The sequence below is a fragment of the Phocoena phocoena genome, chromosome 13 (genome assembly GCF_963924675.1).
Source record: "Phocoena phocoena chromosome 13, mPhoPho1.1, whole genome shotgun sequence".
NCBI classification, from domain to species: Eukaryota; Metazoa; Chordata; class Mammalia; order Artiodactyla; family Phocoenidae; genus Phocoena; species Phocoena phocoena.
Genome location: NC_089231.1, coordinates 63,789,209 through 63,911,104, shown reverse-complemented (window position 1 = coordinate 63,911,104; position 121,896 = coordinate 63,789,209). Strand labels below are relative to the sequence as shown.

Genomic DNA, 121,896 nt, shown 5'->3' with positions numbered 1-121,896 from the left:
AATGATGAGACGAGGTCCATCCCAGGGGCCAGTCGAATGGAGACCCCGGCTCAGCTGGCAAGAGAAGGGGGACACCGAGGACCCCTGCATGGGCAACGTGCCCATCCGAGGCGGCCCTCCCCGCTCTGCCCCATCTGTGGGTGGAAGGGTGATGCACAGAGTGGTGACTGGCCTCAGCTGCCCAAGGTTGGGGAGCTTGTCCCATTGAGAGCAGAGGCTGGGCCCTCGGGGCACACACAGATGCTGGCATGCCTGATGCCCCACCTGGGGCAGGTTGGGGGGCCAGGGGCCCAGCCCAGACTGATCAGAGCTACTCCAGGCTGCTGATGCCAGGATGAGGCAAACAAAGCCATTACCAGGTAATGAACTCATTACTGAGGTCAGACAAGGTCAACACCGGGTAATGAGTTGCCCCCCACAGAGCCACCTGACCCAGAACAATTCCCAGGGAACGCCTGGGTAGCTAGAGCCACCAGGAGGCCATGGCACAGTTCCAGGGCCTGATGGGCAGGGGGTGTTCAGGGGCAAGGTGTGCCCGAGTCCAGCGCCCACAGGAAGCCCTGTTCCAGCACTAGGATCCAGAGTGAGTCACTTCCCCTCTCTGACCCTGTCTTTGAAGGAGAGACCTCAGGACTCAGGCCTCCCCAGGCCACTGCACGCCCTCCTGCCTCTGTCGCCTCTGCACCCTCACCATCTCCTGGACAGCAGAGACTCGTCCTGGGCTCTGACAGGGGTGGGGGTGGGGTGGGGAGAGACAGGCGAGGCCACAGGGACCACCAGTGGCCCGTGAGGCAGGATGAAGCTGCCCAGAACTGTGCTGAGCGATGGCTTGAGCCAGACCTGCCGGCTTAGTCCACCGAGGTCCCACAACGTGGCCTGCACTCTGGGGGCCTAAGGGCACCATAGCCTTCCCTTCCCTACAGCCCAGGGCCCACGGTCCAGGCCCCCGCCAAGACGGCTTGCTTACCCTCCAAAGGCCCAGCCAGTCTGGCCAGAGGGAGAGCACAGCCCCTGCCCTAGAGCCCCGGGCCACACCGCCCCTTCCAGGACCAGCTCCAAAACTAAACCCCATCCCACCCGGTGGGTGGCCTGCACAGAGGTCCTGTCCCCCTTGGGCCCTTGCCTGGTGTGTCCCCCACCCCCAACATGGGCCCTCAGATCCCGCTGGCTTCAGGACTGCCACCTGCCTCGCCACATCCCCCGCTTTGCCAAGAACCTGGTGGGGCTTCAACTGCAGAAGACAAAGACCTCTGTGCCCTCAGCACCCACACCCCCTCTACCTCATGCGGTTGGGGACCTGGGGACCTGCATTACCAGATGCTCCCCTGAGGACTGTGAGGCTGCAGTCACATGGCTGCTCCCTACCCACCCCCCAAGGCCACCAGAGCTCCTCCAACATGCAATGCCCTCTTGGCTCCCGACTGCCCTCAGGCTCTGGGAAAGAAAACCTCCCGCCTAGGTGACTGCCAGGGTTTAATTGCAACAGACTGCAAGGGTGACCACAGGGAAGTCACAGAGAGTGACCACCCCCTTCTCTGGGCAGAGGCTGAGCCCAGGGTGGTCTCTCCTCTCTGAGTTAATGAGCAGCTACTTGCCCACCCTGCCTGGTGGGAGGGCTGGCCTGAAGGCACAGAGCCCGGCTGGGGACAGCCCAGGGGGGTCGGTGGCTTCCCACAGAAACGGCTGGCCTGGCCCCTGGCACACAGAGAGGGACGAGATTGCGGAGGAGCTGGGCCTGTCAGCCCCCCCATACAGGGAGCCCCCTGGCAGCCTGGCTCCAGGGCTGTGAGGAGCTTTTGGGAGGACCTGGAAAGCAGGCCTGTGTGCAGCCCCCCACCCAGCAGCTCTGTCCCCTGAAGGGACAACAGCCATTTGGCTCTGACCAGCCAGCTCCGGCCAGGGCACTCCAACCTGGCTCCGCACTGCAGGCCTCACCTGCGCCCTGGCTTCTCCACTGATGAACATGTGGCCAGGGTCACCACACCTTGCTTCCTGATCCTCACTGAATTTGACCTCTGGGGATTAGAGTCGTGCTGACCACCCCTGCCTGTTTGCCCCAACCAACACATCTGCAACTTCCCTCAGGACCCATGGGGTCCCCAGGGCCTCCCCTCTCAGTCTGTCTCTGCTCCTATCACACCCCCTCCTTTGGCCTCTGTTTTCCCCAGGCCCAGGCTGCCTGGGCAGCCCACTCTAGGCCCTCCTGGCTCTCACATCCCTAACTGCTTTGCTGGTCAGCAAATCTGGAGTCCCTCCCACACCCGCTCCCACCCTCTCGGCCTCCCTGCCGTCCCCTCCTGGGGACCTGAGGGCCTCCTGCATTTCACAGGTAAGGCTCAGAGAGGGCAGAGCCCTCACAGCCGGGCTCCAGCAGGCCTGGAGAGGAATGCAGGGCTCTTGTGTCAGTCGTACTTTAATTATGGAGGGGAGGGTGGTGGCAGGTATGGTTAACAAGGCTCTAGGGAGCAGCAGAGCCACAGGCTGGAGGTCCTGAGGAGCCAGGTGACTCAGCAGGAATGGAGGGTCAGAGGGGTTGACAGAGCACCAAATTCTCCCATCTCCCTGCACCTTCCAGAGCAACAGGCTCCAATGAATGAATGAACCGAGGGGATCCAGGCCTCTTCACAGTGGCCTGGGGCCAAGGCTGCCCAAGAACAGGGTCGACGGCACCCCCAATCTCACACACACACGCACACATGGGCACAGAGCTGCAGAGAGGGTAGGCCCTGGTGGGCCCTGGGGACACAGGCTCTAGTGGCTGTCATGCCATCTCCCCTCCCAGCCCAGCCTGGATCCACACCAGGCCCTCCCTCCCCACAATTTGCTGGGGAGGCCCCAGGGCACCCAGAGTCCTAACTAGCCCCTCGGGTGCCGTGAGCACAACATGTTGGCAGGGGATACTGCCTTCCAGAGAGGTCCACAGCACACTGCCCACGGCTCTGTGATGGGCACGGGCGGCAGTGCGTGTGGCAAGGCACCAGGGTGAGAATGAATGGGGTGCAGTGGTAAGGTGGGAGGGACAGGGAAGCCAGCAGGGATGGCCGTGAGGGCCTTGAATGCCAGGCAAAGGAGGTGCACAGCTGGCCAGGGTTGGGGTGGCCCCACCTGGGACTCTCAGCCCCAGATTCATTCACCCAAGGACTTCATCCAACATCCAACCCGCTCAGCACCACTGGGCCCGTACTCGGGATCCTACTGTGGATGGAGGTGGACAGAGAACAGAGCCATTTAATCATGATTGCGAGGGTGCTGTGGGGGAGGGGCCTGAGTTCCCTGGTAGGGGGTGAGATGGTCAAGGAAGGCTGCCCTGGAGAAGTGGGATGAGTGGGAGCAGCCAGGCGAGGGAGGAGCAGGGGGCACATTCCAGGCCAGACAAACAGCCTAGGCAAAGGCTTAGGGGGTGAAGACGGTCACTGGGTTAGAGGAGGAAGAGGACAGGGCCAGTGCACAGACAGCAGTGAGGGATGGGCTGGACCTCCAGCAGCCTCCTGAAGGCAGGGGTCCAGCAGAGAGCAATGGGGATCTTGAATTCAGGGGCAGAAATGCATGTTGTGTGTGGGCTGTAGGGGAGCACTGCAGAGATAGCAGCCTGGACTGTGGTATGGGAGGAGGTGGCCCCAGCCAATGAGGAGGGCTTCAGGCCGTGACCACACCTGCCGTCCCCTGACTGTGATGGGGACTGTGGCTTTGAGCAGAGTATGTGAGCTCGGTTCCCCATTTGGGGTTGAGCGCTTCCACGTCCCCATCACCTCTGCCCAGAAGCCTGTTCAAGCCCCTTGTTGGGACCCACTGACAGCGCTGCACCACGGGTAAGTCCTGCACACTCAAGCCTTTGGCGTCGTTCCCCCGGTTCCTCGGGGCCTCATTCGCCCAGGTTTCAGCCCTGCGGGGGTTCCGCGGGCCCCTGGCCAGATTCCCTGAGGCTTTGGTCGTTCCCACAGCCGTCCCGGAGGCCCTCTCCACGAAGCGTCTTCCGGGCCCCATTGATCGCTAGGCTACGGGCTGGGGATCCGGCCCGGCCGGGCCCTGGAGGCGGCGGTGGAGGCAGCGGCGGCGCGGATGGCGGCAGAGCCCCGGCGCCCGTGGGCCCAGGCGCGCAGCGCGTACGGTGCCAGCGAGGCGCTGCGGCGCGCGGTGGGCCGCCGGCCGGACCCCGGGCCGCAGCCCCACAGGCCGAGCCCCAACGAAGCCCGCGCCCCAGGCCGCCTGGCGCGCCTGCGGTGCCAGTTCCGGGCTGAGGCGGCGGCGCGGGCCGACGCGCCCCGACTGCCACGGCTGGTGGACCGCGCGGGGGCCGCGGAGCCTGAGAAGGCGCGCAGCCGCGGCTCCGTGTGCTCCGTGTGCGGGCAGCCGCGCGGCGGGGCCACCTACCCGGCGGGCGTCCTGGAGGTGAGCGAGCGGCAGCTGCAGGAGGGCCTGGCGGCCGTGCGCGCCGAGCTGGGCGCGGGTCTTGAGGCCCTGCGCGCGGAGCTGCGGGCCGAGCTGGACGCCCTGCGCGCGCTGCTGCCGCCTCCGCCGCCCGCCCCCCGCGAGCCCCGCGGCCTCCGCGGCCTGGCCCTGCTGCGGGCGCTGGGCACCGTGAACGCCCTGGCCGCGGGCGCGAGGCCCACCGACAACGCCTCGGACAGCCCGGCCGACGGCGGCGCTAGCTGGGCCCCGGCCCGGAAGAACCTCAAGAAGACGCCGCCGGGGGCCCCACAGGGCAGCGGGGCTTAAGCACAGGGGGAGGGAGCCCGGGGCGAGGGCCTGGCGCGCCGCCGCCGGCCGCGGGGCTTTGCTACCTGGGACCGGCCAGGTAGCTCCTGGAGCGGGGCTTGGAGCGAGAAGGGTCCTCCGACGCCGCTGGCTAGCGCTCTGGTATCGGAAGGGGCTGGGGAGTACGGCTGGCTCCGCGCAGCTGGAGCCGGAGTCCCGGCGGGGTAAGGCTCGGGCCAGGGGTATGTCAGCTTCCGGGAGTGAGCGCAGCGGGAGAGCCCAAGGTCTCCTCTGTCTTGGGGAGGTGGTTGCAAGTGTATTTTCTTGAAGGGTCTCAAGGGAGGAGGTCGGACCTTCATGCACTGGGGTGGAGAGTGTGACCCACACACCAAGTGACAGACACCGGGGACACGTGGGCTGCTGGGACACTGTCACCTGGACACAGGTTCACTCAGGACAGTGTCACTTGGATGTGCTGTCCGTGGGCCCTGGACAGCAGCCTAACTCTAGCCAGCTTCACTCCCCTGACAGTCGGGCCCACCCTCTACTGGACAGCGTTGCCTGGACAGAGCGCATCTGGTCAGTGCCCCCTGGACTCTCAGCTTTGCTTTGACAGTGACACGAAAGCCACTTACCTTAAGTAGCGTCACGGCAGGCAGTCACCCGACAGCAGTGTCTCTCCAGTGTCAACCTACATCAGACTCCACAGCCCATCTTCCCGGAGTGTTGCCTGGGTCGGGTCTCACCTGTTACAGACAGCCCTTCACTCACTGTCCCTGTCACCAGGACCCACCACTCTGTGCTGCAGAGCTGGGATCCAGCAGCTTCTCACCTCCTGGCCTCTGGGAAATGGCAGCTAGAGGCATCACTAAACCACACAGTGTCTGGGGTGGTCAGCCAGCTCGTTTGTAAAATAAAATAGTAATTTTAGGCTTTAGCAGGTGGAGTTTCTCCATCTCATCGGAGGATTCAGGCATAACGTGTAGGATGGGAGTGGGGGTGCCTTCTCCCCGAGGGGGATCTGGGGAGGTCTGGGGTTCTGGATGGGGTCTGGGACTGGCTGTGGTGGGGTCGGGAAGGGTGGCACAGGAGGCCTCCGTAGGAGCTGCGGTGCGCCCAGGCCGCCCCCCTCCCCCCAGCCATAGGAGGCCAAGGTCACTCTGTGAGTCGTTTATTGCGGGAAGGTGGTCGTGTCTACATCCTAGGGCCCCTGCCAGAGCCACAGGCTGAGCCCCAGGCCCAGGAGAGCCCCGTGCCTCGGGCTGGGGTGGGGGCTGCCGCGCGGACCAAGGCGCTGGGGGAAGCTACAACCCTGCGTACACCGAGAGGCTGCTGCGGCCGATAGTTCTCCGTGAGAGATGCGGGGCGGGAGCCGGGTGGGTGGGGGGGCCTGGCCTGGGCCACGATCCGGAACTGGGCCACCTGAGGGTGTGGGGCGGGGGCGGTCAAGGCGCGGCGCACGGGAGGGCAGGGCGGCTGGGGGTAGGGGGGCGCGGGCTGTACCTGAGCGCTCCCGATGGGGACCGTGTCCTCGAAGACCGTCCAGAGCACCACGGGCTCGCAGCACCGCGTGGTCAGCGACCCCGCGTAGCGGTAGAAGCGCGAGAGGCCAGCGGGAAGGTGGACGCCAGGTTCACGGAGGCCCCTGGGAGAGACGGCGGCGGGTTGGAACCAATCTCCCGGTGTCCGGTCGCCCCGCCCCCGCCGCGGGGAACCGCGTCCCTCACCGCGCGCGCAGACACGTTCTTCAGGCCGGACAGACAGCCGAGCGTTGTCAGAATCCTGATCCTGGGAACGGGGCTCCAAGTGAGAGGGGCTCGAGCGGGGGTCTTAAAAGGGGGGAACACTGAGGGGGGTGTAGGGTAGACTAAGTGGGAAGAGAGGTGAAGGGGGTTTGCTGGGGGGAGGGCCACCCCCACTGACCCTGCAGGTCCACGACTTCTCACTGGCCACACCCCCCCCACAGAACCCATTCATCCTATAAAGCCTCTAGGGGCCCCAATGCCCACCCAAGATTACACAGGCCACCTGTCCCCTCTACAGACCCCTATGGACCCCCTTTCTTGAAAGCAGGCTGTCACATAGCAGCCCCCCTCCCTGCAGGAGGCACACGGCCCCTCCCTTACCGTCAAGAGCAGGGCCAGCACTGCCAGACCATCAGGGTGACCTCGGGCTTCCCCTATGCTCTGGTACCGGGTGTTCATATGGACCACGTGCATCTGGGGAGACACAGACTACGGGAGGTACCCAGCTACTCCCACCAGGCTGCCCTGGCCTCCATGGGGCACTCCCACCACCCCTCCCTATGACCAGGCCCACCTCCATGGGGCGGTGCTGCCCGTCCAGGCTGTGCTCTGAGCCTGCTTGCCCGGGGACCCCGCCAGTGGAACTGCAGCTGCAGGGCACGCTAGGCTGGTGGTGGCAGCCTGGCGCCCTGCATCTCCAGCAGGCTCTGCGGGCCAGTGTCCATGCGGAGCACTGAGGGGGAGGGAACAAATGACACCCTCTCTTTCCCCCACTCAGCTGCCCTCGTGCCATTAGGGCACAAGGTGCGAGCAAAGGTACCCCCTCAGGCCAGTCTGCGCCCTGGCTGGGCCTCTTTGGAACTATGACACCCTGGGTGTCCAGGCCCCTCTGCTGGCCGGCCAAGTGGGGCTCCACAGACTGCAGTGGAAACCCCTGACCCTGCACGGAGGGGAGAAGGCAGCCTCCCGTGGCGGGGGTCCTGATCCACCTCATCTATGGGATTGTTGGGGGTTGACTCCAGGAGTTCTGACCTCTGGGTACGCCCTGACTTCTGGTCCTCAGGGACAATGTCTGATTGCTACTGGTAGGTTCCTGGCACCTCTGTGTGGGGGTTCCAGACCTCCACTGGGGGATGTCTTGACCACTGTGTGTGTGGAGCTTCCTGTGCCATTTATGGAGATTTTGATTCCTGTGGGGGCGTTCCCATCCTTATGTAGAAGCTCTTAATCCATCTGTAGGGGTTCCTGACCCTTGTGGGGGGGGGGGTCCTTGGTCTCTGTAGGGTGTCTCATCTCCTGTGTGGGGATCCTGATCCTTGTGCAGGGGGTTGCTGTCCCTGTCTGTGGGAGGGGGAGCCTGACCCAGGGTGCTGACCTGTATGACCATGATTCTCCAGCGTCCACGGGCCTGGAGGTGCTGAGTCATAGCCTTGGAAGATGAAGGGTCCAAGGGTAGGGTCCCGCTGGACCCGGTGAAGGTCGATGTTTATGGGGGACTGGCCTGGGCCCCCACAGGTTGGGGCCATCTCCTTCCAGTGGGTGGGGCCTGGGGGAACAGGTCTAGGTCTCTTGGGGGGCTGAGACATGGGGGTGCACAAAGGTGGCCCTCCCACCTCCCCACACCCAGGGAAGAGCATCCACCTGACAGGTCACAACTGCCACCCCCCCAAACCTGGCCTGGACATAGTGTTTGCAACACCATCACAGGTACAGCCCCTGCAGGCAGCTGCTCCACAGGGAAGGGGCCTGGGAGTCTCCTGGCACCCGGCCACATGCCAACTTTGGGGACCTCCACGACCTGCTCACATGTGGGCTGGCCACATGGCACACTTATGGGTCCCGCCTGATGTGAGCAGCTTGGCATACACAGAAGGACTGGAGAGCACAGCAGCCACAGATCCAGACACACACAGAGGGGGACAGTCATACACACACTGTGGGCTCCCAATCGCTGCGACCAAGGACTACAGACAGAAAACCCGCAGAGACCACATCAGTGCAGTGGACACAGGACACAGACCAATGCCACACAGCCTCACACAACACTCTGTCCTCACCACAATTTGGGTCCTGGGAGTCGTAGCACCAGGCACCTGCAGACAGTGGGAGGGGACTGGGCTGACGCAGGCCATCTGGGCCCTGAGCACCATCCCAGCCGGGGTCCAAGGGTGGGAGCACAAGGCTTTGGCCAGTGGATGCCAAGCAGACCCTATTCTCCTGTCACCCCAATTCCAACCTCTCCTCCCCAAAAGTCGCACCCCCCCACTAGGGGCAGGGCCTAAAGCGGAGAAGAGGGAGCGTCCGGGGAGGGTAAGGCAGAGCAGAAAGGCAGGGTCCTGCGTTCACCCTCGAGTTGGCGCGCACCACCAGCGGAACGGCGAGGAAGGCGAGCACCAAGCCCAGGGACCGCATGGTGCAGCAGTAAGTGGAAACCAGCGAGGTAATTTACCAGTGGGGTGTTAGGGGCGTGGCTGAGTCCTGGGGGCTCCAGGCGCGGGGAGGGTCGGAGGGGCGGTGCCTCCAGTGGGGAGACAGCTGGAGCTCGCCAGGCACTCGCTCTGATCCCGGGGCAGGGACGGCTGCCAGCAACAAACGCGGGCGTCGACCCAAGCTGCACGCTTTCACGGACCCCCCCACACCCCAACTATTCCTGGGTGGGGGGATGCTATTATTATGCCCATTTACAGACGAGGAAATAGAGTCTGGAGACCAGAAGTGACATGACAAGGCCACCAGAAAGGACGAAGTTCGAGGGAAATGGCACCTTGGATTCCAGTGCCTTGACTTGGGGGCCTGGGGTGGGGAGGACGCCCCAAGACCACAGCCTCTTTCCTACCAGCGCACCCCTGCAGACCAAAGGGTCTGGGAAGCCACTGCTTCCTCCGCTCCGCCCCGGTGGGACCCAGGCTTCCGCAGCAGTTTCGGAGGTCCCGGCGCCCAGCGGATCCCAGGCTGTGGCCCGAGCCCCAATCGCTCTCTTGGAAAGCGGGGTTCCGATTTCCCCGCCCCGCGAGTGGCCAGGAGAGAAGACGACGCACCGGAATGCGCTCGGCGGACGCGCCTTCCCAAGCGCGAGGGCCGCGTCCCAACCTCCCGCCCCCCACCAAGGCGCTGTCCGCGGTGCTGCCCGGACCGCCCGCCGCCCCGCAGGCGTTCAGGCCCGAGGGCCGCCTCCCCAAACCCCCAGGGGCCGCACCAGTGTCTTTCCTAAACCAACCCCTTGCCCGCCCAGCGCGAGGACCCAACCGAGGCTGAGTCCCCTGGGCGCCCTCTTTCCTCACATCAGGAACTGAGAAATTATTGAAAAGACCACGACCACAGAACGGAAGGGATAGGTGTCTCAGAACCCCACGCCTGCCCTGGCTTCCAGAGGTGGCCCAACTCCTCCACACAGCCACCTCTGCACCTGTCCCTCGGCCCCAACTTGGCTGGAGCCTCCTGTTCCAGCTGGGGCCGCACCGAGGATGGACCACACTTCTTCCAGAACACAAATTTATTTGGCATTCGGATGAAACGGTTCTCACAGCATCTTAAGAATTAGTGCCAACCCAACCAAAATAAACCCAAACTAAAAACCCTTAGTGAAAGGAAAACATAAACAGGCCTTGAGACAATGGCCTATAGACACCCACCCCCACCAAGCAGGTCAGCAGCTCTCACAGGAGCACAAGAGTCTCAGCCAGGGCTGGTTGGGATTCGTCTGACCACGGAGCACAACCAGATCTCATGACGGTTGGCCTAGGCAGAAGGCCGACCCCACCTCTCCCCTTGCTCCCCCACCCCCACCCCCAGTGGAGCTCAGCCCCTGGGGCACTAGCTCCTGCGGACACTGCGGGCAGCAGGCAAGGCCTGAAACAGTGCTGCACGTGGGCTGAGCAACCCTGGAGCCCTGGCCTGTCCAGAAGCAGGCCCCCATCTGTGGCCCCCACAGCCTGCTCCGGGCCTGGGAGCCCTGCCCTGTACACACGGGTCTGAGGCCTGGGCCAGAGACACGGGGGTTGGGAGGGACCCTGAGCTGTTGGGGGCAGGATCCTCTGGGGCTCCATGGGGGAGCCCACTCCAAAGCAGGAGTGCTCAGGACCCTCACCTAGCACCAACAAGGCCTGTGACAGCTGCTCAGTGCCCAGAACACAGTGGAGGCAGGACACGCGTTCTGCTTTGTCTTCAGCAGCCAGTGCAGCCACTCTCCAGTCCCAGTCCTTGGCAGGGGGAGTGCAGGCCTGCTCGGCACGCAGCCTGCCCGCGTGGGGCTGCCTGCAGCATTCTGGCTCCTGTGGACCGAGCCCCAGTCTGTGGGCAACTTGAGAAGCTCATGCTGCCCTGGGAAGAACAAAACGGTCCCCAACGGGAGACTGTGAGAACGTGTCCAGAAATAGACTGTGCCAGCGAGGCCTGTCACCACAGAGCACCCACTTCAAGTCATCCCCCGCTCACTGCTGGTCTGGGAGGGCACGAGGGGCCAGGGAAGGGCTCCCTGCTCTCAGCTGAGGGCCACGCCTTGGGGCCGCCCAGCACGCCATGGCTGGCGCTGGAAAGGGGAGCCCCAGGCCTGAGTCCCCATGTACCGCCACCACCTGCAAACACTTAAGACACATACACACACATACGCACACAGATACACATGCACACAACAAAGAAAAGATCCAGACATTCAACGTAGAAAAGATATGAATGTGCTAAAAATCGCACAAAACCCGCTTAACCTCCAAACCTCAGAAATGCTAAAAACCCCATGTCAGGAGACAAGACCACTGCCCAGAAACAGGCAACAGTGACCCTCAGTCAAAGGCCCCCCAGAGTAGGACACCCAGCACCTTGCTGCTGGGGACAGGAAGGTGGCATGCGGCCACTGGGCACATAGCTCCAGTGGTGGCGGTGGTGGGCAGGAAGTGGATTTCTGGGAGATGGACAGCCCAGGATGTGAATTTCAGCCATCCCTCCTCCCCCCAAAGACACAACCCTTATGGCACAAACAAGGTGGGGTGGGGGCAGGCCAGGTCCAGGGGCAAATTCAGCAGGAGTGGGGGCTCCAGAGGGCAGCAGCCAGGAGCCAGCCCCAGTGGAGGATCCAGGGCCAGGACACTCATGCGTGACTAAAGGCCCCAGCCTGACCCCAGAGCTGCCCAGGGCGGGTCACGCATTGTGATGCCGGGGAGAGAATGGTTGGGGTGGGGCCGAGGCCTCCTGGTGTGCAACTGAGCTTCACGGAGCCCAGCTGGAAAGACAGTACAGAGTCCAGCCTCCTTCCCAGCTGCCCTCCTCAGGGCCTTGGGCACCTCGGGCACCAGGCCAGCCCCCAGCCCCCACAGCTGGATGTTGACAACTGGACCTGGGGGACCACCCCCAGAGCAGCCCTTGCGGCAACCTCCAAGGCCATCTGCCCCGACTGCACTGACAGTCCTCAGACACCCGCCACCCGGGCGCGCCTTCTCGAGCGGCAGCTAGCTAGGCGTGCGTGGCAGCCCGGGCTCCTCTGGAGGGTGAGTGGCAGCAAGCAAGTCCATCAGAGCTGGAGTGTCCAGCCCCACTAGAGCGTATGGCGCCTTCTTTGTTCCCTGCTCCTGACACGTGTGGTCTCACCAACTCTGTCATCCTTCTGCCGTTTAAAAAGAAAAAGACAGTGACCCAAAGCTATGCGTGTGTTTGAAGCCCCCAAAGACCCTCGGGCAGGTGCTGGCACCCTGGGGGCTGGCGTGGTATCTGTGTGCCCGCCGTCAGGGGTGTGGCTGTGCAGCTGGGTCCAGGCTCACTCAGGGGCCCCTCAAGTCTCCCAAGGGGATCAGCGTTTTTCTCAACGGCAAACAGGTGCTCCCCTGCCCATTTGGGCCTCGGGCCCGCCGTCCTCTACACCACGGTATTGAGGGAACTTCGGCTGTGGCGGCCGCCCCCCGGCAGCGCCTCTGTGGCCAGGGCACTGCCACTCTGGGCAGGGTCAGGGGGCACGAGGAGGACACTGCTGCTGTCGGCTGAGTCTTCCAGTTCGGCCAGAGAGGCCCTGGGGGTGGGCAGGGGCTGCTCCAGGCGCCGGGGCGCTGCACCCTCACCACCACCATCCCCTGTGGTCAGTTGGGCGGCCTCTGCTGGCTCAAAGGCGTCATCATCTGCGGGAGGAGATGGAGGTCAGCAGGGGGTGGTCCTGGCTCGGGGTATGCTCTTCCTGCTTGCCTGCTCCCACCAACACCGCCAGGCAGGCAAAAGCCTGCCCCACGGGGCTCCACCGTGCTCACCCTGCACCTTCGCCATGCAAGTGGGCTGTGTGGGGCTGGAGCAGGGGTACAGCCGTGAGCAAAGCATGATGTGTGCGTAGGGGACACGCTTTGACTGAGTCAGCAGATCAAAGGGAGGGGAGGGGAAACCCTCTCAGACTCTGGGGGTCCAGGCAGGGCTCACATGCATTAGACATGGGCTGGAACACGGGGGCAAGTGCGGGAGATGGACCAGAGCAGGCAGCCCAGCCAATTGTCTGGGGGTCTGCAGAACACCCTGGTCTGAGGGAGACCTGGTGGCACCCCCTCCTTATTCCTGCAGGTGCTCTCTGAAAGCTCGGGGCTCAGGGACCCAGCACCGCCGCTCCCCTGGCCGACACCCCCAGCCCAGCAGTCCTGCCATCCTGCCCCGGGGAGCATTTGCTCCCCTGCAGCCTGGTCTACGGAGGCATCTGGGACTCGCACTCCCAGAAGCATCCCTTGTTCTACCCACCCTGGCCCCCTGGACAGCATATTGTGACAATCAGTGTCCCAAGGACAGAGGTCAAATCCAAGGCTTTCCTGCCGGTGCAGACCACAAAGGACGGGACTGACAGGAACAGACCAAGAACACAGCAGTGCCAGCCTTGCAAAGCCCAGCCTGCTGTGTTACGTGTGCATGTGTGTGTAACACACAGGGAATCGGGATGGGACACCTGTGTGCACACCAGGGACAGGCCAGGCCATGGGCAGGACACCTGCTGTTCTTTCTGCTTCACCTGTGAGGAATGATTTTCCATAGTATCAGATGAACAACAGACTCAAGTGGCCGCTGGACAGGAGGGCATGCCGAGGGGGTGTCTCCTCAGCTCACCACATGTGCACCATGCCTGACAGCCCAGCGTCCGGGCACCCCACTCCCCACAGGGCCCTGCTGAGGGGGCCCCGAGGGGTGCTCACTAACAGGAGTTCCCGGGAGGGAGGCAGGGGCAGGGAGACCACTGCCAGTGGCCATCTGCGACCCTGGGAAGAGTGTGCCCACCCCAGACGGTGGGACCATCTTAAAGGGAAAACCAAAGCAAAAGCAGAAGGCCGGGCAGAAGTTGGGGGGCCACAGGGCCTTGGCCCGCATGCCAGCTGGTTGTGACCCATGGCTCCCTTGCCCTGGGGGTCACCTGCAGGGTCGTAGAACATGCTGTCCGGGTTGATGGAGGCCTCGTACGGTGGCGGCGGGTCATCGGGTTGGTCGATGTCCGGGTACTTGTACGCGGTGTAGGGAGGCGGAGGGTCATGGAAATGGAAAGTACCGCCTTCCCCATCGTCGGAGAGGTGCAGCGGTGTGAGGCCTGTGCCGAACCCATCTGGGCCATAATCAAAGCCAGGGATCCTTCGGCCGAGGTTGAAGTGGTGCACTGGGCAGTCGGAGAGAGAAACAAGCCCGGAGCCATCACTCCTGGGCTGGACCTGCCACGTCCAGGCCCAGGGCACCCCGCACTCCGACAGTCACACGCCTGTGCCCGGCTGCTACCTGCCATCCACACTGGGAGCCCCACCCACCCACCCACCAGCTCCGGCCCGCAGAACCCGGGCTCTCAGCGCATCTGGGCATGACCCGCGATGGCCTTGGTATGCTGCCCACCCTGCAGCTCCATCTCCAGGAGGGCTCACCGTGATGCGGGGCCTTCAGACCTGACACGTGTGCCCTCGGAGGCCCTGGGGCCCTAACACAGCAGCTGTGGTCCCTTGTCACCATGATCCTCAGCCCCCCTCCCCACAGGGACTAGGAAGCCTCCTGGCTTGCTCACTGAGACAAGGGGGAATCTCAGAAACTCTACGCCGGCACAAGCTGTGGCAGAGAACGTGGGCTGAGGAGGGTGGACCATGCTCCCTAAGCTGCCACCAGTCACGGGTGTCCAACGTCTTTAGCGGGCAGGCTGCCCCGGCAGGTGCCCACACACCCTGAGGGGCCAGAACTGGCGTCCCTCCCACCACACTCGTGTGGCTCAGCCTGGGAGTGGGAGCAGGAGCAGGCAGGGTACAGCTGCCGGGCAGCCCTGTCTTCCTCCTCCCTGCCCTGGGACTGCCGCTGAGCCACTGTGGGCGGCAGGGCTGGGCACTCACGGTTTGCTCCAATCAGGGACTCAATGCGCTCCCGGCGCCTCTGGCGCAGCCGATGGACCATGAAGAGCAGCAGTGACAGAATGAGGAAGGAGGACACGCAGCTCACAATCAGACGCATCCCGCTGGCCATGGAGTCCAGCAGGTTGCTGCCGTCTGTGCGGACGGGGAGAGCTGCTCTCAGGATGGGGGTTGGCCCCCCAGGCAGTGTACCTCCTGACCCCTCCTAGTGCCAGGCCCCACACACAGCCACTGGGATACCGCAGCCCGGCCTCAGCCCCTCCTGAAGGCTCTGTCGCTACCCCATTCCCCACCCGCCCCCATTGCTGGGGTTGAGCCCCGGAAGCCACTCAGGGCTGGACGGGGTGCTGAGCAGGACTGTGCATCCGGCCGCAGCACCCAGGTCCTCCCTGATGCAGGGGAGCTGAGGTCAGCAGGGCTGTGTCAGTGGCCTGAGTTCAGAGCTTGGCTTCAGTCCTACGGGGGGCCCAGAGCTCTCTGCCCCTCCCCTGCACCCAGCAGTGCTCACATGTGGAGGCTGGGGTCACCTGGACCCCACAGGTGATCCAGAGAGGATGCAGGTGCAGCTTCCCCTGGACCCCAGAGTCCCTGTTTACAGCCCCTGTCTACCCTCAGCCCTGTCAGTGTCTGTTCTGATTCTTTTTTTTTACCTTTTAATTTTATATTGGAGTATAGTTGATTAACAATGTTGTGTTAGTTTCAGGTGTACAGCACAGTGATTCAGTTAAACATACACGCATTGGCTATTCTGATTCCTGACCTCCCCGTGCCCACCCTCTCTGTGGGTGGGGAGCCTGGGGGCCACCGCCAGGGACTCAACTGCGCACTCACGGTCTCGCAGGATGGAGAGGGGTCACCCAGGGAGAAAGTGTTCACACGGGAACCCCGCCGCCAACTCACGCTCCTCTCCCCATCGGGTCATAGCGCCCGCCCGAGTAAGGCTGGGCAGGGCCTGCTCTGGACCAGCTCCGTGGTGGAGGCCCAGGGTCCCGCAGCAGCTTCCTCGGGGGGCCAGAGTCCGGCCTGCACCCAGATGTCTTGGGGCAGAAGTGGTGGGGGCCTAGGGCCTGGGCAGCAGCTCCGTGGTGAGCACCAACCCCGCCCCACCAGCCAAGCGTCCCAAAGTCTTCTGCTTGTGGAGGCTGCAGCTGCAGGGCACTCTGCTAAGGGCCCTGTGCCTCTGACCGCACATGTCCAGGGTTGTCACCAGGGTGACTCTGCACCCCCGGGGACACTGGCAGCTTCTGGTGATACCTTTGGCGGTCCCCAACAGCAGGCGGGGGAGGCACTTCTGGCACCTGGTGGGCAGAGGCCGGGGATGCAACTCAACATCCCACTGGCCACTAGCTCAGGGTCTGACCTGCCCTGCCCTGCACACACCAGGCTTGTTGGGTGCTGCTAGGAGAGGTGCTGGTGCAAGGCAGAGAGGGAGAGAACGGTGTCAGGCATTCCCAGGGCTCTCGCCTGCGTGAGGTTGCCACTTTCGCCGAGTCACAGAATCGGAACCAGGGGGATCTGGGAACACCTGCCTCCAGATGCAGCGTGGAGGCCAGGGAGCTTCAGTGGGCAGGAGTGACCTGAGCCATGGGAGCCTCTGTGTCCACTCCCACTTCTGCAACAGCCACCTGGGCAAGTCCCCAACTGCCAGCCCTGAGGAGACACTTCACAGCCAACACAGGTGCCAATTGGATGGCCAGGCTCATACTGGCCCTTCTCCCATGGGGCCAGAAAGCTTCCCCCAAAGCTGCATTTACTGCTGACAACACTGGAGTAAGTGTGTGAAAGGAAACATCCTCTCATTAATTAGCTGCTGTTCTGATGCCGGTCTCAAGGGAACATTTCATCCCTGTCCGGGAGGAGGTCTGTCAGCCCACGGGGCTGCTGTTAATTGGCGGCCAGCTCAGAGACCCCAGGGTCAGGGGGTAACTAAAGCAGCGGGCCTCTGCAATGACTAATTCCTGCTCAGTCCTAAAATAAGCCCAAGGACACGGCCAAGGTCCCCGACTGTCATCCACGGTACTCACCAGGAAGAGGTACCAGCAGTCAGACATGAAGAAAAGAGTACTGTCCCAGGGGGCAGAGGCCAGCCAGGGGCCCCCGGGGGCCCTCAACATGGCAGGTCCCTCCATGGGGCCCGGACAGTGCCAGGCGGGGCTGCCTGCTGTGGTCCAGGCTGCAGGTCCCTGGCCAGCCCTGGGCCCCGACAGAAGACACATAATGCTGCAGCAGACACTGCTGAATGGAAGGGGCCCCGGAGGCTGCTGGCCTGACCATTGGTCTGATGCCTAAGCCTGCCCAGGCCTCCCCAGGCCACCACGAGGAGCTTGGCGCCCCACTGGGCTTGGTGCCAACGACAGCATCCAGTCTCTGTGGAGGAAGCAGGTGGAGCCGAAGCTCAGCAGGAATCGGGAGGCGGGTGCCTGGTCCCTGATGCAGGCTCTGCTACCGGTTGGTGCACGGCCAGCACCTCACACCTCTCGGCCCCAAGGCCGGGCACCAGCGCAGGACGGAAGGAGAGGCCGTTGCTCAGCGTCGATTTGTTTCCTGAATGAGCTGAATGACCGTTGAACATCTTTTCAGGTGCTTGGCTGACTTCGTGCATCTGCTCTGGTCAAGTGTCATTTTAGAGCCTCTGCCCATTTTTTAACAGGGTGGTTTGTTCTCTTATTATTGAGTTTTGAGAGTTCTTTATATACTCTGAATACAAGACCTGTGTCCGATCTGTGTTTCTCTGTTGGTGGTTTATCTTTTCAATTCTTTAAGGGTCTTTCAATGAGCAGAAGTTTTCAATTTTGATGAAGTCTAATTTATCAATGTTTCTTTTGTGGACCATGCTTTTGATCTAAAAATGTTGCATATCCCAAGGTTACAAAGATTTTTCTCCTGTTTTCTTTTAAAAGACTTAATTTTAAAAGAACATATGTTGGGGGGGAGAGATAAATTGGGAGATTGGGATTGACATACACACACTACTCTATATATAAAATAGATAACTAATAAGACGCTACTGTGTAGCACAGGGAACTCTACTCAATACTCTGTAATGGCCTATATGGGAAAAGAATCTAAAAAAAGAGTGGATATATGTATATGTCTAACTGATTCACTTCGCTGTACACCTGAAACTAAAACATTGTAAATCAACTATATCCCAAAATTAAAAATAAAAGAACATATGTTTTCTTCTAGAAATTTTATAATTTAAAGTTTTACATAGGTGTATGACCATTTTGCAAGAAGTGTAGTGTAAGGTTAATTTTTTGTTTTGCTTATGGATGTCCAATTGTTCCAGCTCCATTTGTTGAAAGACTATCCTTTCTTCATTGAATTGTCTTTGTACCTCTGTTAAACAGCAGTTGACCACGTAAGTGTAGACTATTTCTAGACTCTCTATTCTGTTCCACTGATCTATGTGTCTATTCTTGTGCTAAAAAATCACACTGTTTTGATTACTATGACTATATAGTAAGTTTTATATCTGGTGCCATGAATCCTCCAACTTTGTTCTTTTTAAAAACCGGTTTGGCTATTCTAATTCCTTTGCCTTTCCACATAAATTTTAGAATCAACTTGTTAATGTCTATAAAAAAACCCTGCTGGAATTTTGGTTGGTACTGTATAGAATCTATAGATAATTTGGGGAGAATTAACCTCTTAGTGATATCGAGTCTTCTGATCCATGAACCTTTTATTTTATTTATGCCCTTGATTTCTTTCATCAGTGTCTTAACGATTTGTAGCATACAGACGGTGTGCATATTTTGTAAGATTTGTACCTAAGTATTTCATGGTTTTTGGTGCTACTATAAATGGTACTTTTCTTAAAAATTTCAATTTCCAACTTTTTACAGGTAGTATATATAAACATAATGGATTTTTGCATATTGACCTTGCATCTGGAGATCTTGCTAAACTAAACACATTTATTAATTCTAGCAACATTCTTGTAGATCCTCTAGGATTTTCTACGCAGACAATCACATCATCTACAACAAGAAATGATTTCATTTCTTCCCTTCTGGTCTGGATGCCTTTTCTGACATTGCCCTTGACCTCCCATACAACCCCGAACATGGTGGTGAGAGCAGACGTCCTAGCCTTGTTGAAGGAGATATTTTCCTGGTGTCTCTTTCCTTGGTGCAGTGTGGGCAGTTCCCAGAAGAGGATGCTTGGCCTGGGAGGCAGTCAGAAGGCTGTAGAAGCAAGGCCACAGTTGTGGGGCAGGGTGAGGCCTTGACTGGGCTATTCTGGCTGCACTGGAGAGAGGCCTGTGGCAGCTCTGATCCTGCCCAGATGCCCTGAAGGCCGTGGTCTGCTGAGAAGTCCTCAGAGCTGGGTGGGCTCCACGGGCCATGCATGCCCACAGATGAGTCACGCTTGTATATGTTTGGTCATTCTTACAGAGCCTGGACAGAGAGTCAAGGCAGCAGAAGTCAACTCCTGAGAAATGGAACCAGGAATCCTGGTGAAGAGACTTGTGAAAGCCAGCATTTGACTCCCACGGAAGGTGAGTAAGCTGGAGGCTGGAGTGATGTGGCTGGGGCGCAGGAGACCTGGCAGGCACCCAACTGGCTTGTCAGACATCTGCAGGCATGTGCCCTTCAGTAGCGGGTACCATCTACCCTGTGGGATGGGGAGGCCTGAGCGCACCCCAGCTCCATGTCCCCTGCTGGCTCCTCGCAAACATGGCCTCTGCATGCACCACAGCCAGCCACACAGGTTTGGGATACACGCCAAAGCACCCGGCCCGCCAAGCCTCAGCCAGCCTGACGCTGTCTGGCTTGCCCTGATGGCCCTGGGGAGCAGGACGGCTCTCGGTGTGTGGCCCTCACATGTGGCTCCAGCTTCTCTCCATAGGTCCTGCCCAAGCCGTCCGCTGTGGGGCCCACAAGCCCATGTTGCTCACATTGAAATTCATGCTTCTGATTTACATTTCTCTTGAGGTCGTGAATTCACAGGGAGATGCCAGCTGCTCTGGCGTGGAGAACAATCAGGTGCGTGAGTTGCTGTGCTAAGGGCTGAAAGGACAGTCCCACCCGCTGCTCTTTTATCAGAAGTGGAAGGAGGAGGGTCACCCAGAGACCACATGGCCCCTGGCGTCCACCGTGAGTCACCACCGAGTGGGGAGGAGTTTTATGTCAAAACTGTGGGTAATATTTAATCTTTTTCTTAAAGATTCTAACAGTAAAGACTGATAATGGCAAGCAACAGAAACTGTCATCACCTTCCACGTCACCACACTCAGAAACAGGAAGAGCTCCAATGGGGACCACGACGGAAGCCAGTTCTGAGTGCAACCAGGAGAGAAAACAGGCCTACAGCCCTTGGTCACAGCTGCCATGTGAACACGCAGCCCCATGCAAGGCCGAGCTCGCCATCTCACCTGGGTCCAGGCACATGAACTTGCAGCACTCCTTAGGGTCCTTGCGGTACTGCTGGCAGCCCTGGGGCCGCTCGCACAGGGCAGCTACGCACATCTCAGGCTCCCCTCTGTGACAGGTGCAGCTCAGGCACGGATCGTCCCCTTTGGGGGTGAAGTAGAACCCTTCATCCACAACGTTGTCCTTGATGTCGACACATGTCTGACCTGCAACAGGAAGAGATATGTGGGTCACCAGCCAGAGGAGCCCTGACTCCCCACCCGGGCCTGGGCCAACATGACAGCAGAGGAGTTGGCAAGATGGACCTGAAGCACCCCCTTCCAGGGTGGTGGGTCTGCCTGTGGTCACAGGGAGGGGCTGAGAGACCACCTGGCACACTGTCAGGACAACACGTTGCTCAGCATACCTGGCCACGAGCAGACAGCAGGGACAGAGAGCCCGGGGAGAAGCTCTTGCTTTCAAGTGCCTAAGCGTATTACATGTGAGATTCCCTCCATTATAAAATGCAGGTGTCACGAGTATCAGCCCTTTTAGCATCAGAATGTATCTCAAATGAGCCTTGGGAGACGGTCCACTGGAACTGAGACACACAGTGAATTCGCGCAAAGCCGACTGGGACCAGAGGAGGAAGAACTGCTGGTGTGAGACAAGAGGGGGTGAAGGCGCAGGCCCTGAAGCGGGTAGGAGACACGCCCAATGCTGGGCATGAGGGCTGAAGCAGGGGTGTGGTTCTCCTCAGGGACATAAGGAGGAGATGTTCTGGTCTCTCAGTGGGGTAGGGATATCTAGGAAAACTCACAGAAGACGCCACACCTCGGGTCTGTGCCACACTTGACTGGAGTCAAATCTGTGTAACCCACGTGATTAGGAGTGTGCAGGGCAAGAAACTTACATAAAAGTGTTCCTGCTCGAACAGAGGGAGGAAGGATGAAGAAAATGAGCAGAGCCCTTGGAGATGCAGGAAAACCATGTGGAGACACAACGGACAAAAACGCCCACATTCGCTGCAAAGCAAAATCCTGCACATCTAGGAAGCTCAACGGACTTCAAGTAGGATAAACACAAAGAACAGACATGGCACAGGGAGAAAGTGGGAAGTCAGAGAGGACGGGAACCTTAAAAAGAGCAAGAAAAAATGACACAATACTTATTGTGAACCCCAGTAAGATTTCCTGCCAAGAGGCCAGAAGGCGGTGGGATAATGAATTCTAAGTGCTCAAAGGAAAAGCTGTCAACCAAGAGTTCTCCATCCAGCAAAGCTGTCTTTCAAAAATGAAGACTGTCCCGGGTAAACAAAACCTGAGAGAACTTGTGCTTTCTGACTCCCAGGATAAGAAACACCAAAGGAAGCTCTGCAGCAAAAAGCAGGTGACCTTCAGAGAGTAATCTGAATCCATACAAAAAGCCAAAAAGCACTAGAAAAGGCAATTATGTAATTATAAGACAGTATAACTGCATATTTTTCCTCCTTTATTCTCTCAACTTAATTAAAAGGCAGTTGTATAAAATAATGTATCTATAGTGTAGTGCTGGGCCCATAACATATGGAAAGGTAATATACCTGGAATGTATGTGCCAGTGACAGTGAAAGAGGTGTGTGGAAGCAAAGCTGCACTGGGCAAAGGAAATGGCTGCGGATGGTAAAGCAATTACAACTGTGTAATGTTGGGTTTTTAACACTAAGAGATCTAATGTATACAGTACTCATGCTGCAAAGAGAGGAAAAGAGAATGGAGTTTCACAGAAGTATGTGACAGTGTGATTTAGAAGAAACATATGTTTGGTCATTCAGATGACCAACATACACTTCTCATATACATTTGGTCTTCGCCCACAGTTCCTGGCTCACAAATGCTTGGAATTTCTTAAGTGCAGAGAGTGATACAGGAGTCTTTTGTTCTGTGATGAAGTGACTTTTGGAAACTGGTTGCCAGGAGGACCAACCCTGTGATCAGAGGGTTGGAACTTTTGGTTCCCATCCCTTGATTTCTGGGGAAGGGGTGGGTAGGGGCGGGTGGAGGTTGAATCAATCACCAACGGCCGATTTAATCAATCATGCCTATGTAATGAAGCCTCCATAAAAACCCAAAAGGACAGCTTTTTGGCCTTTTTGGAAAGCTTCCATGACACGGAACCAGACCATTCTGCAGGCCGCTGTGCTGGGCACCAAGCTCCCCAAGAACAGAGCTCCTTCATTGGGGACCTCGCCTTATGTGTCTCCTCATCACAATAAATCAGTAATCTAGAGGGTAGACAGGTTTCTTGAGTTCTGTGAGCTGTTATAGCAAATTAATCAAGCCTGAGGAGGGGTCAGGGGAACACCATTTTACAGCTACCACTGGAAAAGAAGGAGACTTTAAGTAAAACAAACAAAAACTACTATGGGTAAAAAAGGTTCGATTAATGATTGAAAGGTTCAACTCACCAGGAAGATATAATAATTATAATGGCTTATGTCCCTAACAACACGATCTCAAGAAAGATAAAGCTAAAATTAGAGAGTATCAAGGAAAAATGGATGAATCAACATCCATAGTGAGAGATCATAACATGTCTCTTTCAAAAACTGATGTATCACGCAGCCAAAAAAGATCTGAGCAAGAGCACCAACAAGCCTGAGCTACCAGATGTATAAAAACCCTGTGGCTGGGAGTTCATAAAGATGAATCAAAGAGGCAAACCTCCAGTGAGACTGATCAAGAAAAAAGGAAGAGTACGTAAATGATATCAGGAAACAAAAGGAGAGCACAATGACAGACATACAAATGCTTCAAAAAAATCAAAAGCTATTATTTAGATTAGATTACATGGGCAATGCCCTAGATACACGACTTACCAAAACTGACTCAAGAAAACTAGGAGATGTGAATACGCCTATAGCCATTAAAGGAACTAAATCAGTATTAAAAACCGCACATGTATACACACACACACACACGTGCACACACACACACACACGCGTCTTAGCTCTGCCCATTGAAAGGGCATAAAAGCAATGAGCTTTAACTAGTGTTCAGGTCCTCCAAGGATGATTCCAGAGAGCACAAGATGAACTTGGAAATGCTCAAAGAATGATGCAGACACGTCAAAAGGACAGCCTGTGTAACTGTTTTTATTTCACAATGCTCATGAATCCAAAAGCTTAGGGAAGAAATGGCTCAATTATTTGAAAACCACAAACTACCAAAAACTCACTGAAGAGGAAATAAGACAATCTGGATAGTCCTATAACCATTAAATAAATTGAATTCATAATTAAAAAGCTCTCCCCAGGGCTCCCCTGGTGGCGCAGTGGTTAAGAATTCATCCGCCTGCCAATGTAGGGGACACCGGGTTTGATCCCTGGTCTGGGAAGATCCCACATGCTGTGGAGCAACTAAGCCCGTGTGCCACAACTACTGAGCCTGTGCTCTACAATCCGTGAGCCACAACTACTGAAGCCCGCACACCTAGAGCCCATGCTCCGCAACAAGAGAAGCCACTGCAAAGAGGAGTCACCGCAATGAGAAACCCGCACACCACGACGAAGAGTAGCCCCTGCTTGCTGCAACTAAAGAAAGCCCGCGCAAAGCAACAAAGACCCAACGCAGCCAAAAATAATAAAATAAATTTATAAAAATTTAAAAATTAAAAAATCAATGTACTCCACCATCTTGATAAGCTAAGGAAGAAATACCATATGTTCATAAAAAATGACGCAGAAAAAGCATTTGACAAAATCTAATACTTATAAAAACTCTTAGCAAGTTAGGAATAAAGGGAAACTTCAACTTGGTAAAAAATACCTGCCCAAAATACCTATAGCTAATATGATACTTAATGGTAAAAGGAGTGAATACATAGCCCATAAGATCAGGATACCTGTTCTCATCATTCTTATTCAACACAGTGCTGGGAGTTTTGGGCATTGCAGTAAGGCAAGATAAACAAGTAAAAGACATAGAGATTTAGAAGGAAGAAATAAAACTATCTCTATTTGCAGATAACATGATTGTATATATAGAAACTCCCAAGCAATCTACCAAAAAACTTCCTAGAATAAGTGACTTCAGCAAAGTCACAGAATACAAGATCAATGTACAAACACCCATTACATTTCTTTACACTAACAATAAACATATATAAGCCAAAATTTAAAACACATACATTTACAACTGCTCCAAAGAAAATGAATTACTTAGATATATACTTACACATGAAGAGGATCTGTTTGCTGAAAAATACATAATGCTCATGAAAGAAATAAAAGAATATCTAAGTAAATGGAGAGACATACCATGTTCGTGCATTGGAAGATTCAACATTGTAAAGATGTACATCTCCCCAGATTGACCTATATAGGTTTAATGCACTTCTTATCTAAATCCCAGCAAGGTTTTTATAGACAGATAAGCTTATTCTAAAATTTAGGTAGAAAAGACACAGGCTCTAGAACAGCTAAAACCATCCTGACCTAGAAGAATAAGGTAGGAGGAACCACTTCCTGATTTCAACACTGATTATACAGCTACAGTAATCAAGACAGTGTGGTAATGCAGAAGGTTCAATGGAACAGAATAGAGAACCCAGAAATATACCCACACAAACATGCTTGACTAAGTTTTGACAACGGCACAAAATGCAATGAAGGCAAGACAGCTTTTCAACAAACAGTGCCGGAGCAGCTGGACATCCACAGCAAAAAAGTGAAGCTTGACCTAATTCTCACACCTTATTAAAAAATTAACTCAAAATGGATTATAGACTCAAATGTAAAATACAAACTATAAAACTTTTAGAACACAACACAGGGTAAACTCTTCAGAATGTAAGGCTAGGCAAAGAGTTTTCAGACCTGACACCAAAAGAGTGACCCATAGAAGGAAGAATTGTTAAACTGGACTTCAGCAAAACTAAAAACCTTTGTTCTGTTAAAGCCCATGTGAAGAGGATGAAGACAAGCTACAGAATAGGAAAAAATACCTGTAAAAAACTCATCTGCCAAAGAACTAGAACCTACAATACATAAAGAACTCTGAAAACTCAACAGTAGAAAACCCAAACAATCCAACTAGAAAATGGACAAATGACATGGACAGATATTTCACCAAAGAAAATATACAAATAAGCACACGGAAAGGTTTAACATCATTAGCCTCAGGGAAATGCAAACTAAAACCATGAGATAGTACTACATACCTATCAGAATGGCTAAAAATTAAAAATAGTGAAAATCACAAGTGCTGGCCACGATGTGGAGAAAACTGGGTCACTCTTACATGGCTGGTGGGAATGTAAACACTCTGAAAAAGTTCACTAGTTTCATAAACAATGAAACATGCAACTACCATACAACCCAGCAACTGCAATCCTGTGCATTTATCCCAGAGAAGGGAAAACTTACATTCACAGAAAAACCTGTGTGCACATGTTTATGGCAGCTTTAACTGTAACAGTCAAAAACTGGAATCGGCTCAGTTGTCCTTCAACAGGTGAGTGACTGGTTAAATGCTACTCAGCAATAAAAAGGAACAAAGTACTGACAAGACACACATGTAACAACTTGGAACTGTGCTGGGCAGAGAGCCAATCCCAAAAGGATGCATAGCAATATGGTTCAATTTATACAACACTATTGAAATGAAAAAACTTTAGAAGTGTTAGTGGTTGTAAGTGGTTAGAAGCCAGCCCACTCCAGCTTCCCACACCAACCACATCCAATCCGAGCACACCTGGAGCCATCAGGGCACCGCTGAAAAGCCCCTTGCTGGCTCCACAACCCCAGCTGGAGGTGGGGAAGCACTTGAGGAGCCCATGCCGCTGGGAGGCCTTGAGGACAGATGCCCTGAAGAGGGGCCCAAAGGGAAAACCTAAAGCAGAGGCTGGAACAGACACTAAGAAGAGCCCTGTAGCAAACAAGATGCATAAAGGTAGCCACAGCCCAGCCTGACTCCTGCTGAGACAGACCCCTCCACCCACTATACCCAAGGCACACAGAAGAAAGGCCAGCCTATTTCCAGGCACCAAAATGACTGGACTCCCCTCCACTGTCCTATACAAGGCGCTGACTTTCAACAAAATATAACAAGGCACATGACAAACCAGAAGGAAATACCAAACTCCAGAGACAACACGATCATCAAGGATATGACACAGAAGAAGGAAGTAACACACAGAAAATTTAACACAAGTAGGATTAATATGCGAAAACCTTTAGTGGAAAAGTTGACAACATACAAGATGGAAAATTCAGCAGAGAGAGAAACCGTAAGAATCAAACAGAAATGCTAGAAATGAAATGTTAAAAAAAAAAGAGATGAAGAAAGCCATCAGTGGGTTCACAAGTAGACTCAACACAGCCAAGGAAAGAATTAGTAAACTTGAAGACAGGTCTATAGAAATTACTCAAACAGAAAGACTAAAAGGAAATTAAAGAGACACCACAACTGAGTGCAATGCATGATTCTGAACTGGATCCTGGGCCAAGAAAAAGAAAACCCGTAAAGCACGTTATTGAAACAACTGAGAACACCAGAGTAATAAACTGCAGATTGTTGTGCGGTGTTTGTTGTGTAGTATTTATTGTGCAGTATTGCATCTAGATCAAACGTCCTTGTTTGGATAATTGTGCTGTGGTTATATAAGAACATGCTGTTGTTCTTGGAAATACACACTGAGTATTTAGGCCTCAAGGGAACAGTATCTCTAATTTACTCTCAAAAGATTTAGGAAAAATAGTCAAAAAGAGAATGATAAAGCAAATGTGGCACGATATAAATAACTGGTGACTCTGTGTAGAAGGCGTATGACAGGAAGTTCCTTGTATCATTCTAGTAACTTTTCCCTAAGTGTGGAATGATATCTAAGTAACAAGTTAGAAAGTTCCCTAGCCCCTGGGCCCAGATGCTCCTATAAGGTTGGTCTATCAAACAAGGTCAAGATTATAACCAACTAGTACAAACTGACTTAGAGGCTGGTAAAAGAGAATGCTTCCCAGCTCATTTCATAAACCTAATATAAATGTGATAACAAAAACTATTCAAGGAGCACGTGGAAAAGGAATGATAGTAACAGGCTAAGCTCACTTCTTAAAGCAGTTTCAAAAATCCTAAATAAAATATCAGCAAACCAAAGCTGGCAATAAACATACAAAAACCAGGAGGACAGTTCAAAATGAGAAAATCTGTTAATGTGAAAGAGTAAATGATAAAATCACGTAATATAAACAAAGCAGTAATGTAAAACAGTAAAGAAGAAACACCACACACTCCCAATAAATGCAGAAAAAGCATTAATATAAAAATCAATACATTTTTGTAATGTAAAAATTCCCAGCAAACAAGGACTAGACGGGTACTTCCTTAGCCTCATAAAGGTATCTGGTTTTCTAAGTCCTAGAGAAAATCTTACATTTAATGCTGAAACACTAAAAGCCATCCCTTTTGGGTTGGGAAGATAAGAATGCTCACTATTACCACTTCTAAGTGAAGCTGCAAGAAAAGAAACACCAGGAAAAAAAAGTAAAGAAGTTTTAAAAAGAGAAAAAAGATTTGAAAGAAAACACAAAAATGTCTAAAGAGAAAGTCTATTCTCTAATAGACAACTAATAAGGGAGTTCAGAAAACTGATCCCCAAATTCATACAGAAGAGGAAAAGGCCCAGAACAGGCAACACGATGGCTGAGGACAGAAGAGGAGCCCACCAACTGGGAGGACTTGTCACGAAGCTCCTATAAATGTGATGAGATGGTGCCTATGCAAGGACTGACCAACGGCCAAGTCCAAAACCAGGCTCTGGCCCCTGTGAAACCCTGACCCACGACAAATCAGCAGCGAAGGCAGGGATGGTCCCCAGAGGGGACAGATGAGGGAGCCCTGCCCTCGGGCTCACAATCACAGCATGGCCCTGAGGCTGGAAGAACCTCAATGTGGAATGTGGGCGAGCGAGCTGGCAGAGGGCCCAGAACAGACCTGACACCACAGGCTGGAGGGCAGCGGCCCAGATGGGGCTGACAGAGAAGCAGAGTGAGGGCCTCTGGAGGACCCGCGGAGAGCAGGGGGAGGTGACTAAGAGAGTCCGAGGCTCCAGGACACCACGAGATGTGGCAGGTCCTCTGGTCACCACCGTCATCCCGACTCCTAACGACACGGGGTGGGCAGGGCCTCTGTCCTGGGGGGAGATGAGGGCTCAGGGATGACACTGGGGCCCAGCCTACAGGGCCAAACGGGACGCCCGCCTGCGTCAGATGTGCGCTTACTTCTTTTACACAGAAACGAGGACTTGTCGTGGCAGCTCTCAGCATGCCAGCTATGCAGGTCGTGGTGGCGGAGCGTGGGGAAGTGGAAGCATTGCAGCTGCGCGCAGAACACACCGTCACCCTCTGACGTGGCCGCCGCGAAGATGGGGTCCGGGGGCAGAAGCACCTCTGAGGAGCCTGCGGGACAGACAGCATCACAGCATGATGGCAGCAGGCCAGGGAGCAGGGAGGCAGGCACGCTTAGAAACATTACTACAACGTCAGAGGCCCTGCAAGGACGGCAGTGCCCACAGGAAGGAGAAAGATGCCCCTTCCTCCTCAGAGGGCTCAGCCAGTGAGAAGCTGTGGACTCTCTTCGACCACAGTGTCAGGACCACAAGTGCGCCCAGGAGTATCCGCACTGTCCTAAAGGCTGGCACCCTCTACTGGGGTTAGGGATTCACCCCAAGAGCTGGGATTAGGGCAGGTGAGAACCTACTAGAATGATCCTCTGCAGGCATGCTATGACTCTTGAGCCTGGAAACCTAATGGCCATTTCCGAATCAACTACTCCACCGGGAAATAGGAACAGGCACTCACACTCCAGGAGTACAGGTCAGGGATGCTCCAGCAGGACCTTTGAGGACTGAGGAGGGGGCTGCTTGGGGGGAAGCCACTGCCCGGGGCCCTGACCGGTCTGTGTGGAGACACGGCCGCCCACCTGCCACAAGGTCCCCCAGGCTGGGAGACAGGTGAGCTCTGCCCGAGTGCAACGTCCCTTCACTTTCCACAGGGAGGTGACAGAGCAAGCTGCCCGGGATCCCCAGGCTCACCAGCCCTCACTTGTCCTCAGAGACACATCAACAGCAGGACTGGGATGTGTTTGGGAAAAGGAATTGGCCCCAAGCTCAAGCCAGAGGCCCAAGGAGCAGCCTAACAGGAGAGGCCCAAAGAGGGACAGGGCAAGGCATGTGGCTCGGGTGGCAGGTCGAGGAACCTGCCAGCACCCGGGCAATAGGACAGGAGGGGTGACCACGGGCGGGTGGGAACGCAGCTGCTCACATGGCTCCTGACATCACCTCGGTAGTTAAAGCAACACACATGTACGCTCACACATGCATGCTCACACTCACATAATCTATTTTAATTCCACCTGCCTGACGGTTCCAGGATGTTTTGGACCCTAACTCTGACCTTCCCTGTTCTAGGAAGCCTGTCCCTCCCTCTCTGGCCTGAGTTCATGTCCGCTGCACACTCTGCTCATTTTTATGCTCCAATTAAAGTTGTGGACTTTGAAACGAGGGTGGACAGTCTAGAAATGGCCAAGGCAGAAGCCACCACAGGTTCCGGAGGAGGCCAAGCCCCACCTGGGTCTGGCGGAAGGGCCTGACAGGGGCTGGGCCATCACAGCCTCCCCGGGTCTGGGGCCCAATCCTCCACACAGCCCCGCACCGGGCACCCAGGTGGGAGAAGGTTGGAGTGGAGAGCTTGGCAATAGTCGCCCTTGTCAGGATGACACCCCCCAGGTTCAAGCCCAACAACTCTTCTGAAGGACCAGGAAGCCTTACCTTTGAATGCCACCTCCCAGTGACCTTCTAAGGAGCGGTTCCGGCCAGTGATGACGTACTGGTAGCCGACCCACAACCTGCAGGAAGACAGATCGCAGGAGACCTCAGTGGGACAGGGGGAAGCAGGCATCACTGTGTGCATGTTTTTTTTTTTAAAAAAAAAACTTATTTATTTATTTATTTTTGGCTGCATTGGGTCTTCGTTGCTGTGTGCAGGCTTTCTGTAGTTGCAGAAAGCAGGGGCTACTCTTCATTCCAGTGCGCAGGCTTCTCGTTGTGGTGGCTTCTCTTGTTGCAGAGCACAGGCTCTAGGTGCGAGGGCTTCAGTAGTTGTGGCACGGGGGCTCAGCAGTTGTGGCTCACAGACTCTAGAGCACAGGCTCAGTAGTTGTGGCACATGGGCTTAGCTGCTTCACGGCATGTGGGATCTTCCCGGACCAGGGCTCGAACCTGTGTCCCCTGCATTGGTAGGTGACTTCTTAACCACTGTGCCACCAGGGAAGTCCCTGAATGTGTGCATTTTTAATAGTTACATTGACCTTTAAAATATTGAGCTTCAAAGGCATTAATGATTTTTGAAAGTTTTGATACTCAGTTTTAATAAAATGCATTAAAATTCTAAATAATAAACTCACTAGTCAGCAAAAGTTTTTATCTCGGGTGACTCCTGCCAAGACTCTTCTTATTAGCTGAACCAATAAAGCTTTTACATTCTAAGTAAAATCAACCTAGTTCTTGGTGGACACAAACCTGTGAATACACTAAAACCAAAGAGTAGTATGCTCTGAGGGGTGAGTTTTATGGCATGTGAATTACACCTCAATAAAAGACAACCCCTATGAGCACACACTGCCTCCCTTGGAGCCTCCCACCCAGCAGGTGCTCCCAACCGCAGCCTCCCAGCTCTGGAGATGTCCATCAGTGGGTCCCCAGCTGCCGTGGGTGCCACTCTGCCCCTCCAGCCCCCACCATGCATGTGCCCATCCTGAGGGCACATTCCCACCCCTCTCTTTTCCAAGGACTCAGCCACCCAGCGAGCTGGGAGTTATCTTTCTCACTCTGGTCATTTGCCAAGCTCACAGGGCATAACGGTGGAGCCTCCACCTGCCATGGTCACTGCGTTCCTATGGCAGTGTGGCAGCCTTTGCCATCGTGCGGAGGGAGCACCGGCAGTATGGTGACCCTGTGATCCACTGCTGGCCCCGGCAGTGTGGAAGGGGTCCTCAGCACACATCTGATCCCAGAACAAAGCCCCCTGAATGCTGGGCCTGGGAGAGGCCGGCAGTTGGCCAGTTTCCACACTTGCTCTCTGATGCTGTGGAGCCTGGGGGTCTAGGCCAGGTCCGGAGCCAGACTGCCTTGGTTGGAACCTGGCACGCCCCAGTTAATACGTGCCCTGGTCACCACCCTGGGCCCTGTGGTGTCTGGGGGACTGAACGAGTGGGCCCATGGAAGGTACTGAGCATGGGCCTGGCAGAGCCCACTTTCTCAGAAGGATCGCCCCACCTACCTGCATGGCCTGCGAACCAGGCCTACGAAGCCCCAAGTGGAGCAGCCCCTCCTGACACAGGCCCAGACCCCCTGCAGTTGCAGCAGAACCCACACAGGGGGACCAACGAAAAGGACTGGCCCAAGGTGACACAAGGTGGCAGCCCATCCCTGCCCCTCTGAGAGACCCTGCCCCGTTGCAACACCTACCCTAAACCCCCATCTCCATTTGCTTCCAGGGGGCGGGGCTGCTGCGGGCTGCCAGAGGCCACGCCCTGGAGGCCATCATGCTAGGCAGGCCTTGGCACCCCACAGGCCCCGGACCCCACCCCGGACTCACTTGTGCTGATCCTGCCACGCGAAGCTCCGCTCGGGCTGGTCCCATTCCTGGGTCAGGACGAAGCGCAGCTCCTGGTCAGTGGAGAAGGTGGCGAGGGACCCATTCACGCGCTGGCAGGTCTGTGCGGCATCCCAGTAGTTCTCCCCGCTCAGGTAGACTCGGTAGCAGCTGGCCGTGCCCTCGTAGTGGTGCCACCCTGTTGGGCACTTCCCTAGGAAACATGAAGGACGGCGGGGAGTTGTCCCCCAAGTTAGCATCCTCACTCCAAAATGCAATTGTATATGCTGCATCTAAGCAGCTCAGAAACCACCCAAGAAGGGGGAAGCTGAGGCTCAACAGGGGAGCTCTGCCTCCAAGACCATGAGCCTCCCAGTTGTATGAGGCTGTAGCCGCTGGGCAGTCAAGACCAGCCGCTGAGTTCGCTGAGTAAAGTGGCTGATGAGCCGGTAGACCTCCTCAGGCTGGCAGTGTGAGCATTCCCACTACATCACCACACCTAAGCATGTCTACTCAGAAGGGGGTTTCAGCTGTGGTTTTTCTGCCTTTCAATTTTCCTTAAATTTATTCTGCTCTTTTAAACTCCTAATATTGTAGAGAGTTCATTAAATAACTAGTTATTTTTAAAAATTTTTAAATGGAGGGAGAGCCTGCTTCTCCACCTACAAAAGGGTGGGTACAGTTCAGCCCCCAAAGGTAATAACCATCTCTTAAAAAAAAAGCAGCCTGGTTCCAGAGCCTGGGTTCAGGTCATGGCTTCCTCACTCGGGCTGGGTGGCTTTGGGCAGGTCATTGTGCAGCTTCACCCATCAAAGGAGGCCCTGAAGGGCTATTTTAGGCGGACACCCCGGCACAGCCAAGTGGCATGGGAGAGCCAGGGACCACGTGGGGGGTGAGCCTTTGTTCATGAACAGGGCAGGTCTGCAACTTACTGCTGAAGCGGACGGGCTGCGCCACATTCATGGCATGGAAGTGCGTGGGGTCGCCGCCTCGAGCCCGCCCCGGCCTCGGATCCACAGCCTCCTTCCCATGGTAAGGACGCGCCTCCCCGATCACTTCTGAAAGCAGAAAGAGAGTGGCTGTCAACACTGCTCATGAGGGCCAGACGCCAAAGTGAACGCCGGTACAGTCAGATGGTGGGGGGGTTGGGAGGGCAGGGAGGAGGAAGCACAGATTCCATCTATTCAGGTTTTCTTTAGAACTCTAAAACGTGCCGTTCATGCCAAATGGGTTACATGAGCTTCTTGCTGAAATTACGCCTGGGCAGTCTTCATTTTTCATTATGACTACGAAACGGGGACTCTCAGTTGCATTTTCTAACAGGCTACTGTGGGCACATCACAGGGTCACCCACTCCTGCTTAACACCCTCCTGCATCCCTGGCCCCAGGGGGTTCTCTGCAGAGCCCAGGCTGCTCCCCCACTGACCTGGAGCCTCCCCTCTTAGCTGTGTGTGGCCCTCTCTGTCTGCTTGCCTCTCAGCCTCAAGGCCAGAGTCAGGGCACCTGGCACAGGCCCTCGTGTGCAGCAGGCCTGGAGCATGGTTAAAGTGTGACCAGAAAGCTCAGGGTGAGGAAGAATGCTAGCTTTATGTGTGGTGGTCCAAGAGTAATTCGCAGGTCTGAGAGAGGAGACCCAGAGAAGTGAGGAGATTTACCCAAGGCAGGAGAGAGCCAGGGGCTATGTTTCCGAGGGGCCTCTGCGCTCTGCCTGCTGGGGGGCGCCTGGTGGAGGATACCAGTACAGGGTCAGCACAGGCGATGAACTTGGTCTGCACGACTTCGCAGACACAACAGACACCTGCCTGCAGCTGGCTCAACAACCTCAGGCCAGGCGGGGGTGGGGGGGTGGGTGGTGGGTGGTGGGTGGAGTGTGGCCCAGGAGGGGCGTGGCGCATGCCAAGGTGGGGCGATGGGCGTGGTGGGGGCGTGGCATGGCAACGGGCGGTCCCCACCTCTCCCACCTGCGGGCAGGGGCAGAGGACCTTAGTTCCCCAGCAGGGATCGAACTGGGCCCTGGCAGTGAAAGGAGACCGCCAGGGAATTCCTTGACACTTTTTATTTAATAAATCATCTTTATTTTTTCCCATTATAAAATAACACATATTCAATGTAAAATATTTGAGAAATACAAAAGTTTGAAAAGACGAAACAGATAAACTGTACTATTCTAGAGGTTGCTGCCCTTCCAATCTCTCCTTTCTACACAAATCCTTAAAACTATTGGGATCACATCAAGCACTATTTTATGATTTGCTTTGCAAGCTGAAGACTATAAACAGCTTTCCATATTCTTGAGTGAAGATCACTTTCAATGGCTGCTCAGCATCTGTGAATCGATTTCTTTAATTACCACAACTCCTAAGGTTCCAAGCTGGAGCTGCCTGCATTTTCTAATTTTTGTAGAAGAAGCACATGTGCGTCCTTCTGAGACCCCTAGCAGCTTTGTCCCTCTTCCACTAACTACTCAGTAGAGTATTTCCTCGGAGTTTCCATAGTCCCTTCCCAGGCAGGTGATGGGATCAGCTTGCCAATCACTCTAACACATAAAATGTGTTCCCAGTGCCTGAGATAAGTTGGACCCCAGGCAAAGACCTAGAGGAGAAGCTGCCCTCTTCAAACACTGCCCTGGGGTGGGACGGCTTCAGCTCTCTGGGACTGGGGTGCCTCATGCACACGTCTGGGAACCACCACTTCCCGCTCCCCGGAGGAGACAATGCAAAGCCCCTGCCTCTGTCCCTCCAGGGCGCCAGGCAGAGGAGTGGGCAGATCCCCACTGGGCTGAGGGATAAGGAGGGAGGGGAGCAGAGCCCTCCCAGGCAGAGGGCGCAGCCTGGGCAAAGGCCAAAACCGGGCATGCCTGAGACAAGCTTGAAGACCAGCTTGGGTGTAGCTGAAGCATATTTCGCTACGCCTGCACTTCACACCTCCTTTCTGCCTGCTCTTCACACCTCCCTTCTGCCTGCTCAAACGAGCAAGACCTGTGGTTCCACTTGGTCTTGGCCTCTTCCCCAGACCAAGCACAGCACCTGGGCACCTGGTATATAACCGGTCAAACTGCTCACAGAGGGACGAGGAATCTAGGGCAGAGGGGAGAGAAAGAAAAGGACCGGTTCTGCCGGGGGCACCGAACACCAGGTGGCCAGGATGCGGCCCGCAGTGAAGCCATCTGCAGCCCGGGGAGGGGGTGGGGGGGCAGGTGAAACAGCACAGTAAAGTAACCAGAAAGCCTGGTGGCGGTGGAGGACGCTGCTCTGTGATGAGCAGGCTTCTCTGTGGTTCAGGCAGCAATTCTGAGCCTTCCTCTCTACTCCATTTTCCTTCATATCCAAACGCCCACATCCATCCCCTCATCACTCATTATTCAGCGTCCATTACATGCTGCCACCAAAACCCACCAACAGACACAGGCCCCCTGAGTGTCCTGGGGGCCAGAAGCAAGAGGTGAGGGTGGCTGGGAAAGGCAGAGTTCACTGGATCAGCAGTCTTACAGCACTCTTAGGACCACCTCTGACAATAAGGAGTTTTCTCTGAGCCCCACAGACAGCGCGGCGGCCAACTGGAGGGTGTGCGGCCAGCCCCAGAGTGCGGGTTTCAGGGTGCAGATGCTCCAGAGCAGCTCTAGGCACTGTCCCAGGCACCCGGCAGCAGGTGGCCCTGACCCCTTAGTGGGAGGTCTCACTCTCACTCCCTCTGGTGGGGACGGGGATGAGTCCAAGCCTGGAACCCAACCTGAGTCCAGCCCTGACGTCTCCGAAGGAGTGCTCCTCTCTCTTCAGATGTCTGTCCCCGGACTTCAGAATGGGAGCCCAAGGAGGAGACCCGGCTGAAACGCTACTGAAAATCTGAGGAAGAGGGAATGTCTGAGATGGGGAGGCAGGCAAGGCCGTGACAGACCTGCTTCAGAGCAGAAGTGTCCCGCCTCAGGACCCTCGTGTGCCCTTGGAGATCAGGGCAACAAGAGCTGGAGGCCTCGAGTCCAACGGGGAATCTGAGTCAGTAGTCAGGGCAGGCAGTGTCCTGCTTGCTGCTCCCAACAGCAAGTGGCCGGAAAAGAAGATGATGTGCAAATAAAGGACAAAATGTGAGTGATTCTAATTTGTGTTTCCAGAAACTTAAAACTTGTCCAGATGAGCCTGTAACGTCTCCGAATGAGGGAGAGGGCAGGACAGACTGGAGCCTCTTCAGTGCTCTGAGCTGTCGGGACACATGTCACTGTCCTATTTCACACCAAACAGGTTTAGAATCATGGTCAAAAATCAAATGTCTCTAAGTTAACCAATACTTGCTAACCAACGCAGGATTTCTAAAACCAGAGAGCCAGGAAATACAGTTACTAATAGCATTTCCGTTACGCTGAACACGTTCTTTAAACTGATTCTCTTTCCCCACAGCTGGGGCCAGTGATGTCGCTCAGGGGGATCTCACTGGGCTAAAGGTTGATGGTTTGGGGGAGCCCCAGGGACCACCATCTCTGTCTCTGTTCCATCAGGGACATGCCAACATGAGCACTCTGTCTTCCCGTTTTATACCCATGTGAACAGTATATGCGGTACACAGAGATTAACTGCAAAAACACAGCCCTATAAGTTTCAAGTTCCAAATCTGCCTCCCTCCTGCGGCTCCTATAGGTCCATGAATGTCTCAGGGCACAAGTTCACAGAAGGGACATTTTACCTTCTGCTACTGCCTGGGACAGGAGCTGAAGCCACCAGTCCCAGGCACACTCCACCTGCGGCCACGGCTCTCAGATGCCAGGAGTGCTGTGGCAGAAGCAGACTGACCTGAGTGGGGCTCCTCCCTCAAGGTCTTCTCAATTCTTAGGTATGTACATCACAGGATGAAATAGAAATCCTGCCTCCCCTCCCCCAGCCCCCTGCTCCTAATCCCATTTCCCACAGAAAATTCTTCAGATAGTTTTTAAATTATTTTTTCTTACTTCTTCTGGTAGTTTAAAAAGAATTACTTATTTTTACTTATTTCTTCTGTTATGTCTATATTTCCGAATAATAGGTTTACCTTGCTATTTCTAGTGGTCTCAATTGTAAGTGTTACCCACTGACTTAAGGTCAGGCAGGTACAGGCTTATTATTAGCTCACATACACTCTTACCTTCCCAACAGAGTAGCATCAATTTCAAAACTAAAGTCAGTAGAATAATGTAATAATGTAAGTATTCTTCACTTGTGAACCAAATAGCATACTAAGGTTATTTCAATCCTCTAACAACTTTCTTTTTTCCTGGAGTTAATATTTGCATCAGTTTTAAATTTTTCTTAGCTTTCTGTATATAAACCACTGATTTTTTCATTTACTACAGCAGATAACAAAGGCTAACAGTAAAAATTTTAAACACTCAGAACACTGTGTCAGAGCCACCCGGCTCCACTTTGTTTCCTGGAATCCCTGCCTACCTTCCAGCTCCAGGCTGAATGGGCCGCTCTCTGGGCTGGGGCTTGGCTGTGATCCTCGGGTCCACTTTGCTACCCTCCTGCACTGGGACCCTGTTTCCTGGACCCCAGGTCATCTTCTTTCTTGCTTAACCCTCTCCTTTTACAAGATCACATCTTTCTAAGAAAGGGTATAGCCACATTTATGAGTCTATTCATATCTACAATTTCTTTATTTTATCCTCATATATCATTGACTTCTCTGGGTATAAAAATCCCAGATTAATAACATTTTTGAAGCTTCTCGTTAAAGATATCAGATTGAACAAACACAACTTGTTCTCTGAAACCCATTAAAACAACAGTAATGGGATTTTATTTTATTATTATTATTTTTGGCTCCCCTGTGCGGCATGTAGAACTTCCCCAACCAGGGATAAAACCCATGCCCCTGCAGTGGAAGCACTGAGTCTTAAGCACTGGACTGCCAGGGAAGTCCAGTAACAGGATTTTTAAAAAGGCAGTCACTAGGACAAACAGAACAGTTAAGAGAATGACAAAGTTCTAAAAACTGGAAAACAGGACTTCCCTGGTGGCGCAGTCGTTAAGAATCCACCTGCCAATGCAGGGGATACGGGTTCGAGCCCTGGTCCGAGAAGATCCCACATGCCGCGGAGCAACTAAAAGCCTGTGTGCCACAACTACCGAGCCTGCACTCTAGAGCCCGTGCTCCACAACAAGAGAAGCCACCGCAATGAGAAGCCCGCACACCACATTGAAGAGTAGACCCTGTTCCCCGCAACTAGAGGAAGCCTGCGTGCAGCAATGAAGACCCAACACAGCCAAAAATAAATAAATAAATTTATTTAAAAAAAACAACAACTGGAAAACACAAGGACAAGTGATAACGTAGAGAAGGTGACCACATGTCCTAAGATGCCTGGTTATGCCCGCTGTCCCAGTATACCATCCAGTTTAGCATTTGTCAGTCTCAAAATTGTCTTATTTTAGAAGTAAATCACTCCAAATTTATTTGAGCCTAGAAAGCTAAATCCTAGGCCAGCAGCTGGGCAAAGTAAAGAATTTGCAAACTATATACATTGACCCTTAGACCCAGCAATCCGACATTTAAGAATTTACACTGATGATACATCTCCAAAACCCCCTCCAAAACAAAAAAGCCCCCCCCATAACCCCGCATATGCACAAGGTTACTTACTGTGACATTATTTTTAATAGCAAACTAATGAGGACAACCTAAAGGCCCACACATAGGAGACTGGCTAAATAAAATACGGTACATTCCTAAGATGGAGAGCAATATAACAGTAAGAAAGAATTTTTTTTAAAAAAACGTTATGAATTAATACAGAGTTATTTTAAGGATATTCTACTGAATTAAAAAAGAAAAAAAATCAGGGCAAAAAGTACACACAGTAAGACACATTTTTTATGTAAGAAAGGGTAAAGAAAAAGAAACAAGTAGTAAAATATACACATATTTGCTTATTTTTGTAATCAAAAAAATGCCCAAAACTCAGAAAAGATAGGCCAGAAACCAATCAAGCTAGTGGCCTATTGGATATGGTGGAAACAGGTAAAGGGAAATAGAACTTCTAAGTGTATGTTTTTATACAGTTACAAGTTTTGAATCTTGCTAATGTTTTACATATTCTAAAAAAAAAATCAGTTAATCTTGTGGATACACTAAAGCCCATGAAATTGTACACTTTAAAGGGATGAATTTTATGGTACATGATTTATATCTCAATTAAAAAATAAATGAAGATGAGGAGGCAAAGTCCTAAAACTGAATGCAAACATTCAGACGTTAACACATCACACAGAAGAAAAACAGGAATGAATCCGGTGGCTTCTGACTAGACAATGACTGTACCCCCTCAGTGCAACACAGTCTAACATCATAAAGAACTGAGAAGAAATCCTAGAATTTAGTTAGGAGGTTTGTTCTTGGCTGTGGTACAAGAGCAGTATTTCCAAAACTCTTTTATGTGTACTTTAGAATTGGCCAAATGAGTACATATACAGATGGTGCTGGGAACCAGGGTTTGTTCTTATGGGAAAGGGAGGTACAAATATGAGATGGGGGAGGAGAGGAGGAAGTCTAGATTAGAATCGGAGGTACAGCAAATACGAACTCATGATTTAAAAAAAACGTTTTCTGGGGCTTCCCTGGTGGCGCAGTGGTTGAGTCTTCCTGCCAATGCAGGGGACAAGGGTTCGAGCCCTGGTCTGGGAAGATCCCACATGCCATGGAGCAACTAAGTCCATGCGCCACAACTACTGAGCCTGTGCTCTAGAGCCCGCAAGCCACAACTGCCCACATGCTGCAACTACTGAAGCCTGCGCGCCTAGAGCCCGTGCTCCGCAACAAGAAGCCACCCCAGTGAGAAGCCCACGCACCGCAACAGAAGAGTAGCCCCCGCTCACCTCAACTAGAGAAAGCCTGCACGCAGCAATGAAGACCCAACGCAGCTAAAAATAAATGAATAAATTTATAAAACATAAATAAATGATAAATAAATAAATAAAAAGGCTGGGGACACCTCTTGACTAAAGGACAGAGCAAGATGGCAAGAAAATACAACATGTAACCTTTGACTAAATCCTGGACTTAAAAGTTTAAAAAACCTGTAAGTGACACTTTTGTGACCATTGAAAAGAATTTCAATATGGACTATATATAAGATAATAGTGTTATAGTAAGTTTCTTGCATGTGAAAATTGTACTGTGGTTACAGAGTGGATTGATCTCATTCTCAGAAGATGCTGAATATTTAGGGGTAAATATCATATCTGTAATACAGTCTCAAAGGGTTCAGAAAAAAATGTACATAGAGAAAGCAACTGTAGCAAAATGCTAATGGTTGATGAATCCAAGTAAGGGCTACAGGAGCGTTCACTGCACTATTCACTGCACTACTCTCAAGCCTTTTCTGGAGACATGAAATTTCTCGTATTAAATCAGGGAGAAGGCAGGGACTTCCCTGGTGGCGCAGTGGTTGAGAGTCCGCCTGCCAAGCAGGGGACACAGGTTCGATCCCTGGTCTGGGAAGATCCCACATACCGCAAAGCAACTAAGCGCATGTGCCACAACTACTGAGCTTGCACTCTAGACCCCGTGTGCCACAACTACTGAAGCCCGCGTACCTAGAGCTCATGCTCCACAACAAGAGAAGCCATGACAATGAGAAGCCTGCGCACCGCAACAAAGAGTAGCTGCCGCTCACCACAACTAGAGAAAGCCCATGCACAGCAATGAAGACCCAATGCAGCCAAAAATAAATTAATTAATTTTTTAAAAAATCAGGGAGAAGGCAGTCCACACACCCAGCTCCCAACCCCTGCATGGTGTGCTCAGGAAACCTGCCCCTCCTTCACCCTAGCAGAACACGGGGGATTTACTAAAAAAGTAAAACAGGGGGTCTCTGGTATGGGGGATACCAGTTCAGCTGAAAGTCATGGTTCTTTATTTAAGGAGGGAATGGCAGACTCCCAGCCCCTCTTCCTCCACTAAGCTCCTCCTTTATTATGTTTAGGTAGTTTCCTTCTATTCCTAGCTTGTTGAGTGTTTCACCATGAAAGAATGTTTAATTTGGCCAAATGCTCTTCCTGCATCAAGAAGATCATGTGTTTTTTCCTACATTCTACTAGTGTGGTATATTACACATTTTAGTTTTTTGAACCACCCTTGCATTCCAAGAATAAATCCATTTGATCATGGTGTGTAAGCCTATTAATGTACTGTTAAATTCTGTTCGCTGGTATCGTGTTCAGGATTTTTGCATCAATGTTCATGGCATATTAGTTTGCAGTTTTCTTTTGGGAGGTTATGTGTTTCTACGAATTTGTCCATGTCATTTATGTTTCTAATTTGTTGGCATATAATTCTCCACAGTACTTTTTTTTTTTCTTTAAAGATTTTTTTTTTGATGTGGACCATTTTTAAAAAAAAATCTTTACTGAATTTGTTACAATATTGCTTCTGTTTTGGTTTTTTTGGCCACGAGGCATGTGGGATCCCAGCTCCCCCACCAGGGGTCGAACCCACACCCCCTGTATTGGAAGACGAAGTCTTTTTTTTTTTTTTTTTTTTTTTTTTCCGGTACGCGGGCCTCTCACTGTTGTGGCCTCTCCCGTTGCGGAGCACAGGTTCTGGACGCGCAGGCTCAGCGGCCATGGCTCACGGGCCCAGCCGTTCCGCAGCATGTGGGATCTTCCCGGACCGGGGCACGAACCCATGTCCCCTGCATCAGCAGGCGGACTCTCAACCACTGAGCCACCAGGGAAGCCCGGAAGACGAAGTCTTAACCACTGGACCACCAGGGAAGTCCCCCACAGTACTCTCTTATAATCCTTTTTGTTTCTGTAAAATTGATAGTAATGTCCCAACTTTCATTTGTTTTTTTTTTTTTTGGCTGCGTCAGGTCTTAGCTGCGGCACGTGGGATCTTTGTTGAGGCATATGGGATCTTTCATTGCCACGCAGGCTTCTCTCCAGTTGTGGCATGCGGGTTTTCTCTCTCTAGCTGTGGCACGCGGGCTCCAGAGTGTGTGGGCTCTGCAATTTGCGGCAGGTGGGCTCTCTTGTTGAGGCGCGCAAGCTCAGTAGTTGTGGCCCGTGGGCCTAGTTGCCCTGCGGCATGTGGGATCTTAGTTCCCCAACCAGGGATCGAACCCGCATCCCCATTGGAAGGCAGATTCTTTACCACTGGACCACCAGGGAAGTCCCCTCAACTTTCATTTCTTATTTTAGTTATTTGAGTCTTTACTCTCTTTTTTCTTTCCCGGCTTCACTCACTTTATTTTTCTCCCCATTTCAGGGCCCCCACGGCCTCTGGGCCCTTCCACAGCAGTGGCATCATTAGCCATTCGGTGTTTCTACGAAGAAGTTGAGTCTTTTCTCTTTAGTCAATCTAGCTAAAGGTTTGTCAATTTTGTTGACCTTTGGTTTTGTTGATTTTCTCCATTGTTTTTCTATTCTGTTTACCTCTGTTCTGATCTTTATTATTTTCTTCCTTCTGCTAGCACTGAGTTTAGTTTGTTCTTCTTTTTCTACTTCCTTAAGGTATAAAGTTAGATTGTTGATTTGAGACCCTTCCTCCCTCCCTCCAGCTGACACTCTCTATCTCTCTCTCTTTTTTTTTTTTTTTTTTTTTTTTTTTTTTGTGGTACGCGGGCCTCTCACTGCTGCGGCCTCTCCCATTGCAGAGCACAGGCTCCGGACGCGCAGGCTCAGCGGCCATGGCTCACGGGCCCAGCCGCTCCGCGGCATGTGGGATCCTCCCAGACTGGGGCACGAACCTGTGTGCCCTGCATCCGCAGGTGGACTCTCAACCACTGCGCCACCAGGGAAGCCCTATCTCTCTCTCTTAATGTAAGTATTTACAGCTACATATTTCCTTCTTAGTACTGTTTTTGCTGCAGCCCCTAAGTTTTGGTTTGTTGTTTTCTTTTAAATAAATTTATTTGTTTATTTATTTATTGGCAGGCAGATTCTTAACCACTGTGCCACCAGGGAAGTCTATGGTTTGTTCTTTTCATTTTCATTTATCTCAAGATATTTTCTTTTTTTTTTTTTTTTTTTTTTTTTTTTTTGCGGTACGCGGGCCTCTCACCGCTGTGGCCTCTCCCGTTGCGGAGCACAGGCTCCGGACGCGCAGGCTCAGCGGCCATGGCTCACGGGCCCAGCCGCTCCGCGGCATGTGGGATCCTCCCGGACCGGGGCACGAACCCGTGTCCCCTGCATCGGCAGGCGGACTCTCAACCACTGCGCCACCAGGGAAGCCCCTCAAGATATTTTCTAATTTCCTGTGTGATTTCTTCTTGACTCATGACTGTTTAAGAGTATACTGTTGAATTTTCATGTATTTGTGAATGTTCCAGTTTTCCTTCTACTGTTGATACCTATTATGGTTTCATTCCACTGTGATTTATATGATTTCAATCTTTTAAATTTGTTCAGACTTATTTTGTGGCCTAACATATGGTCTAGCCTAGAGAATGTTAAATGTACATTTGAGTAAAAAGATGTGCATTCTGTTGGTTGTTGTTGGGTGATCCTGTAAGTCCCCAAGGCTCTGTTCACCTTTCTTTGTTCTTTCTGTTCCAAACACTCAGTAATTTCAAATGTTCAGTTTGCAAGCTCACCTAGTCTTTCTTCTGCTTGTTGGAGCCTGCTTCTAGTGAAGTTTTCAATTCAGTTTAGTTTTTTGTCCATATTTTCCTTCACCTCTTTGAGCACACTTAAGATGGTAGCTTTAAAGCCTTTGTTTAGTATGTCTGAGGCCCACTGTTTCTTGAGGGATCGTATCTGCCACATAATTTTCTTCCTTCAAATAGGCTGTGTTCTCCTGCTTCTTTGTATGTCTGTTATTTTGTTGTTGTTGAAAATTAGGTGTTTGAATAAATCCTCTCCCAATCTTTGCAGACTGGCTCTGTATTGGGGAAGACCTTCATTAATTAGCAGGGTTTATTCTAAGCCTTGAGAACAGCTCAGGGTGAAGGCTTAACGTCTTCTTAGGTCTTTTCTACACTTTCATTGTGTCTGGTCCTGTGTGTGAACTTCTTTTGATTCTTAAGTATATATGCCTGCTTTAAAATGTCTTAATTTCCCAGAGCCAGTCACCTGCTTCTCAGGGTCTTGGACGTACTATTGTATTCCTCCACCCACAGTCCCTTACCCCAGGCACCTGCAGGTCTGTACCCAGTTTTTGTGAGCATTGCTTGACACTTTCTGCAGTTTTTTGCTGGCTGAGATCCAAACTATGTAATTTTTCCCTATGTGAGTTCCAAGTCAGAAAAAACAGACATCAGTCCCTCAGGCAGCCCCCAGACAGGTCAGAATGTTGCAAATAAGGTCACTCTGCTCCCTCTGGTTGGAGGCAAGGAATTTGGAATTGGGTTGTTGCTTCTTTTAGACTGTGCTGTGCCACTGGGGGAGGAAGTGGGCCAAGGGTGAGTAAAAATGCCATGATATTTCCTACCACTTGAATGTGGCTTTTTCCTGATTGGGTGTTCCCATGGTTGCTATAGACTTTGACCGTTTTCCAGAGCTTCCATGAAGTTATTTTAGCCATCTTCTAGTTGCTTTTTGAATGTATGCATGGCAGAATGGGCGTCTGAAGTTTCTGAAACAGCCATTTTGCTGACATCAGAATATATTGCTATGCCATGCAGCGCAGCCACAAAAAAAACAAGAATATATTGCTAAAGTTTTCTTTTACTCCCTGAATTAATAAAATAAGAGCTAACATATAGTGAGTGATTGCTGAGTGCTGTGTTCTGCTCTAAGCACACCTTGTGTACATCAATCCTCTAGCAACCCTAAGGTAGGCACTATTATCCCCCGTCTCACAGGTGAGGACAATAACGTTCAAAAAGCATCCTGCCCACAGGACTACAGCCGGAGGAGGCGGAGGCGGGGAACCAGCCCAGTCAGCTTGGTTCTGAGCCCCCACATCTAACTGCTGTTTTACACACAGCAGAGTTAGCTACCTCAGCCACTCTGTGCTGGTCCTTTTGGTCTAGGATGCTCTATCCAGAGTCCAGGGAGCATCCCGTGGCTGTTTTCTTCCAGAGTCTAGAGAGCACTGGGTGTCTTTCATGTTTAAGAGGAAGGTGGTCCAGCTTGCCAGAGGCTCTGTGGGTACTCGTGGGCCAGGTGCTGGTAGGGTTCAGGTGAATTCAAGGTGAGAACCCTCCAGCTTGTTGATACCGCTTCTACCTCATCCATGATGCACCAATTTCTCCAGAAAAGACTCCGGCAACCCCCTGCCTGAGGAAACAAACCATTTGGGGAGCAGGGCAGAAGATATGGTCAAGGGTCTCATCTGTCCCCATAGAGAATTTCTCTTAATTCCTCTGTTTACCACCTCCATGGCTCCCCTCTGCTGAGCCTGGTGCCTCCTATTCTGCAGACTGTAAGTCCAAGTGCTATCTAACAAGAAATATAATGCAAGCCACATTTCAAAAGAGATGAAATTAATTTTAATAATTGTATTTAACCCAATATATTCAAAGTACTGTAATTTCAACATGTAATAAATGTTAAAAAGTATTAATGAGGTGTTTTACTTTTTTGTACTAACTCTTTGATATTCAGTGTATACTTTACAGTTGTGGTGCATCTTAGTGGAAACGGCCACATTTCAGGCACTCAGAAGCCACACGTGACTCATGGCTACCATACTGGACGGCCAAAGTGTGGAAAATAAGCTTCATGTCTGCCATGGAAGAGTCATCTAGCCCCGTGGAGAAAGTGAGGAAGTGAGGAAGCCCAGCCACCCCCAGCCAGATGCCCACCAGCCTGGGCATTTAGGGCCTGCTGGGCAAACTGGCTCATTTCCTGGTGTTCTCTCCCCCAAGCAGGCCCGTGGCTGCATTTTCTCTGCCACATCAGTTTTCACTTTCCTTCCATTGGCTTCTCTTAAAAAACAAACAAGGCTGTCTAATATCTGAAACATTCCAAAGAGTACATGCAGCACTTATGTAAGATGTAAAGCCTAGTAATAAAGTACGTCATGAACCCCCAGCCCCCGCTAAGTCGGTCATCTGCTACAGGGCTGCACCCCGACGTCTGCTTCTCCCAGGCTGACCCCTCCGTCTTCCCACCAGCGAGGAACCGGAAGCCCGGGTTTTGTGTATCTGGGCTGTTCAGCCTTTCTTCCTCTTGGTTTACCACACGCAGATGTATCTGAAAATGAGATGGTGCTCAGTTATGCTTGTCTTTACTGTACTGTGTGTACTTTGGGGCAACTTGCCCTGTCACCGACATCCTGCTTTAAGAGTTTCCATGTTGGGCTTCCCTGGTGGCGCAGTGGTTGAGAGTCCGCCTGCCAATGCAGGGGACACAGGTTTGTGCCCTGGTCCGGGAAGATCCCACATGCCGCGGAGCGGCTGGGCCCGTGAGCCATGGCCGTTGAGCCTGCGCGTCCGGAGCCTGTGCCCCGCAACGGGAGAGGCCACAACAGTGAGAGGCCCACATACCGCAAAAAAAAGAAAAAGTTTCCGTGTTGCTACAGGAACCTAACAGGCACCTGCTGTCGCTGGGTCAAATACTCCGCTATGTGAACACACATTTGGGTTGTTTCCAAGCTGTACATTAGTATGAACAGCACTGCAAAAATTTCTCCAGAGCTTCCCCCAAATGGCAATCCTGGATCACAGAATATGAGGACGTTCAGTTTTGTAGGTTAATGCCTGTTTTCCAAAGTGGGTGTGTCAGTGCACCCCTCTCACCAGCAGCCCAAAGACCTCCAGCACCCGGGTTTGTCAGACGTCCTCAGTTTCGCCAATCTAAGTATCTGCGAAGTGGGAGCTCACTGTCACCTCTGAATACTAATGAGGTAGGACATCTCTTTATGTGTTGAGCCACCATTCTTGTTCGTTTTTCTTATTCGTTGACATGCCTGACCGTCTTTTGTCCATCCGCAGGAGTCCTCTACACACGCTGGATTATAATCCTTTATAGGCTTCCCACTCTGTACTTGTCTGTTCACATTCTTTATTGGGGCTTTTTGATAAAGGGGAGACCTTAATTTTAATCTGGTAAGATTGGTCGTTTCTATTTAAGAGTTAACATTTTTTTGTGACTTAAAAAAAACTTCCCTACCAAGGTCATAAAGGTATTCTCCTCTACGGTCTTCGAGGAGTTTTTCTTCAATTAATCTGAAACCAACACTGTTCATCAGGGATCTGATGGCATTCCTTTCGGACTCCATCCTTTGTCTAGTGACGGGTAATCCACTTCTGTCTCAAATCAAGTTTCTCTGGTCCATTTCTGGCAGCTCTTCTGTCTCACCAGCCAATCCCTGAGCCAACTGTGAAGGAAGCCTCAGTACTGGCAAGGCTGGTGTGTGCTTCTTTCTCTTCTTCAAAGTGGACAAATGATATTAGGACTTTATCCTTCCACGGGTTTTAGAACTGACTTGTCATATTTCCCAGAACACTGAATCCACAGATCAATATAAGAAGAACAGGCAGCTTTACCACACTGAACCTTCCTTGCTAAGAACACCCTGTCTCTTCTTATGCAAGTCTTCTTTAATGTCTCAATAAAGCTGTGAATTCTTCTCCAGTAAAACTTTTACATTCCCGTTTGTATCAGACATGGTTCACTCAAGAGAGCAGGGACCACATAGGTATTTCCAACACAAAGGGAATTTGTGCTTTCAAACAACTGACAAGGCTGGGGGTGCACAAAGAAAATGGGCCACCTCTAACCGTCAATGCCCCCTCTGTGCTGCAGCTGAGAGCGAGCAGGCCAGTCTGCCACCCACCGCTGAGCAGAAAATGCTGCCAGGACCACCACCACTCTGCAGCCCTGCCACGCTCCCACTGTCTGAGCCCACACACCCACACTGTGGCCAGGGGAAGAAGGGGCCCCCTACCTTCCACCTTCCAAATGCCACAGGAATGCATCTCAGGGGCTAAACAACACCAAAAGCCTCTGGCATGGGGTCTGGGCAAGACAGCTCCAGCCCCTGAAAGGCAGGGACTGTCCTGAAGGCCCAGACTGCATCAGGCACACCATCTGCTTTCTACCTCCCCAAAATACTGCTGAAATTACTGATCTACTGTGTCATCTTTTCCCATTTTCTTGGTCCCTGTGGTTTTACATATTTTGTACTCTTTTGTTCTCTTTTGTTATAATTTTAGCAGGCTTTTAGCAGGACAATGAAATAATTTCTTGTGGTCACTCAAGAAGTCCTGCAGTCCAAGTTCAAAAGCAGCCAGACCTAGCACGGCTAGGACTTTCCATGGATTTACTTAAACTTCACCACATCAGGGAGGTCACAGTTGAGACCCTGCCTGCACCCCGCACCCACAAAGATATTCAATGACTGGGTGGGCTCCCAGACACGGCCTGCCCTGGAGGCTCCCAGCCTGGCCGTCACTATCCCCAATGTCACCAAAAAGAGACACCTCAACCAGAGACATGCAAGAGATAGCCAAGCCAGAACAGGATCCAGGACGACCGGGAGGGGTTGCCTCTCAACAGTCACCTTCACAGGCAGATACTGTCCAACACCTCGAGCCGACACCCAGGTCTTCAGCGGATGAGTGTGTTATGTGTGTGTGTCACAGGCACACGCACACACCCTGGACCAAGCTGAGAGCCAGGGCTGCCATGAACACACTGCTCTTGGGGGCAACCCTCATCGAGGGGACGGGGGCAGAACTGAGCAAAGGAGCTGCAACTCAGATTTCGTGTGGCATCCACCCCTGTCTCCAGGGCCCAAGTGGGCAGGATGACAAGAGGGCCACGGCCGGTCACCAGGGCTGCCACACAGGGGCTCACTGTGGGCAGCGGTGCCCCCAAATGTGGCCTCTTGGGTCCCCTCATGCCCCCCCATGGCCCTGGCCCTGCAACCGGCCGCACTGGGACCTGCAGCACTGGGCATGCATTTTTTAAAGAGACACAGAAAGAGAGAGGGAGGAGGGGAGGGCGGCCACCACACGCGTCCCCCGGCCTGACACTCACCTGGACAGTTGGCTTCATCACTCTCATCCTCACAGGTCACCAAGCCGTCACACTGCCAGGGGAGGGGGATGCACTGGATGGCGCCGCTGCGACAGGCAAACTGGCCTGGGTTGCACCGCAGCTCTGTGGGACCAAAGGCAAGAGGCCGTTGAGGATGCGGTGCCACCTGCACCTCTGAGCACACGGGGCAGGGGCGACACAGACACTGACCAGAAAGAGGTGCCAGCACGCTAGGTGAATGCAGGGGGAGAGGCCACCCCCACCCAGGGCCTCAGGCCACTGCCTGGATGACGTGGGGGCATGGGGCTCCCGAGGCTTCACAAGGTGCATAGGATGGCGCAGGAAGGGAGGAACAGGGGAGCCTGCCACGAACGGAGACCATGGGGAACGAGGGGAAGGTATTTTGAACTTAAGGTCGCATGTTGTATGGAACAAAGGTGATTTAGCCAGTAAGCGACATTACAAGACCTGTGCTTTAAGGAAGTGGTTTCTGGAAGCAACTGTAATAGGGGACAGACAAAACACCAAGTAACTCAGTACCGAAGGGCCTGACTGAGGCCAGGTTCAGCCAGCTCCTGCCACCCACCTGCCCTGGCTCTCAGGTGTGCTATCAGCAGGCACGGCCGGGGAGAGACCATCCTTGGGGTAAGAGGGAACAATAACAATAACTAAAGCTCATCAGGGCCACAAAAGCACCTGTTCTCTGGATCCACACTGGAAACAACTTCTAATTCATGGGGCACTGGGTCAAGATGCAGAAGAGTCTTGCCTGGTTAGTGGGGAAAAATTAACTCTAGGCTGAATGCTGCCCTAGTCCTGACTAACCAAGATTAAAACGAAGAGCTGAAATGACCAAACTGTTTCCAAGTCACACCCTAAAACAAAGCTCAAGAATATTTATAGGTATATGCAGAAATATGCACAACTCAGAAAGTCAAAATTCATAGTCTGGGCTTCCCTGGTGGCGCAGTGGTTGAGAGTCCACCTGCCGATGCAGGGGACATGGGTTCGTGCCCCGGTCCAGGAAGATCCCACATGCCGCGGAGCGGCAAGGCCCGTGAGCCACTGCCGCTAAGCCTGTGCGTCCCGAGCCTGTGCTCTGCAACAGGAGAGGCCACAACAGTGAGAGGCCTGTATACCGCAAAAAAAAAAAAAAAATTCATAGTCTGCCATCCAATAAAAAAAATTACCAGACATGCAAACAGGAAATTATGACCAAAATGAGGAGGAAAAAAATCAATCCAGAAATGGCAGAAATGACAGAAAAGATAAAAACATTAAGAATTATTATAACTGTATTGTAAATGTTGAAGAAGTTAGAGGAAAGATTAAACATGTTAAGTAGGGATATGGAAGACACAAAGAAAGAAACCTACTGTGAGAAATACAAACACACTGCATAAACAACAGAAACTCTAAACAGAAAGAAAAGAAGGCTAGAAAAAATTGAATTGTGGCTCTGGGACCACTTCAAGCCACCCGAACACATGTACACGGAGGGGAAAAGAAAAATATTTGAAGAAGCAATGGCAGAAAAATTCCCTAATTTGATGAAAACTATAAACCCACAGATCCAAGTAGCTCGATGAACCGCAGACACAAGAAATAGAGAGAAAAATACTCCAGGGCACATCATAATCAAATTGCCTAAAACCAGCAAAAAGAGAAAAGTCTTAAAAGCAGATAAAAAAGACATGATGCACAGAAAAACAAAGTAAAGATGACAGCAGATTTCTCACTAGAAACAACACAAGCTGGAAGATGGTGGAACAACACTTCTCAGTTCTGAGAGGAAAAAAGAAAAGACTGCCAACCTGGAGGCACTTAAAGCAAATGCACACGTACTCCCTTGTGGGGTTTATAACCTGAGTGGAAGTAAAATTGTGACAACAGCAGCACAAAAGCCGGGAAGGGAGAAACTGAAGCATACCGTTTAAAGGCTCTAACACTACAGGTAAAGTGGTCTGTCCCATGAATGTGATAAGTTAAAGTTGAGTATCACTAAACTAACACAAGAGCTACAGCAAATAAGCCAACGAGGAAGACAAAAGGAACAAAACATACTCAACTCAAAGGAAGAATAAACAAAGGGAAAAGGAAACAACAGTTGGCACAAATAGAAAACAAACGACAAAATGGCAGACTGTAATTAAATTTGCCTGACCAATTAACATATGGGGTGATCGAAACACCCTAATTAAAAGGCAGAATTTGTTACATAGGTAAAAAAAGCACGATGAAACTACATGTGTCTAAAAGAAACCCACTTTATATAAGGACACAAATAGGTGAATATGAAACAATGGAAAAAGATATGGCATGCTAACATGGATGAAAAGAGAGGGCTTCCCTGGTGGTGCAACGGTTGGGAGTCCGCCTGCTGATGCAGGGGACACGGGTTCGTGCCCCGGTCCAGGAGGATCCCACATGCCGTGGAACGGCTGGGCCCGTGAGCCGTGGCCGCTGAGCCTGCGCGTCCGGAGCCTGTGCTCCACAATGGGAGAGGCCACAGCAGTAAGAGGCCCGCGTACCACAAAAAAAAAAAAAAAGAAAGCAGAGGTGGCTGTATATATATATATATTTTTTTTTTGATTTATTTTTTGGCTGTGTTGGGTCTTTGTTGCTGCGTGGGGGCTTTCTCTAGTTGCGGTGAGCGGGGACTACTCTTCGTTGTGGTGGGCATGCTTCTCATTGTGGTGGCTTCTCTTGTTGCGGGGCACGGGCTCCAGGTGCATGGGCTTCAGTAGTTGTGGCATGCGGGCTCAGTAGTCGTGGCTTGCGGGCTCTAGAGCGCAGGCTCAGTAGTTGTGGTGCACGGGCTTAGCTGCTCCGCGGCATGTGGGATCTTCCCAGACCAGGGCTCAAACCCGTGTCCCCTGCATTGGCAGGCAGATTCTTAACCACTGCACCACCAGGGAAGTCCCAGGGGTGGCTGTATTAATACCACACAAAGGAGACTTCAGGGCAAATAATGTTACGATAAACGAAGAAGGTATTTAATAGTGATAAAGGACATAATAACCTTAAATGTCTCTGCATATATAGCAGAGCTTCAAATGAAGGAAAAACTGCTGTAACTGCTAATAGACAAATTCACAATCAACTTCAATCCCTTCTCTCAATAACTGATAGAACAAGCAGACAGAAAATCAGCAAGGATACAGACAACCTGAACAACACTATCAACCAGCTGGACCCAACCGACATTTGCCCAACTACAGCCGAATACACATTCTTTTCACATGCGTACAAAACACTGACCATAATAGATAAATATATGAGCCATAAAACAAATCTCAATACATTCATAAAGGTTCAAATTTAAGTGTGTTGTTTGATCACAATGGAATTAAATTAAAAATCAACAGCAGAAAGATGTCTGGGAAATCCCCCGACTATATAGAAAACTGACATTCTTCTAAAGAGCCTACGAGTCAAAGAGGAAATAAAAAGGGAGATTAGAAAGCATTTTAATTTAATGAAAATTTGTGAAATGCAACTAAAGCAGTTCACAGAGGCAAATGTATTGCATTAAATTTCTATATCAGGGGATTTCCCTGGTGGCGCAGTGGTTAAGAATCCACCTGCCAATGCAGGGGACACGGGTTCGAGCCCTGGTCTGGGAACATCCCACAAGCCGAGGAGCAACTAAGCCCGTGCACCACAACTACTGAAGCCCGAGCGCCTAGAGCCCATGCTCCACAACGAGAAGCCACTGCAATGAGAAGTCCATGCACTGCAATGAAGAGTAGCCCCTGCTCGCGGCAACTAGAGAAAGCCTGCATCCAGCAACAAAGACCCAACACAGCTGTAAACAAACAAACAAATAAATAAGTTTTTAAAAATGCTTAAAATTCCTATATCAGAAAAGAAGAAAGGTCTCAAATCAATGACCTCAGCTGCCACTTTAAGAAATCAGAACATGGCTTCTCTGGTGGCGCAGTGGCTGAGAGTCCGCCTGCCGATGCAGGGGACACAGGTTCGTGCCCCAGTCCAAGAAGATCCCACATGCCGCGGAGTGGCTAGGCTCGTGAGCCATGGCCGCTGAGCCTGCGCGTCTGGAGGCTGTGCTCCACAACGGAGAGGCCAGAACTGCGAGAGGCCCGCGTACAGAGAAAAAAAAAAAAGAGAACTTTCCTTTTCAAAAGACATTGTTAAAAGAATAAAAAGAAAAGTCCCATACTGGGAGAGAAGAACTGTAAATCACACATCTGATAAAGGATTTGTATCCAGAATATATAAAGAACTCTCATATTTCAATAAAAAGAAAACAACCCACCCAATTCTTAAAATAGGCAAAAGATTTTAATGGACAATTAACTAGGGAATTCCCTGGCAGTCCAGTAGTTAGGACTTGGTGCTCTCACTGCCAGGCTGCCAGGGCCCCAGGTTCAATCCCTAGTTGGAGACCTAAGATCCCACAAGCCTTGAGGCATGGCCAAAAATAAAAAAAAAAAAAAGAATGCACAATTGGGCTTCCCCGGTGGCGCGGTGGTTGCGAGTCCGCCTGCCCATGCAGGGGACATGGGTTCGTGCCGCGGTCTGGGAAGATCCCACATGCCGCGGAGTGGCTGGGCCCGTGAGCCATGGCCGCTGAGCCTGCACGTCCGGAGCCTGTGCTCCGCAACGGGAGAGGCCGCGGCAGTGAGAGGCCCGCGTACCGCAAAAAAAAAAAAGAATGCACAATTAACCAAAGAAGATACAGATGGCAAAAACACATAAAAAGATGCTCAACATCATTACTCATTAAGGAAATGTAAATTAAAGTCCTAATGAGATACCATTACATATTAGAATGGCTAAAATGAAAAATGACGATACCAAGAGCTGACAATATGTGAGTTAACTAGAACTCTCCTACAGTGCTAGTGGGAATGTAAAAATGGTACAACTGCTGTGGAAAACAGTTTGACAGTTTCTAAAAGGCTGAATATATACCTACTATATGACACAGTCATTCCACTCCTAGGGATTTATCCAAGAGAAGTATATGACCATACAGAGACATATTCAGAGTAATATTATTTGCAATAGCCAAAAGCTGGACACAACCCAAATGCCCCAAACAACTGAATGGATAAACAAACTGCAGTGGAGCCATACCATGGAATACTATTCAGCAGTAAAAAGGAGTGAACCACTGAGATGCAGCAACGTGTAAGACAAAAGAAGACCAAAACGAGCAGCCAGCTGCAGGCTGCAGTTTGCCAAACCCTGTTCTAGAGTTAAGTGTCGAAATAAATCTACCCATACCCAGCACCTAACACACGGACGTGCCCACTGAATGTCTGCCGAACTGAACTACTCTGTTCTTTAAGTCGCTAACGAAGTGTCATCAGTTCTGATATCCCCGGGAAGGTTCTTTCCCTTCCTGACTCACCTGCACAGTGCAGGGGCTGTTCAGAAAGCAATCCAACCTGTGAATCACTGGTTAACACATGTGAATTGCTCATTCAAAAAATATTTGCCAAGCACCACTTTGTGCTGGGCAACCCTCCAGGTGATAGTGCTAGTGTGGTCAATGGAGCAGGGAGAGTCAAGACATGACACAGCCTGCCTTGCATGCTGGGCGGGGAACAACACACAGTCAGCTGTTTACTGTGTCCGATGGGTCTCACTGGTATTACTCCAGCTGTAAATCAACATTCCCTTTCCTTTCTTCCTCAGTATCCTCTCGGGTCCCCTTGTAAAGCATCCAGCACAATTTCTGCCACATACAAAGCTGCTCAAAAATCGTCTCCCTGTCTTTTCACTACTGGGTTCACCAAGGTCCTGTCCCAGCCCCCTCTTGTGATGACTATCTCCTGGCTGGCTACTCTAGCCAATAGATTGTTGATGCTTTTTGAAATAATCCATGCCCTCACCATGTACATGCAAGGCCACAACACCAAAATACGAACTTCTTTCACACTAGTTCTCAAATCTTTTCATTTCAAAACCTTTTTATACTCTTAAAAATTCTGAGAACACCAAACATCTTTTGTTTATATGGGATACATCTATCAATATTTACTGTATTGAAATTAAAGCTGAGAAACTGTGTAAACACAAGCTTCCCAAGCATTTACTCAAAAGGTTTAAACACATAATAAACGCTGGAGAGGGTGTAGAGAAAAAGGACCCCTCCCACACTATTGGTGGGAGGTAAACTGGTGCAGTCACTATGGAGAACAGTACGGAGGTTCCTCAAAAACTAAAAATAGAGCTACCATATGATCCGGCAATCCCAATCCTGGGCATATATCTGGAGGAAACCATACTTTGAAATGATACATACACCCCAACGTTCACTGCAGCACTACTTACAATAGCCAGGACATGGAAGCAACCTAAATGTCCATCAACAGATGAATGGATAAAGATGTGGTACATATATACAATGGAATATTACTCAGCCATAAAAAAGAATGAAATAATGCCCTTTGCAGCAACATGGATGGATCTAGAGATTATCACACTAAGTGAAGTCAGACAAATAAAAACAAATACCATACGATACCACTTACATGTGGAATCTAAAAATGATACAAATGAACTTATTTAGAAAACAGAAACAGACTCACAGACTTAGAAAACAAACTTATGGTTACCAAAGGGGAAAGGTCAAGGGGAGGGATAAATTAAGAGGCTGGATTAACATATACACACTACCAGGACCTCCTGTATAGCACAAGGAACTCTATTCAATACTCTGTAATAACCTATATGTGAAAAGAATCTAAAAAGAATGGATGTATGTATAACTGAATCACTTTGCTGTACACCTGAAACTAACACTACATTGTAAATCACCTATACTCCAATATAAGAAAAAAAAAAGCTTAAACACAGAGTTACTATAGGAGCTAGCAATCCCACTCCTAGGTATGTGTCCAAGAGAACTGAATGCCAGGACTCACAGACACCTATCCTCTGATGCTCACAGCAGCATGACTCACCAGAGCCAAGAGGAGGAACAACCCAGGTGTCCAGCAACAGATGATGGATAAACAAGCTGTGGCCTGTCCATACAATGGAATATTACTGGGTCATAAAAAGGAAGCAAATTCTGACACATGCTAAAATGTGGATGAACCTTGAGAACATTATACTCAGTGAAACAAGCCAGACACAGGAGGGCAAGTACACGTACATGAAGTCCCTGGAGCAGTCAAATCCACAGAGACATAAAGTGGAAGAGGTTGCCAGGGGCTGGGGGTTGGGGATGGGAGCTTTTGTCTGATGGGGACAGAGTTTCAGTTTGGGAAGATGAAAAAGTTCTGGAGATGAATGGCAGTGACGGCTGCACACTACTGCCAATGTACTCACACTGACCTGTACACTTAAGATGGTTAAAGTGGTAAACCTGATGTCATGTGAATTTTACCACAATTTTTAAAAACCCTTTAAAAGAAAGGAGAGGGCTTCCCTGGTGGCGCAGTGGTTGAGAGTCTGCCTGCCGATGGAGGGGATGCGGGTTCGTGCCCTGGTCCGGGAAGATCCCACATGCCGCAGAGCGGCTGGGCCTGTGAGCCATGGCCGCTGAGCCTGCACGTCCAGAGCCTGTGCTCCACAATGGGAGAGGCCACAACAGTGAGAGGCCCGCGTACCGCAAAAGAAAAAGAAGAAGAAAGGAGAGACAGAATAAATAAATAAATGAATGAATGAAAAGAGAGAGAATCCCAAGCACATATCCCACTGGCCATCACATCAGGTAGCCTCCGGAAATAGCACTCCACACCTGTGAGAGAGGGAGAGGGAGGCAGACGACCCCTTGGTGCTGTCATGAAAATCATCTGACCTCTTGGAATCCTAGAAACCCCAGCCACACGGTGAGAGCTACTTTTTTTTTTTAATTAATTATTTATTTATTTAAATCTTTGGCTGCACTGGGTCTCCATTGCTATGCACGGGCTTTTCCTCTAGCTGCGGCGAGTGGGGACTACCCTTCGTTGTGTGCACTGGCTTCTCACTCCGGTGGCTTCTCTTGTGAAGCATGGGCTCTAGAAGCATGGGCTCAGTAGTTGCGGCTCACAGGCTCTAGAGTGTGGGCTCAGTAGTTGTGGCTCACGGGCTTAGTTGCTCTGCAGCATGTGGGATCTTCCCGGACCAGGGCCCGAATCTGTGTCCTTCGCATTGGCAGGCGGATTCTCAACCACTGCGCCACCAGAGAAGCCCAGAGCTACTGCTTTAACCACGCAATGTCTGGGGCCTAGAGGACTCGTGCCCCGTAGAAATGTCATGTCTCTGCAGTACAGATGCTTTCTCTAGATTCAATTTCTTCTTAGTCAGCAAGTCTCGGCCTCATTTTAAATTATGTAAAGTGAGCTGTCTCAGGTTTCTGTGTGAAATTTAGTACATGGCCTAAATTATCTGGAACTGATTTCCTCTCACCATTTACCCACAAAGAAATAGAGGAAGGGACTTACATGGCACACCAGTAGTTAGGACTCTGTGCTTTCACTGCCCGGGACCGGGTTCAATCTCTGGTCAGGGAACTAAGATCTCACATGCCATATGGCGCGGCCAAAAAAAAAAAAAAAAAAAGAAATAGAAGGGGACTTCCCTGGTGGCACCAGTGGTTAAGAATCCACCTGCCGGGCTTCCCTGGTGGCGCAGTGGTTGAGAGTCTGCCTGCCGATGCAGGGGACATGGGTTCGTGCCCCGGTCCGGGAAGATCCCACATGCCATGGAGTGGCTGGGCCCATGAGCCATGGCCGCTGAGCCTGTGCGTCCGGAGCCTGTGCTCCGCAATGGGAGAGGCCACAACAGTGAGAGGCCCGCGTACCGCAAAAAAAAAAAAAAAAAAGAATCCATCTGCCAATTCAGGGGACACGGGTTCGAGCTCTGGTCCTGGAAGATCCCACATGCCGCGGACTAAGCCTTTGCACTACAACTACTGAGCTTGTGCTCTAGAACCCAAGTGCCACAACTACTGAAGCCCAAGCGTCTAGAGCCCGTGCTCCGCAACAAGAGAAGCCACCGCAATGAGAAGCCCGCACACCACAATGAAGAGTAGCCCCCGCTTGCCGCAACTAGAAAAAGCCTGTGCACAGCCACGAAGACCCAACGCAGCCAAAAACAAATACATAAACTTACTAAAAAAGAGAAAGGGAGGAAGATGGCATACAGCAGAAGCCCATCACTTGGGAAATCAAAACTCAGCCCATAAGTGCAGGAGCGGGTTGGGGCCCCTCTCCCCAGCCACCACGGCGATCCGTAGGCCTAGCCCTAGGCTACCCGGCCTCCCCAACATGGTTCGCACATGCTTCCCCAGAAAGAGCTCAGGGTGGGGCCCAGTGGGTGCTGGGCAGCGCTGCGCAGGGCTAGAAGGCATGGCGCCTGGGCATGAGGGCCGCCGGTCCCTGCTAACAAGTGCTGACAACGCAGAGAAGTCAGATGCAGATCCGCGGGTCACCCTGCAAGGCGGGCCCCCTGCAGAGGGCTCACCTGAGTCCCGAGATCAGAGGCTGAGAATAAGGGGCCTGAACTCCCAGTGACAACAGGGAAGGCCCTGGGCTGCCACGCTCAGGGAAGGTGGGGCATGTGCCCTGGAGGGAGCCCTGTGTGGCTGGGCCCAGCGGGACACATGAACCAAAGGGATCAAGTGGCTTCACGGTCACGCTGTGAGGAGCCACAGAGGAGTAGCCCCAGAACACCCATGGCAGCAGGGCCTGGGAAGCCGTTCTAGAACCAGCTGTGATTACATCAGCAACTCCCACCTTCCCGACGGGTTCCAAGTGCCACTTGCCCTTTCAGGAGGCAAAGGGCCACCTCTAGCCTTCCTCCGGCACCCCCTCCTCCCATGTTCTTGCGAACCCTGACTCAGCTATTCCCATGGCTCCCCCTATAGCACCCCTGGCCCGTTCCCAGTGGTTCCCAGTCGCTATCACTTCACGGCTCCAGCAGGTTCCTGGCATGATATACAGGGAGATGAGCTTTGAAAGAGGCCCCAGGGACCTGTCCCGAGACAAACCACAGGCCTCAGCTCCCGGACTGCAGTGAAGCCCCTTGTCAGCCAAGACCCCTACTCCACCTTGCTTGGCTCCATCCCCTCCTGTGGGTGGTGGACACGAGGCCCCAAGGAGGTGGCCGGCTGCGCAGCTTCATGTGTGTCCTCCATCCCCTGGAATGACTCCGGGGCCCTCTGAGGAGGAACATGCTCTTGGAGGGACCTGCCCGGGGAAAGGGGTCAGGCCCAGGGCTCTGAACGGTGCGGTGCCCCGTCAAGGCCCCATGGACAGGAGGCCTGGGCATCCCTAGGCTCAGGCAGACGCCAGGGTCACAGCAGGAGGGACACCGGCATCTGATCTTCAAGCCGCAAGGCGCTCAGAGACCAGCTGCCTGTGACCCTCAAGCCCAAGGGCCCAGAGTTCTAGAGCGAGCCGGAGGCGTGTGACTCAGGGCAAACTATAGACTGAAGTGTTACCAGTGGGGTTTAAAGGCAGGCCAGACACCCCGCTGCTTATGCTATCCCAGCCTCGGCCACCTGGCTCCCTCAGCAGAAGGGCTGACCCACCTGACCTGTCCCCTGTCGGGCTGGCACAGCAGGATAGGACCCAGATCCCCAGCCTCGAAGCCAGCACAGCTAAGCGGAATCCGGGCAGGAATCACAGCCGCCCCGCCAGGATGCTCTGCACTCTGATGTGGGGTGTGACTAACCCATTGTCCTTCAGAGGGTTGGGTCCAAATTTTCTGATTCTGACCCATATTCTCTCTGTTAAGACAGAAGTCAGAGGACTCATGAAATGCAGCGCCTCCGTAGAGGTCAGCCCCACAAAACCCCAGGGTACCAGGGCTGCCTGTCTGCCAACAGGACCCACAGAGTCAGGGGTGCACCAAAGCACTGTGAACATGAAAAGGCTCCTGTGGTGGTTTCAAAATACGTCCACTGATGCTTTGATGTGCCTCCCTACCACCAGGGGCTCCCCAGTCACTGTGACCTTCAAACCCTTCACTGAGCCAGGGCCAGGCTCCCCCTCACTCAGCCTACCTGAGGGAGAGAAGACGCCCCCTGCTTCCCGGCACCTGCCTGCCCCAGGGGAGCGGCAGCCACTCCCGCCCATCAGCTGAGGAGTCACAAGGCTGGACATTGCCCCCCCCAGCATAAAGTGACAAGGCCGAAGTTCAGTGTTGATTTCTCATAAATAACAAGCACGTTCTACATCCAGGAGGTGAAGTGACCATCACCTGCAACCTTCTCTCCTTGGACACGGCCCAACCAAGACACTGGCTGGTCTGCTCTGCCTGCCCTTCCCTATGAGTCTCCTCAGTGGATGCTCGGGAAAGAAGGCCTAGCTGCAAGTGAGTGAGCCTAGAAGAGGAGGGGAGACCCCAGGAGAAGGACGGGACCAGAGAGGAGAGGCAGGATCACCACGCATTTCTACTGAACCAACAGCACCTCAAGGAACGAACAGCAACCAGCAACAAGTCTACACTTTACGAGGGCTGGGTGCAGGGGAGGGAGGGAGGGGTATACTTGGGAGGGAGACCAGGGCAAAGGGGTGGGCAGAACTGGAGTAACAGCATCCGCCTCTGACGGAACATCCACTAGCAGCTTCATCCAACACTCATGCCACACATTTTTTACTTTTATTTTTTTCTTCCGGTTTTATTGAGATATAATGACAAACAGCACTGTATAAGTTTAAGGAGTGCACCATAATGATCTGACTTACAGACATCGTGAAATGATTATCACAGTTAAGTTTAGTGAATATCAATCATCTCATATAGATACAAAATTAAAGAAGCAGAGACATTTTTTTCCTTGTGATGAGAACTGTTATGGTTTATTCTCTTAATGACTTTCCTATATAACACACAGCAGTCTTAATTCTATTTATCATGTTGTACATTACATCCTGAGCACTTATTTATCTTACAACTGGAAGTTTTTACCTTTCGGCTGCCTTCATCCAATTCCCCCTCCTCCCCCAACCCCCGCCTCTGGTAACCACAAATCTGATCTCTTTTCTCTGAGTTTATTTTTTGAAGTATGACTGACCTACAACGCTATGTTAGTTTCCATTATATAACATAGTGATTCTATATTTCTATACACTTCAAATGATCACAACTCCAGCTACCATCTGTCACCATGCAAAGTTATTATAATATTATTGACCATATTCCCTATGTTGTATATTTCATACCTGTGAACCAATTACATTGCAACTGTAAGTTTGTACCTCTTAATCTCCCTCACCTATTTCTTTCCTTCCCCCACCCCTCCCCTCTGCAACCACGTGCTTCTTCTCTGTATCTATAACTCTGTTTCTGTTTTGTTACACTTGTTTGTTTTGTCTCTTTTTAAATTTTTATTTATTCATTTACTTATTTATTTATTTGGCTGTGCTGGGTCTTAGTTGCAGCACGTGGCACCTATGTTGCGGCATGCAGGATCTTTAGTTGCAGCATGCAGGACCTTTAGTTGCAGCATGCAGGATCTTTGGTTGTGGCATGCGGGATCTTTAGTTGCAGCATGCGGGATCTAGTTCTCTGACCAGGGATCGAACCTGGACTTCCTGCATTGGGAGGGCAGGGTCTTAACCGCTGGACCACCAGGGAAGTCCCTGTTTTCTTTTTTTTTAGATTCAACATATAAGTGCAATCATACAGTATTTGTCTTTCTCTGACTTATTTCAATTAGCATAAGACCCTCTAGGTACATCCACGTTGATACAAATGGCAAGATTTTACTCTTTTTATGACTGAGTAATATCCCACTGCATATATATACCACATCTTCTTTATCTACTCATCAACTGATGGGCACACTTAGGTTGCTTTCATATCCTGGCTATTGTATACAATGCTGCAATAAACATAGGCGTGCATATATCTCTTTTACTTAGTATTTTCATTTTCTTCGGATAAATACCAAGGAGTGGAACTGCTGCACCGTATATGGTGGTTTTATTTTTAACTTTTTGAGGACTCTCCATACTGTTTTCCATAGTGACTGCACCAATTTACATTCCCACCAACAGTGCACGGAGGTTCCCTTTTCTGCACATCTTTGCCAACACTTGTTGTCTTTTTGATGACAGCCATTCCGACAGCTGTGAGGTGATATCTCATTGTGGTTTTGAATTGCATTTCACTGATGATTAGTGGTGTTGAGCATCTTTTCATGTGCCTGTTGGCCATCTGTATGTTTTCTTTGGAAAAACATCTATTCACATCTCTGCCCATTTTTAAATGTTTATTCTTTTTTGTGACTGTAAATGGGACTGTTTTCTTAATTTCTCTGACAGTTCAGTGTTAGTGTATAAAAATGCCACAGATTTCTGTATATTAATTTTGTATCCTGCAACTTTACAAAATTCATTGATGATCTCCTGCAGTTTTTTGGTGGCGTCCTTAGAATTTTCTATGTGTAGTATCATGTCATCTGCAAACAGTGACAGTTTTACTTCTTCCTTTCCAATTTGGATTCCTTTTATTTCTTCTTTTTCCTTCTTCTTCTTTTTTGGCCATGTCGTGCGGCATGTGGGATCTAAGTTCCCTGACCAGGGATGGAACCCGGGCCCCCTGCATTGGGAGCACAGAGTCTTAACCACTAGACCGCCAGGGAAGTCCCTATTCCTTTTTTTTTTTTTTTTTTTTTTTAATTTCTTTGTCTTGTCTGATTGCTGTACCTAGGACTTCCATTACTCTGCTGAATAAATAGTGGCAAGAGTGGGCATCCTGTCTTGTTCCTGATCTCATAGGAAATGCTTTCAGCTTTTCACTGTTGAGAATGATGTTAGCTGTGGACTTGGTATATATGGTCTTTATTATGTTCAGGTATGTCTCTTTTATACCTACTTTGTTGGGAGTTTTTTTTTTTTTTTTTTTTTTTTTTCGGTACGCGGGCCTCTCACTGCTGTGGCCTCTCCCGTTGCGGAGCACAGGCTCCGGACGCGCAGGCCCAGCGGCCATGGCTCACGGGCCCAGCCGCTCCGTGACATGTGGGATCTTCCCGGACCGGGGCACGAACCTGCGTCCCCTGCATCGGCAGGCGGACTCTCAACCACTGCGCCACCAGGGAAGCCCGGGAGTTTTTTAAAATTACAAACGGATGCTGAATTTTGTCAAAAGTTTTTCCACATCTATTGAGATGACATTTTTATTCTTTAATTTGTTAATGTGGTACATCACATTGATTGATTTGTGGATAGTGAACCATCCTTGCATCACTGGGAGAAATCCTACTTGACTGTGGGGATTTTAATGTATTGTTTTTTTTATTTTTTTAAATTTAATTTTTTAAATTTTTGGCTGTGTTGGGTCTTCATTGCTGCGCACAGGTTTTCTCTAGTTGTGGCGAGCGGGGGCTACTCTTTGTTGTAGAGCATGGGCTCTAGGCACACAGGCTTCAGCAGTTGCAGCATGCGGGCTCAGTAGTTGTGGCACGCGGGCTCTAGGGCATGCGGGCTTCAGTAGTTGTGGCTCACTGGCTCTAGAGCGCAGGCTCAGTAGTTGTGGCACATGGGCTTAGTTGCTTCCCAGACCAGGGATCAAATCTGTGTCCCCTGCACTGGGCAGGTGGATTCTTAACCACTGTGCCACCAGGGAAGTCCGGGATTTTAATGTATTGTTGAATTCGGTTTGCTAATATTTTGTTGAGGATTTTGGCATCTATGTTCATCAATGATATTGGAATGTAATTTTCTTTTTTTGTGATATCTTTGGTTTTGGTATCAGGGTGATGCTGGCCTCACAGAATGAGTTCAGAAGTGTTCCTCTCTGTAATTTTTTTGAATAGTTTGTGAAGGAAAAATATTAACTCTTCTCTAAATGGCTGGTAGAATTCACCTGTGAAGCCATCTGGTCCTGGACTTTTGTTTGTTGGGAGTTTTTTTTTTTTGCGGTACGCAGGCCTCTCACCGTTGTGGCCTCTCCCGTTGCAGAGCACAGGCTCCGGACGCGCAGGCCCAGCGGCCATGGCTCATGGGCCCAGCTGCTCCACGGCATGTGGGATCTTCCCGGACCGGGGCACGAACCCGTGTCCCCTGCATCGGCAGGCGAACTCTCAACCACTGCGCCACCAGGGAAGCCCGGGAGTTTTTTTTTTTACTTACTGATTCAATTTCATTACTGGTAATTGGTCTGTTCATATTTTCTATTTCTTCCAGGTTCAGTCTTGGGAGATTTTACATTTCTAGGAATTTGTCCATTTCTTCTAGGTTGTCCATTTTATTAGCATATAATTGTTCATAGTAGTCTTTTATGATCCTTTGTATTTCTGTGGTATCAATTGTAATGTCTCCCTTTTCATTTCAGATTTTATTTGGGCCCTCTCTCTTTCTTACTGATGAGTCTGGCTAAAGGTTTATCAATTTTGTTTAGCTTTTCAAAAACCCAGCTCTTAGTTTCATTGATATTTTCTATTGTTTTTTAGTCTCTATATTTTATTTATTTATGCTCTGATCTTTCTTTCTTTCTACTAACTTTGGCTTTTGTTCTTCTTTTTCTAGTTTCTTTACATTGTTTGAGATTTTCTTATTTCCTGAGGTAGCTTATATCATTATAAACGTTCAGAACTGCTTTTGCTGTATCCTATAGATTTTGGATCATTGTGTTATTTTTTATTTATTTATTTATTTTTGGCTGCATCAGGTCTTAGTTGCAGCACGCAGGATCTTTTGCTGCAGTGTGTGGGCTTCTCTCCAGTTGTGGCGCACGAGCTCCAGATCACATGGACTCTGTAGTTGCAGCACACAGGCTCTCTAGTTGTGGTGCACAGGCTTAGTTGCCCCACGGCATGTGGGATCTTAGTTCCCCAGCCAGGGATCGAACCCACATCCCCTGCATTGGAAGGTGGATTCTTAACCACTGGACCACCAGGGATGTCCCTGGATCACTGTGTTTTTGTTTTCATTTATCTCCAGGAATTTAACACTTTTATTTCTTCAATGATCCATTGGTTGTTTAGCAGTATATTGTTTAGCCTCCACATGTTTGTGTTTTTTGTATTTTTTCTTGTAGTTGATTTCTAGTCTCATAGTTTTGTGGTAGAAGAAGATGCTTGATATGATTTCAGTCTTCTTAAATTTACTGAGACTTGTCTTGTGGCCTGGCATATGGTCTATGCTAGAGAATGTTCCATGTGCACTTGAAAAGAATGTGTGTTCTGCTGCTTTCAGATGGAATGTTCTATATAGGTCTATTAAGTCCATCTGTCTAATGTGTTGTTTAATGTTGTTTAAGACCAGTGTTTCCTTACTGATTTTCCTTCTGGATATCTTTCCATTAATGAAAATGGGATGTTAAAATTCCCTACTATTATTGTGTTACTATCAATGTCACCCTTTATGCTGTTTTATGTACTTAGGTTGCTCCTATGTATATATATATATTGTTTAAGACTTTTTTTTTTAAATGTGGACTGAATTTTTAAAGTCTTTATCGAATTTCTTACAATATTGCTTCTGTTTTATGTTTTGGTTTTTTGGCCCTGAGGCATGTGGGATCTTACCTCCCTGACCAGGGACCGAACCCGCATCCCCTGCATTGGAAGGCGAAGTGTTAACCGCTGGACCGCCAGGGAAGTCCCTGGGTGCATGTGTATTTACAATTGTTATATTTTATTCTTGGATTGATCCCTTATTATGTAATATCCTGTCTGTCACTTCTTCCAATCTTTGTTTTAAAGTGTATTTTGTCTGATGTAAGTATTGCTACCTCAGTTTTCTTTTCATTTCCATTTGCATGAAATACCTTCTTCTATCCCCTCACTTTCAGTCTGTGTGGCTTTACATGTGAGGTGAGTTACCTTTAGGCAGCATATATATGGGTCTTATTTTGTGCATCTACTCAGCTACTCTCTGTCTTTTGATTGGAGTATTTAGTCCATTTACATTTAAAGTAATTATTCATATGCACCTGCTTAATTGCCATTTTGTTGACTGTCTTTGAGTTGTTTTGTAGTTCTTTTTTGTTCCTTTCTTCTTCTTTTGCTCTATTCCCTTGTGATTTGATGAATCTTTCATGTTATATTTGGATTCTTTTCTCTTTTTTTGTGTGTGTATTTATTACAGGTTTTTGGTTAGTGGTTATCACGAGGTTTATAGATATAGTTAGATAGATACATACATAGATAGATATGCTTATTGTAAACTGCTGATCTCGAGTTCAAATGCATTCTAACCTGCATTTTTACTGCCCACCCCTGCACAAAGTTTACTGGTTTGACATCATATTTTATATCTTTTTGTTTTGTGTATCCCTTTACTTATGATGGATACGGGTGATTTTACTACTTTTGTCTTTTAACCTTCCTACTGGCTTCATACGTGGTTGATTTACTACTTTTACTGTGTATTTCTTTTTACCAATTAGATTTTTCCTTTCATTATTTTCATATTTCTAGTTGTGGTCTTTTATTTTCCACTAGAGAAGTCCCTTTAACATTTTTTGTAAAGCTGGTTTGATGGTGCCGAACTCTTAGTTTTTACTTGGCTGTTAACGTTTTGATCTCACCATGAAATCTGATGAAAGCCTTGCTGGTTTGCAGAACTGGAGTGAGAGCTATCTCACATCTTATGTAACATATATCAGCAATTTCATACAACACTCAAAACGTATTCTGAGACAGCCATGGTATAGTATAGCCAGTACATCTCAAGAGAAACAACAGCTATAGCAAAATCAGATTCTTGAAAGTTCATTTTGCATGTGCCAAGCAGTGTATAAAGTGCTTCGAATACATTTTTACATTTAAATCCTTAAGACAAACCCATTAGCTCCTTCAAACAACAGAGCCTTGTGCCTCCAGGGGGCCAGGTACTGTGCTGGATGCAAGCGAGAACAGAAGGAGAAGTACAAGGTCTCTGCCCTCACAGAGCTCAAAGTCTAGTAAGGAGGCAGATCTTCCCAACCATGGAGTAGGCAAAGATTACTATAAAAGAAAAAACTGATAAATTGGACTTCTTCAAAATTCACAATTTCTCTGATCAAAAGCTCAGTAAAGATACCTAGTTCAATGGAACAGAACACAGAGCCCAGAAATAAACCCACACTAATGTGGCCAATTGATTTCTGACAAAGGTACAAAGACAATTCAATAGAGAAAGAATAATATCTCAGTAAGTGGTAGTGAAACAGTTGGAAATCCACATATCAAAAAATGAAGCTCAACTCACAGACATACAAAACAAAATTATGGTTACCAAAGGGGAAAGGGGTGGGGGGCGGGAGGGATAAATTAGGAGTTTGGGATTAACAGATACACACTACTATATATAAATTAGGTAAACAACAAGGACCTATATATAGCATAGGAAACTATATTCAGTATCTTGTAATAACCTACAATGGAAAAGAATCTGAAAAAGAATATATATGTAATATAAATATATGTATAAACATATGTAACTATAAATACATATACATATCTGAATCACTCTGCAGTACACCTGAAACTAACACAACAGTGTAAATCAACTATACTTCAAAAAATAAAAAATCCCAGTGTTCTACCACTCAAAAAAACAAAACAACAACAAAAACAAAAACCCCAGAAAAACAAAACTCAACCCATACCTTAATATTAACCCAAAACAGATCAAGGACTTAAATATAAAACCTAACACTATAAAACTTCTAGGAGAAAATATAAGAAAATCTTTGTGAACCTGCGTTAGGCAAAGAGTGCTTACATTCATCACCAAGAAGAAAAATTATTATAAACTGGACTTTACCAGAAGACAAGTGGTTGCCAGGTGGGACCTCAAGGCAGAGGAGGCACTGACCACAAGGTGCACAAGGGAACTATGGGGGGACAGAAGTGTGTTCCGCATCCTGAGTGTGGTGCTGGTTACATTTGTCAAAGCTCAAAGAATGATATACAGGAAGAGTGAATTTTAGTGTACTAAACAAATAAACAGATGTTTTTAAAAGTACAGTTAAGCAAATGAATGGGTAAGTCACTGACAGAAAATATCTGCAACACATCTAAGAACTTTTGTATATCTGGAATACAAAAAGAACTTGTACAACTCAACAATAAATATAAATAACGAAAAGGCAAAAAACCTCATACCAGTGAGCAAAATATTTGAAGAAATACCTCTCCAAAGAAGATAAATGAATGGTTAAAAAGGACATGAAAGAGGACTTCCCAGGTGGTCCAGGGGTTAAGACTCTGTGCTTCCACTGCAGGGAGCATGGGTACAATTCTTGGCTGGGAAACTAAGATCCCGCATGCCATGTGGCATGGCCAAATTAAAAAAAAAAAAAAAAAAAACATGAAAAACTTCTCAACATCATTACTCACAGGGAAATGCAATTAAAAAGAACCACCTGGGCTTCCCTGGCGGCACTGTGGTTGAGGGTCCACCTGCCAATGCAGGGGACACGGGTTCGTGCCCCGGTCCGGGAAGATCCCACATGTCACGGAGCGGCTGGGCCCATGATCCATGGCCACTAAGCCTGCACTCCACAACGGGAGAGGCCACAACAGTGAAAGGCCCGCGTACCACAGAAAGAAAAAAAAAAAAGAACCACCTGATGGGACTTCCCTGGTGGCACAGTGGTTAAGAATCCGCCTGCCAACTGTTGGTGGGAATGTAAATTGATACAGCCACTATGGAGAACAGTATGGAGGTTTCTTAAAAAACTAAAAACAGAACTACCATATGATCCAGCAATCCCACTACTGGGCATACACACTGAGAAAACCATAATTCAAAAAGAGTCATGCACCAGTGTTCACTGCAGCACTATTTACAATAGCCAGGACATGGAAGGAACCCAGGTGTCCATTGACAGATGAATGGATAAAAAAATATAGCACGTGTATACAATGGAATATTACTCAGACATAAGAAGAAACGAAATTGAGTTATTTGTAATGAGCTGGATGGACCTAGAGTCTGTCATACAGAGTGAAGTAAGTCAGAAAGAGAAAAACAAATACCGTACGCTAACACACATATATGGAATCTAAAAAAAAAAGGGTACTGATGAACCTAGGGGCAGGACAGGAATAAAGACGCATACGTCGAGACTGGACTTGAGGACGTGGGGAGGGGGAAGGGTAAGAGAGTAGCACTGACATATATACACTACCAAATGTAAAATAGATAGCTAGTGGGAAGCAGCTACATAACACAGGGAGATCAGCTCGGTGCTTTGTGTCCACCTAGAGGGGTGCGATAGGGAGTGTGGGAGGGAGACGCAAGAGGGAGGGGATACGGGGATATATGTATACATATAGCTGATTCACTGTTATACAGCAAAAACTAACACAACATTGCAAAGCAATTATACTCCAATAAAGATGTTAAAAGAAAGAAAGGGGGCTTCCCTGGTGGCGCAGTGGTTGAGAGTCCTGCCGATGCAGGGGACATGGGTTCGTGCCCCGGCCTGGGAAGATCCCACATGCCCCGCGGCTGGGCCTGTGAGCCATGGCCGCTGAGGCTGCGCATCCGGAGCCTGTGCTCCGCAACGGGAGAGGCCACAACAGTGAGAGGCCCGCGTACCACAAAAAAAAAAAAAAAAAAGAAAGAAAGGGAGAGGGAGGGAGGGAGAGTGAGAGGAAGAGAGGAAGAGAGGAAGAAAGGAAGAGGAAGGAAGGAAGGAAGGAAGAAAGAAAGATAAAAAAAGAAAGAATCCGCCTGCCAATGCAGGGGACACAGGTTCGAGCCCTGGTCCAGGAAGATCCCACATGTCATGGAACAACTAAGCCCGTGCGCCACAACTACTGAGCCTGCACTCTAGAGCCCACAAGCCACAACTACTGAGCCTGCGTGCCACAACTACTGAGCCTGCGTGCCACAACTACTGAAGCCCGCACACCTAGAGCTCGTGCTCCGTGACAAGAGAAGCCACTGCAATGAGAAGCCCACGCACCGCAACCAAGAGTTGCCCCCACTCGCCGCAAATAGAGAAAGCCCACGTGCAGCAACGAAGACCCAACACAGCCAAAAATAAATTAAAATAAATTTTAAAATAATAGCACAAGCACTCTGAAAAAACATCTGGCAGTTTCTTATCAAGTTAAATCTTGTTTTATTTGATAGAGTATTAGAAGCCTTAGCTAGTGCAATTAGGCAAGAAAAAAAAATAAAAGGCATCCAAATTGGAAAGGAAGAAGTAATATTATCTCTCTTCACAGCTGACGTGATCTTGTAGGTCATGTCTAAAGATCACACACACACACACACACACACACACACACACACACTGTTAGAACTAATAAACAAATTCAGCAAAGTTGCACAGCAAAGTTGCAACACACAAAAATTCGTTGTGCTTCTATACACTAACAATGAACAACCTGAAAAGAAAATTAAGAAAACAACTCCATTTACAATAGCATCAAAAAAAAAAAACAGCAATAAATTTAACCAAAGAGGTGAACGACTAGTACACTAGTAAACAAACTACAAAAGATTGCTGAAATTAAAAAAGACACAATAGGCTTCTCTGGTGGCGCAGTGGTTAAGAATCCGCTTGCCAATGCAGGGGACACGGGTTCGAGCCATGGTCCGGGAAGATCCCACACGCTGCGGAGCAACTAAGCCCGTGCACCACAACTACTGAGCCTGCGCTCTAGAGCCCACGAGCCACAACTACTGAGCTCACGTGCTACAACTACTGAAGCCTGCGCACCTAGAGCCCATGCTCTGCAACAAGAGAAGCCACTGCAATGAGAGACCCGCGCACCGCAACAAAGAGTAGCCCCCGCTCGATGCAACTAGAGAAAGCCCACATGTAGCAGTGAAGACCCAATGCAGCCAAAATAAATAAATAAAATAAATAAATTTATTTAAAAATATATAATAAAGAAGACACAAATACGGACTTCCCTGGTGGTCCAGTGGTTAAGACTCCATGCTTCCACTACAGGGGGCATGGGTTTAATCCCTAGTTGGGGAAGTAAGATTCCACATGCTACGTGGTGCAGCCAAAAAAATAAAAATGATAGAAATAAACAGAAAGACATCCAATATTCATGGACTGGAAGACTTAAGAGGTCAATACTGGGACTTCCCTGGTGGTGCAGTGGTTAAGAATCCGCCTGCCAATTCAGGGGACACAGGTTTGATCCCCGCTCCGGGAAGATCCCACATGCCGCAGAGCAACTAAGCCTGTGTGCCACAACTACTGAGCCTGCACTCTAGAGCCCATGAGCCACAACTACTGAAGCCTGCTCGCTTAGAGCCCATGCTCCGCAACAAGAGAAGCCACTGCAATGAGAAGCCCACACACCGCAACTAGAGAAAGACTGCGTGCAGCAATGAAGACCCAACAAAGCCAAAAATAAAGAAAATAAATAAATTTCTAAAAAAAGAGGTCAATACTACCCAATCTACAGATTCAATACAATCCTTATCAAAATGCCAATGATTTTTTTTTGCCAAAAGAGAAAAATTCATCCCAAAATTAATGTGAAAACTCAAAGGACCCTGAACAGCCAAAACAATCTTAAGAAATAAAAACGACGCTGGAGGCCTGACACTTCCTGATTTCAAAACATACAGTAAACATACAAAACTACAGTAAACAAAACAGTGAGTGGCATAAACAATGACAGATAGGCCAATGGAACAGAATAGACAGCACTGAAACAAATCCTCACATATACGGTAAAATGATCTTTGAGAGAGTAGCAAGGTTACACAATGTGGAAAGGATAGTCTCTTCAACAAATAGTGCTGAGAAAAGTGGACATCTACGTGCAAAAGAATGCAGCTGTACCCTTACCTTATACCATATACAAAAATTAACTCAAAATGATTAAAGACTTAAATATAAGACCTGAAACTATAAAACTCCTAGAAGAAAACATAGGAGAAAAGCTTCATGACATTGGATTTAGCAATGGTTTCTTGGATATGACACCGAAAACACAGCAACAAAGGCAAAAGTAGACAAAGGGACTACATCAAACTTAAAATAACAACAAACTAAAAATGCAACCTACAGAATAAGAGAAAACATTTGCAAATCATGCATCTGATTAGGGGTTAGTAACCAGAATATATAGAAAACTCCTAAAACTCAACTGCCTAAAAACAACCCAATTCAAAGACAGGCAAAAGACTTGTTCCACTAATGTCCTTTTTCCATTCCAGGATCCAATCCAGGACACCACATTGCAGTTAGTATTACAAAGGAATTTCTTCTCTTTAAAAAAAATATTTATTTATTTTTGGCTGCATTGGGTTTTAGCTGCGGCACGCAGGATCTTTCGCTGCCGTACGCAGGCTCTTCATTTCGGTGCGCAGGCGGTGCGTGGGCTTCTCTCTAGCTGTGGTGCACAGGCTTAGTTGCCCCACGGTATGTGGAATCTTAGTTCCCCGACCAGGGACTGAACCGGTATCCCCTGCATTGCAAGGCGGATTCTTAACCACTGGACCACCAGGAAAGTCCCACAAAGTAATTTCTAATATACTCCATCAGAAGATTTTAAGGTAACAAAATAAAAAACATTCATTAATAGCATTTATTAATGCTAAAATCTAAATAATTTAATTGTAATAAATTTTACTTGGCCTTTCTCTCCACTGCTGCTGACTGGTTGTCTACTCAACATACATAATTCTCTTCATACCATAAAAGCAAAACTGGAAAAAATATTTTAAGCAAACAACAATATATACTAATGAGAGTTGACATGTTAAAACTATAAATATCTACTCCTAAAATGATACTTGAATTTACCCAGGAAAATACTACAACCCACTGGAAAAAGAAATGTTTCCTTACCAATTAGTGTGATGAAATAGAAGCTTGGTATAATAATGAGATTACAGTAAATACTTTTCTCAATATTATTTGTTTAATAAATGTGGTTTCAAATCAATACAGTTTTGAACCTAACTGTTTAACAGACACACATAAGAGAAGAGAATTAATCCAAATAGCTTTTGGACTCAGTACTTTGAGTGCATACCATCAGTCTAAAGACAAAAAAAGAGCTGGAGGGCTTCCCTGGTGGCGCAGTGGTTGAGAGTCTGCCTGCCCATGCAGGGGTCACGAGTTCGTGCCCCGGAGCGGCTGGGCCCGTAAGCCATGGCTGCTGAGCCTGCGCGTCCGGAGCCTGTGCTCGCAACAGGAGAGGCCACAACAGTGAGAGGCCCACGTACCGCAAAAAAGGAGCTGGAAAAGAAAAAAAATTCCCAAACTCTAACTCAGTCAGTCTGCTGTTGGTAGTGGTAACAGGTATAGCACTCCTGAAATGGTTTTCTGTGCACTGTGGGAATAAGAAAATAGTAAATCTACTGACGTTGTCAGAAGCTCCAGTTCTACTGTAGAAAAAGGGCGATACCAATATGAACCAGAGAAAGGAAGCAAGACCCTGGGATGCTGGGTTGGAACTAAAGATACAGTATGAACTTATAAACAAAGAGACTCACACGGACACACCCATACGCCCACACTACAGAGAGGGACACACGCCCCAGCTGGACCGAAAGGTCTAGCGGCAGCAAGGTCCTCTTGGCGATGAACACGCCTAGCACCAAAATCTTGGTTTCTCCAAGAATACCATCTCCCACTAAAAGGAACCAGTGCTCCGTGGAAAAATGCTGGGGGCAGGAAAGATACAAGATGAGCTTGGTAATGAGGAATGTTCAACAGCGCTTGGGGCATGTCAGAAGGATACAGGAGCCAGCCTGAAGGGGTTCCCACTGCCCAAAACAACTGCAATATAATCACCAAAATGAATGACAATAATGACTATCATGCATTGAATAAGAAGAATCCATGAGTCCATACCGATGTTAAAGAGGAAGAACAAGTTTTTTTTACAGTAGACTAGTATTAAATGAAAAAGGAATAAGAGAAAACCATCATTTAGCAATCATCACAGCAATAACTGATTCAGGCAAGAATCATCAATAGATGCTTAAAACCACTGGGCCAGGGCTTCCCTGGTGGTGCAGTGGTTAAGAATCAGCCTGCCAATGCAGGGGACATGGGTTCGAGCCCTGGTCTGGTAAGATCCCACATGCCGCGGAGCAACTAAGCCCGTGAGCCACAACTACTGAGCCCATGAGCCTAGAGGCTGTGCTCTGCAACAAGAGAAGCCACCACAATGAGAAGCCCACACACCACAATGAAGAGCAGCCCCCACTCACTGCAACTAGAGAAAGCCCGCACGCAGCAACGAAGACCCAATGCAGCCAAAAAAACCCACAAAAAAACAAAAAAAAACCCACACTGGGCCAGGTGATCTGTCTCCCTAACGAGTACCTACTGACCACAAAGGGGGAAAGAAAGCCACCTTTCCAGTCAAGAAATGCAGTCAAAGCCACCTCACCACATGGCCACAGTTAACAAGGCCATTCCTGGGAGAAGCTGCCAGCTGTGCCCAGGATGCACGCGCTGAAGGGGACTCAATGTCTCGGGGGATCACTCCTGCCAAAGAGGCGGCAACTGAATCTGACCACGAGGAAACAATCTGATAAACCCATAAGGAGGAATATTCCAAAAAATGGCCAGCCTGTACTGTTTAAAAAGTCCACACCACAAAAGACAAAGAAAGCTAGGGAACTGTCCCAGATTTCAGAACATTAAATGCACATGACGATTAAATGCAGCAGATGATCCCGGGCTGGATCCTGGATTGGGGGGAAAAAAATGTGTGGTGAATGGGACAACTGGCAAAGTGGGGATATGGCTCATGGTACTATCCCCGTGTTAGCAGTCCTAAACGTGCTTCTGGGAGAATGGCTTGTTCTCAGGAAATAGGGGAAAAGAACTTAGAAATGAAGGGTCATGTCTGTGTGTGCAGATACATTTCATCTCTGGACGTGCGCGCACACACACACACAAAGCGTGCAGATGTGGGACGAGTCAGATGCCACAATCGGTAAATTTAAGTGAACTGTATACAGTTGGAGCTCACAGTACTATTTTTGCAACTTTTCTAGAAGCGTGAAATGTTTTCAAAGTTAAAAAAGTTTTGGAAAAAGAACGAGGTAACCCTCTGCCTTCCTCTGAAGGAAGATACTTTGAAATCTTAATTCTTTTTGGAATTAAGGCTTCTTCATGCCAATAAAACATGCAGATCATTGGATCTTAGGATTTGGTTTCGCTTTTGCCAGTAAGGCACCTCACAAATGAGTAATTTTGTTCGTGTCAAAGTTCCTCTAAATGGTCACTCTGAGTCTAAATTATCCTTGGTGAAATTATGTCATTTAGGTAAATAAGCACAAGAATTAGAGTTATAGCATAAATACATGTAAAAACCAGGAGTCGACCTGGAGCTGCTGCAGATGGTTTTAGGCTGAGACAAGCCCACGAGATCAGATCCTCAGCACCTGCCACCACCTCCAACCGTGCAGCTTCGGGTTGAGGAAAAGTTGTGATAAGAGGTCGCCTGGAAGAAGGCCCCGCAGGCAAAACAAGACTGAGGAAAGTTCTTAGAAAGGCTTGTCTAAAAAAAAAAAGAATGAAGTAAAGCTGTATGGACTTACCCACAAAGACCTCCAAAACACTGTCAAATGGAAAAGTAAAAATAAAAACTTGTAAAGAAACGTATAATTCCGGGCTTCCCTGGTGGCCCAGTGGTTGAGAGTCCCCCTGCCGATGCTGGGGACACGGGTTCGTGCCCCGGTCCGGAAAGATCCCACATGCCGCCGAGCGGCTGGGCCCGTGAGCCATGGCCGCTGAGCCTGCGCGTCCGGAGCCTGTGCTCCGTAACGGGAGAGGTCACAACAGTGAGAGGCCCACATACCGCAAAAAAAAAAAAAAAAAAAAGCATAATTCCATTTACATAAAATAATGTATGAATTTTTATAAGTGTGAAAAAAAAAACACCATCATATTTCCAGACTGTGCTGGGCTTTTCCACAGCTCACACACCGGTCTGGACCCACATCCTTCTCATGGATGGGGTGGAGGAGAGAATCTGAAGAACGTCTCCCTTCCGGAAGTGGCCAACAGACCCCCAGACGGCTGCTGCAGAGCCCACCGCATCCTTTCCAGGCCCTTCCAGGCCTCCCGTCCCATCTCATATGACCATGAAGCTCTGTGGGTAACTGACCGACCCAGGGACCCTAGGAAGTCACGAGTGACACATGAAAAGGCCCCCACGTCAGTAGACACGGTGGCAAGTGCGCAGGGGGTCCTAGAGCCTTACATCTCCAGACCGACCCTCCAGGACGCCCTCATGGTGGCTCCTGCCCCCTGTCCAGTGCCTCGTGGAACCCCAGGCAATCCTTCCCACAGTGACCAACTGCAAAGGAGGGTCCCCAGGGAGGAAGGAGGCTTCCCAGCAGGGCAGGGACTCAAGGTGGACCCAGAGGCCCTTGTAGTACAGCATCCACACAGGGCTCTGCTCTCAGCCCCCGCCTGTCCAACATGGAGCTGTCAACAGCTGAGGACAGAAAGACAGACCACAAGCTGATTGGACTGACAGCTCGCGGCCAGGGGCCCGGAAGCCAGCCTACAGCAAGGGACTGGAAGGGGCAGGGGCATGAAGGACAAGAGCCAGCTCCGGTGACTGGAGCAACGGCCACGCCAGGCAGAGAGGAGGGAGAGAAGGCAAGAGGCGAGCGTGTGCGGCCCCCACACCCGTCGGCTCTCCAGCGAGGCCAGTGTAGTGCGCCAGCCTGGGAAGGGCGGGCCACGTCCTTGGGCAGAGGGCACAGCCATCGGTGGGGCAGCCTGCGCCCCCCAGCCCCTCGCAGCCCCTGCCTGGGCGGCTGGTGAGCTTCTTCAGCGAGGACCCACAGCGATGAGAAGCCTCACCTGCCCTCACCTCTCAGGGCAGCTCACGCCTGCAGAACGATCCTCCCCGCAACAGCGTGAGGCCCGGGCCAGCTGGCTCTGCAGCAGGCCCCCCCGAGTCCCTGGTCCTTGCCACCCCCACCGGGGCAGCTGCGAGGCCCGCTGGCAAAGGGAGCCGTTGCTCTTTATGTCAAAATATAAACAGCCATTTGTGCATTTGTTCAATAACTGATTTCTGAGCACCCACTCTGTGCCAGACCAGGCCCAGGAGACCCAGCATGCATGTGACAAAGAGCAAACCATGTCAGCGTGAACAATCCTGGCCCTGTCCAAAGTGTTGTGACTGTTTGGGGGGCTCTGGGCAAGCCACCCCCCACCTCCGGTGGCAGCTGGACTCAGCGCTCACGAAGCATCAGGCACTGGTCACAGCCACTGCACTCCCTGCCTCCGAGTCGGGGGGCTCTCCCGAGAAATATGTCCTCGTGTGCTGGCACGTCCACGCTGTCAGGGGGTCCTACACTCCCTGAATGCAATTCATGGATAATGCTCACAGCTTCTGTGGAGCATTTGCTTTACATCTTTACACTTTTTAGAACTTGATACCAATCCACTTTCATTCTCATATCTCCACAAAGTACATACACTCTGTTATTATGTCCATGTCACAGATGAGGAAACTGAGGCAACGAGAAGGCACACAGTGGGCAGCAGAGTGGGGCCAGACCCCGGACAGTGCAGCACTAGGCTTCTTGTTCTCAAACCACCACCCTGGACTCACCTGGATCCAGCAGAAGCTCCAGGGAAGCAACCCCAGACCTTGGCTTTCCTCTCTCCCAGATGGATGCCCAGAAGCCCCAGAACACTCTGGGACCCCGGGTCACCACGCTCCGACCACGGCCCACAGGCCATTCACCCTCCCCTGGACTTGCCCTGCAGAGGCCAACAGGGCCAAGCTTGGAGCCGCAGGACAAGATGTGACTTCTTTCATGAAACATCCCAGGTCAATAACAACATTGCAAGCCCACCCATCACTCTGACTGGCAAACAAACTACCGGTCCAAGATTGGGCTCTCGGGATCACACTGGCCTGCTCCGCAGCCTGGAAGGGGAAGGGGCTGCTCACCAACTCCTCAGCACCCAGACACCAAGCACAGGGACAAGGGAGCAGCCCAGCAGCAGCTGGAGGAACAGACGTTTAGTGGGCCCCTGCTATCTCCCAGCTCCTAAACGCTGTCACTGACACACTGCACTCAGAGTCAACTACCAGGTATCGCCCTGTGCCCAGTGCCAGGGAGGCAGAGGACAGTGTGAGCTATGGGATCCCCACCGGTGCGGGGCAGCCCAGTCAGTGCTGCTGCTCACGGGTGGGGGGAAGTCAGGCCTGAGAGGGACAGGGAGGGCGGCGATGACAGCAATCTGGGCCAGAGAAGCCACAGAGGTGCACACACATGTGCCAAAGTGCAGCAGCCATGCACCCCTCACTCCTGAGACCAGAACCACCAAATGAAACTCTACCCCTGACTCAGGCTCTGGGGCCAAGCAAGCTTTGGCTGCAGTGCTGCCTTTCCCCTTCGCCATGGCAACACGGCGCCTGCACACAGCATGCAGCAGGCAGGGAGGCATCACTGTTCATCTCTGCTCTCAGCACTGGCCAGAGTGATGGGGGGGAAGGGTCACGACATCTTCCACTTACTCTCAAATGGTTCAGAAAACAACCACGTGTGCACCTGCATATATACACACGTGCATACGTACACACATGGCCTCAGGGCGGGGAGAGTGGGGGTAAGGCAGATGAGGCAATATGCTAACAGGGAGGTCTGGGCAGAGGATGCGCAGGGCTCTTTGCACTAACTTTCTCCCTGCAACTCTTCTGTAAGTATGAAACCATTCCCCAGCAAAATATTTCTTTATTAAAAAAAAAAAGAACAATTCATTAGCTAGTGAGATTGGAAAGTCTATTATGCTACTTTCCAAGTAAAAAGAATCCAAGTGTTAGGCCCAAAGCCCCATTTGTCACCAGGACAAGCTCGGCAGTGCTGTGGGTTGGGGCTGAGCAGGGGCTCCAAACTCGGGAGGCGCCTGGCAAGCCCCGGGCAGACTCCACTTTCCAGCTCCGTCTGTGAGCTTTGGCCACATCTGCTTGTGAAATATCCCCCCTCTTCCTGTTCACTAACCCATGTGCCGCTCCAGAGGCCACAGGCGCTGGCTGGCTCACTGAGGATTTGTCAGTTCGGCACAGCCAGCAGGAGGGGTCCCGAGTGGCACAGGGGACAGAACCCTGAACTAGGAGCCAGCCCGCCACACACACCCTGGTCTGTGCCCCAGCTCTGCTGCTCCTCAGCTGTGTGACCTCATGCTCATCACTGGCCTCTCCCAGCCAGCTTCCCAGAAGCACAAGGAAGACAGCGTCCCCTATCAGGCCAAACAGGTGAAAACAAGCTCTTCCAGAACTGCGGCCTCAGCTCACTCAGTGAAGGCAAGTACACGGTGGGGTCATCCTGGATGGAGCTGTGGCCAAAACCATGGCAGGACTTCCTTTCGTAACTGAAGCTAGAAAAACATGGTTTTAGAAAGAACACTTGATGCTGCATTCCCTGAGAATGGGATGCAGATGGAGAAAGGTCACTGCGATGGTATCGCAGTCGGTGGCCCCCAAATGCCCCTCCGTGTTTGTCACCCCTCGAAGAGGTCCCCACCCTTTTTTTCTCACCACAGTCCCAGAGTATACAACACACACCACTGTCATTCATGATGCCTGATCACAGCAGGGACCTGAGAAGAGGGCTGGTTCTACCCCTCAGATCAGAGTATTCAGATGGAAAAAGTTCTGCACCCTCACCTGGAGAAACACTGGGTGGATCAGGGGAACAGAGGTGGCCTGGGGGTCCACAGCTGGGGTTAAGGACAGACAGGGCAGGACATAGACAGCTGGAAGGGAGAGAGCCAAGAGTGCATGATGGCGGACAGACCAGACTTCTAGGACTGAAACCTCATCCCAGCCACCTGGTGTCATGAGTTCTGTTTCATTTCCCCCATCTGTAAAATGGAGGTAGCAACAGTATCTAACCCACAGGGACCACCTGAGAGCCCCTGGCATATAACGCATCCTCAATCAACCAAGATCAAACATGCATTTAAAAGACATTGTGGGGACTTCCCAGGTGGCGCAGTGGTTAAGAATCCGCCTGCCAATGCAGGGGACACGGGTTCGAGCCCTGGTCTAGGAAGATCCCATATGCCGCGGAGCAACTAAGCCCGTGCGCCACAACTACTGAGCCTGCGCTCTAGAGCCCATGAGCCACAACTACTGAGCCCGAGTGCCACAACTACTGAAGCCCACATGCCTAAAGCCTGTGCTCCACAATAGAAGCCACCACAATGAGAAGCCCATGCACCGCAACGAACACTAGCCCCTGCTCGCCGCAACTAGAGAAAGCCCGCGCACAGCAACAAAGACCCAACACAGCCAAATAAATAAATAAATAAATAAAATAAAAAATAAAAGACATTGTGGCAGAAGGTCAAGTTCAGCACTTTCCTGTTGCCCCACTCTGTGAAAGGCCTCACACCCTAGCCTGCATCAGGGGAGCCAAAAGTGCTCCACCTGGCAGAAAGCCTCCTGGGAAGCAGGTCTGCCTGGTTCCCTCCTCACACCCCAGTGTGGGTCTAAGCCAGGACTCTGAGAAAAAGCATGCAGACTAAGACCAGAAAAGCCCCCCTCCCAGGCGCCAGCCAGCAGACCCCTACCTGGAAGGACACAGCACATACAGGTACCCAAGGAGAACATCTGACCCAGAGTGAGACCCACCTTGCTGCTCAACCAAAAGCAGGGAGCCAGTTGGAGCCCCCCAGGTTTTGCAGGGCAACTCAAGACACCACCAGGGGCTGCTGCAAAGTTCTGATGTGGGGAGTCATGGAATGAATAGTATAACTTTGCTCCCTCAACCAGAGCCACCCCCTGCCCCAACTCAGACCTGAGTGTGAGGCCTCCTGAAGCCCCCCCTGCTTTGCAGGGGCACACGGTTAGCCACCTCTGCCGCTACCTCATCTCTGCTTCCACACCTGAAGAGCACTCCTACAGGGAGGGTATATTCTCTTCATTTGAGCATCCCTAGTGATGGGCAGGTGGGGAGCCACGCCAAGACACTTTCTGAATTGCTGCTGGCCAGCTGGCAGGATATGTGGACAGATGGAAAAGGAGTTGGGGACATCAGTCACATCCATCCATCCAGGGAAGAGATGCTGGACCCGGAACCAGAGACACCCCGAGAAAGACATGTATGACGTGTGGCTTCACCCCTCAGAGTCCACTGACATAATGTGCAAAATCGGGACCCAGAAGTCGACGGGATGACTCTTACTTCTCCACAGGTATAAACATGTTTTCTAAAGAACGTAATCACAAGAGCCCACAAATCCATTGGCTCTGGTCCCCAAGAGCCCACTCTCCTCCACAAGTGCTGGCTTCCGTTCCTACCGGGGCCACCCCACAACCAGTCACCCCACCGTCCAGAGAAGCATCGCTGGACACTCCAGCTGAGTGTGGGCCAGGGTCCTGGCTACCAAGTGGACACTGGGGAGGAGGCAGAGCACTCCGTACAGATGGCAGAGGCAGCAAGAGGTGCAGCGTGCCCAGGCAGGAGCCTGACTGGGGAGCCTGCACACCGCTGTGCTCCCCTGCCTGCTGTACACACCCAGGTCTTAAAAGCACCCACACAAGGAGCCCTGGACTTCTGCCTTCATGGGCCCCTTCCAACATTTAAAAAAAAAAATCAAGAACCACACTTTTCAACTGCACCGATATATAAACTAATGTATTTATATGTGCATGTTAACAGTATTTCCTTCAACCTGAAAGTTTAGGGCTTTTTCCTGCTGACTGTAAAAGAAAACATTTTTACAGCCCACCAAAATAACCTTGGATTCCCGGCCTCCTGTGCCTGACAGATAAATCGGCCCTGCATTTGGGGTCTGGATTTCTCGCTGGAGGAGGAGGTACATCAGAAAGAGATAAGGATCGTCCAGGACCTTCTGCTGCCGCGATCCCAATTCCCCACCACAGGCTTCCTTCAGAAAACGCAAGCCCCCGGGGGCTCCAAAAGCATCTGAGGGTCACAGACCAGGAGCACCCCCGGTGCCCGGCTCGGCGGCTCCCGGGCCGAGCGACCGTAACCAGCCAGGGGCTTCCAGGTGCCCCGAGCCGCCCCCTCGGCCCCCGGCCTGACCCCCACTGCTCCCGCTCCGTCGACCGCCGAGCGCAAAGTGAGGGCCCGGCGAGGTAGGGGTCCCAGCGCCCCCGCCCCCCGCCCCGCCCGCGCCCCCGCCCCCACCACTGCGCACCTGGCCGCAGCGGCTCGGTGACCGTGAGCACCAGCAGGAAGAGCAGGAGGAAGGCACCGCTGTCTGCCTTGGGCACCATTTATCCTCCGTTCATCGTCCCCGGGGCGGCCGCGCGACCCCGCGGGGAGGCCGGGCCAGGCCGGGCCGAGGGTCGGGCCGGGCCGGGGCCAGGCGAGGACGCTGCGGGAGGAAGATCCAGGGGCCGCGAACAGGCGCGCGCTCCGACTCCGGCCCCGCGCAAGATGGCGGCCGTCTTGCTCGGTCCGCACCGCCCCGCCCCCGCCCGCGCCGCCCGCGCCGGCCAATGAGCGCCGGGAAGGGGTGGGGCCTGCGTGTTCCCCATGCGCAGTGGTTGGAAGGGGCGGGGCCCAAGGGCGGGGCGGTGGCTGAGGGGTGGGCCCTTCGGGGGCGGAACTACGAGGAGTCAAAGGTGCCATTGGCTGAACAGAGAGGAAAGGCTCGTGGGCGGAGCCTCAGCGGCGGGGCCCCCGAAGGGCCCCGCAGAGCCCGGGCGGCGGGGCCGAGATGACAGACACGGAAGGGGCGGGGCGTAGAGGGGCCGGGGCGGTCCTGGGGCGGGGCCTGAAGGGAGGGGCGGGGCGCACAGGAGCCGGTGGGCGGGGTGGGGATGGGCACCGGGTGAAGAGGGCCCTGGGAGACCTAGCGTCTTAACATCTCGTGCACCTGCAGCCCCAGGTCCGGTCAGTGGCCCAAGAGTGCGCCCCAAAGTCGTCTTTTAAAGGCCGAACCGCTGCGGAGAGGGATGAGGAAAACTGGAGGGACCCGGCCTAACCCTGAGGAGGTTCCGGAGGTGGTTCCACCTCGTGAGGAACACGCAGGTGTGGCTTCACCGGCACATACAACTGAAACGTTTCAAACGGATGAGGGAGTAGCCTCAAGGAGGGTCACACAAGGAGAGCTGCCAGGGAAGCCCAGATTCTAGAGACGGAGCAAAGCCCCCTGTGGAGGAACGGCACTGCCCGCACAGCGGGGACAGGAGGACGCAGCACAGCTGCCGCCACAGCAGGCCCGTCTGCACAGAGGGAAGCCGCCAGGGACAGCGCTCCGAGCGCTGACCGCACACCTGTCACCATGGGAGGGTACACAGTAGGCGGGGTGTCCCTGACGAGAGAGGAGCAAGTCCTCCAAAGGAAGGACCACCAGCTGCGCACACAAGTGCTTGCCCAGGGTGTCAGGGTGGGGAAGAGGGTGGGGAAGAGGGTGGGGAAAAGGGTGGGGATGGGAGCAGAGAAAAGGGGGAGGGCCAAGGCTGGTGGGCACCCAGCCCAGCCCTGCCCACCTCCAGCCCACCAAATCACTCTCCAGGAGCAGTCACCCCAAGCCCCTTCAGGGCATGGTCCTCCCGAGCATCCCAGGATTCCAGCCTGTGACATTCAGGGTCATCTGAGAGAGGCACCCACTCCCTCTGGACGGATATGGCCAAAGTCAACCCCAAGGCTAGGCCAGACCTGCCCACTCCTGTCCCCTCAGGGCGTGGCACACAACAGGGGCCCACAGCAGAGGGGCCCCACTGCTGGTGGAAACGGCGATCCCTGTCCAACGCTGCCCTGTTAGCACATCCTCAGGGAGCATTCCCGGGAGAAGCTGCTGCACTGAGAGGAGTCCAGGCCCACCTTCTGTCCCCAGTCCCAGATCTGCCCTGGGAGCCCAGCCAGGGCTATGGATGGTCAGACCCCCAGGAGGGAACTCACAGCCAAGAGCAGAAACCCTTGCCGGTTGTACCCTACAGAGCCGGCCAGCAAAGGTTCGGATGAGGAGAGCAGCACAGGAAAGTGAAAAGTCCAGCAGACCACATAGCAAGCGGGCAGAGCCCCAGCTTCCTAAACTGCATTGACCACTGGGCCAGGATCCTTGCTCCTCCTGACCCACCTCCCCCTTCTCGGCCTTGCTGTGCAGCCAGCAGGCTGCCTGTGTGGACATTATCAAGGGCTTTTAGGGCTGCAGGGAGGGAGAAGAGGTCAGGGACGTTTCCCCCCCACCCCGTGGGGTCCTGTGGCCTCCACCTGAGATCACTGCTTCTGTCAAGGCGGCCCTCCCTGTACTCCTCTTCCCAGGTCCCAGCGACCACCCTTCTTCCAGCGGTCCGTTACTACTCAGGGTTCTCTACACTCTGCTCCATGTTGGTAAATCATTCCCTTATTAAACCCTCCTCAGACAGTCCTAACTTGAGTGTCTCTCCTGTTTCCTGCTGAGACGCAGAGTGATGGGACTGCCTGCCCTGGATTTCCAGGGGTACCCCGGGTTGCAGAAATAAACCCGCCACTCCACCAGCAGGCCTGGCTCTGGTTTGGAGGCTTGGGCTGACCGATGCACTCCCCACATCCCCCTCCTACCTTGGGTCCCAGCCGAGGATGAGGCCATGCTCCGCTGGCCTTCTGTCTGCTGCAGCCCACTGGCCAGCCTTCCAGGGTTCCGAGTCTTAGTGGTTCAGGCCAGAGCCTCATTCCCCAGGGCAGTCCTCCTTTATGACTTCACCCACTGAAGTCACCAGGGAGACAATGCCGAATGTTCCACCCCAGAGACTTGGCCTCTAGGAGGCAGGCCAGAGGACTCTCTGTCCACAGTGTAAATGAGGACGCCACTGGCCCATGTCCTGCAGGGATGTAGAGGGCAGCCTCAGGGGCACTGGGTGCTCCCAGCACCATGGATGATGCTGCCGTCCTCAAGCGACGAGGCTACATCATGGGAATCAATTTGGGAGAGGGCTCGTATGCTAAAGTCAAATCTGCTTACTCTGAGCGCCTGAAGTTCAACGTGGCGGTCAAGATCATCGACCGCAAGAAAGCACCCACAGACTTCCTGGAGAAATTCCTTCCCCGGGAAATTGAGATTCTGGCCATGCTAAACCACCGCTCCATCATCAAGACCTACGAGATCTTTGAGACCTCCGACGGCAAGGTCTACATCGTCATGGAGCTCGGGGTCCAGGGCGACCTCCTTGAGTTCATCAAGACCCGGGGGTCCCTGCAGGAAGACGATGCACGCAAGAAGTTCCACCAGCTGTCCTCAGCCATCAAGTACTGCCACGACCTGGATGTTGTCCACCGAGACCTCAAGTGTGAGAACCTTCTCCTCGACAAAGATTTCAACATCAAGCTGTCTGACTTTGGCTTCTCCAAGCGCTGCCTGCGGGATGACAGTGGCCGACTGACACTGAGCAAGACCTTCTGTGGGTCGGCGGCGTACGCGGCCCCCGAGGTGCTTCAGGGCATCCCCTACCAGCCCAAGGTGTATGACATCTGGAGCCTAGGCGTGATTCTCTACATCATGGTCTGCGGCTCCATGCCGTATGACGACTCCAACATCAAGAAGATGCTGCGCATCCAGAAGGAGCATCGCGTCAACTTCCCGCGCTCTAAGCACCTGACGGGCGAGTGCAAGGACCTCATCTACCGCATGCTGCAGCCGGACGTCAACCGGCGGCTGCACATCGATGAGATCCTCAGCCACTGCTGGGTGCAGCCCAAGGCCTGGGGCCTGTCCTCTGCAGCCATCAACAAGGAGGGGGAGAGCTCTCGGGCCACCGAGCACCTGTGGACTCCTGAGCCCAGCTCCGACAAGAAGTCTGCCACCAAGCTGGAGACCCGGGAAGAGGCCCGGCCCAAGGCCTGGGCGGAGACAAGACCCGAGGAGGAGGCACTGGCAGTGCAGGTGTCGAAGCAGTCAGAGGCCATGGGCCTCACCAGCAAGCAGCCCAGCAAGGAGATCAAGGAAGGGGCCCCCCCGCAGCCTTCAGAGACACACATCTAGTCAGCTCTCGCGGCCCAGGGGGCCGGCAGAAAATGAGTTAGAGTTCATGGCCTCAAGCCTGAGCTCCAAAGAAGCCAAGGGACAAGCCGAGAAGGAAGACAGTCCCAGATGAGCCGCTATTTTCGTCAGTTTCTTCCCCCTCCCTTTGACCTTGGTAACTCATGTGGCTAAAGAAGCAATAAATCACTATATTACTGCAGACCCCGAGGTCTGTGTCTTTGCCCTGCGGGCTTTGGTCGCCCAGGGAGAGGATCCTGCACTCCCCCCGCCCCAACTCTCAGACCGCGCTGCGCTTCACCTCCGGCTTGGGAAAACACAGCCCTGTGTGCCCAGCCCTGACCATGACCTCAGGCCCTGGACCGGAGCAAAGCTGAGTAAGGAAGACATTGCTTCAAGAGGGAGGCCCATGAGTGTGATGCTGGTCTGGAGAGGAGCACGAAGAGCAGGTGGCTGCGGGCAGAGGAGGGCTGGGAGGCGGGGGCCTTCCCCACGGGGCCTGGGTCCTCAACAGCCCCACAAGGCTGCCGGTGGGGAGAACCTGTAGAGGCAGGCAGACCAGCCTCCCTCGAGCCCCTCCCCGTGGGCATCTCTTTCTGCTCTGGCTCCAGGGTCCCCCATGTCCTGCCAGCACCCAGTTCCCGACAGCGCCCTGAGTCATGCCGCCTCGTGGGCATCCCCTGGCAGCAGGGGCCCTGCTACATGGCCAGCCCCTCTCCAGCCTGCATGTCCCGCAGTCACTGTGTGGTCTGAACACATCTTGTTCCCCTCTGGTCCCAGTCTCTCCCGGGGGTGACACTCCTGCCAAAGAAGATAAGTGGACACTGGCGAGCAGGAGGGCACAGGCGTCCTCGCACACGTGCCCGGCCTGCGGCCATGGTATCTGCAGAGGGAGCAGGCCCACGTGCACATCGCCGGCTGCTGGGCACTGCGGGGCCCGCCGTGCCGGTTCTCACGCTGTCCTCACCCTGGCTATGCCACGGCAGCTGCTTTCTCCTCCTGATCTGCACGTGCACCTGACAACCTCGCATGGACCTGTGGGTTTAACACACCAAGAGAACAAGAGCCTTCAGGCTCGCCTCTCCTCCCGCCCCTGCTGGTGTCTTGGGAGACGTGAGGTCCAGTGAGTGCCCCAGACGTGGCCTCTGCCTGACTCCTCCGTCTCCCCACAGCCACCTCCACACATCCTGTGTCCCCAGAGCTGCGCATCCCCATGTGTCAAGGCTCAGCCACCACCTAGGCCCCTGTCCTTGTTCTCCCATCGCCGCCCACGGTGGCCAGAGCCCTCCTTCTGCACCCAGTCTGGCTCCCACTGCCTGCGGGAAGGATCCCCACACCTAGCCCTTGAGGTCCTCCCAGGTCTGGCCTCTTGGCCTCCCAGCCCCCTGCCATGTGCCATAGCCCTGCTTGTGGACGCATCCCTGCAGCCCTGCCCATCTCTCCAGCTTTGGCCAAGGGGCCACGGCCTCCACACACAAAGCCTTCTGGGGGCTTCTGCCAGGGCAGGCCTATGAGTGCCCAGGGCCTAGGACAGAACCGCTGCAGAGTAGTCCCAGAGGACCCAGGAGCCCAGAGTCACACAGCTCGCCTAGCAGTAGAGTGGAATTCCAGAGCCCATGGGGCCAGCGGGGGTGGGGACGTCCCAGGAGGCTTGTGAACCTCCTCTGTCATCAGTGAGGTCATTGGGGCAGAGGGCAACATGATGCAAGGGGGCCTGGGAGCGACTCATTGCAGCCCAGCCCGGAGGCAAGCCTGGGCAGGAGGGACCTCAGGAAGGTGCACCTACTGTGTGCTTTACAGGTGGGGAGATGGCTCAGAGAGGGTGGGGTGACTGCCAGAAATCACACAGTGCGGAGCAGAGGCCCAGGTGCGTGATGCCGGGTGGCCTTAGATGCCGGGCTACTCCTGTGAGCTATTCCACTGCACATGGCCTGGGCTTAGACCCTTTCAGCCCCTTGATCCTGAAGCTTTAGGATCAAGACCCTCAATGTGGCCTCCGTGCTCCCTCCCGCCCCCGCATGCTCTCACCACGCATGACCTCACCACGCTGATGCGCTGACCATCACACGAACTGCAGTCCCCGTCCTCCTCCGTGTGGCCTGACCTCAGACCTCAGCCTTCCAGCCTCCCTGAGTCCAGCCCCAGCTCTCTGACCTGACAGCTCCATATATCTGTGTCACGGCCCAGCAGCAGGGCATTCATACTGTGGGTGACACTGAACCTCCCTGGCCTCCGGGCTCAAAAAAAGCAAGGTTCTGTTCATGTCACCCAGGGCCTGAGGCTGACCCTTGAATGCCATGGAGTGGAGAAATAGAGGCCAAAGCTCCGCGGGGGGCGTCCCAGGGTCTGCAGGTCTGGGACCCACAGGCCCGTAGCCAGGAGAACCCTGAGCCCCCATCCAGCCTAACATCCCCCCAACCCAGCGCACCAGCAGCCCCTGCCCCTGCGTGCACATCCTAGGCAGAGCCGCCCGCTCCACGCCTGGCAGGTCCGCTGGCCTGATGCTGGCACATGCCTCCTCCATCCATGTCCTCCAAGAACCAAGGAGGCCACACTCTCCTGGGCAAGGGCGGGTGTGGAGGAGCAGAACCCACAACAAAGGGGAAAGCAGGCGGTGGGGACGGCCAAGACGGCAGACGTGCAGGGTGCCCCCGACAGAGACCTGGGGGTGAGGGAGACAGGTGGGGATGGTGCCTGGCTTCTGGGGCCTGACCTGGGGGCCTCGCAGCTGGCCCCTCTGTGACACAAAGGAGTGAAGTTCTGGTCATTTCTACCAAATCCCCCAGAAGAAAGGCAGGCATCAGGCCAGTCACTCCCGCTGGCATCTGGACCCGGCTGCCCTGCGCTGAGATCTTCCACACAGACCTCCTGCCAGGGAGCTCTCCACGCTCCAGGTGTGTCCATGCGCTGTGCTCTGGCCAGGACAACACACCTGCCGGCACCTGGGGGAGCCCTGCTGATCCCCTGCATGCGGGTTCCACAGTCACTCCCACCCACCCACCCACAAACAGGACTTCCTCTCCCCCAACCCCCGGAGAACTGAGCACACACACGGCACGCCTCCTGTCCTGGCAACGCACTACAGAGGACAGACAAGTGGACAGCAGGGCTTGCGAAACACCCGAGGAGATGCTACAGGAGGCCCCATTTCCCAAAGCAAGAACAAAAGGGTTTCCACGTTGTTTCCAGGGGCAAAGACAGTCTGAGATGCAAAGATGTGTCCTCCCAGGGTTCCAACAGCTCACAAAGGTCCCAGCGACATAATTCAGGATCCCCCCTCACCCAGGTGCTTGCTCTTCACTGTCAGTGCTAGGGGTGCTGCCGTCCCCCAAGACCCCTGGGACCGCAGCACCAAGGCTTCACCTGAGGCCTCGCCCACTCACTGGCCAACACACCAGAACCCAGGCTCCCTCTGTTGCCGGTCCCCCTCCCCATGGGCCTGCCCAGTCCAGCCTCCCCGTGCCTGGCCACAGGCGCTAGCCTCTGCTCACCCCAAAGCCCCTTCCCTATGTGCTCTTCCAGGACCCATCTTAAAATGGGACTTGGGTTCTGGCTGCTCCTGCCCCGGGACCTGCAGCAGCTGTCCCCCCACCCTCTCCTCCACCTCCTCCTAACTCTGGGACTCAGCCATTCTCAGAACGGCCTTCCCTCCCCCACGCCCTTCCCTGCCTGGACCTATCACCACCACCACCCACCCCGGAATGTGCATCTGCCAGCCCACTGGGGACTGGGCCGCCGGGCTGGGCACTCACAGCCTCTGAGCTGCCCTCTGCCCCAAGCACGCCCTGCTCGCCGTCACAGCACTGACCCACCCCCACCCCACCCCCGCTACCCGGACAGCTGGTCTTGTCTCCCAGGCTTGGAACCACCACCAGCCCAGCCGGACCAGGGAAGTCCCTCCCCAGCACAGCAGGTTCCGAAGACACAGCCCCCGAGGGGGTGCTCAGCACACCTCAAAGAAGGGTCAGGAAATTGGCCCTCATGGGACAGAGGCCATTGCAGAGTCAGTCCCCACATCCAGGAGAGGGAAACGGGCGTGGGGCCCACACGCTGGCTGGACCTGGGCGGTCCCCTGGGCCTGACTCGGGACAGTGCAGCACAGCGAGGAGGAAGAGCAGTGAGCGTCACCACAGTCCTGGGCGCCAGCTTCCTTCCAGCAGGCAGGGAGCAGCACTCCTGCCAGGCCAGCCTGACTTCCAGGGCTCCAGGGCCTGTCCCCGGCCAGTCCCCACTCCGGGCAGCCTGGCTTTATGACTTCACAGGCTGAAGTCATGTGGGGGACAATGCTGGGTGTTCCACACCTCCAAGTGCAGGCCCAGACCGGCCAGACGGCTTCCCACAGTGCAAACGAGGACAATGCCTGCTGGCCCAGGTGGGGAGGGGATGTAGAGGGCAGTGGCGCCAGACGCTCCTGGCACCATGGATGATGCCGCAGTCCTAAGGAAGAAGGGTTACATCGTGGGCATCAACCTGGGCAAGGGCTCATACGCAAAAGTCAAATCCGCCTACTCCGAGCGCCTCAAGTTCAACGTGGCTGTCAAGATCATCGACCGCAAGAAGACGCCCATGGACTTTGTGGAGAGATTTCTTCCCCGGGAGATGGACATCCTGGCGACCGTCAACCACCGCTCCATCATCAAGACCTACGAGATCTTTGAGACCTGCGATGGCCGTATCTACATCATCATGGAGCTCGGAGTTCAGGGCGACCTACTCGAGTTCATCAAGTGCCGGGGGGCCCTGCACGAGGACGTGGCACGCAAGATGTTCTGGCAGCTGTCCTCAGCCGTCAAGTACTGCCACAACCTGGACGTCGTCCACCGAGACCTCAAGTGTGAGAACCTTCTCCTTGACAAGGACTTCAACATCAAGCTGTCAGACTTCGGCTTCTCCAAGCGCTGCCTGCGGGACAGCAGTGGGCGCATCCTCCTCAGCAAGACCTTCTGTGGGTCGGCGGCATACGCAGCCCCCGAGGTGTTGCAGGGCATCCCCTACCAGCCTAAGGTGTATGACATCTGGAGCCTGGGCGTGATCCTCTACATCATGGTCTGTGGCTCCATGCCCTATGATGACTCGGACATCAAGAAGATGCTGCGCATCCAGAAGGAGCATCGCGTCAACTTCCCGCGCTCCAAGAACCTGACAGGCGAGTGCAAGGACCTAATCTACCGCATCCTGCAGCCGGACGTCAACCGGCGGCTGCACATCGACGAGATCCTCAGCCACTCATGGCTGCAGTCCCCCAAGCCCAAAGTCGTGTCTTTGGCCTCCTTCAAGAGGGAGGGTGAAGGCAAGTACCAGGCTGAATGCAAACTGGACACCCAGCCGGGCTCGCGGCCTGAGCACCGGCCTGAGCACCAGCCCGACCACAAGCTGGGGGTCAAGACCCAGCACCAGCTGCTGGTGGTACCCGAGAACGTGGACAGGATGGAGGACCGGCTGGCTGAGACCTCCAGGGTGAAGGACCATCACTTCACGTCTCCGGAGCCGAGGTGGGGAAGGCGAGCACCTAGCGGTGCGGAGGGCCTGGGGGGCATGGCGCGGTGAGCACCCCGTAAGCTAAGTAGGAGGTAGAAGCTGAAGAAGGCACAGGTGCAAGAACAAGTAAAATCCGTCAATTAAACCATTATTTTGATTACGTTCTATTAGCTTTCTTCCGCTTAGTAGCAAAGACGTTAAATCCTGACCACCAAATAAACCACAGAGTGTATGCAGCAAAGAGACCCGTGAGGAGTCATTTTCTCTAGGATTCAGCACTCCCCACCCTGGGGCGCAGGGGATCTGGAGTGGGGGCCAGGCCTCATGGGCAAGGACTCCGCAGCCGCCCGCCTGCCAGGCCCCCACGTGCCTCCCCACCCTGCCCAGCCCCCACTCAGGCAGCCCTTCCTCAACACCCCCCTCTCCCTTCATTCCCGCAGTTGGGATGGGAGACCCCGAAGCCGAGAACTTCCAGTGGCATTCCCCCTGCCCCTATCCCCGCCAAGCAGCCCTCATGCTTTATCAGCCATCACCCCCATCCCCACCAGGTGGTCAGCACCTGGTTTTCTGTGGCCTTGCCTGGACAGTGCCCCACATCTCGTTCACACCCACCCAGACCTCCGCCCCCTACTTGCTGGGGGCTCCCTCAGGGCCAAACCCACCCTTCTCTATGGAGAACGAAGCACCCAAAGCGGCCCTTTCCTGACCCTGGATGGTCCCAGCACCGCCCCCTTGGTGGGGCACAGGGCACAGCCAGGACTTGGCTCCCAGGAACTAGCAGGACTTCCCTGAGGAGGAGCGCAGGCCAGCTGGTGCCCAGGCAGCCTCCAGGGAGCATGAGGATGGCCCACTGCAGGGTGCGCGTGCTCAAAGCGCGAGGGGTTCCCATCTGAGCAGACCCCAGGCTGCCTCTCTGAGCACAACCCGACCCCACCTGAGGCCTAAAGAGCCTGTCTGGGAGCCAGCCCACCTCCCTGTGAGAAGCTGGCCCCAAGACTTCCAGGGTCAGGCACCAACACCCTCAGGCCCGGAGGCACGTACCCGCCCGTGGTGCCCACAGCGCTCTCGGGTCCAAGTGGAGCCCAGCCCCACTGCTTGTGACACTGTGGCCCAGGTTACTGTTACATGGGGGTCTCACTGGTGGGGTGACAACGGGGTGAGGCCGGCAACCCAGCAGCACGTGGCAGGCAGGGCCTGAAGCCCCGAGCAGAGGGAGGGAGGGGACATGGGGACGGCCCTGCCCACCTGAGCTGGAAGCCAGGTGCTTGGGAGGTGATGGCTGAGGCCACTGGGAAGGCGCCGCCCGCGGGAGCAGCCTCACATGCAGGACCCGTGCAGCTGCATCTCCAGCACACCACACAGGTCAGGCCTGGCCAGGGAGGCTGTGGACCTGGGCCCAGAGCCCGGGTGAACCTGGCGGCAGAGGGACCAGGGACCAGCTCTCCATGTAGGAAAACCTGGGGCACAACTGCCAAGGGCTCTGCCTTCCCCAAGGGCGGACCAAAGGGCTGTGAACTCAGCTCAGAGGCAGGTCCCCAGCCCTGAAGGCACCACCGGAAGCAACGCAGGCCACAGCAAGAAAGGGTGGACACCCCAACCCTCCGAGGGTCACCACCAGCAGCCTCCTCCCGGGAGGTCCGCAGTCCTGAGTGCAGGATGCAGGTGCGATGCAGGCATGAGGGTGACCCCAGGGTGCACAGGCCACAGGGCGGAGAGGCAGCCCCGCTGAGCTGTAGGTATTCTTTAATGAGGATTAAATACAAACAGGTTGGGGTTTGATAGAAAAGCATGTCAGCAAGGCCCTGGGATGCTCCCCAAGGCCACAGGGCAGGTCCTGTGCCAGCCCAGCACCTGTCTCCTGGGTCTCCTGGGATGCTCGCTGCTTCGGGCTCAGGCCTGGGTTCCCAGAAAGCCATAGTCCTCTCCTGGGCAGAGAGCTGCCCTGAGGGCTCTATGAAGCTCCCGCGGGCCCAGCCCAGGACGGACTAGAAGAAGTCCGAGGCTTTGCGCCGGGCGGGGAGCTGCAGCAAGTTGTCCGTGATGCAGGCCGGATCCTGGCTGAGGGGTGTGTGTGTGGCAGAGCCAGGAGCCGGTGTGCTCGTCGGGGTCTGGGGCCCGCCAGCTGGGGTCTTGAGGTGGGTAGAGCGTGCTGGGGACGGTGTGTAGCTGGCACGCAGGGCCCGGTCTGTGTACTTGCTGGCCGTCCTGCTCACGAGGCGCTGCAGGGCTGGGGACATGGCTGGGCTCAGGCCTTTAGGGGTGAGGCTGCAGTGGAAGGACGGGGTGGGTGAGAGGCACGATCAGGCCCGACAGGGCTCCCCCTGCAGCAGGGTCTCCCTTGGCCTCACAGGAAGGCTCCCGGGAGTTGCATGATCATTCTGGGTGGGAACCTGGATGGCCTGGCCCAGACAGTGAGCCCGAGCCTGCAGTCGAGGGGTGTGGCTCCCTCGGCTGAGGGGCTGCAGTGGACCCCAACCCTCTCCGAGGGCAGTGATAACACCGACTCCACGGGGTGGACAGGAGCTCAGTGGGGACGAGGGGCCTAAAGGCGCCCCCACAGGTACGTGGGAGGAGGAGGCTGTGCACAAGGCGGAGAGGGCACCGCTCCGGCCAGAGGGACGGCCAAGGCCCCGGCCCTGAGAGCACCCACTGCAGGGGCCGGGCCACCCTCACCTGGCTAGGTTCTCCGTCGCCCTCCGCAAGGCCTCCTGCTTCTTGGCCCGGTTCTTGGCAGCAGCCTCGTTGGCCATCTTCAGCCCCAGACGCTCCCTGCGGCCCGGCTCCAGGATCTAAAAGACAGCAGGCATGGGGGGGCTGGGCCACTACCCAGCCAGGGAGTCCTTGCCGCGGAGGCGCCAGCCTCTTCCCATGGCCCCTGTGGTCCCAACAGCCCACCATCACTGCCCCTGAAAGCCCCCAGCCAGCCTGAGCTGCCCACCCGCCCAAGGCCCGCCTGGGTTCTTCATGAAGCCGGCACTGCCCGGTCAGGCACCTGTGACCCCCTTCCAGGAAAAGGGCCTGTTTCAATATGCTTTCGTCTGACTGCCAGGGTGTACCAGCCTCTGCGTTTCCATAGAGAACTTCAAGAAATGTATCGTGGGCCTGTCTTTCTGTTTGTTTGTTTTAAAGATTTATTTATTTAACTTTATTTTCTTTTTGGTTGCGTCAGGTCCTAGTTGTGGCGCACGGGATCTTCGTTGAGGCACGGGGGATCTTCATTGTGGCACACGGGCTTCTCTCTAGTTGTGGCATGCAGGTTTTTCTCTTCTCTAGTTGTGGCGTGCAGAGTGTGTGGGCTCTGTAGTTTGCAGCACGCGGGCTCTCTGGTTGAGGTGCGTGAGCTCAGTAGTTGTGGTGTGTGGGCTTAGTTGCCCCGCAGCATGTGGGATCCCAGTTCCCCGGCCAGGGATCTAACCCGCGCCCCCCGCATTGTAAGGCATACTCTCCACCGCTGGACCACCAGGGAAGTCCCTGGGCCTGTCTTTCTATTGGTTTTTTGTTTCCTTTCTCACTTGCAGGAGTTTCATCTATGTTGGCTACGTTAACGTACACCATTCAGATTTCTCTTCAGTTATCTGCTTGTAGTTTTACTTTTGACGTTTTCCACTGTACTCGGGGTTGTCATCTTCCCGTAGCGTGATCCAGCCCTGACTCCCTTCGTGATTTCTCCCTTTGCTGTCGTGTTTAGAAAGCCTTTCTGCCTCAACGTCACATTAAACTCGACCAGTATGTTATTCTGAGGTTTAACATTTGCTGTTTTAACATTCAACTTTTCCATCTTTCCGGAACTCATCCTGCTGTGTACACTGAGGGCCTGGCTTGTTACCTTAGCTCCACACACTCAGCACGGTGCCCCAAATCCTGCCTGGGCGCTGGGACCAGGCTCAGGCCTGACCCACCTGCCAAGGGTGGCTCACTTCAACGCCTGACGTCACACATCCCCCTGCAAGTTTTTCTCAGCTGTCGCCGCATCCCAGGCTGAGAACCAAGGTGCCCGGGCCCTGTGCACGCTGTCTGGCCGCGCGTCACCCCTGCACTGGGGAAGCACCCGCCCCTCGGCCACCAAGTTTCTGCCGCACAGGTCTGTGCTTTCTCTCCAAGCCAGTCGCTCCTATGATTGTATGTTTCTGTTCCTACAGTGACTGACACTTTTTCCTTTGCATTCCACATCGGTGCTGCCTGTGTTTAAGGAGACCCGTGACCCTGTCCCCTCTGCAGACCTATGTGAATTCCAAATTCCGTGCCCCATTCTTTGGGGTTTCAAAGCAGATGACGTGACCCTGCAGCCTTCAGCCTCTGTGGCACCACCCACCTCTGCCACCAGAAACCCCTCCCAGCACCTGACAGTACGCGCAAGGCTCTGGGGACCTCCCCCACTTCCCCCACAAACCACACCCATCACTCAGCTTCCCCACAAACTGTGTGCAGACCAGGGACTTGCCTTCCCAATGTCGCTCTGGGGCCCTACCTGCCTGCCAGTTCGCTGGCGCCTTCCTGGGCCACCCCATCGCTACAAACCACCTGCCACCCAGCCCCCTCGCCTGCCTGCCTGGCCCACAAAAGGCCTTCCTCCTGGGCTCCAGGCCTTGTGAATCTCAACTCTGACTGCTTATGACACCGGACTGGGGGTGCCTGATCTGGTTCTCCCGTAACCAGAGGCCTCTCTCTGCAAGGACACAGCCCTCCTGAGGACACAGCCGCATCCCACGGACACTAGGATTCTGGGACCCTTCCCGCCCTCAGGCTGCAGCACAGCAGGAGTTCCTGGCCCACCTGAGACCGCCCCTCATCTCTAAACAGCCCCATCCTCCAGGCCTGCAGGCTCAGAGCGGCCCCAGCAGCTCCCTGCCTTGGTGCTTCGAACACCCCCGCCCCAGTCTCTCCCCCAACCCAGTCACCCGCCCACGCCTGTCCTCAGTGCCCGGTCCTACGTGGAAGTACAGTGCTTGCCCAGGTGTACAGCCCATCCGCTGTGCACGGAGCTATGGGTGCTCAGGAGGCCCTGCGTCCACCCGTGCTGCTCCCACCGTGACCCACCTTGAAGGCTGGCCCTGGCGTCCTGTCCACGTAGGGCGTTTCAGATCCTTCAACTCTCAAGGGCGTGTTCTCGACCTCCCCCCAGGTCATCAGTGGGGACTCGTTCACACCTGCGGATGGAGAGCCCACAGCCAGCTCAGGCCTGGGACCTGGATGCGGGTCACAGCTCACAAGCATCAAGGCCAGCAGCTGCCCTCTCTCCTTCCCAGGACCAGAACCCGGCACTTCTGACCTCTGGGAGGGAAACATCAAGGCCAGCCCATGCCCCTGCACCGTGGGGTTTAGCCTGCGGTAGGGGGCTTCGCAGAGAAGCTGGGCTGGGTGAGTTAGACCCCCATCCTAGCACAGGGCCAGGGGGCCCCCGGAGGACAGTCACAGGACCCTGCTGCAGGGAGGAGACCCAGGGCCTTCCAGGGCTCCCAAACCTCCCAGGATCCTGGGAAAACTGTAGTGCCTCCACAGGCCCTTGCCATGGCACAGCCACCAGTGTCACTGGACGCAGAGAGAGACCAGCGTGTGCCCAGGAGGCCACCCCAAGTCTCGCGCACCTGCTGTGATCTCCGGGCTTAGGTTTGTGAGCACCGCACACCTGCTGACGTGAGATCCAGAACTAGGAAAAACTACCCAAGACTGACAGGGACACCCAGCCCAGGCCAGTGGCACAAGGCGGGTGGCCTGAGGGAAGCGCACATGGCCCTGTAGGACCCCTCAGGACCGTCCTGCCCACCTGCATGAGCCAGGCATGGCCCCTGGAGGCCCAGGTGCACCCAGTCTCCTGCAGACTGAGCTTGGCTTCCATATGCAGGATGCCTGCCCAGAGGCTTCCCTGGTGGCTCAATGATTAAGAATCCATCTGCCAACGCAGGGGACATGGGTTCAAGCCCTGGTCCGGGAAGATCCCACATGCCGTGGGGCAACTAAGCTTGTGCGCCACAACTACTGAGCCTGCGCTCTAGAGCCCGCAAGCCACAACTACTGAAGCCCGTGTGCCACTACTACTGAAGCCTGCGCACCTAGAGCCCACGCTCCACAACAAGAGAAGCCACTGCAATGAGAAGCCCATGCACCGCAATAAAGAGTAGCCCCCACTCTCAGGAACTAGAAAAAAACCGCGTGTAGCAGCTAAGACCCAATGCAGCCAAAAATTAAATAAATGAATAAATAAATAAATAAATAAATTTTTTAAAAGGCCGCCTGCCCAGCACCCACTGGACTTACTGGCCTCCCCCCAGATCCCCTCTGCCTGCTCACCAGGCCAGTCTGTCCCGCTGAGCTCAGGGCGAGCCACAGGAACCACCCAGCTAGACCAGCTAGTCCAGCTGGCCCCACACGTCCCAGGTCTGGCCTGTCTGAGAGCCCAGCCACCCACAGCCCTGTTCGGCCCTGGCACAGATGGGACCCTGGGCCTGAGTCACATGAGGCACGGTGCAGACCCAGGGGAGTGCCAGGAATGCCAGGTCAGATGGGCAGCCCACCTCCCCCAAGGCCGTCCTACCAGCGGGCGTGTGTCTCACCAGGGGCAGGAGAAGGTGTGGCAATGAATCCAAATCCGCCCACGCGAGGGGACTCCTGGGGGATAAGCTCCTTGCCATCCGGGCCCACCTTGCCCTGTTTGTGCTGGAGCAAGAGGAGAGGTAGTGTCAGGGGCCTAGGCCGTCCCCGCTGGCTGACGGGCAGAGGCTGCACACCCCCCTTCCTGGGTGCAGACCCATGGGAAGCGAGGTGGACCCCGGCCCTTGCAAGGACCTTGAGGACCCATCAGAGCAGCAACCAAGCAAGGAAACACCTCCGCCTTCCATGCCGAGCCACACCTGACATGCGTCACCTTCAGGGGCTACTGACTTCAGGGCCCTGCGGGGGGCCATGCTAACTGGGGCAACTGTGCTCTGATGGCTCCCACAAAGCACCTGTAAAAGCCTACAAAACAGGCCCCCACCTCCCACCTCCTCAACGCCATGACGGCCGGAGTCACCGCCCTGCAGTAAATCCGGGCTCAGGAACCTCTGCTGTCCGCCACACCGAGCCCAGCCCACTCCACGGGAACTGGCACAGACCTGACCCACAGAACGTGTCTGACCGAAGCCTCCACAAATGGAGAAGAGACTCAGACCCCGCCACACTGGGACCCAGACACACCCCCACCGCCGAGCCCGGCTGAGCCCAAGGACAGTCCTAACGTATGGGGGTGGCCAGGACCAGAAAGGCGAGGATGCCCATGCCACCCCGCTGGCCCGGCCCCTCACCTGGGCGTTGAGGGCAGCGGCCTGCTGCAGCTGGGACCTGCTGAGGGCCTGGCTAAAGGGGTCCCTGAGGAAGCGGGTGTTCTTATGCACCACCTGCCGTGGCTTCTTAAAGAGCTGCTCTTCGTCAGGGACGCCTGGCAGTGGGAGCAGAATCACCTCAGCGTCAGGGTGATTAGGCTCCCTGCCCCTCGCTCAGGGCCTGAGGGAGAGGAGCTGGTTCCCCACGGAGCACAGCCTGAATTCAGGTGGGGGAGCCACACGACCGCGCAGACTCCGCAGGTGAACCTGCCTGCCCTGAAACGGACCGGGACCCCCAAAGGCCCAGAGTACAAGGGGCACAGTCACACACTCCCAAAAACCAACCCAAACCTCCGGCCCCAGCCTGCACCCCCGCCCGGCCCGCCGCTCACCCTCTGGGTAGTACATGAGGGAGTTCTTGGCCTTGTACTTCCAGGTCTCCACACCAGCCTGGCCACTCTCCACGGCTTGGCACTCTGCCGACGGGAGCGCGAGATTATCCTTCTGCCTCTGCGTCATGGTGGGAGCGCGGGTCAGGGAGGACCCCCGGCCCTGGGCCCTGGCCCCGGGGACTCCCACCCCGACTGGGTACCGCTGACCCTGCACCAGGGCACCTTCTCAAACTCCTCCTCGGCCTGGTAGAGCCATGCGTGGCGTGCCCGACTCTTCTCCTTGGCCACCTCCATGATCTCCTGGAAGGAGGCGTTGTCCTCACTTGTGTACCGGCTCAGGAAGACGTCCAGGCTGGGCAGGGGTTCCCTTTCCTCCTCCTCTGTGGCCTCTCCTGTGCAGGGGGGTGGGCAGGTGACACGAAACCATCATGCAGTCACTCGGTCCCAGGAACCCTGTCTCTGGTCGTGGGTCTGTCTGTGAGAACCCACACTGCCAGACAACACCCCCTTGGGGGGAATCAACTCCCCCAGCTGCCCAGGGAGCCCCCAGGGGCCCTTCCCAGCTGCTGGATAGCAGTGAAGAGTGCACTCTGACTCAGGCCGGGAGGGGGCGTCGGGCGTTAGAGCAGCACGATCACAGGGGGTCCTCCCACACCAAAACAGTGCCTGTCCTGTAGGTCCTGCCTCCAAAACCCTGGACTGTCCCCCTGTCCCTTATCCTGACTCCCTCCCTTCTTGGTATCTGTGCTACAGGGGGATGACTGTCACCTAAGCCTCGTGACCTGCTAGCGGACCTGATGGCAAGGACCCTGTATTATCTAGCAGTGGGCGGGGAGGCACCTAACAGGCACTGGGCCACACCCCGGGCCGCCCTGGCTGCTGCCAAGGCAGCCCGCTGAGGCGGTGCAGCACTGCATACAGCAGTGCAGATGCAGTGAGGACGACAGGGGAGGGCCTCTACTCCACCCCCTACCACCTGCCAGGCAGCGTGCAAAGCACTGTGCCTAAAAGGTCGAGACGAGTGTCAGAAAGGTGGGCACTCAGATCCCGTCCCGCCACCAAAAGCTCTGGGACCTGCAGAGGTTACTGCCCTCCTGAGCCTCAGTCCCCTCGCCTGCAACCGTGAACTACGTGGTGCCTACGCTCAGGTTACTCAGGGGATTCCTGCATTTACCGAAAAATAAGGGGGATTCAAAGGAAAGGAATCTGCCAACAGTCTGTGATTCTCGAGCCACATCGCAACGGAGAACCACGCTCTGAGGACACACAGGACGCGCTGTGACTGGCAGGAGGCTGGGTTCTGGAGCAGAAAACGTCACACATGTGCTCGCACAGGGCACCAGTGCCAGCGGAGCACACTGTAGATGCGATGCTAGTAGAGAGCAGCTCATGGCCATCTACACACACACATGTCCACCCCTGATGAAGCACCGACTGAGAGGAGGCCCACGGCACACTGTTCACAGGGCCCAAGATGCTCCTTCTGGGGAAGGCTCCCCAGAAAAGTCAGGATGAATCTTTACACTCCAGTAAGCGTGTTGGAGACCCAGAGGCCCAGGCACACCCTAGGTGCAGGGCATGCAGATGGGAGCAAAAGGACCTGCTTTTGTGGAGGGAGAAACGGTAAACAAACAGAAACGCCTTTTAAACTGGCGTGTTCTCCAGCAAGAAAACAGAGCCAGGTGGCAAATCACAGAGAACAGGGTGAGTGACTGCGCTGGGAGGTCAGGGAAGGTTCCCTGACAGGAAGCATCTGAGCAGAAATCTGAAGGAAGAGAAGGAGCAGCCATGCAGTCACCCACAGGGGGCGACCAGCTCAGGAGAAGCAAGTGCAGAGGCCCTGAGGCATCTGAAGGAAGCAGTGAGGGAAGGAGCCCCCGCCCCAGGCTCATGACGCACCCCCCGGACAGAGGTTGGTACAGTGAGCAGGCCAGCAAGAGGGGAGGCGAGATTCCCATGCCACGGAGGAGGGCTGGAGGCTCAGATGACCCCCATGTTTGGGAGCTGAACCCAGATCTTCTGCCTCCTAGACCCCATGGGTTGCCTTTTAAGGAGAGACCCTCAGGGACAAGAAGGAGCCTTCCCCTGAACACCCCAGGGCCCCACAGACAAGGTCCCCAGGCAAACCCAACAGCATGAGGGAAATGGGGCGCTCACTCACCATCGCCGTCCTCCAGGCTGTGGCCCCGGCCTGGGGCCTTACTGCCCACCACCCCGGTGCCTGTGTGCACCTCAGGGGTTTCAAATGTGGCTGGAGTCACATCTGGGGGAAGAGAGGGGATGGGGATTGGAGGGAGCCTGAAGCAACAGTTCAGCGGGAGTCCCCTCCCGCCCCCCCACAGGACTCCTCTTACAGGGCGGAGGGGGCTCTCGGGACATCTTGCCCAGGGCAGAGCCAAACTTGATGGCGATCTGGCGCATCCGTTCCAGGTCTCCATTCTCCTCGGCCTCCAGGTACTCCTTCTGTGCCTGCAGCTTCTCCACATCAGGAAAGAAGTCCCTCTGGATGACCGTCTGGAGGCCCTAAAGGAGCGATCAGAACATAAGTCAGAGCTCCCATCTGTCTCTCCCCTGCCACTCAGCCCACAGCGTATGTGTGAGGCCCCCAACCTCTGTCCAGACCAAGAATCCCCAGAACTTGGGGGAACGTAGTGCTGTAATTTTTTTTTCTTTTTTGGCCACGCCGTGCTGCTTGTGGGATGTGGGACCTTAGTTACTCTATCAGGGATTGAACCCAGGCCCTTGGCAATGAGAGCGTGGAGTACTAACCACTGGACCACCAGGGAACTCCCACTGGGTGCACTTTCAAAGCCTTCTCTCTCCCTCACTAACTGGTCAATTTCATTCTCCATCACTGGCTCCACCTCCACACCAGTTGGACCGATGTGCGTGTTGCCACCTTCATTCCACCCATGATCTCCTATTTCCAGTCTGAATCCTTCACCGGGACGCCTTCAGCCAGTCATCCCACCACCAGCACTGGTGGAGATTCCCAGCTTGGCACCTCCAGCCAGACTTGCACCTGAGCTGCACTTCTGTACACCCAGCCGCCCATTAACGCCATCTACCTGCACATCCCAGGAGCTTCCCAAACTTAACCAACTTCCTCCCAGCCCCGTGCCAGCTCCTCCTACTTCAAGGGCGGTGGGATGCCTACCCGCTCAATGATGCTGCCATAGTGGCAGCCCGTTTCCAGGACCCCCAGCCTTAACACTTGCCATTATCGCTCTCCAAGAAACCCTCTTTATCGCCATCCTCCCAATTTCCTACTTACCCTTTAATAGAACCTTGTTTCCCTGACACCCGCCACCCCCCAAGGCGTACAGACACATCCGCCCCTTCTGCTCCCTAACAGCAGGGACACCTCGCTCCACACTGTGCCTGTTTGTCCCCCCGACTGTCCACATCCTGAGGGCAGAGACTCGGGCTGCTCCACCTTTGCGAGCGGAGAAGAGCGTCGGTACCCAGGGAGCGACCTGGGGGGAGTGCGGGGTGGGGGAGCGCGGGGCAGGGACGTGGCCTGGAAATCGCTGGCGTCCACGCCGAGTCCTACCTCGATGTACTCCTCCTCGTCCAGGACCCGCTGCCTGCTCGTCGGAGCCCCGGTCTCCCCGGCGGCGCGCTTCCTCCGGGTCCCGGACGCCGCGGGCACCAGCACGGCCCGGCCCGCAGCGCCAGGCGTCTCCATCACTATCCCAGCACCGCCCCGGCGGCGCAGGCGCGGCGCAGGCCGGGGGCGGGGCGCTCCAACTGCGCAGGCGCCTGAAACAGCCCTACCAATGGGGTAGCCGCGCGTTTCGAAGGCCGGCCCGCGCTCCGTGTGACGCCGCCATGAGCCCTGAGCTTTATGGGAGTTGTAGTCTTCGTTCCGCCCTGCTCTGGTCTTTAGTATCTGGGCTGTGGGAGCCACGGGGCGCTGCGGTAGGAGCTAGGGGCATGTTGCTCCCGCTAGTCGTGAAAAATTAAAGCACTACGGAATTGGAAGCCTTGGAATTCCAATTTCTCTCAAATAATCAATATACGCTTCTATGTTATTTTAAAAAATACGCTTCCGAAATTTTGGTTATATATGTTTCAAATTTTTTATTCAAAGTTTATGCAAGAAAAGAAATGTCTGGTGCCTAAGTGCCAGAGTTGGCTTCCCAGAAGGCTAATCCTCATTGAAATGGACAAGAAAATTGTCTAAGCATTTTTCACGAAAGATCATGTCTTCTCAAAAGATTGTAAATTATGTCAAACAATTTCTGCCCCAGAACGATTCAGTACAATTCAGTGGGGACTCCATGGTATGATTCCTCCCCTTGTGGAGCTGACAGTTGAATGCAGAAGACAGACACTAACCAGATCAACCCACAAACAAGCATAACACAGCAGTGGGTAGGTGCAAAAAAAAAAGAATCCTACCTAGGGGGCATCCTACCCAGGGGGCATCTTACCTAGCTGGCATCCTACCCAGGCTACCTAGGTGGTAGCCTACCTAGGAGACAGCCTACCTAGGGGGCAGTCAGGGGAAGTTCCCCAGGAAGGAAGTGGTTTCAGATCCAAAGGATGAACAGGCATTGAACAGGTGGAGGGGGAGAGCATGTGCAAAGTTCCAGTGGGAGGAGACCTTTGGATACACAAAGTGCAAGGAGCAGTGGGGTGGGAGCTGACGCCAGAGGGGCAGGGCCAGGCTGCACGGGGCTCGTGGGTCATGGGTCACGGCGAGGAGTTCTGTCTTTGTTCTGGGAGCAGTGGGAGCCCTGGGAGTGCTGTAGGCAGGGGAGAGGCATGTTCAGAGTTGCACCCTGACTTTTATGGAGAATGAATCACAGATGAACCGGAGTAGGTACAGGTGGACCAGTTGGAGGCAGCTGCAACGGTCAAGGTGAGAGATTACAGCGATTTTCATCAGGCTGGTGCAGTCGAAGCTGGGGAGAAGGCAGATTCTGGGAATGTTTGGGGAGGTAAAATCGACTTGCCGTTGGCCTGGGTTTGGTGGGTGAGGGAGAAGAGGGGTCAGGGCGCCTGCCCCTAGCTCTCTGGCTCACGCACCGGGGATGCACAGGGAAACAGCCTGCCATGGACAAAGTGACCTAGAGGAGCCCTGGTCTTCCAGGTGGAGTCATCAAAGGGACAGCTGGACATAACTGCCTAGCACAGGGGAGAACCCTGGACTGGGATGTAAATGTGAGACGGAGATGGGACTCAAGCCTGAGGCTGGATGAGATAAACCAGGGTGAGAATGGATATGAGAGGGGAGAGTCTGGGCTTGGCCCAAGGACACCTGTGTTACAGGCAGCTGTGGGGCGAGCCTGCCCAAGATAGCTGGAGAGGAGGGAAAAGCCAGGAGGGCAGCATAACTACTGGTCCCTTGAAAGCAGAGCACTGATCACGGGTGCCCCACACCATGACGTAAAGCCACTCAGCCAACGAGGGCGAGCTTTCTGGGACCAGGTGGATGAGGGTGTCCCAGCCGTGGGGAAGCTCCACAGGCAGTCTGTGCCGTCTCCAGGGATACGGCCAGGATTCAGGAAAACGGGCTCTGTGACAACAGGAAGTGTGCATCCTGGAGGGTGAGCGAGAGCTGCTGTCCTGCCCAGGGACCCCTCACGCTCTGTGTTCTCTGAGCTGACCTGCCTCAGAGAGTTCCGCCCAGGAGCTGCCCTGGCTTCTGCACCTTTTGTGGAGGGACTGTGTCTCCTGCCAGATACCCACCTGCATCCCTCCAGGACCTGTGAGGAGGCAGAACAAAGTCCCCACGCCAGGTGAGAGGGGTGTTAGGTGCCTCGCACCCACCATACAGGCCAACTTGGGGAACTGAGGCCTTGTTTTCACGCTGTCCTTCTTGCTGGGGCCAGGATGATGGAGGGGACAGCATTTTCCAAGACAGTGGAGGGGGGATTCTCCCAATTGAACCTGGTCCCACCCCACAGGGTGGCAGAGATTGGCTGCTGTGAGGGAGGCAGACACTCCTGCATGGAAACCCCAGAGTAAGGAAACCAAGGAACCCCACCCAAGAAGCAGCTCCTAGAGTCCAGTGCAGGGTGCCGGGCCACGATCTGTGGGGCAGTCTGCTCTGCTGGGCCCACCCTGGCACAGGGACGGAGGACTCACCGGGCTGTGACAAGCCTGCCCCTCACTCCCTGGGAAGGAGAGGAGGGGCAGGTCCCGGCTGGGTGTGGAGTGGAGCCACGGAAGACTTCGAGTCTGGACTGCTTTCTCAGAGCTTGTAGTAGCTTGTTTATTTCTCAGTATCCACACAAGACTCACAAGATTGAGCAGCAGGAACGGGGCTTGGAGATTACCTCACCCAGCCTTCTTATTCCGCGGGTCAGGACGCCCAGGCCCCTGGCACCAGCCCCAGGACGCAGAGACCCCACCCGCCCAGCCTCTGGAGGGTTCTAGGCCAGTCAAGGGGGCTGCGTCCCCGCTGAGGAGATGACTGAGGCCAGCAGGAAGTAGGCGGGGATGAGGACGCTGGGTGCCACTGTTGACAAGGGGTGGCTCCTGTCCTGGGGTGGCTTGGTGTCTCCTGGGGTGTGGTGGGGGATTGAGGAAGTTGATCTGCTCTGTGCCCCGCACCCCACCCCCGAGTCTCCCCGGCCCTCCTGCCCGCTTGCGCTTGGGAGGGAAGGCGCATGGAGCACGGAGCATCGATGCGCTCTCCTTCCGCGGGGCGGGTGGCGCGGGGACACACGCAGAGGGGCTCCCGCGTTGAGCTCCAGGACGCAGGCAACTGGGCAGACACCAGGTTAGAGGCTGGCGTCCTCTCCCAACTCCTATTAGGGTAGGTCTGTGCTCTCCCTGAGCCGGCCCCATAAGGTGCCACCGAGCCCAGGAGTAACTCTGCAGCCGTCAGCAGCTCTCCTTCGGGGGCTTCTTGGCTCCCGGCAGGAGCCTCGCGGACGCCGATGTGCGCTTCTGGTGTCGCCACTTGGCCCGGCGGTTCTTGAACCAGACCTGAGGAGGAGGAGGAGGGGCGCTCAGGTAGGCCCAGCCCCGGACCCGCGTCCCGCGCGGTTCCCAAGTGCAGCGGCCGGGGCTTCGGGACGGACGCGGGCTGCGGGGCCGGCCCCGCGCAGCGGCTGAGCCACCGCCCCTCATCCGCTGCTGATGGGGACCGGCGCTCGGGCCTCGGGACCGGGACCCCTTTCCCACCCGGAGCATTCTCCTCGTCCGCCCCTTCCCACCCCCGCCTCCGTCCGACGGCGCCCGGGACGCCCCTTCAACGGCTTCGCGCTCTTCCGAGTTCCCCAAATTCCGGAACAGAAACGCGCGCCTCATTTGTCTTGAGCTGGGGGTAGGGGGTTAAAACTAAGGAAAAGAAAACGAGCCCGACCTCTGCTCCAGCCCGCACCCTTCCTCCCGCGCCATCCCCAGGCGCCGCTGCCAGGGACCCACCCGGCGCCCCTGCTTTCCCGGGGCCTGTGCGCCTCCGCCCGCCACGCGAGGCCGACTCTTCCAAGGCTGCAGGCACCCACCTCCACGCGCTCTTCGCGCAAGCGAATGCGGCCGGCCAGGCGCTCGCGAGTGCCCACGTCGGGGTACTGGTTTTGCACGAAGAGCGCTTCCAGCGCCTGCAGCTGCTCCTCGCTGAAGATGGTGCGGTGGCGCCGCGTGCGCCGCTGTGGACCAGGGCCGCCCGCGCCGGGCGGCGCCCCGGAGCCCCCGGTGGGTGCGGCCAAGGGCAAGGGCGCCGCGGGCCCCAGCCTCAGCGGCCACGGTAGTCGCGCGCCTGCGGGACGAGGGCTCGGTGAGGCGCGGGCCGGGGGCCGGGCTCCGCAACCCCTGCGCCGCCCCGGGTCCCTCCGCTCCCGCGCCCCGCGCCCACTCACCCAGGCCGGCGGCCGGCTCCGGGGACCCGCGGGGCGCCGCGCGGGGGCCGCAGCAGCAGCAGCAGGCGCAGGGCACAGCCTCGGGCGCCTCAGGCTGCCGCGGCTCCGCGGGGATCTGGCGGGCGGCGGGCGGCGGCGGGCGGGCGACCCGGGCCGGGGGGCTGCTCTCGGGTAGGCCGGAGAGGATGTGCTCGATGGAGAAGGGGCAGGGCCGCCCGGGACCCCTGCGGCCCGCCGCGCCTCGCGCCGCCGCCATTCCTCCCGCCCGCCGCCGCCGTCGCCGCGGGAATATATCCGTCGGGGGGGCGCGCCGTAATCCCCGAGCCGGGCGCCGCGTCCACGCGGGTTAATCCCGCCGCGCGGCCAGGAGCGTGCTAATCCCCGGCGGCGGCGGAGGCGGGCGGGAGCGGTCGCAGGAAGCCCTGCGCCGCGAGTCCATGCCCCCGACTCACAGGGCTGGCAGAGGCGCTTAGGGCCGCCTCCAGTGCCCGCCAGCCCCCGGTCCAACCCTGCGGCGTGGGCAAGGGCCCGAGGACGCCCGGACCACGGCAGACCCTGGGCGCGGGGCCGCCTCCTGGCCCAACTCCTGGGTGCCCTGGTCCTGTAGCCACCGCGACCAGGGCTGGTTCCTTGTCCCCTTCGGGGACCTACCAGGCGGAGGAGCAAGTCTGGAGAACACCCCCACACACACTGCACAGTCTCCTGGCCCCCAAACTCCTGAGCTCCAACCTCAAATGGGGCCCAATACCCTCGGCAACCCCGCGGTCCCAGCGCACTTCGGCCCAAATTCCCCGGCCCCCTCCACACACATACTTAGGAGCCCGGGTCTCAACCTTGTGGAGGAAACGGGGGTGCGGGCGGGCAGCTATCTCTGCTCATCACCAAACCCGCAGCCCCACTGCCCTGGGCCCCCAATGCTTTGCCTTTTCTCCTGGGCCCCATCAGAGGCCCCACTTATGTGCTCTGGGGAAACTTATCATCTGCTTTCCGGTACTTCCCAGAATCCACCCCAAATCATTACCACCCCCTCCCCACCCTCATCACAGCCATTCTTCTCAGGAGCTGACTCCTGTGTCCACACCCCCACTCCTCAGCTCCGTCCACACCATCCCTCCGGGTCATTCTGCCCAACTTTGTCGGTGACCTGCACTTTGCCAAATTCCAGGAAGACCATTTCGTCCTCATCTAAGCAGTGTCGGACAGCTGGCCAGGACTTCTGCTGAAGGCCTTCTCTGGACCTCTGAAAAGTTACTGTGTGGCTCACAGGACAGAGCAGCAGACGGCCTGGCTTCTGCCCCAGCTGTCACTTCCTGGCTGTGGGATAGGTTCCTTCACCACCACCGCCACCACCCCGCCGTGCCTCAGTTTCCCAATCTATAAACTGGCATAATAATAGTGACCTAACTCTCAGGTGCTTGGAGGGCTCAACCAGTTACTGTGTGCGAGGTTAGAACCCTGCTGGGCAGGGGCCTCCATGAATGGCAGGTACCATTAGGGGGGCAACACACGGTCTCATGCTTCTCCTCCCACCTCACACACCCTTCCTCAAGCTCCCTTGCTGACTCCACTCTGGTGTCAGTGAGGACTCTGGACTTCAAGTGACAGAACCTGCGGACTCAACTGTCATAAGAGTCCTGACACCAGGACTGCCCAGGATCTGTTAATCTGGAAGCTCTGTGAAGGAGCCACCACATCTGTGAGTGGGCCACCTCATGGTCGCAAGACGGCTGCCACTGCCCCAGAGCTCCCATCTCTTCCCACGTGTCCCTTTGGGTGACCCTGGAAACCTCTCCCAGCCAACTTCCCTCGCAGAACCATGTGCTCACCATTAGATCAGAGAGGCACCTGGGTGCCGACTACCCATTGAAGTCAGTTCCTCAAGGATGGGGGCTACAGGGTCAGTGGTCATAAAGGCTGGGCCCTGGTTGTTCCTTTATCCCTCCCCATTTCTGAAGCTTCAGACACCACCTCTGTGCCAAGGACTCCCCAGTTGATACCACCAGCCTGACTTCTCCCTCTGCTCCAGGCTCTCATCTCCCTAAGCATCTGCTCCATGTCCCATTTCAGCCACCAATGAACATCTCCCAGTCACCATGCCTGGGGCAGACTCAAGATCTCAAAATCCATCCCTTGCTTGGTATTCCCCACCTTGATAAATGGGGCGCCTACCCACCTATCCACCTTGGTAGATGCACCATCTCTCCACCTGTCCACCTTGATAAGCGGCCCACTGTGATAAGCGGCCCACCGTGATGCATTTCAAAGATGTCAGCAAATACTTTGACACTCCTCCCTTCAGGAGGTGAAATCTAATCCCCTCTCCCAGAACGTGGGCTGGCTTAGTGACTCGCTTCTAACCACTAGGAGGCAGAAGTGACACTGTGATTTTTGAGGCCAGGTCCTACAGCTGGGTGACACAGTTTCTCTCTCTCATCTTGGGATGCTTGTTCTCCGAGCTCAGCCACCACGCTGTGAGGAGGTGCCTGCAGCCACAAGGAGAGGACAGGCAGAGCAGTTCCCGCCAGCAGCTCCAGCTTAAGGACCAGCCAACAGCCAGTATGGAGCACCGCCAAGGGGTGAGTCAGCCTTCCAGTGACTTCTGTCCCAGCCACCATCTACTGCAATCGCAGGAGACGGAAAGTGAGAACGGCGAGAGGCAACAATAGGAGGTGACTGTGGTGTACTCAGCACTGAGTGTGAGGTGGCTATCATGGGCTCTACGTAACCAGACGGGTCCTGGTACTGGAATGCAATGCTGCAGATACAAACCCTAAACCATGGGCACTGGCTTTGTGACCAGGCAGCGGGGGGAGTGGGAAGGAACCTGCTGAGACTGACGGTGGGTCTTAGGGAAGGTGAGGAGAAAGTACTGGAAGATGGAGGGAAGGAAACCGTTGTTGTGGAGTGGGAAGAAGTTTAACAACATTGTCACCTGTCATAGAACAGGAAATAGGAAATGTACCTGGTGAGGCAGATGATGTAGCTATGGAGATGCCCAGCAGGGGTGTTGAAGGAGCTGCCTGGCTTCCTCTGGCTCCCTACAGAGGAAGGAGAAAGACATGTTCAAAACAAAGCAGCCAGAGTTAGATTTACACCTACCACATGTATCAGCGATTCCATCCCTGGGATTCACCCTGGAGAAATGAAAACTTGTGCTCACACAAGACGCTGCCCATGAATGTTTAGAGCAGCTCTAATCATTATCGACAAAGCTTGGAAACAACTCAGACTCTCATCAGCTGGTGAATGGATGAACACGCCGGGGTCCGGGGTCCATGCACACCAGGGAGGAGCCCAGAGTGACAGCAACACGTGCAACAACAGGGATGGACCTCACACACATAGTATTTAGTAAACAACTTTCAAAAGGCTACATACTGTATGACTGCATGTATTGGACACTTTGAAAAAGGCAACATTGGAGTGATGGTGATGTAATCAGTGATTGTGGTGGGGGAGCACCCAAGGGAGTGGGGGTGGGTGCTGAGGGGAGGCTGGTTCCACTCTAGCCCAGGGGTTCTGGGGCCCCCTTTAGTGAGGTTGGGGTGCACAGCCTTCTTGGCCAAGGCAGCTCCCACCAGTGATGCTCCAGGGAAGGGGCAGCTGCAAGTCACCAGCTCACACTGCTGGGGCACTTCCTGCAGCCCTGCCACCCTCAGCCCACCCACTCTCACGTTAAGTGCACTGAAGTCAAACTCCCCAGGATTCTGGTTGGGCACATTTTCTGGATGTAAGTGGAAGGCTAGTGGGACAGGTTGCAGCTGCCATGGTCCCAAGGCTGTAACCTGGCGCCATCCCCCTCTCCTTATCAGATATATAATGTACAAATATTTTCTCCGATTCTGTAGGTGGTTTCTCACTTTCTTGATAGTGTCTTTTGAAGCACAAGATGTTAAGATTTTGAATAAGCTGAATTGTTTTCTTTGGTTGCTTAAACTTCTGGTGTCATTTCTAAGAAGACATTGCCAAATCCAAGATCAGGAAGATTAACCCTGATGTTTTACAGTTTTATAAACTATAAGTTTTCTAGTTTTAGCTCTTACATTGATCCATTTTGAGTTAATTTTTGTGTATGATGTTAGGTGAGGATCCAATGTCATTCTTTTGCATTTGGATATCCAGTTGTCCCAGTCCCATCTGTTGAAAAGATTATTCTTTCCCTCCTTGAATTGTTCCCCACCCTCCAGTTGCAAATCAATTGACCATAAATGTGAGGACTTACTCCTGGATTCTGAATTCTGCTCCATCGATCTATACATTTATCCTTACTGTCTTGATTACTGTAGCTTTGCAGTCCGTTTTGAGATTGGGAAGTGTGAGCTCTCTAACTTTGTTCTTTTTTTCAACATTGATTTGGCTATTCTGGTTCCCACAAACTTTCATGTGAATTTTAGGACCAGCTTATCAGTTTATTCGAAGAGACCAGCTGGAATTTTGATAGAGATTACATTGCATCTGTAGATCCATTTGGGGAACACTGCCATGTTAACAACATTAACTCTTCCAATCCATGAACATAGGATGTCTTCCATTTATTGAGATAATCTATAATTTCTTTCAGTAATGTTTGTAATTTTCAGAGTATACATTTTTTACTTCTTTAATTTATTCTTCAGTATTTTGTTCTTTTTGATACTATTATAAATGGAATGGTTTTCTTAATTTCATTTTCAGATTGCTCACTGCAAGTGTATAGAAATACAATTGATTTTGTACATTGATCTTGTATCTTGCAACCTGCTGGATTTGTTTATGAATGCTAATAGCTTTTTGTGGATTCTAAAGGTTTTCTATATACAGGGTAATGTCATTTGTGAACAGAGATCTTTACTTTTTCCTTTACAACACTGGTGCCTTCTGCTTCATTTTCCTAAGTTCCCTGGCTAGAACCTCCAATACATCACCGAACAGCAGTGGTGAGAGTGGGCACTCTCATGTTGTTCCTGCTCTTAGAGGGAAAGGATTCAGTCTTCATCATAATGTATCATGTTAGCTGTGGATTTTTTTTACTTACAGATGCCCTTTATCAGGTGGAGGAAGTTCCCTTCTATTTCAAGTTTGTTGAGTGTTTTATCACAAAGAACTGTTGTACAATCCATCTATTTTTTTCAGGAGCTAGACTAATGAAGTAAATCATGGGTTTGCTAGAGACCACCACCTGCATCCTTTAAGTCTTCAGCCATGACATTCAACTCTGCTGTTCTTCCTAAGAGAAAGCATTTTTTTCATCTTGGTAGGGGGCAGTTCAGGAGCTCTCACTTACAAAATAGGTCTTACTCTAAAGATTAGAAACCACTGCGGAAGTTCTGCCAAATGTTACATATGTCTATTCCAATTATGCATTCAGAAACTGGAGAATAGCCAGGGGGTAGGTTAGGAGCCCCCCGGCGTCCCCTGTGAGATGAAGTTGGGTCAGTACTCCATTTATCGCCTGCCCTCTCTATATTCCCAATCCAACGGAGAGGCCATGATGGCACATTGGGTCCCAGGGACCAGTGTTAACATGGAGACTGTATCCAATGGCTCTGAGATGGCCTGGGTTTTCCTCTTCTCCAGCATAAAATTACCTGAGGAAAGGGACATACGTACCTTTGCAGAGGATTAGGGGCATCAAGCCTACAAACACTCTCCACAGTGTTGCCGGATCCTTCCTCACGGGAGGAGACTTCAGCAGACGAGGTCTGGGTCTGAGAACTGGCTGGAAATTGAGCAAGGGATCGTGACACTCCTTTGGGTCTGGTGATTTCAGTCTTTTGCTCTTCTATTATTTTATTTTTTAATGTGGTAAAAAATACATAGCATAGAATTTACCGTTTTAACCATGTTTAAGTGTACATTCACAATGTTGTAAATCATCATCATTATCATCTCAAGAACTTTCCCATCATCCCAAACAGAAACCCTGTACCCATTAAATGCTAGCTCCCCATTTCCTCCTACCCTCAGCCCCTGACAACCAGGGGTTATGGCAGAGTACCATTGCACGTATACATCACATTTTAAAATCCATTCATCCGTCAGTGGACATTTGACTATTGTGCATAGTGCTGCTGTGAACATGGGTGTATAAGTATCTGCTCGAGTCCCTGCTTTCACTTATTTAGGGTAGATACTTAGGAATGGAATTGCTGGATCGCATGATAATTGTATGTTTAACTTTTGAGAAACTGCCAAACTGTTCTCCATAGCAGCAGTACCATCTTACATTCCCACCAGCAAAGCACAAGAATTCCAATCTCTCCACATCGTCACCACCATTTGTTATTTTCCCTTTTTTTAAAAAAAAAATTTGTAGTCATCCTAATGGATGTGAAGTGGTAGCTTATGTTTTTGCTTTGTTTTGGTATTTTGGCAGCACGTGGGATGGTTCCCCAACCAGGAATCAAACCCGGGCCTCCGCAGTGAAAGTGCTGAATCCTAACCACTAGGCCACCAGGGAACTTCCCGGTAGCTTATGGTTTTGATTTACATTTCCCTAGTGACTAGTTATGTTGAGCATCTTTTCATGTGCCTATTGGCCCTTTGTAGAACATATTTTTTGGGGGGAAATACAATCCAAACTTGCTGATTTCATGTATTAATTTATAGACCTCTATTTGATTTTGTATATACTTTAAGGTTTTCTATGTAAATAACGATATCACATGAACATATTTTCTGCTAGTGTTACTTCTTCATCTACAATCTTTATGGCTTTCATTCCTTTCTTCCTTTCTTTTTTTCGGCACAGCATGGCTTGCAGGATCTTAGTTCCCTGACCAGGGATTGAACGTGGGCCCCGGCAGTGAAAGTGCTGAGTCCTAAGCACTGGACCGCCAGGGAATTTCCAGGCTTTCATTTCTTTTTCTTGTGTTATTGAAATGTCTAGACCTCCAGTAGATCATTGAATAAAAATTGAGACATCAAACATCTTTGCCTTGCTTCCAGTCTTAGAGAGAAACAACTCAGTCTTTAAGCCCTAAGTATGATGATAGATGTAGGTCTTTCATAGATGCAGCAAAGGTTATATTTTTCATAGATGAAGGAAAACCCATCCCCTTGCGTTTCCCAGTTTCTCAAGGCTCATAGCCTGTTCCTCCATCTTCAAAGACGGCAATAGTAGGTCAAGTCTTTCTGACCATTGTATCATTCTGACCTCTTCTCCCCCGCTTCCACTTTTAAGGGCCCTCATGATTACATTGGACCCACCAGAAATAATCTCCTTATCTCAAGATGATAAACTTAATCACAATTGCAAAGTCTCTTTTGCCATGTAAGGTAACATATTCACAGATTCTGGGGCTCAGGATGTAGACATCTTCGAGGGGACCATTATTATGCCTAGCACAGTTTGATCCCTGGTCGGGGAACTAAGATCCCATATGCCACGCAGCATGGTCAAAACAAACAAACAAACAAAAACTAAAAAAACAAACAACAAAAAAAAAACGGTATCTAGTAATTTAGATAAGCCTCAAAACATATTTAAAATGAGTGAGCAGAGTTACACTTCTCTTAATGGTAGAGTCACTTGCTTTGGACTAATCCTCCTATGGATAACAATGATAAACTCTGAACAATATATTTTTTAAAAAACTGAAAACACTGGATATGAACAGGTAGAAACTAGAAGGAGGGTCAACACTTGTACCAACACTTAGGACTTCAACATCTCTTTCTAACCATCCCAGTTGCACACTGAGAGCCCTGCTTCCTGGGAAACTGATGAACAGGGTGACACGGGTGAGGGGTGGAGTGTTAAGCGACAAGGCATTTGGGTCCTTGGAAACCCCCACGGAAGCACTGGGGCAGACACAGGCTGCTTCAGTTTTCAACTGTCTCGAGGAAGCAGGGACCAGCCTTTTAGTCCCTATGCCGGTTAGTCCTTGTCTGCTGTGTAGGTGGCTCCATCACCCAGGGCAACATTCCAAGGTGGAGGCAGCTGTGCACCATTGGTCGCCAACACTCAGAGGCGCAGGATGGGTGAGCTGACCACTGAAGGGGTCCACGACACCATCCGCTGGTCCACACCCACCCACTGGTCCTCCTTGGTGAATGGCCTGCCTTTCCACCTCGCCACCTAGGTAAACAACACCTAGAATTCTGTTCACCTTGGTAAATGCACACCTGTCCACCCAGGTAAGTGGCCCACCCACCCATGTGCCTTCATGACACCCACCTGCCCTCAGAGCTGCCCAGCCTCAAACTGCATGCAGTGCTGGACACTCCTCTACTGCCACCCCCAAATCTCACCAGTTCTGCCACCCCCTCAGTGCCAATGCAGATGCCGGCCACCTGGACCCCCACAATGGCCTTTCTACATACTCCCGGCTACTCTCCTGGCCTGAGACCCTCCCCAAAGTGCCTGCTGTGGTGGCTCAGGTGCGCTCTGCATACAGATCCAATCACGGCACTCCCCTGCTCCAAACGCTCAGGATAAGAGGATCAGCCGCCTTATCTCCATGCTCCCCCAGCCCCTGGACTCTGACACCTCTGTCCACCTGCCCCAGCTGGCCTCTGCCTCCTTCCTCCAGCTGCCCAGACTCTGGGTCAGCTCCGCCACTGCGCCCAGCTCGCAGCCAGCCCGGTGCTCTCAGCCCCATCCTGGGGTTCAGCGTGGCTTCTGCAGAGGGGCCTTCCCTGCGCACCCCACCTGCCCGCCGCCAGGGGTCTCAGGCCCCCTCCCCCTGCACACGCTCCCTCCACAATCCCAGTCGCTCCCGGCTGCCCTCCCTTCTGTTTCCCCGACTAAAGAGCGGACCCAGATGCTTCCAGGACTGGTCAAAGCTGGTCAGTGCCAAGAGACAGGGGCAGATGGGGGGCAGGAACTCCGGGGGGTGAGGAGGGGGCAGAGGAGCATCAGGGGCCAAGGGAATGGATCTGCAGGTAAGTCCTGAGGAACCACGGGCTTTGGACAGTCAGAGGCCGGAGCACAAGGTAGGCCCAGCAAGGTCCAAGGCCGGTTTGGGGGTTAGGTCCCATCAAGTGCGGAGGTGAGGCCAGAGGGGAGGCGGGGAGCGGGGTCCCTCGGCAGCCAGGGTGGGGGCGGGGAGGGGTCCTGGGCGCAGCTCGGGGCTGGGGAAGGCGGACTCGGGATGAAGGTGGGAAGTGGCCCCCACCCTCCCTCTCCCCGCAGCGCCCACCCGGGCCCCCTTTCCTGCCCCCTCCCCGGGGGGACAGGCGAGGCCATCAGGATTCCCCTGATTGCTTTCTTTCATGCCGGTGCCTTTCTCAGCAGCAAACGCCCGCTAATGCCTCCTTTATCACGGAATTAGGGGATTTAGGGCCCACAGCACAAAGAGGCCCTCGATAGCAGCCGTAATCAAGGGCCAATCGGCCGATCTCGAGCGGGCCCGGGAAGAAAGCGAGCGCGGGGATTAGCGCGGCGGGGCCGAGATAGCATCGCGCGGCCGCGGGCTGAGGCCGCCGGGGAGGGCCGGCCGCGCCGCGGAGAAAGGCCGGCTTAGCCGCTCGGCGCCGGGGATTCTGAAACCATTAGCGGGGATTAGCACGAGGGTTAATCTGCTTTGGCCGCTCAATTGTCAGCGGGACGCGCACGCGGGGGACCCCTCGGTGGAGCGGCCGCTGGACCTCTGCAGTCCAGGCCCTGGGCTGGTCTCGGTTTTCCCAGCGTTGACTGGGCCAAGCCCGGTCCCGAGAACCAGAGGAAGGGATGAACCCTTTGGTCCCTCAGGCCAACGGGTTATGCGTGCACCTGGCCCAGCAGGTATGAGTGGAGCCTGGGTCTTGGCTGCAGCCTCCACCTCTGCCAGCCTCTGCGGGAGGTCAGGGCACAGCCCCTGCCTGTCCTCAGGGACCCCTTCCCTTCTCTTGGCCGGCTCCTCCCCATCCTGTTCCCCTCTGCACTCCACGTCTGGCTCTATTCACCCCTTGTGGACTTGGTGCCGGCCTACCCACTGAGCAAGGCACACACCCCTCCCCATCCCACAAGGCCAGGAAGCAGGTCGCAGACCAAGAGGATGCTGTCCGAGGTCAGGGAGGAGCCACTGCTTGCAGACCCTCCATCTCTCCCTTGGAATCCCATCCCAGGGTGTGGACCCCTGAGCCGGCTGATGTGATGCCACCTGCGGCCTCCCCAACCGCTTATCTTCAGCTCCTCATTAGGTGGGGCAGGGTGAGGACTGTGCAGACCTGGGCCTCCATAGATCCCAGAGAGGTCCTCTGTCTCTGCCTGGGTTTTCCCATCCGAGAAGTGGGGCTGACTGAGAGGAGGAAAGGTCCTGGCAGGAGGCCCACTGACCAGGGGTGCCACCTGTGTTTACTGCTGCCTTCTGGAGGGACATGCCCCAGGCCCCACTCCTTCTCCTGCGTTGGTAATGACGGGCTCTGGGAGTGGGGGACTTAGAGGGGTGTGCATGCACCATATGGTTGCCCTGGGCGCCTCTTCCATGGGGATGTGCCATGGTCACCGTGCCTTACTTGAGTCCACGACTGGAAACAGGTGGCTGGGCTGGAGATGGCCAGGCAGGCCATCAGTGGAGGACTGGGCGGCGCCATCAGTGGAGAGGCTGGTGGACCTCCTGGTCCCATCCCGCGACCCTATGTCCTTTCCCGTGGCTGAGACTGGGGACTTTAGAGCAAAAAGCTGCACGGGGAGGAAGATACAGGGGTGAGCCTCAGGCAGGCGCGTCAGGAGCGCCCGTGGCAGCGTCCAGCATGGGCGTTGGACGTTGGGGAGGGTGGGCGATGGTGGCTGCGCCGGCCGAGCGCTGACTGTTGGACGCTGCAGACGAGGTCGGGGCACAGGCGATCCGCTCCGAAGACCCGGGTCTGACGGCAGTGAGCAGGAAGGGCCTTCACATTGCCGGCCGAGCGCATGCGCGGGCCTGCGCCGGCCGGGCGCGCAGTGACGCCATCAGCGCGCGCCGCACGAATTCCAGGCGTGAGCGGCGCCGCTCCCCCCAGCCTCGGTTCTCTCTCTTTGAGGCCAGGCCTCGAGCTCCCTGCCGGCGTCGCGGGTTCCCGCCCCGGGGAATTCGGTTCCTCCCTCACGAGCGGGTCCGGAAAACTTCCCGAGTGTCTCCGGATCTCCGAGGCTGGGAGCTGAGTCGCCCTGAAGGTCTGCGGCCTTTAGCTGACGGCACGCGGGCACAGCTTCTCCCCGCGCCCCGGCCCCGGTCGCGGATGTTTCTTTACCTCCCCGATCACAGCCCTGGGTCGGGGGGTGTTCCCTCGGGCCGCGAGGATAGTGGGCTGGAGGCGGGGCTCCAGGGTGCGGTCAGCCTGGAGGGCCGCCAGGGACAGACAGGCCTGTTGGCCCGAGAGCTTGAGCCCTAGACCGCTTTTCAGCGGGGGGTTGGGCGGCAGGCCACTGCCGGCTGCTGAGCAAGGGCGCTGGGATGGCCCATCTCTGGAGGTCACTCGGGAGATGACAGTCCTGTGGCCAAGTGGGGACACCGGGCCAGGCCCAGCCAATGGAGGAATAAGTGGGAGTGGCTGGCCAGGCTGAGGAAACAAAAGTGACAACAGTTGGGGAGTGTCAGGCGTCAGGGTCTAGACCAATCTGAGCAGAGGGGAGGTTACTCTTAGGGATATTCGCCAGATGGGCGTGGGAAGAGGAGAGCTACAAGGCCACACCAGGGGCCACCATGTTTTCCATGGTTCACCCACTCTGTTGGCCTAGGCTACGTTTGTCCACGATCCTAGTGTTCTCTGTGGTCCTCCCATTGTCCTTTTCGGCTAGTTCTCCACTGTGCCTGCATCTCTCTCCTTGGCTCTGTTGCTAGATCTTAAGGAGGCAGGAGATCCTCAGACCCCCCCAATTCTGTGACTTATACAAAGGATCCTGGTCCAGGGAATCTGAGAACACGTAGGAAGTAGAATGTCAGTGAGGAAAATACTCTGGCATCCTCAGCTCAGATTGTGTTTGCTGTGAAGGCTGAGGTTACAACCCAAAAAACAGATTTCTCTTTGTTGGCTAAAAGGAGAGAGACCCATTTGTCAGGAGTGACTCTTTGTGTGTGTGTACTAAGCTCTGATTGCCATTCATCACCTACACAAGGACATGGAAAAACCAGAGGACGCTTGTGCAATAGTGGGGGAGGAGAGGCCTCAAGGCAGTGGGGGCGGGGGCCCCTGGAGGGCAGCTGCCTGAGGGCCTCTGTGATGGGGCTGGAGGTTGGCCAAGCCCTGTCCCAGGAGTGGCCACCACCTCACCCTTTGCTCCCTTGGCCTGTGTCTGAGTCCATTGTCCAGGGCACATTTTGTGATGATCCCAGGCTCAAGATGATGCCAGATGGTGAAGGCTGCCTGAGGCTGAGTGGCTTCCAGCTGGGCACAGAGGCTCTGGCTGTGGGCAGCATATGGTGACCTGGAGTCTCCACACTCAGCTCACATCTCTCCTCTGATATGCAGGCCCAGTCACCTCCTGGGGCTTGCCCTGGCCTGTGTCCAGGTTGGTGGGGGTCACCCTGGAAGTTGATTCTTTTGTCTCCCGACTGCTCAAAGATCTGCCCACATCATTCTGCCCCTTTGCCCCAGTGCTGCAAAGGCAAGGTCCCCTGCCATCGGCCTCCTCCCTGCAGCCTTCAAGATCTTGGTTAAATGCAGCTGAGCTCCCTCCAGGCATCTGCCTGCCTCTCTAGCCACTCTCCACCTGCTCACTTCCCTCCAGCCTTGCTGGTCTTCTCTCAGCTCAGAGACCCCACCCCCCCTCAGGTCACAGTTCCAGGAACTGAGGCTGCTGACTTATTCCAGCTACCTGTGAACAGGCGGGGCCAGGGTGGGGGACCAGTGGTCCACTGGGGCTGGTGGATTCTCCAGGCTCACAGCCCCAGGGGACACAGGCCTAGCTCAACCAACTTTTCTGGCTGGGCTACCTGCTGTCCACCTTGTGCTGTGTGGCACAAGAGAGGTGTCCCTGCTCCTCCTGGGTACAGATCCCCATGCCCTTCTTTCAGTTCAGAGTAGCCTGTCCCCTTCCTCCTCGTGAAAGGGGATGGGGACAGGACTTGGGGTGCAGTCAATGAGCAGACGCCATTCCTAGAGGTCAGAATTCCAGGACACTGAGTCCCCTCAGGGCCCAGCTCCTGGGCTCTGCCCGCTCTAGGAACTACCTGGGACCCTGGGGCACTGCCAGCAGTCTCCCGCGAGGGTTCACTCTGTGCAAAGCATTGTTCTAAGTGCCTTACAGACATTACATCATTCCAGCCTCATAGCCCACTGGAGTGGGTTCTTGTGTCACCTCATTTCACAGGTTGGGAAATGAAGATTAGGTGGCTTGCCTCAGCCTGTGAACAGGGAAGCTTTGCTGCTGAGCCCTTTCTCCTACATCTCTTGTGAGCACTGAGGGCACACACACAGCCTGGTCCTTCAAAACCACATTCCCTTGCCCCCTTCAAGCCCACCCTCGGCCCCCAGATCTGCCCCAGACACCAGGTGCTGTGTGAGGTTGCTGGGGTGAGGAACTCTCTCCCAGAAGGAGCAGCTCCAGGAATGGGACCTGCTTGCTGAGAGTCTCCTGCGGGGAGGTTATTTCCCAGTCTGAGCTAAGCCCTTTGTGTGGCTTTTGCCGTGTACTCCCTTGGACAGGAAGGTCCTTCGCCCCCTCACAGCCTAGGGCACTGGCTTATCCCATCCTGTTCACACCTCCTCCACCTGGCTTGTGGGTGGTGGTTCCCAGCCAGATCTGGGCCACAGGGGCCCTCCAGTTCAGGGTTCTTTGGCCCCCATGCTGGGCTGGGCTCCCAGCTGTGCCTGGATCCCGGGATAGGGGGTCTTCAGCAAGAGGGACACCTTCCTGAGGTTGAGCTGTGGGGTGAGGGCTCTAAGTGCCCACCCCTTCCTGCCCCAGGGCTGCTACCTCCCAGCCTAAGTGAAGGATTAAGAAAGGACCTCCTGGACTTCCCTGGTGGTGCTGTGGTTTAGAATCCGCCTGCCAATGCAGGAGACACGGGTTCGAGCACATGCTGCGGAGCAACTAAGCCCGTGCGCCACAACAACTGAGCCTGCGCTCTAGAGCCCACGAGCCACAAGTACTGAGCCCGCGTGCCGCAACTACTGAAGCCTGTGCACCTAGAGCCTGTGCTCCACAAGAGAAGCCACCGCAATGAGAAGCCCGTGCACTGCAACGAAGAGTAGCCCTGCTCCCTGCAACTGGAGAAAGCCCACATGCAGCAAAGAAGACCCAACGCAGCCAAAAAAAAAAAAAACCAAAGGACCTCGTGCTCAGAGTCTCAGGGGACCAAAAATTGGTCACCCCAAAGCAGTGTCCCTTGAGCAGACCATCACAGGGAAACCATGAGGGGGTAAGCTGGGCTGGGCCACAGGCTGCAGGACAGACAAGAGCCCGAGAGCACTGTCTCCAGGTGCAGCCACCAGTGTGGGGCAGCTCTCCTCTGCCCACTCAATGTTGCCTGCCAGGTGACCCTGCAGGATCTTGCCCCCAGGCCACAGGCAAGGCCTGGATGGAGGCCAGATGTTCCTTGGCCTGGCGTCAGGCCTCCCAAGGGGCTAACACTGTGGCCACAGCTCGCTTGCCCACCAGCCTGCCTGGCCCCAACAATGTCCTCGGATGAGGAGTGGGCCTGCCCTTGGCAGAGGTGTGGCCACCACTGCCCAACCACAGATGGGCTGACACAGGGACAAGAGGCTGCAACAGGATCCAGTTTATTCTGCCTTGGAAGGGTGGTCCTGAGAGTGGCAGGTGCCACCCTGTCCTGGGCGGAGGGAGGGCCCAAGGGCTGGTTAAGGCCAGTGGCGGGAGAAGCGGGGAGTACGCAGCCCCTGGAATGCAGTGAGGCCAGGCTGAGGCCCGGAGGCAGCTGTGGTAGGCTGGGGTGATGCCCCTGCTGCCCAGGGTGGAAGGCACCGGGCTGGGACCAGGCCATGGCTACAGGGCCGTGACCCAGGCCACACAGGCACCCCGGGAAGTGGGGCACAGGGTCACAGAACACGAAACATGAAACACAGGCATACGAGTAAGCACGTGGACAAGTGGGCACAGATTCACAGGCCAGAGGAACACCCGGTCTCAGCTGGACACATGGACACCACGGTGGTGTCATACAGACCACAGGGGACAGCCCTGGGCCATGGACTGTAAGGGACAGGAGAAGGGGGCCTTTTGGCACGACTGCACTGGAACTGTGAGAAGGGGGCGCTGGGGGCAGCCCATGCGCAGACCCCGGGGCTCAGTCTGTCTTCCACACTTTGTTGAGCAGCTTCACCACCTCGTCGTAGATGACGAACACGATGGCCACGTCCAGGCACACCCGGCCCAGGCGGGGGACGGTGCCCTTGTAGAACCTGAGGGAAGAGGGTGAAGAGAAGAGGAAGCCAGCTTGTCTGGAAAGTGTGGGTGGGTCCAGAGATCCGAGGGAGGAGCAAGAGCAGAAAGAGCAGACTCCCGGGGGACAGGACAAAGGGAGGGCCTGGGGTGGGTGGACAGGAGGTGAGGTGTGGCCCAGGTGGAAGGCTGGAAGGCGGGGGCCTGGGGTGGGGACGGCAGCCCTGCCCCTCCCCCACTCACGCTTTGGGCCCCTCGTTCCTCAGGATCTGCAGGC

At 53.5% G+C, this 121,896-nt stretch overlaps 8 protein-coding genes across 11 annotated transcripts in view; 3 read left to right on the top strand and 5 right to left on the bottom strand.

Moving 5' to 3' along the window:
* The first annotated feature begins 4,059 nt into the window (after positions 1-4,059).
* LOC136132594 (protein FAM246B-like) lies at positions 4,060-4,716 on the top strand. Its single transcript, XM_065889487.1, has one exon. The coding sequence runs from the start codon at positions 4,060-4,062 to the stop codon at positions 4,714-4,716; it is 657 nt and encodes a 218-aa protein (XP_065745559.1).
* On the bottom strand, positions 4,713-8,852 carry LOC136132593 (carbonic anhydrase 15-like). Its single transcript, XM_065889486.1, is given in 10 exon segments — positions 4,713-4,946; positions 6,016-6,117; positions 6,199-6,483; positions 6,822-6,914; positions 7,015-7,074; positions 7,076-7,173; positions 7,357-7,359; positions 7,816-7,986; positions 8,498-8,579; positions 8,787-8,852. Coding segments are annotated over 10 exon segments (1,194 nt in total).
* A 3,214-nt stretch (positions 8,853-12,066) lies between these two features.
* On the bottom strand, positions 12,067-81,787 carry DGCR2 (DiGeorge syndrome critical region gene 2). Of its 4 annotated transcripts, none has more exons than XM_065889782.1 (10): positions 81,641-81,787; positions 48,647-48,769; positions 32,686-32,811; positions 31,757-31,967; positions 29,929-30,005; positions 28,382-28,558; positions 20,148-20,351; positions 14,747-14,899; positions 13,801-14,037; positions 12,067-12,541 (listed from the first exon to the last, which is right to left on the bottom strand). In XM_065889782.1, the coding sequence occupies exons 1-10, from the start codon at positions 81,717-81,719 to the stop codon at positions 12,285-12,287; spliced, it is 1,644 nt and encodes a 547-aa protein (XP_065745854.1). In that variant the 5' UTR covers positions 81,720-81,787; the 3' UTR covers positions 12,067-12,284. The 4 variants fall into 4 exon arrangements, with proteins under 4 accessions (XP_065745854.1, XP_065745853.1, XP_065745855.1 ...); XM_065889781.1 differs by having other exon boundaries at positions 12,285-12,541; positions 31,757-31,976; positions 81,641-81,719; XM_065889783.1 differs by lacking the exon at positions 48,647-48,769 and having other exon boundaries at positions 12,285-12,541; positions 31,757-31,976; positions 81,641-81,719.
* Positions 81,788-84,184: 2,397 nt separating this feature from the next.
* TSSK1B (testis specific serine kinase 1B) lies at positions 84,185-85,607 on the top strand. The gene has a single exon (XM_065889800.1). The coding sequence runs from the start codon at positions 84,305-84,307 to the stop codon at positions 85,409-85,411; it is 1,107 nt and encodes a 368-aa protein (XP_065745872.1). The 5' UTR covers positions 84,185-84,304; the 3' UTR covers positions 85,412-85,607.
* A 4,220-nt stretch (positions 85,608-89,827) lies between these two features.
* On the top strand, positions 89,828-90,921 carry TSSK2 (testis specific serine kinase 2). Its single transcript, XM_065889958.1, is given in 2 exon segments — positions 89,828-90,880; positions 90,883-90,921. Coding segments are annotated over 2 exon segments (1,092 nt in total).
* Positions 90,922-92,871: 1,950 nt separating this feature from the next.
* Positions 92,872-102,264, bottom strand: ESS2 (ess-2 splicing factor homolog). The gene is made up of 10 exons (XM_065890171.1): positions 102,130-102,264; positions 100,931-101,099; positions 100,744-100,839; positions 98,799-98,968; positions 98,577-98,694; positions 98,167-98,300; positions 97,438-97,540; positions 95,924-96,033; positions 93,560-93,675; positions 92,872-93,151 (listed from the first exon to the last, which is right to left on the bottom strand). Exons 1-10 carry the CDS (start codon positions 102,262-102,264, stop codon positions 92,872-92,874), a joined length of 1,431 nt encoding a protein of 476 aa, XP_065746243.1.
* A 3,149-nt stretch (positions 102,265-105,413) lies between these two features.
* Positions 105,414-106,649, bottom strand: GSC2 (goosecoid homeobox 2). The gene is made up of 3 exons (XM_065889485.1): positions 106,394-106,649; positions 106,040-106,293; positions 105,414-105,518 (listed from the first exon to the last, which is right to left on the bottom strand). The coding sequence occupies exons 1-3, from the start codon at positions 106,647-106,649 to the stop codon at positions 105,414-105,416; spliced, it is 615 nt and encodes a 204-aa protein (XP_065745557.1).
* A 14,674-nt stretch (positions 106,650-121,323) lies between these two features.
* The window catches only part of SLC25A1 (solute carrier family 25 member 1), a 2,436-nt gene continuing 1,863 nt past the window's right edge, over positions 121,324-121,896 (bottom strand). Inside the window, exons 8-9 of the mRNA XM_065889990.1 lie at positions 121,863-121,896; positions 121,324-121,639 (exon numbers count right to left, since the gene is read on the bottom strand). The exon at positions 121,863-121,896 is cut by the window's right edge and continues 40 nt beyond it. Of these exons, the coding sequence (XP_065746062.1) occupies positions 121,525-121,639; positions 121,863-121,896 (149 nt within the window). The 3' untranslated portion in view covers positions 121,324-121,524. The remainder of the gene's footprint in view (positions 121,640-121,862) is intronic.

What these genes read in the sequence shown, in the direction of transcription:
- TSSK1B (XM_065889800.1), top strand. Translation starts at nt 84,305, where the DNA reads ATGGATGATGCTGCCGTCCTCAAGCGACGAGGCTACATCATGGGAATC.
- LOC136132594 (XM_065889487.1), top strand. Translation starts at nt 4,060, where the DNA reads ATGGCGGCAGAGCCCCGGCGCCCGTGGGCCCAGGCGCGCAGCGCGTAC.
- DGCR2 (XM_065889781.1), bottom strand. Translation starts at nt 81,719, where the DNA reads ATGGTGCCCAAGGCAGACAGCGGTGCCTTCCTCCTGCTCTTCCTGCTG. An exon ending in CTCGTTTCTGTGTAAAAGAA is followed by an intron (nt 20,352 to 28,381) that starts GTAAGCGCACAT and finishes TTCCTGTTGCAG; the next exon opens with GTCAGACATGTGTCGACATC. An exon ending in GTCCCTGATTGGAGCAAACC is followed by an intron (nt 14,038 to 14,746) that starts GTGAGTGCCCAG and finishes CCGACTGCCCAG; the next exon opens with TGCACCACTTCAACCTCGGC.
- ESS2 (XM_065890171.1), bottom strand. Translation starts at nt 102,264, where the DNA reads ATGGAGACGCCTGGCGCTGCGGGCCGGGCCGTGCTGGTGCCCGCGGCG. An exon ending in CCGAGAGCCCCCTCCGCCCT is followed by an intron (nt 100,840 to 100,930) that starts GTAAGAGGAGTC and finishes CTCTTCCCCCAG; the next exon opens with ATGTGACTCCAGCCACATTT. An exon ending in GGGCCACAGCCTGGAGGACG is followed by an intron (nt 98,969 to 100,743) that starts GCGATGGTGAGT and finishes CCCCCTGCACAG; the next exon opens with GAGAGGCCACAGAGGAGGAG.
- GSC2 (XM_065889485.1), bottom strand. Translation starts at nt 106,649, where the DNA reads ATGGCGGCGGCGCGAGGCGCGGCGGGCCGCAGGGGTCCCGGGCGGCCC. An exon ending in GGAGCCGGCCGCCGGCCTGG is followed by an intron (nt 106,294 to 106,393) that starts GTGAGTGGGCGC and finishes CTCGTCCCGCAG; the next exon opens with GCGCGCGACTACCGTGGCCG. An exon ending in TGCGCGAAGAGCGCGTGGAG is followed by an intron (nt 105,519 to 106,039) that starts GTGGGTGCCTGC and finishes CCTCCTCCTCAG; the next exon opens with GTCTGGTTCAAGAACCGCCG.